This window comes from Telmatherina bonti, assembly GCF_933228915.1.
Source record: "Telmatherina bonti genome assembly, chromosome: 15".
NCBI lineage: Eukaryota > Metazoa > Chordata > Actinopteri > Atheriniformes > Telmatherinidae > Telmatherina > Telmatherina bonti.
The window spans coordinates 10,158,955-10,302,582 of NC_136613.1; the positions used below are offsets into that span (position 1 = coordinate 10,158,955).

The 143,628-nt window shown below is 40.4% G+C and overlaps 9 protein-coding genes across 9 annotated transcripts in view; 5 read left to right on the forward strand and 4 right to left on the reverse strand.

Annotated features, from left to right (window-relative positions):
- The window catches only part of xpo4 (exportin 4), a 71,593-nt gene extending 65,928 nt beyond the window's left edge, over nucleotides 1-5,665 (forward strand). The window contains exons 19-24 of the mRNA XM_079254491.1: nucleotides 609-789; nucleotides 893-1,014; nucleotides 1,101-1,231; nucleotides 2,507-2,624; nucleotides 2,785-2,877; nucleotides 4,517-5,665. Of these exons, the coding sequence (XP_079110617.1) occupies nucleotides 609-789; nucleotides 893-1,014; nucleotides 1,101-1,231; nucleotides 2,507-2,624; nucleotides 2,785-2,877; nucleotides 4,517-4,714 (843 nt within the window). The 3' untranslated portion in view covers nucleotides 4,715-5,665. The remainder of the gene's footprint in view (nucleotides 1-608; nucleotides 790-892; nucleotides 1,015-1,100; nucleotides 1,232-2,506; nucleotides 2,625-2,784; nucleotides 2,878-4,516) is intronic.
- Nucleotides 5,666-9,648: 3,983 nt separating this feature from the next.
- On the forward strand, nucleotides 9,649-14,206 carry eef1akmt1 (EEF1A lysine methyltransferase 1). Its single transcript, XM_079254173.1, has 5 exons — nucleotides 9,649-9,700; nucleotides 11,051-11,287; nucleotides 11,613-11,695; nucleotides 13,648-13,937; nucleotides 14,062-14,206. Exons 2-5 carry the CDS (start codon nucleotides 11,132-11,134, stop codon nucleotides 14,190-14,192), a joined length of 660 nt encoding a protein of 219 aa, XP_079110299.1. The 5' UTR covers nucleotides 9,649-9,700; nucleotides 11,051-11,131; the 3' UTR covers nucleotides 14,193-14,206.
- A 122-nt stretch (nucleotides 14,207-14,328) lies between these two features.
- On the reverse strand, nucleotides 14,329-17,644 carry il17d (interleukin 17d). The gene is made up of 2 exons (XM_079254174.1): nucleotides 16,878-17,644; nucleotides 14,329-15,770 (listed from the first exon to the last, which is right to left on the reverse strand). The coding sequence occupies exons 1-2, from the start codon at nucleotides 17,189-17,191 to the stop codon at nucleotides 15,449-15,451; spliced, it is 636 nt and encodes a 211-aa protein (XP_079110300.1). The 5' UTR covers nucleotides 17,192-17,644; the 3' UTR covers nucleotides 14,329-15,448.
- Nucleotides 17,645-18,325: 681 nt separating this feature from the next.
- Nucleotides 18,326-38,821, reverse strand: ift88 (intraflagellar transport 88 homolog). The gene is made up of 24 exons (XM_079253703.1): nucleotides 38,673-38,821; nucleotides 37,773-37,835; nucleotides 36,330-36,389; nucleotides 35,903-35,956; nucleotides 35,565-35,628; nucleotides 35,228-35,297; nucleotides 34,729-34,819; nucleotides 34,169-34,273; nucleotides 33,454-33,556; nucleotides 33,024-33,370; nucleotides 32,681-32,751; nucleotides 32,438-32,524; nucleotides 31,832-31,931; nucleotides 30,555-30,641; nucleotides 30,172-30,358; nucleotides 29,736-29,844; nucleotides 29,256-29,406; nucleotides 29,031-29,146; nucleotides 28,120-28,172; nucleotides 27,970-28,035; nucleotides 27,762-27,868; nucleotides 25,076-25,148; nucleotides 19,791-19,898; nucleotides 18,326-18,922 (listed from the first exon to the last, which is right to left on the reverse strand). The coding sequence occupies exons 1-24, from the start codon at nucleotides 38,751-38,753 to the stop codon at nucleotides 18,801-18,803; spliced, it is 2,475 nt and encodes an 824-aa protein (XP_079109829.1). The 5' UTR covers nucleotides 38,754-38,821; the 3' UTR covers nucleotides 18,326-18,800.
- A 366-nt stretch (nucleotides 38,822-39,187) lies between these two features.
- cryl1 (crystallin, lambda 1) lies at nucleotides 39,188-73,525 on the forward strand. The gene is made up of 9 exons (XM_079254833.1): nucleotides 39,188-39,307; nucleotides 40,116-40,223; nucleotides 41,729-41,855; nucleotides 43,713-43,874; nucleotides 45,801-45,896; nucleotides 46,561-46,659; nucleotides 63,200-63,308; nucleotides 67,520-67,626; nucleotides 73,162-73,525. The coding sequence occupies exons 1-9, from the start codon at nucleotides 39,267-39,269 to the stop codon at nucleotides 73,264-73,266; spliced, it is 954 nt and encodes a 317-aa protein (XP_079110959.1). The 5' UTR covers nucleotides 39,188-39,266; the 3' UTR covers nucleotides 73,267-73,525.
- A 4,071-nt stretch (nucleotides 73,526-77,596) lies between these two features.
- LOC306766565 (uncharacterized protein) lies at nucleotides 77,597-78,844 on the reverse strand (the record flags this gene model as incomplete). The annotated part of the gene is made up of 3 exons (XM_079254345.1): nucleotides 77,597-77,686; nucleotides 78,007-78,305; nucleotides 78,841-78,844. 3 exons carry the CDS (start codon nucleotides 78,842-78,844, stop codon nucleotides 77,597-77,599), a joined length of 393 nt encoding a protein of 130 aa, XP_079110471.1.
- Nucleotides 78,845-81,436: 2,592 nt separating this feature from the next.
- gjb8 (gap junction protein beta 8) lies at nucleotides 81,437-82,222 on the forward strand (the record flags this gene model as incomplete). Its single annotated transcript, XM_079253850.1, has 1 exon — nucleotides 81,437-82,222. One exon carries the CDS (start codon nucleotides 81,437-81,439, stop codon nucleotides 82,220-82,222), a length of 786 nt encoding a protein of 261 aa, XP_079109976.1.
- Nucleotides 82,223-85,283: 3,061 nt separating this feature from the next.
- On the forward strand, nucleotides 85,284-88,718 carry gja3 (gap junction protein, alpha 3; the record flags this gene model as incomplete). Its single annotated transcript, XM_079254525.1, has 2 exons — nucleotides 85,284-85,387; nucleotides 87,283-88,718. Exon 2 carries the CDS (start codon nucleotides 87,318-87,320, stop codon nucleotides 88,716-88,718), a length of 1,401 nt encoding a protein of 466 aa, XP_079110651.1. The 5' UTR covers nucleotides 85,284-85,387; nucleotides 87,283-87,317.
- Nucleotides 88,719-113,567: 24,849 nt separating this feature from the next.
- zmym2 (zinc finger, MYM-type 2) lies at nucleotides 113,568-138,510 on the reverse strand. The gene is made up of 24 exons (XM_079254346.1): nucleotides 137,812-138,510; nucleotides 137,394-137,562; nucleotides 134,895-135,049; nucleotides 134,328-134,476; nucleotides 133,922-134,084; nucleotides 131,728-131,940; nucleotides 129,448-129,601; nucleotides 129,086-129,201; nucleotides 128,432-128,557; nucleotides 127,858-128,008; nucleotides 127,491-127,663; nucleotides 127,232-127,397; nucleotides 126,779-126,807; nucleotides 126,243-126,384; nucleotides 125,982-126,103; nucleotides 125,722-125,869; nucleotides 125,426-125,572; nucleotides 124,309-124,415; nucleotides 124,025-124,205; nucleotides 123,614-123,756; nucleotides 120,582-120,696; nucleotides 118,960-119,202; nucleotides 117,918-118,056; nucleotides 113,568-116,803 (listed from the first exon to the last, which is right to left on the reverse strand). Exons 1-24 carry the CDS (start codon nucleotides 138,499-138,501, stop codon nucleotides 116,575-116,577), a joined length of 4,170 nt encoding a protein of 1,389 aa, XP_079110472.1. The 5' UTR covers nucleotides 138,502-138,510; the 3' UTR covers nucleotides 113,568-116,574.
- Between the last annotated feature and the right edge of the window lie 5,118 nt (nucleotides 138,511-143,628).

Genomic DNA, 143,628 nt, shown 5'->3' on the forward strand with positions numbered 1-143,628 from the left:
CTCTCTAAAACGACGCCTTTTTGTCGCCATGGAAACCGAACGAAGCAAGTGCTGGAGCTCAAACTAAAACATGCGTTTAGGTGATAAAAAAACAGTGTCGTTCACATGTCTGATGAGGATTCAACACTGTAACACTGTAGAAAGATCAGAAAACTCCAAATACCATCATAGCACCCCTTTAAAAAAAAAAAAGAACATGAAGGGAGAAAAATACAGATTTGCACTTCTCATTGTTTTACATTTAGCTGTCTTGTTTCAAGATTGTGCAGATTAACAGTGTAAAGATAAAAATGACCTTTTTTACTTGCATTATTTCTGAATAAAAATGCAAACATTTTGGGCTTTTGGCTAAATTTCTCTCTAAAAATCTCTCTGGAAAAGCTGTAAGAATGTTCTATAAACCTTCCTCAGATCAAGATTTTTTTTGTCATGTGTTATTAAAATACCCCTCTGTAGCCTCCAGAAACCTGACAGTTTTCTAGAAAATGAGAACACGTCCTGTAAGCCCGTTGTCTGTCTTGAAGGAGGAAGTGAATATTAAAATGATTGCTTCAGCGGTCTGAGGGAAGACTTGAGAGGAAAACATCTTTCTGCGCCGTGTTTTTCAGACAAAGTCCATGAAGCTGTACGAAGCGTGTCTCACGCTGCTGCAGGTCTACTCGAAAAACAACCAGAGCAGGAAGCGAAGCGACGCCACCGCCGAGGAGGACCAGTACCAGGACCTGCTGCTCATCATGGAGCTGCTCACAAACCTGCTGTCCAAAGAGTTCATCGACTTCAGCGACACCGGTGAGTTCTCTGGAGGTTTTCTGTTTGGGATTATCACTGAAGATGAACACAAAGTTACCTGAGACTAAACTCCACCCCCCCCAAACTGCTGTGCGTGTCCAAGACGAGGTTTTTCGAAACCAAGACCAGGGAACACCGGCGTCCAATCGGACGGTTTCTGCAGCAGACGTTGTTCTCTACGGGGTCAATATTGTTCTTCCACTCATGTCTCAGGACTTGCTGAAGGTAAAAACAATCCAGCATTTTTACTTCTGAACAAAGTCTGCAGCGACGTGTGAAGTCATGCTGACCTTTTCCTCCGTGTTTCCCAGTTCCCCTCCCTGTGTAACCAGTACTACAAGCTCATCACCTTCATCTGCGAGATCTTTCCAGAAAAGATCCCCCAGCTGCCTGAAGACCTCTTCAAGAGCCTCATGTTCTCGCTCGAGCTGGGAATGACCTCGTATCCTCCAGCTGTGATCCGTTACTGATATGAGTCCAGATGTGATGAGTGTTTTCCTCTTTCTGCTTTTTTCTTCTTCTTGTTTTGTTTTTGGCCATTTGGTTCATCTAAAATCCTGATCAGCTGTTTTTTCCTCAGCAAAAATAGTGTAATAATCCCTACAGCCACCTTAAACCTAACATAACTAAATATTTATGGAACATTTAGTGTTGTTTTGTTTTTGGCCATTTTAATCATCTAAAATCTTAATCAGCTGTTTTTTTCCCCCAACAAAGTTAGTGTAATAATTAGGGGTGGGAAAATCGAATCGAAAAATCGATATCGTGATTTTTTTTGCTTCACAATTTTCTAATTGATCTTTTTTTTGTTAAAAAAATCAATTTTTGTAAAATAAATAAAAATAATCCATGATGAAATTTTTGTCATTTTTATTGTTTTTCTTGATCTTTTTACTTGTCCTCTTGGGCATTATAGCAGCAGAATGATGGTCTGTGTACTGGGTTGTGTTTTTCCTAATTGAAATCAAGAAAAATGACAAAAAAAAAAAAAGTTTTAGACATTATTTTGTTTTTAATCTACAGAAATCAGCAATATCGAAGAATTGTGAGATTCACAATTTAAATCAAATCATCAAAAAATCGTAATCGAATCAAGACAAAAGCTTATCATCACAGCCTGAGTAATAACCCTTATAGCCACCTTAAACCTAACATAAGTAAATATTTCCACAACATTTTGTGGGGTTTTCTTTTTGTTTTTGTTTTTTTTTCCACAGTAATTACTTAAACTTACAGGTCAACTGCAGGTTCCAGCTCCAGTATTTACACAGCTGCAACCAGATTGAGTATTAATCTGATTAAATGTCTCTTTTATTGATCAGGATGAAAATTATTTGGACGTTTTTATGACTACAAATGTGTTCATGACTTGAAATGAAATAAATCACACTCTTGTTTTACTGCGGTTTTCTCTGGTTAAACTTGGTCCTCCTCCCAGAGTAGTCTGTTCTTGTGTAAATTAAAGAGAAAATGATCAAGAAATGTCCATCAGGGGAGCAGAGAAAGCAGAAAAATGAAACGATTAAAAAGCATATTGTTGATAATTTAATTATTCGCTTCAAATGTAAATGCTGAAAGATGGACACGTGTTACAAGACTTGAGGTGTAACCCGATGGTCACCTGACCTCCTGGAGCCGTTTGCTGCAGCTGTGGGAGAGAATGCGGACACATCAGTGTACTTTTTGTGCATTTTGTCTCCTTAACGTCTGTTTTCAGGATGAGTTCAGAAATCAGTCAGCTGTGTCTGGAGGCGCTGTCTCCTCTGGCTGAACAGTGCGCCAAAAACCAGGAGAAGGACTCTCCCCTCTTCATCGCCACACGGCACTTCCTCAAGGTATGACACACCTGTTGTCTTTCTAGAAGCAAGCAAACAAAAACACCTCAGAGAGCAGTTGTAAGAAGGGCATGCGTGGAAATGTTGGTTAATATTTAGTTTATTAATGTGTTACAAACAAACTTGTTGCTACGTGTTTCCCGCCATGCTCTGCCTCCAGTTGGTGTTCGACATGCTGGTCCTGCAGAAACACAACACAGAGATGACCGTGGCGGCAGGAGAAGCCCTCTACACACTCGTGTGCCTGCATCAGGTGAGGAACCAGCACAAGGATGCTCCCATCTTTCAGACTGGGAAGTCTGGAGGTGTTTACATTCTCCAGTCTGAGCCTGTCGAGGTGAACTGTGAGCTTTAGATGCATGCAGCTGCTTCAGGCTGATAGTTGGTCTCACAAACTGACCATGATCCTGCATCTTCCATCTAAATGGGCAGTATTGTTTTGTTGTGTTGTTACCTAGGTAACAAGGTAACTAGTAAAAGAAGTTTGGTTCAGATTTCAGCTCCATATTGTAAAGTCTTACAGCAGGGGTGTCCAAAGTCGGTCCTCGAGGGCCGATGTCCCGCACGTTTTCCATGTACCCCTGCTCCAACACACCTGATTCAGATGAATCAGTCATTGTGCAGATCTTCACTGTTTGCTGGATCCATCTAAAGGAAACCAGTTGTGTTGGAACAGGGATACTTAGAAAACCTGCAGGATCTTCCAGAACCGACTTTAGCCTCAGGAGCTCAGACTCATAAAGTTCCAGCTCATGACACCGAAGCCCCCTAGTGGCGGCTTCCTGTAACACACTCACGTTTACAATCCTTCAGAGCTGCAGTTTGATTCCAGGATTTTAACTCAGGATTTAGTGCAGCATTTTCTCTATAGGAATATATTACTTCATCAGGTGTCCATAAAATATTTAACTTCTGAAGCTGCCCTGACTGTGGGATAGCACTTTTCAGATGACATCGTACTTTTGTAATGAATATTTTGTCCATTTTTCAGTCATCTGATTGAAAATCTGAATGGAAAAAAACTGAAACAACATTTATATCTTAATGCTCATTTCAGAGTGATGGCGAGACGAAGAGCGTTGATTAACAAACAAACCAGGACTTGTGATCTTATCTTTAGGTTTTTAACATAAATTTACATAAACATAAATTGAAGGATTCATGGAGACCACAGTTTCAAGTTGTGAATAGCTTTGTAACGGTGTGCAGACACAGAGATGGGTTGGTGCGCATGCTGGCCTCCATGTCGGAGTGCACACCAGTAGAGAGGCAGCAGGCCTTTATAAATCACTCTATGGTAGCGTTTATACCAGTATATTCCCAGATCATGTCGTCCAGCGCAGGATTAAAATCAAACACACAATACCGGAGCAACGGCATGCATGGATAAAAGGTCTCCATCGTTCCAAAGCAGGCTAAAATGTTGCAGCAGCAGAGAAATGTTTTGTTTCTCATATAGAAAACAAGTTGGAGCTACGTGAGGTTTAAATGTCACTAAATGGTTTTTGTTTTGTTTTTTTTAAATCCCAGTCACACCTGCAGCTCTAACAGGAAAGATGTTTTTTGTTTTTTCCACCTTTTGGTTACTTTTGATCAAAACTTGTCTTAATTCTGCAATAAATCCTGGTTGTAAGTAAAAAGTATAACAATATGTGATTATAATTATATATTCACCAAACCATCCCTGCACATCGGGGAAGTGCAGAGCATTTCTCCAGGAACACACTGTCTTTCCCACATCAGACGTGCTTTATGTTGCTATGAAGCAGCATTATTTTTCCTGTTTGTATTCAGCTTCTTTTAATTCTACATGTGAATTAAAAAGGCTGCAGGTCCAGCGAAGAGGAACATCTTCACACTTTTAGGTTTCTTACTTGTTTGTCCTCCGTCAGGCGGAGTACTCGGAGCTGGTGGAGACTCTGCTGTCCTCTCAGAGAGACGCCGTCATCTACCAGCGGCTGGCCGACGCCTTCAACAAGCTGACGGCGAGCAGCACGCCGCCCACCATGGACCGCAAGCAGAAGGTCGCCTTCCTCAAGAGCCTGGAGGAGTTTGTGGCCAATGTGGGGGGTCTGCTCTGCGTAAAATAACCACTGGAACCAGAGTTGACCTCCAATCGGCCATCCTTCTGAAAGGTAACCATTTAAAGATGACTCTCGCTTCAACCCTGGAAATACGTGCGGAAGAGGCGGTTCGAAGCCTCGGAGGAGCTCTCCGCCTGCCGGGATCCATCCGCCACCTGAATGTTTACCCCGTCTTCACCTGGGAACTCTTTAGTTTTCGTATGTGTCCCCCTTCATCTCCCCTCCCCCATGCCCATCACATTCATCTGTCCCTCCGCACCTCAAGCATGATGGGCAGACTTGATGACAGTGGTAGCGGTAACCATGGCGACTGGACTGCCAAGCAGACGGACTCAGTCAGAGGTTCCTGCCCCGTTAGGCTGAAGCAAAGGGCCGCCAACCATGATGACAAAAGTCGGCGCAGCAGTTGGTGTTGTCCTCCTCATCTTTCTCTTCCTCCTCCTCCTCCTCCTCCTCCTCCCTCACAGGAGTCTTAAGGCTTCTGGATTACACACACACACACACACACACGCACACACAAACATAGAGGACAAAACTTGTTGCCATTTTTTAAATTCTGGATGTAATTTGAACGTACCACAGGGGCCATTTTATCTTTTCTCTTTCAGCATTCTCATGGCATGGATAAACACACACACGCACACATGTGAACAGGTCACCCCAGTCCTTCCCAGAGTGCCTTTGTTTTGTTGATTGTTCTGTGTGTGTGTTTGCATATGACTGAACCACGTTACACATCAACTGACAAGTAATGACGGTGCCTGCTTTCCGCCAAGACTGCTGCGGATGCACACGAGCGCGCATGCACATAGCGTTGCCATGACGACGGGCGGATGAACAGCCCGGCTGTCTTTGAGGTTGTGAAACCACACAGCAGAGGATGAAGTGGGTTTTTTTGTTTTGTTTTGTTTTAGGGTGACAACATAAAAACCAAAACCAAATTGTGCTTCATTAAAAGGGTGTATGTACGAATTTATATGTATACATATATCTTTAGTTATATATATATATATATATATATATATATATATATATATATAACTAAAGATATATGTATACATATCAATTCGTACAGACACCCTTTTAATGTATACACATTTATATATATGTGTATACATGTATATACACACACACACATATATATATATATATATATATATATATATATATATATATATATATATATATATATATATAATGTGTGTGTGTGTATATATTTATATATATATATATATATGTAAATATAAATTATGTTTTCAAGCAGAAACCTTCTGAAATGTAATGTTCATAGATTAAAGAAGACGACTGAAATGTTTTTATATGCCAGTAGGCGGGTGGGTTGAATGAGCTAAAATATGTACGAATTCAGCTAAACAGGGAGCAACTTTTGTTGACCTTTGCAGTTTGATATTGATTTTTCTTTTGGGTTGTATTTCTGGTCTCCCCCCTCCTTCCCCCCCGCGTTCACACAGATGTACGCCTGAGAGGATCAGGCCTCCGAGTTTTAGCAGATTATCCTCAGTAGTATTTTTCTACAGCAGCACATCCGCCGTGAGACTCTTCAGCACACACTGGATTGCAGCAGAGACTGAATTGAGGGACAGCAATAACAAACCAAATAAAAAGGAGCAGAGCCACTCGTTGAAGCATTATGTTGGAGAGAATCCTCCTGGTCCAGAGCACTATCCCAATTATTGTAGATGGCTGTTTTGTTAAATGAAGTGTAAAAGTGTACATAAAGTTATTGTATAAAATGTTCTGGGCTCTGCAGTTTCCTTTTCATGTGCTGTTTCTGCTGTAATGTCTTTTATTTACTTTAATAATAAAGTGATTGATCCTACCTTTTGCAGTGCAACATTAAGTCTCTCAGACTAAAAAGAAAAAAGGCCTCCCAGAGTCTGCAAGATTCATCAGTTTGACTTTTTTTGTGTACATTTTAGAAGTTGTAATAGACTTAACCTTCATTAAGCCTTCCTTTTCTCTCCATCTTCGTACATAATTTTCATTGTCAGTGATTGTGGCACCTTCACTAAAAGGTTTTACAGCGATTTTTCACTGATGCTGCATTAAACGGAAACTTTCAGTGTGTAAGTTTCTTTCACATTTACGTCACTTTATTAAAAAAAAAAAAAAAAAACAGCTTTACATACTATAATAACCAGATTGTTGAGCTATAAGCCGTGATCACTGAATTTAAAAAGAAAAATAGCTGTAGACATATAGGCTGCACTTGTACACTGCACTGCACTTTCTTTTTTCTTTTTCTTTTTTTTTTTTTGCCAAACAGGGATTGTAACATAGTTCTTCCACCTGTGCAAAAAAAAAAAAACTGAAATGGTTTTAATGAGACGTCTGAGTCGGCTTATTCGGCTTCACCAACATGTAAAACAGTTTCTTGTCATCTAAGTTTATAGGATGGTTAAAAGACTTTTTTTAACATAAAGAACAAGATGATAAATAACCAGTACATTAAGTAAAGCAACTGTAAAGCTCCTCCATCCACTTGTTTATTATGAGTTCTGACTTCTCTAGTTAAAGTTAAAGAGAGCTTGAATGTCTGGAAACGCTTCTCAGTATCTCAAAACTCTTCAAAATTTGCAGCAGAACACACGTTCATCATCAAGGTGCCAATTTGTTATCCAATATCAGCCAACAAGGGTTTGTGAATAAAGCGGTAATAAACTAAACATAGGTTGAAAGGTTGTGGGAGTAGCTTCTCTGTGACAGACTGGTCACTTATTTTATAGAAAATTCTGCAGGATGTACTGCACCATTTTTTCTTTTTCAATATTTTTATGATTATTTTGAAGTATAACTGCAGCTGATGGACGGTGATTTTACCACCAGCTTGTTAAAATGCAAGAAACCTAAAGTCACCTTTAAATAATCTTATATTGATATTAGTAGTTTTAAACTCGGTTGTTTAGAACTATAAGAGCTTTTATGACTCATGTTCAATCCATTATTCTTTAACAAAAACATTTCATTAAAACTTATTTTAAAATAGAAATGAAATGTGTTGTACTGCAGGTAAATTGGTTTTTATCACCACATTGTGTGTGTTCTAGTACTTTCTCAATAATTGAATTTATAAATCTCACATTTTTAATGTTGATAAATGACTATTTCCAGTGTTAATAATTAAATGTCAAGTTAAAGTCTCACCTGCTATAGAAGGAACAAAGTGTCTTCATGTTGGAGGTTTTCTCCACAACCTGAAAACCTATTGTTTAAATTGCTACATAGATAACACCAGTTCATCACTTGCTATTTATATACTCTTTTAATGACTTGTAGATAATCTTTAAAAGCATAAAAACTAATTGAGAAGGCAGAAAGTGTGCAAAGAAAGTTGTTAAAAGGATGTAGCCTTTTCTGCTCCATCACAACGCCCCTCCACAGTGATGACTATGTTGTTTTTGGGTTAATCTGTTAAAATAAATAAATAATGCAATAATTTTACAGATTAATCTCTTTGTATTCACTTTAATTTCACCAGCTCTATAAAAGAAAGAATGTGTTGACAATACTAACCCTTGATGTAGTCTGTATTGGATTGACACCAAATCTTGCACTATTGCAAACGATAGACATAAACGTGTATGTTGCATACCAGCAAAGCAGTTTCTCCCATTTTTAATGCATTCATTCACTAAACAAATTATATAGAGAGTTTATACAAACATATAATACTGGATGAAGTTAGCTTCCGATTCGAGATATGTATAAAGGGCAATTCCACTGAATTTTTTGGAAAACTAGACTATATTAGACCCGGTCCTGACAAAAAACTACAAAACTTCTTAGACTCTTCAAACCTGGACTGAAATATTTTACATACTATGCAGAGTCATTAAAACATCGTTTTTGATTTGTGAAACCTTTAATCTATTTGTGAAAATGCAAATTAGGCTCTCATTAAAAGTCCTTTGCTCTTTGTCTAGAAATATATCGATCCGTCCAGTCTTACAGGCCACTGCAACTTTCTAATAAAACCATAAAACAAATCAGAAACTGCATTTTCTCAAATTGGCATAATATATAGAATATTCCAGTCCAGATTTGAAGAGTATAAGTGTTGTAGTATTCTGTCAGGACCTGGTCTCGTGTGGTCCAGATGCAAAAAATGTCCCAAAATGAGCCTAATTTGCATTTTCACAAATAGAATAAAGGTTTCACAAATCAGAATCTGCATTTTCTTGAATCTGCACAGTATGTAGAATATTTCAGTCCAGGTTTGAAGAGTATAAGTCTTGTAGTTTTTTGGTCTAATGTGGTCTAGCTCAGTGTTTTTCAACCTTTTTTGAGACAAGGCACACTTTTTTTATTTCACTGAAAAATCACAAGGCACACCAAAAACCAAAATTTTAATTTTTTTTAATAGTCCATATTATTAATATAAAGTCCATCAAGTCAAAGCCTCTTAAATAGAAATCAGATGAACACAAGAAAAAGGAATTTTATTATCTTTCTCCGGGGCCTGTTTGGATGAAAACAGAGCTGCTTTTTATGCCAGTGAGGTGAAATTGGGCAATCTCTCAGGGCACACCTGATAATCTCTCACGGCACACTAGTGTGCCACGGCACAGTGGTTGAAAAACACTGGTCTAGCTTTCCAAAAAATCAGTGGCATTGCCCTTTACACAACTGACGAATCGGAAGCTAACTTCAGCATCGTCTTCTCATGGGCAGGTACAGTTAAGGTTGCCTTAAACTAGAGCTGAATCTGAGATTATAAATATTAAGGGATACTATTGCCCATAAATTACAAGCAAATTAATCATATATCTGTGTTCGGTCACTTTTCTCTACATAAAACAGCTCGTGTTTGTCTTTTAAGGGGAGTTACAACTTTTGAAAAGTTTATCATATCAAACCAAGAGGTTTGTCCCTCCGCGGAGGCTGTACTTTCTGTGTGACGTCATCTTCCTGCTACCGTTCACGTGTTGACAACAGGAGCAGTAAACCATCAAGATTACCTTTTCAGGACAGGTTTGTTGACTTTTTCTTCCCAAATCTCAAAGTAGTCAGTTTTAAACAGGCAGCTGCGTGTATCGAAGCTGCTTCGTAGCTTTTTTTGTTTAAATCCACGCAGCATTTTCCACGCAGAAGACCATCATGCTGCTTTAAGAAGATGTGTGATTTAAGTCTTCATGCAAAATATTATGTTTGCAGTTTGATTCAGATCAAGAAAGCTGTTGAACTATTGACAAGATTGCCATTTTCACATAAACCGCAGCTGGTTTTATAAAGTAAAAGCATGTAAGAGTAACTCTGCAGCCATAAATCTGCTGATACTTTTATTTTCTGCAATTGTGTGCTTTTTAACTCTGTTATTAAACTCCGGTTATAGTTCCAACCTTATACAGTATTAATTCATATCAATCTAGAATATTTCAGATGTCCCTCTGAAGGGTTTCTTTGCTTTTGCAGCTTATTTAACTTATAAAAAATACTTAATACAAAATCTTTCTTTGTTCCCATTTAACACATAATATTTTTTAACATCTGGAAACTGGAGCTCTTAAAACTACCAATCAAGTCTGTAATCTTGGAGTGTTGATAGACTCAGATCTGACTCTCAGCAGCCACATAAAAGCTGTCACTAAGAAGCTTTTTACCAACTGAGAAACATCAACAGAATTACAAGTTTAGTCTCCCAGTAAGACCAGGAGAAATCCCTCCATGCATTCATCTCCAGCAGACTGGATTACTGGAACGGTTTTTTAACAGGACTTCCTAAACATCTGCAACTCATCCTCTTAGTTCTAGTAGAACTAAGAGGTCTGAACACATCACACCAGTTATAAAATTTTTACACTGGTTTCCAGTCAGTCACAGGATAGATTTTAAAACCCTGCTGGTTGTTTACAGAATCCCAGAATGGTTTAGGACCAGAATACATCTGTGATATGTTCAGAGAATATAAACCAAGCAGAGATCTTTGATCCAAAGACTCGGGTCAACTAGTCCAGACCAGAGTCCAGACCAAACATGGATAAGCAGCGTTTAGCTGTTACGCTGCAAACAAGTGGAATAATCTGCCAGTGGAGATGAAACTTTAACCAAATGTAGAAACTTTTAAATCCAGGTTGAAAACATTTCTTTGCTCACCCGCCTATGCATGACATCTGCACAGTAACTTTTAATGAATTCTGCTTTTAATTATTGTAATATAATTTATGATTTTACTGTGATTTTTTTTTTTTTTTTTTTTTTTTTTTGTATTTTCTTTTCTGCTTTTTTTTCTGTAATGCTTTTAATGTTTCATGTAAAGCACTTTGAATTGTCTTGTACATGGAAGGTTTCTATACAAATAACCTTGCCTTGCCTCATCTCCAGGCTCCACCAGAGGTTCATCTCTTCATCATTTCTTGAGGACCAGTCTCATAGTCTCCATCACCTTCCTCTCCTTCTCCAGCCATGAACAACAGTGATGATGATGATGATGATGTTCCTACTCTGTCCGCTCACACTCTGGCTGCTCTGCAGGAGTTTTACAATGAGACCAGAACTGGTCTGGATCACAACCAGACACAGTCAGACCAGTTTGCTGTGGGGGCTTTGGAGGAGGATTGGGTAAGTTTTGTATCTATAAGGTTTTTTTTCATTTGTCCTATACCTACCACACACCAGCATTCATTTTGGAAATGTGTATTAATATGTATATTATTTGAGGAAGTTGGTGTGTACTTAAAATTAGACTAAAACAGGAAACAACAGGAACAATAAACTTTTCCCATCATTTTTATTTTAAACTCATCACTCCTGTCAATGACTCTTGCACATGCTACCGTTTTTTTGTTTTTTTTAACAACGTGATTAATTACACATAGTTAAATGTTTTGATTACGTGAGCTGATGGGACACGTCACACTGCTGGCTGTGTTTGTGTGTCTGGTAGCGGATGAGCCAGTTCTGGTACAGCGACGAGACTGCAGCACAGTTAGCAGAGGAGGTGGTACGAGAAGCTGGAGTGGGAGGAAGGTAAAACTACACAACTACACTCCTGCCCCCCCAACATCTAGTCTGTGTGTAGCAGCTGAGTGTACACTGTAATCCCAGATTAGTTGAGTTTGTTTGAATTTGCATGGAATCCCCTTCTTCTAAACCACTTACATATTTGCAAACGCTGAAACTAACCAGGTTAGTTGGTGATCACTACTCTATAAAGACCTTTAGTTCTTCATAGGCAAGGCAAGTTTATTTGTGCTGCACATTTCAACAGCAGGGTGATTCAAAGTGCTTTGCAGAAAATAAGAAGCATAAATTTAAAAATATACAAAACAAAAGAACATTAAATTTTACAAAAAGCATTAGAAACATGATCAAGTTTTTAAAAATTCATCTGAAATGAAACCATTTTGGACATTTAAATATAAACCATTGAAATGCAGCTGGGAACAGGAAGGTCTTTAACCCGAAGTGTTTCAGCTGATCTGAGGCTTTCTGGGAGTTTGTTCCGGACACGCAAAGCATAGAAGCTGAATGCAGCTTCTCCATGTTTGGTTCTGACTCTGGGAACTAATGAAAGACCAGATCCAGATGACCTGAAGCGTCTGGTAGCTTCATACTGGGTTAAGAGGTCACTGATTTATTTAGGCCACTTCAGAGCTTTATATCCCCGATTTGTTTAAACTAACTCTGAGGTGTCTGTAAAGTGTATTTAAGTTCCCTGAGATGACATCATTGTGAAGTGAAGTTGTATAAATAAAGCTGAATTGACCTAAAGTCAAATTATTTAAACTGTTCTAGTTCTTTCGAGTAAAGACTTTGATTCACTGACTCAGTTTCATAGAGTGCGGCTTAAAAGACTCAACTTTTCCCGACTGGAATATTTGATTGATCCAAAGGTAATGTAAATAAACATCTTGTCATATTTTTGCCATCGACTAAATGGCGAATGGCACCTGCATCTTGCAGGTTACACACATTAAACGCTGTGGTGGTGGGTTTCAGAACAGAACTTTCCCACATTGTCTAAATGTACGCAGAGGAGGCAGCAAAGCACTTCGCCCACCTCCTCCAGCAGAAACATCCCATGTTAAATAAGTTCTGCAAATCTTTATTCTCACATTGCACATGTTAGAAAATATTAGAAACAACTTAGAAATTTAATTTAGTCATGAAACACAGTTTATAAAGAATTTAAAATAATGAATCTCTATTAAAAGTTTATATTCAAACAAAATCTGGTTTGAAGGTGTCAAAAATAAGAAATTTAGGAACTAAAATTAAAAGTAACACTGATCTCTTTCTCTGCATCCAAAAGAATATTAATAATAATAATAATAATATTTTCCAATCAAGAAAGATTAACAAGGTTATCTATTAGGGCTGTGACGATATGCTTTTGTCCCGATTCGATTCAATTCAGATTTTTTTGGGTGCCGATTCGATTTAAATTGCGATTTTCACAATTCTCCGATATTGCTGATTTTTGAAGATTAAAAACAAAAAAAATGTATAAAACTTTTTTTTTTGCGTATAATTTTTCTTCATTTCAATGAGGAAAAAACAACACAGTAGCCAGACCATCATTCTGCTGTTATAATGCCCAAGAAGACAAATGACAAAAATTTTATAGCTCATTCATTTTATTTCCCTAAAAAAAAAAGAATTTTTTTCCCCACAAAAATCAATTTTAAAATTGTGAAGAAAAAAAATCCTGATTTCCGATTTTTCGATTTGATTTTCCCACCCCTATTATCTATCATTGTTATACGGAAGTATATCATAGATTTGTTTTAATTAGACTGAAATGAATTGGATTAAATTATCTTTAAAACTACTTTAAGGGGACTTTTTCATGAATTGCCGTCATACATATAAAGCTGACTAGAGTTAAATAGGTTTAAGTCTCCGACTATTAGATTATTGGAAAATAAAGAGAAAATTGCTGGCATGTTTCTGCATTTTACAGTTTTCTTTCCCTTCAGGATCGCGTGTCTGAGCGCACCCAGCGTGTACCAGAAGCTGAAGCAGGGTGTGGTGGACGGTTCGGACCGGGTGTCTGCCGTCGTGTTGGAGTATGACCGACGCTTCGCCACGTACGGAGACGAATTCATCTTCTATGACTACAACGAGCCACTGTCTCTTCCCCCTGATGTGGCTCCGCAGAGTTTCGACGTCGTCCTGGCCGACCCACCTTACCTGTCGGAGGAGTGTCTGAACAAAGTGGCCAAAACCATCAAGTACCTGAGCAAAGGCAAAGTCCTGCTTTGCACAGGTGAGGTGAAGGAGTGCTGCAGTGTTGCTTTCCGTTGCAGAAAGGACAATACAGTTTTTTACAAGTGCCTTTTTGTTCATCATAAACATGAAAGAAGCAACTTTATTTCTTGTCTGTTCCACAGGAGCCATCATGGAGAAATTCGCCAAAGAACTGCTGGGTGTGAAAATCTGCAGCTTTTTACCCAAACACAACAGAAACTTGTCCAACGAGTTCCGATGTTTTGTCAACTATCCGTCCCGCCTGTTGTCTTGATGAGGAGGCGACACATCACGGACGCTTGGCCTGCTTTGCTCATATGCTGCGGAGGCAGCAAAGCGGGACAAACGCAGTTTTCATTTGTCATGAAGTCAGAAAAATAATCAGCCTTTAATACGTGGTGCTTAAAATGCAACAGACTTTACTTTTTGGATGGTTTGTCAAATGAAAGGAGACACCTGAAAGTTCACAATGAGATGTGGACATTTTTAGTTGAGTGTAAACCAACTATGTAATAACTTCCTTAGTTATTTCCTTATTATTTCCTTTTTTTGTTTCTTTACAATTTGATTCAACTTATTTGGGATTTTGCATGTTTTTCCCATCACAAGACATTTTTCTGTTGCTTTATTGCATTTAAAGAGGAAGGTTTGAACATTATTTTTTTCTTGAACATTTAATTAGTTTTTTTTAAGAGTATAATTAGAAAAGCTTAAAAAATGCTAAATTTTGTGTAAAAACACACCTCATTTACACAACAGGAAATCCAACTGTTTTTTTTTTCTGTGAAGATAAAAGGATCCCAGTTTACAATGAATGCATTTCACATTCTGATCTTTTTATATCAGGCAGCTAAAGACAAAGGTCTTCAGTCATTATGTTCTTCCCAGCATTTGAACATAGTTATAAAATCTTTTAAATATGACAAAAATGACAGATGAAGTCATCTCTAATATATTAAACCGTGAATATGATCAGAATATAATCCCTTAAAATAGAACACTTAAAAAGATTAAAACATCTGCAGAATCATCTGATTCTGCACCAGGAAGTAGCAAAAGGCCAACAACTACTGTGTAACACTGAGCAGACATGCTGCAGTCAGAAATGTGGGATTTGTATGTTGTATGCTGTATGTTGAGTTTTTGTTGTTGTGACTTTGGTTTTATGAGGTCTAATCTGGATCTTTTCATTTTAAAACAACCTTTTTGACCCGCTCGGTTCATACAAAACATTCACTGAGCATTGGTGTTCGTTTATAGCTGCATTTTTGTAAAGTTTAAGCAATTAAATTTAAAAAAAAAAAAAAAAAATAGAGAAATTTGAATCTGAACAAATAGAAGGGTATCTTAAAGATCAAAGTTGGGGATCTGTGGTCCGTGGAGGCCACCGTCCAGTAGATACGTCCACCTGATTAACATTATACACAGATATTCAACCTTTAGTTGCTGCATCTGTAAATAAAAGAAGAGCACATCTGCAGTGCGTTCAGCGACAGAAAAGCCATCTAGAGCTTTCCAGTCGTGTTTCCTTCATGCATTCTTGCGCGCAGAGAAAAGCTGCCTGGCTTTTGGTTCTCCTCTCTGCAGACTCTGGTTACTGTTCCGACCACCGCGCTCCTTCTCCAGGACTGGCACGCAGGTACATCCCACAGCAATGGAGATGTAGATCTCAGAGTATGAGTGGCGTCCACTGACACAGGAGCCCGTTCTCTTGAGGATGACGGAGGGAGCATAGACTGGAGTGCTGCGGTACTGGTCGCTGTCCTCACCATGTGGTCCGACCAAGCAGCCCTTACACAGGCAGTAGGCCTCTGGAATGTAGCGGGGATATCTGGTTGGGTTGTAAGAGATCCTAAAAAGAATCAGTTTAGCAGATTAGTTGTTTGTTTTTCCATTTCAGCCAAAAATGTTTCATTTCAAGCTGATTGCTTTCTTTACAGCTCATCTGCACAACAAAGTTATAAAGTAGACATAAATATTCACACCTCTGTGGAAATGTCAGGTTTTACTGATGCCAATGTAAACAACAATAAATCATTTAGCACATTTAATGTGACCGACAGTCTTTACTATTAAATAAAAACAAATCTCTGAGGGGAAAAATAAATTAAACATTTATTAAGCTGACTGCATGAGTTTTTATGCCATTATACTCCCACCGCTTTTCATTTAATCACAGCAGACTCGTTCTTTGGTAGGAGTCTGTCAGCATGGGACATCTTGACAATATTTGCTCACTCTTTCTTGCAAACACACTCCAAATGTGACAGATTGTGAAGAAATCTCTGGTGCACAGCCCTCTTCTGGTCACCCCCCAGACTTTTTTATTTATTTATTTTTTTTTATTATCAGATTTGGTTCTTGAGGAAACGTTGGAAAATTATCATTTTCTTCCAGTAAAGCAGTTTTTGGTTATTTAGGTGACTGCTTGTGGTCTCTAGTCGACAAATATATTTAAATTGAGAGATTTTCAATTCCCAGTTAAAGGAAAATCAAAGAGAAGACTCTGCTCTTCAAGGAGCACTTCAATACTTAGTATAGCCATAGTCATTGGAAAGTTGGAAAACTTAGCCCAGTTCTTTGCAACAAACTTTATGGTATTAATTCTTTGTATTATGGGTGATATTATGGGATGGGAAAGGAGAAAACTACAACAACAAAAAAAAGCCAGTAGCACTTCATGTAGGGACCTGTGTCCAACTGGACAGTCCACTCACACCTTCCTACGATGTCCTCTACTGTTTGATTTCATGCTTGTGTTGTACTCACTCTCATATGCAAGTCACTTTGGATAAAAAGAGTGTGCTAAATGACTGTAGAATAGAATAGAATAGAGTTTATCTGATCAGACTTTCCATGTCTGCAAGCAAATATTTTAGCTCTCAGTCCATGAAGAATTAAAAAAATCAATACTGAGATGAAAGTTTTAGTGGAATGGCTGAATACCACCTGCTCATACCTGTAGGCCCAGGGGGACATGCTGAGCAGGTTCACCGGGAGGCGAGTCTTGCCATCGGTCAGGGCCGGCGCGGCGGTCGGGCATGTCAGGTTGAGTTTGTCCTGCGGCTCCAGCTGCAAGGCGTGGTGGAAAGCACTCATCACTCCCACAGACAGCCGCCCGAACATCTGCTCCAAAATCTCCTCAGGCAGATCGAGACAAACCCGAGTCCGAGTGGCTTTCTTTCGAAACCGGATCGCCCCTACAGTCCAGACCGACAGCAGCAGCTGAAGCAGGAGGATGGCGCGGATCCGTCGCGGCATCGCCGCGTCCATGGTGTCTGCTGTGCCAAAATACGCGTTCAGTGAAAAATAACAATGTATGTCCCGCGATCCCCTCGGCCCCTCCTCCAGAAACAATATGATCAGCTCACAAAATGTTTAGCAGAGTCAGCCTGGTTTTTTTCTTCCGTTACAATCCAAGCTGTAAATCCCGAGGTGCGTAAACGCTCCACGGTGAAAGTGAGGCGCGTCGCCAGGGAAACGTTTTACACATTTTGGCAGGAATAATGATTGCCAACTTAAAGAGATGTAGGTTTTACATCCGCTGGTCCATGATTAAGAAAAACTTCATCCAGTTCTGTTTGTTTTCCACTGACACAGTGTGCGTAAAATCCGCTGGAGCCGCTTGGACGCACAGATAAGGTGTGAAACGCCACGCAGGTGAATTATGTTCACACTGAGACACTGACAGCTAAATCCATGTTGGAAACTTTCAACCAAAAAGTAGGTGGGGGGAAGCAGCGTTTCTGAGACGCGCTTTTGACCCGAGTGGGAAGTCCAGACTGTTGGCTGTGTGCGCGCTGCTGCTGGATCAGGACTCCACACCACATTCCTGCTCTCAAGATAAACCAGATCCCGCCTTGTAAAGCCTGTGTTTGCTCTGGTTTTAGAAATAAGCTGTAGACCCCGAGTGAAGCCATTTACATTAAATTGTTTTTAAGTGGAGAGCGCGCTCCTGTCACTTCCAGACATCCCATTTGTGTTTTACTTTAAAATTAGGAAGAAAAACAAACAATTTTATCTTTAGTAGTAAAAAATATTTGTCTTTAATAAACCTTTAATTGCAAAAATGACAGCAAAGAGAGTATCAGAGAATATAAATAAATAGATGAAATATTTTAAAGTTCATTCACATGAACTGAGATGATTAGATGATATTTGGTGCAACGTTTTGAGATTGTGTCTTCATATGAGCACCAGTATGTCCAAACACAACTTTAACACAATACAGCCCAGTTAAAACTTAGAAGAACATTTGAAACTATCTTTTTAACCCAACGTTAGACACAACTGTCCAAACAGTTTCCTACTGCAGTGTTTGCTCAATCAAACCACGCAGAAAGACATTTTTCTCTCTAAACAGTGAAGAATATCAAAGGAATTATAATGACATTGAACTGTTGGGCAATCTGATTTTTTTTTTTTTTGCAAAGTGACCGTGTGTTTCACAAAGATGACCCATCTGTGGACACACTTACCTCTCAGTCACGCCTGAATCTAACAGAAATGTTAGATAACAGAAATGTTAGATTCCTACATGCTAAGATGACACTTAGCATGTAGGAAATTCTGTCGGAAGCTGCATCTTTACATTCAACACACACAGAGCTGTAAAGCTATTATTATTCTGGTTGATGTGGTTCCAACTTGCTGCGAGATAAACTGGCCGTTGTTTCGGTCCATAATGAAACAGAATATCAGCATATCCTCGGCTAGTTTCGTGGATATACTTGAATCAGTAAATTGATTACCTTCCCTTGTTAAGGACAGTAATCAACCAGAATGATCCACAGTAGCTCATAATCGTTGTAGAGCTGAGAGCCGAAGGCGCCTTTATCCCTCAAAGCAAACAAAGTGTTAATCCAGCGAAGGAAAGAGGTGTCTACTCAGGCAGCAGGTCATCTCCCAGCTCTTCATCTGCAAAGTCATCGTCATCTATACGCTTCTTGGCGCCGGTCTTTGGCCGGTCCAGCTGAGGTCCCAGGGGATCCACATAGGACGCATCTGCACAGAGAAAGAGCAGCCCGTCACCAACACTCTGGACCTTCAGTGTTCCTGAAGTTAAGATGGAACACACCATGGAGCGACTTCACATCAGCTGCGTGCTCTTTTTAAAGCACATGAAGAAAGATAATGTGATCACAAATAAAAGTTGTTATTAAAACTTTAAATTAAACAGTGAAATTAGAAATAAAAATTGATCTTGATCAGAACAGATTATCTTCATCATGACTATTTAATTCCCTTCAAGTCAATCCAGCTTAATTAGTAAAGCACCAGTTCACAACAAAGTCATTTCAGGCCACTTTCAGTCAAATCAAGCCAAGTAAGTGGGATCTGATTAGGATTCATTCAGCCCATTTTATTAAAAAATAATAGCTGAGGAAATTACTTTTACCAAAGTTAAGATAAAATAACTTGAACAGCAGCAACAGATGCAAGTTCCACCCAAACGCCACATGAGTGTTGTTGTGATCATAAAATTAAACACAAAGAAGTATCTACAGACTTTATAAACAAAAAAAGGTTTTAAAAAAAATGACTGCAGCTAGGAAGTAGGAATCATGTAATTAACCTCTTCATGTCCACTTTTTTTTTTTACAGTTATATAAAAATAAAATAAATATATAAAAAAGAAAAACTTCAATAATTTAAATACAATTAAATATTATTCAAAAACAAAAAATTAATAAAAGTGAAAGAATAATTAAAGTTTTTAATAACATATCAGTAAATGAGATGATTAAATTATTAGATAAAAAATAAAAATAATAATAATAAAAAAAAAAAAGAAGGCTAGAAATGGTTTGTAGGAAACTTGCAATAAAAGACAATAAGGGGTTAACCACAGAGGTGGATGCAGTGTCCTTACCGAGTTCTTTTGGGCTGCTGGCTTCGTAGGGCTCATTGGAAGCAGGAAGTGACCTCATCTTGGTGCTCAGACGCTCTCCTTTAGTGCTACTGCTGCTATGGCTGCTGTCTGCATAAAACACACATACACACATTCTGAATCAGGAGCTTTTCAAAGTATCAATTATTTTTTTACCTTTAGAAGTCTGTTCTGACTTATAAATGTGTTTTAATGTTCCTTAAAGCTGCTCAAGTTTCTAATCCCAGAATCTCTGGATGAAAGTTTGTTCACATCTTGAAACCAAAAGTTCTTTTATTTCTTCATAGTACCACTGATTTATTTTAAGGGATTGTATTGGGGAAGTATTACTGTTTCATATGTAATGTGACAACTTAAAAAAAAAAAAAAAAGTTAAAAACGGAAAAATGCATAAAGAGTTAACACTAGTGTCGAGTCGTTTCGACACACAGTAACACACTTAACTTTTACACTTACAAAAAGGTCAGAGAAAAATGTTTCTGTGTGTTTCTGATTTTTTTGGACAAAAATAAACAGAACAAATGTTTGTTTTTTAGGAAATGGATGAGATGTTAAAGAGAAGAAGTTAATAATAAAGTAACAAAAGTGAAATGGTTGAAATGTGAAACAGCAGTGTTATACCAAACAGTTTGGGTTTTACACACCCAAACCAGTTAGAAGAGATGCAGGCAGGTTTATTTCCACTTTTTTTCATTTAAAGAAATTCATAAAGGTCACTGCACATTTACCTCCACCCAGGACCTTAAAGGGTTAAGTTTCAATGTGAAAAACTTACATTTGAATGCAGTAATTTTTAAAGGTGTCCTGCTGTTTTTTTTTTTTTTTTTTTAGCAGGTTTACACCTCATGCAGCATCTCAACATCCCATCAAAGCTGGGAAAACACCACAGAAGAGCCCATCTAAGCATTACTCATCTCCAGAAAACATTTTTTTTATTAGTTTTTGCAGTTAAAAGACACAAGCCGGTTTAATCAGCTTTTAAAGCGGCCTCAGCGGTTTCTCTACACAGGATGTGATAAATGTGTCGGAGGCTGTCTCTGTGACTCTGTCCATGTTCGGATAACGGGCTGACAGAGTGGTCTCCACACTGAGGGACCAACGTGATTACAGACCCAAGAAGCAACATCTGGCTGCCAGGTAGCCTTGGAAACTAAAGAGAACAACAGCTGAAAGCTGGAAAACAGGAAGGAGGGCTGATATTCCACCTCGTAGTCCCAAATATCTCACATGAGGCCTCACAAACTGCCAGCAAGCTGGATCCTTTGCTGGAAAATAGGCTCCCCGCCCCCATCCCACACCCTCTTGGTTTTCCCCCTTTTCCTGGACGAAGACATGTCTCTTCTACACTGCTGGGAGACAACGAGGATGATGAAACTGCCTGGCATTTTTCCTGCCTGGAATTTTCATCCATCATCATCTAAACAGTGATATAAACTCATTCTTAACTAGTCAATCTGTTTGACTAACGGTTCATAGCTGATGATACGTTAACAGGCAGCTTCATGTAACATGGTGGATCTCCCAGATTTAGCCAAATGCTTCCCAAAAGCTGAGATTTGCAGTTAAACATGAGACCCATAAACCTTTGCAGCAACATACACAGCTACATGTACGCAGACTTTACAGAGAAGATGGAAAATTCTCAGGTGCATTCGAGGTTTTCTGGAATATCTGAAAGGGCTTTAGTTAATCATACTCCTCTTCCTCCTCCTCCTCCTCCTCCTCCTCCTCAGTCAGAGCCCTCAGTGCAAACACTGTACACAGTCCAATATTGCAACTGCCTGTCAGAAGATTTTTGGACCAGTTTCATGTGCTTTGACTACAGCTGGGCTTCTGGAAAGGTCAGTCTGGAGACAAATCTGTTGTGCAAGTTTTAAATGCATCACCGAGCTGGTTTTAAACAATCAGGACATTTGGATTTATTTCTCATTAACTAGTTAAGTCTTCATGTTTTGGCTTTTCACACCATCGATTCACATTTTAGACATTTCTAACAAGGGGAACACAAACTTCAACATGGTACTTGTTAGGGGTGTAAATCTAACAACGACTCACGATTCAATTTGATTCTGATTTTTGGAGTGAGGATTTGATTCAGAATTGATGAAAAAAGATTTTAGATTCATAACCATTACACTTAAGTAACAAAATGTGCTTATTTCCAAAGTACCTTCATTCTTCTATAAGCTGAAAAGAACTGAGAAATTATTTGGGCCGATTTGATTTAAATTGCGACATGTACAAAACTTTTCTGCTCGTCATTTTTCTTCATTTCAACTAGGAAAAAACAACACAGTAGCCAGATTATTATTCTGCTGCTATAATGCCCAAGAAGACGGGTAAAAAGATCAATAAAAACAATAAAAATAACAAAAGATTTTGAACTGAATTTTTTTTTTAATTTGAAAAAAAATAATTTTTTGTAACAAAAATACAGATTTAGAAACTGTAAGCAAAAAATCCTGATTTTAGATTTTGTCCGATTCACTTCCCCACCCCTAATACCTCTAAAATGTTACTGTTTTATTGCCAAAAAAAGCAGCTTGTAAATGCACACAACACATTATTATCCATAGGCTGATGAGACGTTGTGCAAAGCAAATCCACCCATGACATAATGACAGTACCCACAGCAACATGGTATTTTGTTTTGGTCAATAAGTCAAAAGCAGGTCGCATTTTGTGAGGCAATGAAGACAAAAATGATTTAAATATGGATGCTTGTTAAAATGTACATTTTTAAAGTTTGAGGCAACAACTAATGAAAGAAACCCGTCCCTGTTAAAGAAATTCTCTTTGTAAGATATTAACTCCACACATCTGCCTAAATTAAAACCACAAACCCCTAGTCTGCTGGTTTCTACCTCTGGTTGCAGTGTGATGGCTTGACATACCTCTCCCTGAGTCCAACAGTGGACTGAACTGTTTTAACTCAGTCTGAGGTGCTGGGTGGCAAAGAGGAAGCAGCATGAATGTCAGAATGGAGACAAATGAGTGAGAGAAACAAAGCAGAAAGACAAAAAGACACAGAGAGAAGTCTCCTCTGTGGAACGAAAGCCGATGAGAATCAATTAGTCTGTATTATCATCTCCAGCCTCTCACCTGCTTTGACATCATCTGGTATAGCAAAAGAACATAAGAAACAGATCAGGGTTAAACTTTCTTATTAAAATGAACATTCAGGGACACAGAAACACTGAATTTGCAAGACTTTTGAAGACTGAACTGGTTTATTTAATCAGATCCAGGAACACGTTCTGGCACTACGGAGCTATTCGGTAATAAAAAGTAAAGAAAGTTTCCTGATTCAACTTATAAGTATAAAGACGAGCAAGAGTAGTACTGGCAGGGTAAAGCAGCATGCATATTAATACTTATAAACATCCAACTATACTTCAGGATCCTACAGGAAGCAGCTGCTCTACAAGGAAAAAAAAAAGAATACTAAATGCTGGTCTTTGTTCCACCCACTGGCAACTCTGTGTCTGTCTGTCTGGATTTTATTTGGAATCTGTTGATGAGCCAGTTTTCCAGTGTCTGAGCCCGTCTACGTGTCTGTATTTGTTGTGGATCTGTACTGAAGGACTGCGCCATGTGTGGAAGTTTGGCTTCTTCAGTCCAGTAAATATGAAGAAGGACTTCTTGCTCCACATGATAAGAACTGGAGCTGTATCCTGTAGAAAAAACTATGCTTTTATTGATTCTGTAAGGTTTATAGTAATATAAGAAAGAAGAAAACTCTTGACAAAAGCATGTTGGAGCTTTCCAAAGACTTGAGACTGGGCTGGAAGTTTGGGTTCAGCAGGACTAACTGCTGGACACCAACACACACCATCCAACCTAAAGGAGATGGAGATGGTAGAAGCAAACCTTCAGCGACTTGGAGCAGTAATTTCTGTTTTCACATATTTTTTCCCCCTTTGTTTATTTATCACAAAAAGGATTTTGTGTCTTTTTGTTGACATATTATGTAAACTAAACTATAACCTCTTCAAATTATAAATGCAATAAGCTGTGGTAGGGAAAAAAAAAAAACAGGAACACTGCAAAGTGGGAGTGGATACATTTACAGGCTACTGCACATGTAACACTGAACTTCTTGTGAAAGGTGTCTTAAAATGCAGAGATGCATCCTGCATCTGTGTGTGAACAGCAGATAAAGGACAGAGAAGCAATGAAACGTGGCAAAACAGTACATGAAGTAATAACAGGGGATGATAATAAATGACTCAGGCTTACAGGTTTGAGTTGAGAAAGAAAAAGAAAGGCTTGCAACCGAGTCTTCCTCTTAAGGGACGGTCTCCTCTCAATCTGATGTTGCTCTAAATGCTAAACAGGTCAGTTTGCACTTTTAAATACCCTCTTTAAGCATTTATTTAATCTGTTCATCGCTTGGTATTTTCCCATGTTGATCCTTTTATACGTTGGATAAACTAAAAAGCAGCATCGACACTGAAGTTAAGAAAAAGAAATAAATAAATGTAGATAGTCACTGCTAACGAAAAATATGAAAATAAATGTTTTTCTGTAAATTCTACTTATCATATCTAAACCATCTGTAAATGAGAGTTATCCCTGCATCCGTTTCCTTCATCAGCTCAGCACAACTCAAACACTCGACTTTTCACCATTTCTGCATCAATGATCTAATAATAAGCAATGCTGATGTTGTTCCTGATCACCTGAATAATTCCACCCTCCAAGCTAGTGGGAATGCTTCCTCTGTGTTTGTTGCATATGTAGGAAATATTTACCTGACACAATGAATGCTAGCATCCAAGTTAACGGTGGAGTATTTCAGGGTACATGTTGTAAATACTTTTGTTTTATACAGAATTCTGCATCACATCTGACCTGGATCTCTGAATTTCCCCTCGGGGATGAATAAAGTATCCTTGATTTGATCTGATATTTAGAGTTTTAGATTGGAAACATAACACTGGCATGAAAAATCTAATACAGATTTGGCTTCTAAACATTCTGCACCAGCAACAATCATCATGGTTAAGCATTCAGAGACCTGAATACTTTAATGATCATGGCTTAGGACATGAATAAAGGGCTTTTATGTACTACAAACCACATCTAGAATATGATCAAAACACAGACAAGACTTAAAACTCAGACACCGATGTTAACTCACCCACATCCTCAAACATCAGAGGTTTCAAAACTAACAAGTGTGCAGACAAATGTAGAAGACATTGGACATTTTGTCTTTAAGTGCAGGGACAGTGAGACAGTGTACAGAATGAACGGGGACTCACCACTGCTTCCTGCGCTGCCCTCTCTGCCTTCTTTTCGTACTCTTGCACTGCTGTCCCGTCCTGACTTTACCCTCTGTAATCAGAAAGAGTCAAAAACAGATCATTTATTTCATAATTATGTTTGATACTGATGATAAACTGTATCAGAAGCATCAGCTGTTTTCTCATTCAGTTCAGAGACTTTGGAGAGTAAAGAGTCAACACCCTGGCTCGGTCTGTCCCTTCCTGTCATACTGTTTACGACCAGCTGGTTATGATTCGATAAATGTATCTTCCTGAACTGTCCCTGGCTCTGATAAACACCTCCACAAGACCAGGGTTATGATCCAACTCTGAGGTGACATCTCCATCCAACTTCCATTTGGAGCTGGATGGAGTGAAGATCATAAACACTAAATATGATGACAGATGTTCTTCTTCTTCTGGAATCCACACTAGAAGGACGATTCCACTGATTTCAGCCAGGTTTGTTGTTATATAAAGCCTTTCATAGTTCCAAAGAGATTCACACAAAACATTTCTAGAGATGGTGTTGTCCCATTGAACTTAAAAACACATTACGTAACTTTCTGATCCGCTGCTGCCCAACAGCATCCTGAGGCTGAGAAGCTGCACTACTTTTACAACTTTTACATCCGGGACACTACGAGACGCTGCAGCAGAGTTTTGCTTCACGCTAGAAAACACACTGGCTGTTTTGAACACACAACGTCACTGATTCAGCAAAGAAACTCATGAAGATTAAAAGAGAGACAGGGACTACACAAGAACCATTGTAGGACAGTTTTGCTAACAGAGAGCTAACAGGTCAGGTAAGATGCAAGATGGATGCTGAATTAGTTGTTGATAGCGGGTGCGTAGCCGGAAAAATGGTCAAATGTCTGTAGTGTGCCTGTATGTTCAGCTAAAAATGCAAAACAAAAGTAAAGAGGAGATTCGTTTGGAGTACACTCATTATATTTAAGCAGGTTTTAAGGTTAATACCCGAGATCAGGGGTGGGCAACTCCGGTCCTGCAGATGTTTGGAGTTTCCCTTGGCTTTTAACCCAACATAAGACAGCTTCCGGTCAGTGTGCCTTATTTTCATTTTTGGTTTTTACTTACTATTTATTTAGTTTGTTTTAATTCCATATTCCTTGTATTTTTGCCGATTGTGTACAGCACTTTGTTTCAACTCTGGTTGTTTTAAAGGGCTTTATAAATAAAGTTCAGTTGAGTTGAGTTGAGTTTCCCTGCTGCAACACACCTAACTCAAATCAATGAGTAACTAGCGAACTTGTGTATAGTTTAATGTCAAGCTCTGCTTATTAAACCTGATGAGTGTCAGCGTTGTTGCAGCAGAGAAACTCCTAACATTTTCAGGACTGCAGCGCTCGATGCACAGAGTGACATCGCAAACGTCTGAACCAAATAGAAATAAGAAAAATATAAGAAATGAGTAACCACAAGCTGTCAATCTCCAACAAGACTCAACGACATATGGTATCAGTTATGTTAGATTTAGGGGAATAAAGAAAGGTTTCAGGTCCACCACCATCCAAAGCTAAAGCATAAACCAACTTATACTCCACCCTTCTCCTCGTAAAGCCGTTCTGATGTTTCAGGTGATGCAGAACAAGTCAAACCGCCTCAGGATCAGCTCTATAAGCAACTTTCCAACCACTACAGAGGTTTTAAAGGACCCCAGATCAATGACAGCTTGGTGTTAAACAGCTGTTTAGCATCTGCTCTCCTGTCAACACAGTGCAATTCATGGAAAAATCAAGAGAAAACATCTGGTTTTCATGTATTTTAGAAGCTGCAGTGACCACCATTAACTTAGCAGCAAAAAGACAGATGCATGTTTTCAATCAGCCTGTTTCCAATCAGGAACACGTGACAGGATGCCGTCACACGACAAAGGTGATGAAAATATGATTAATGAAGGAACGAACTGCTGCATTAATCCATATTAATATTGTTCTGGTGTATCTGATTACAACATTTTATATTGAAATGAGGCTGAAAATGATCAGAAGTATTTTTATAGTTAATTTATCCAACGGAATTAAATGCCAAGAAATGATTCAAAAGACTTTTTTTTAGACGTTCTCTCCATACATTTGTTAACGGATGCAGTAAAACGGTGCTGCTTTTTAATCTTCTTTTCTGCGTTTGCTCTTCTTTGTATTTGTATTTTTATTATGTGAATGATTTTTATCTTCGACAGACCCCAGGAAGAAAAGCTGTAGCTTCTTGCTGACATTAGTAGGGATCCTAATAATAGAAAGAAAGTAGAAATGTATTCATTCAGATCTGTTATGACCATTTAACTTAGGGCTACTCAATTCATTCCCAAGAGGGCTGCATTCCTGCAGGTTTTTAATGTTTATTAACGAGTCACTCTGCAGAATTTCATAGGCTGTTGGATCCATTAGATTTGAGCCTGATGTGTTTGAGCAGGTAAACATTGAAAACCTGCAGGACTGCAGCCCTCGTCGGACTGAATGGAATAGTGCTGATGCGCAGCGTCCTGTGTGCCAAAAATGATATCCAGGATAAGAAAGTATGCAGTGATGACATAAGTACTTTAAATGTATAAAAGGCTTTTCAGGAAGAGTTGTAGGAACGGCTGATACAACGCAGCTGAACAGATGCCAACATCTGCTGATTTCATCTTCAAACATCTCTTCAACACAAGACATACCTGCTCTCTGATCTCCTTCATCTTCTCGACCTTCTTCAGCTTGGTAGCATATTCTTGAACTTCCTTTAATCCCATATCTGTGGACAGCCTGACAAGGAAACGGAGGCCTAAACACAAACAAGCAGAGATATTCCATTTTCCTCATCAGCACAGCAGTGGATCATGTGCTGTAGGAGCTCTTGACTCGTAAGAAAGGGAAGGGAATTACATTCAACGTTGTCTGGAAACTTGCGGTGGATGTCTTTGTAGGTTTCCAAAGCTTTCTGGTAATTTCCTGCAATAAAAAAAAAAGAACAGGAAGGTTTGTTTTGTTTGATAAATGTGACGAGAAGAGAACTAAAACAGGTGTCAATCTCACCACTTCTTCTGTAGCAGCTTGCCACAATCAGCTGCCACTTCACCTGAGTTGGTCTGAGGAGCACAGCAGAAAGAAAGCTGCTATGAGGGAGTGTGTTTGGTTTTAAAACAATGTTTAAATGAGCGATACATGTAAAAAAATTAAAAAAAAGCTCCAACATGAATGCATCAGATTTTTAATGACATTGCTTTTTTGACGTCTCCTCAACTCATGATGTATCCTGCTACTATTTCTTCCTTAAAACCAATCAAGCACACACACCCTGTCGTTACACAGGGCCACCATCTCCCACTGCACCACCTCTACAGATAACACTCCATCTTCTGGTATTGTTGCTTTCTTTTTGCTGCGAGATGGTATTATATAATACCATACATACCATAACAGCACATTCAAGCTACCAATGAGAAGACAAAAAAGTACAAAGTACATATTGATAGAACAACCCTTCCTAATTAAAAAGATGAGGTTAGAAGACATCTGCAGGTGATTTTCTTGTTGCCCCTCTGGCCTTTTAGAAAGACATACAATTTGTTACATTGAAAATAAATAGTTACATTAGGACATCTCCTTGTTATAGTGAGGAAAAACATATATTTGCATGACTATTATGATCTACAGTATTTCTGACTTAAAAATATAGACCTTGATGATATATTTTAAATAGGTTTTATTTTAAATATGGTTACTTTTTTTTTCATGGTGAGGTTGACATTTGCATGGAAATGCCCTATATTATTAAATCTAAATGGAACTGAACTAAGAAAAACATAAATTAACCTACTTTCTCAACTCCTTGAGTGGGCCATAAAATCTAGACTGATAAAAACAACAAAACTGGTGACTTTTGGGGCGTGTTTCATAAATCCTGGCTCATATCTTACACAGCACTGTAAACAGTCCGGACTTACTGAATAAGTGTGGCTCTTTCGAAGTACTGGATGGCCTTTTCGCAGAACTGTGTCTCAATGTAGTACGCCCCGAGCCACATGATCACATCGATGTTCGAGGGAAGGTATCTATAAGACTGAAAAGCAACAACAGCTTTAGAGAACGTTGAGTTAAGCAGGGAAAAAAATGCTACATTTATTTTTTTTATTGTGTAAAAAGAAAAATCTTTTTGTATCCTCTCATACCTCGCAGTAGTACTGGAAAGCCTGGGACTTGTCCCCCTCATCGTCATGCAGTTTTCCCAGTTTAGCCAGCGCATGGGGGTCAGTGGGAGTCACGCTGATGACCTGCATCAGCCACTCGATTGTCTGATGAGGATCCCCTAACTGTTCGTAGCTGAGACCAATAGGTCAAGGACCACCAGCAGAGATGCAAGTTTAAACTTAAATAAAATCTTTAACTCTCTTCGGAGGGGTGTCCAGCTCCGGTCCTCCAGGGTCACAATCCTGCACATTTTCCACGTGTCCCTGTTCCAACAAACCTGACTTATTTTAAACAGTCACTGAGCAGAACCTCATAGGCCGTTGGATCCATTCGATGTGAGTCAGGTGTGTTGGAACAGGGACAGTGGCCCTCGAGCACAGACTTTGGACACCCCTGTCTTATCAGATAAGACACAGACAAGCATAGTCACAATCATTTCCAGCTTCCTTTGAGCTGGATACAGGCTGGCCAGCTGGTACATAACCTGAGAACTGTTCCTCAGAATGGCATGGAGTTTCAGGAAGCAGTCAAGGGCTTCCTCAAGGCGGTTCAGTTTCTTATAAGTCAGACCTGGAGGAAAATGGGAAGTCAGGTTTGGCTCTGTGGTGACAACCTCATCAAAGAATTTGCCAAGTTACATTTACACTCCCTCTTATCCATTAATGCTCTCTGTCACAGGTGTCAAACTCCAGTCCTTCAGGGGCCGGTATCCTGAAGGTTTTTGTTGTCTCCATGCTCCAACACATCTGACCAAAACTTAAAAACAGGTTGACAAGAAGCTGTTGGCATTTGATTTGGATCAGCTGCATTGGCAGAGGGAAACAACAAAAACCTGCTGCCCTCAAGGACTGGAGTTTGACACCCCTGCTCTATGTGTACTTCTACAGAAAACATTACCCAGGTTATAGAGGGCCCCAGTGCACGAGGAATCGTTCCTCAGGGCTTCTTTGTAGAATTCTGCAGCTTTTTCATAATCGTGTTTAACAAAAACTGTGTTGCCCTTGTTGATGAGCGCTGCAGGGTTGTAACGATCAGCATTCATGGCGAGGTCGGCATATCGGTCAGCTTGCTCATAGTCTTTCTCCTGAAGAGGATTTAAGGAGAAATATAGAAAACAAATCCATTTTCACTTAGCTGCGCAAGCTTTAAAATTCTTTGATGGCAGATGTTATTCTACGTGGAAAACATTAACTTCCTAAGGAAGTCTACATACAGCATGTTTACATTTATATATCAGGTACCAAAAAGTGGATTATGATTTAAGAAATGAAGATTCTTACCAGGAAATAGAGGAAAGACAGATTAGTGGCTGCAGCACTCTTTACTCTGCTGTCTTTTTTCTCAAACGTCTTCAGTGTTTCCACCGCCTGTTAACACAAAATGAAGTGAGGGAAGCGCATGCAGCTGCATTTGCTGAGTTATAACTGTATAACTTAAGTACAAGCAGACATCTTGTCATATTCATTCTAATTTACCTCATGACTGTTCATGGCCATGTAAATATTTTAATATATTCCCCCTCAAATGAAGCTTTTCAGAATAAAATTAGTGTGTAAATGAAGTATATTAACCAAATGTCTTTTTTTTCCTACAATATTTTATGTGCAAATGATCATTTTGACAAACCAGCATCCAACCTACAGATGCACAGGTTACACCACCATGCACATGCATCAGATGTAAAGCCTGTTCATAGAGGTAACTAAACCACTGCTGCTGTAATACTGCAACTGCACACACTTTTGCTGCTCATTGTCATCAACCCCATGATTTGCAGCTCTTCAGGCACATCTGTGCTTTTTCTCAGAGCCTGGTGCAGATTTTAAAGAAAGTTACAATTCCCTGTCTGTACAAAGATTTTTTTTTGTTTTCCTTTCCCTACAGGTGTTCATCCAGTTGCATCTTCTCCTGCCTCTGCTTGCAGTGCAGTTAATTGTTTAACGGCATGCTTTCACGGTAAAGTCAAATGTCAAAGGAAAAAAACACAATCTAAATGTGATCATGACAACAAAACACATACCTCAACCTTAGGCATGCAGATGGGAAAGAAATGAGACAAAAGCAGGAGAATGGAGGGCAATGAGAAGTGGAAAATGTTAACTCAAACAGCCTACTGAGAAGACAAGTGGTATGTAGTGCATACACAATAGGACGTAGCTGTACAGAAATGCATTTTTGTGAAATAGATAAAAACTTATAAAGGACCACAGAGATTTGAATTGACAAATTTCAAAGAAAAAAAACTTCTCAATGACTTAAATGGAAAATACAGATCAAAACCAAATCTGTCCACAGATGTTAATTCTAGTGTGAGAGCCACTTGTCCAGCTGCGAGGATGTGCTTATATATCCTTTTCAGTTCAATAACACCACTTGGGAATAAAACAAGACACCTGACAGACAATATCTGCACTTCCCTCATCTTTGGAGCCTCTGACACCCTGAGCTACACAGACCAGAGCAGAATGTTAAAGCAGAGTGGCATTTTCCCCCGATACTGCTGACACACACACACACACACACACACACACACACACACACACACACACACACTCACCTGGTTGAAGTCCTTCTGTCTGAGGTAAGTGATGGCTTTGTTGATCTCCAGATCGTTGGCAAGCTCAACATACTGAGAACTCTTTACCATGTCCACACACCTTCAAAAGCAATTAGATGTGTACAGTATTTATGCTAAAAAATAGCATTATGTAAAGAGAAATTAAAATACAAGGTGGATAAATTAGGGAAGGCAATTTTGGTTGCTGGCTAAATGCTTGATATGAAGGCTTTCTCCGACTTACTGGGATAAGATAACAAGCATTTTGTGAATCTATGTCATACTTTGACAGTAGACATTGAGTAATAACTCTTGTAACTTTACTGAAAGCCTGAACTACTCTGCTTGTTGAGAAAATGTACCTAAACTCAAGTGGAGATGAACTGGGGAGCAAACATGGGGATTTTAAAGGATTCGAGAGCTCACATTCACACGTCATAAACCATCAACTACTGCAATGACAAGTCACTGGAAATCTGATGGAAATAAAAACATTTGTAAAGCATCACATTTAGTCTCGTTTCCAGCCATGTTTTTAATGTGAAATTCTGAGGAAAGTCTCTAAACCAATGCATTAGGATGAACATAGTGCCGGCAGTCACAAACCAGTCAAATCCAATCGCAAAGGAAGCCTCAATGGCCGGAGCAATGAGCTTGGCTGCAGTCATGATGTACTTCTCAGCCAGGACTTTCCTAGACATACGACACATTGACATAAAACAAGGTATAAAAACAAGTAAATGGAAAGTAGACTTTGTGCATTATGCTGGTGTGTTTGGCCAGGAGCAGAATGTCTCTGTGGTTTGACGAGATATTATGTATTTTTGTGCTGCATGTACTTTTACTTACACATCTCTCTCCATCTGATGTAGCCTGTCGTTCTTAATGGCCTCAATGACCATATTTGTGTTGGTGTCGTCCTAAAGGAGACCAAAAGAAAGCCTTTAAAAGAGGACATGATCCCAACACTGCTCTGAGAAGTCAACAATTTAAATATAGAACTTTGTAGTAAGTGTGATGCTGGAAGAGGCAAACATTTCTCCAATCACCAACAGAACATTTTCAGCCCATTAAAAACATTTTGGAGTGTCCACAAACAAAGTTAACAGTGGTGAAAATCTGTATAAATCAATCTGATTTCTACAGAAATGTATATTTATTAATATATAAACCATAAATAACAATAACTCACATTAGATGGGATGTACTTGTCTTCGTCATCAATGCCGAGGGGAACAGAGATGAGCCTCTGAAAGGCATTCTTCATTCTCTCTCCATTACCGATGGCATAGTAGCACAAGATAAGGTTGAAGCCAGTCTTGATGTTGGGACTCTCACTCATGATGTGCTCGAAAGACGTAATGGCGTCTGAATATTGACCCAAGCGGACAAAGACCACACCGATATTCTGCATGATCTTGATCCTCATTTCCTTGTGTGTGTTGGAGATCTGATCAAGTGCCATGCGGTAGAACTTGATGGCTTTCGGATAGTTCTTCTGTTTGAAGTAGATGTTGGCCATGTTGACTTTCAGACGGCCTGACAGGACAATGCATTTAGTTTAAGGGAAAGAAATAAGGCACCTTATGGAGGACAATATGCAAGATGGGTGGTCCTCTCACCGGCATTACTGAACATCTTGTTTTTAACAATGACCTGGTAGCTGTTCAGGGCCTCTGGGTACATTTCATTGTTTGCATACTGGTTGGCAAGGTTGAGCAAAACCTAGTAAATAGCACAAGCAGTAAACACATATCAACAAAAGTAAATGTAAATAATAACAAAAGAACAGACAATAAAGTCAGAATGTGATTCACAGAAAAAGCGGTTGTTCTCTGAGAGCTGTGCCTGCATGGCAGAGGGGGTAAGTCCACTGCCCCTGAAGTCAAACATGTGCCCTGCTTTACTGTCTCTCCCTACAATGTGAAAAGACAATGTCACAGACAGTCAGTTAAACTAAACCAAAAAGTTAGGGCTTCTTTCTAGAGCCAAAGATGACCGGCATTCAATAAAAAGGTGCAAAACAGGTGGCGGTTTAAATAAAAACTTGTCATTGTTTAACAGAAAATGTATGTTATTCTCTGGCTTTTTTTACTGATGTAAGAGAATGTAAAGAACACAGCAAGTCCTTGTGTTGGAAGCAGAAAAAACATGGAGGTGGAATCACCCTGTTAATGAAATGAGATCTTAGCAAATAAAAATGATACCTGGAAACTGTGAAAATCAGTTAGTTGTGTTTAGTTAATAGAGTGTGTTTTTCATGCCACATCAAAGCCGGGTCATTGTTTCATCTATAGATGAAATAACAGCATCAGGGAAAACAAAAGCTTGACTTACCGAGTAGGTGAGGTCCAAATTGATGTGTTCTACATTGCCAGATTGCTCCCTCTGTCTAGCCAGTGCTCGCTCTTTCCTTCCTGCCTCTTTGGCTTTTTCTAGAGCCTGTAGAAAACACACACACACACACACATACACACACAACTCTGCAGTCGTGAGACAAACATCCAAAATAAACTACAGAAACTACTGAAAACTTTAGCTGTACTTTACTTCTTTTGCACTTCATCATGATTTATAAACCGAGTTAGTTGTAATGAAATAAATACAGAAAATATGTGATCAGATTAAGTTTTTACGATTTTTAAATATGACTAATTTTAGGTTTATCTACTAGTATGAGAGCTAAAAGTTTTGTTATTTAGCTTAATTTATTTAAAGATTTAAGGGCCTTCCTTAACCCTTTATTCAGTTCAATATGAAGGAAATGGTGTTAAATAAAAACAATACTAAACAAATCAAAAGATGATGCCAGATGTCATATAAAGCCCAAAATAGCTGGTAAATTCAGACAGCAGGTATTACTTTACAGCCAGCTAAATAATGACATGGAATCTGACCAGCTGTAAGGAGCCCATGCTCTGTGCCATGCAGCTCTCCTCTATCAGGTCATTCACTTTCTTCTCCAGGATTTTGATCTTCTCTTCAGGCCTGTGAAAACAAGACAAAACCAAATAATATGAGAATGATAATGTTGACTTAATGCTCAAACATTTCCCATAATGCTACACATGGCAGAGCTACTTGAAGGTAATTTCATTGTATCTAAGACTGCCAGAAGCCGATCATCCGGATGGTAAATGAATGTTTCTCCCAGCTCAAACAAGGACATGTTAATCTTATTCGTATTAGTAAATATGTGTTTTTGCAACCCGCTTATCAATGGCTATTTGAGTGCCACTTTCAAGCCTTATTTAGTCATAAAAACTACTTCAAGTCACTTTGGAACCTACAGTTACAATTTATCATGTCTAAAACTCAACAGATGAAATCCAGTGCCTACAAATATCTCTATCCAGGTCTATTCTTTAGTGAAACCTTTAAAAGGAAACCACTCACGTGTCCTCATTCTTTGCCTCAAGTGGGGGTGCCGGGCCCCTGGACTGGCCCAGAGGGTCAAAGGTGGAGCCTGAAAATAGGAACTGTCTTTGTAAAAAGAGTCCTGCATTGTTTGTAATATTACAATCACTCCTTATAAAAAAATATAGTGGAAAATAATACTAATAAAAAAAGCTGCATTTAGTTTCTCAAAGTCAGAGCTGCAACAGTTATGTCTGATGTGGAAGCATCAACACACACAAGTCCCAAGTTCATAAATAAAAACCTCACCAGGTGGTAAACCACATCAAAAGTAAGAATAAATAATTAAAAGAACTGTTTATGTCCTGAAACTCACCACGCGTCATGGAGGAAGTGTAGCCCGCTGCTCTGACAGCAGTCATTGGTCGGGCTGTCCCTTCCTGCCACACATGAAAACTATGTAATAATAACTTGCCCCATGAGCCTCTTTCAGACAATAGAAATAACATATCGTAGCACAAATGACACATTAAACATTATGAAGTGGATAACTTTCAGTTTTCACTTATCGAAAGAAAAAAGTAAAATCTATTCTCTATGAACGTAAGACTTATTATCAGAGTTTTAGCAGTACATGAGACAAGAAGAAGCAGTACACAAGGCAGAAAAACACAATGAAAACTATCCAGGTCAAAAGATGTATATGACCCTCACCTGCACAGCACCGGTCATGGGTCTTCCCATTGATGAGGCCAAAGGCATCCGAGTCTACAAGAAACAACAGACAGGGTCATTTATTAACCTTTTAAGCCTTTTGTTGGTATTTTTAACTTGTAAACATAAACATGGACATTAATTTGCTCACGTTACATGCATGTTTTATTCATTTTTCATGATTTTTTTTTTAAACAAATTGAAATGTACAATAACAGTCTTCACTTTTATGTTTTATTTAATAGTGAATTAATATGTGCAATTCTGTGAAACCCATGTAATTTAAAAATTATACCTGATCTAACATAATCTGTATGAAAAAAGTGCTACTTTAACTAATGTACTGATTTATAAAATGAACAGCAGGCTTCCCTTGTTTTGTAAATCATATTTCATTTCTAAAATGAATTGATCTGATCGTACTTACTCCAAAGGATGAAGCTAAAGGTCGTGCTCCAATGGCAGTGCCTGGAAACTTGGCAGTCATCTGGATACATTTTATCAACAATAGTAAATTAGATAAATGGAAACACAAACAGTGATCTATTACAACAACTTCTATCCATTGCTGTTATCAGAAGCTAAATACAAAAATAATTGGGCAGTGGCATCATTGCTATTTTAGCTGTTTACCAAACCAAATTAAAGTTACAGTTAAGAACATGGATTTAAGAGAAATTTCCAACAAGAATAAATTTCAGTTTTCAATTTACTGAAAATGATTTTACAGGAATGTAAATTAAGGGTTTTGATTAACAACTACATATGGGAAAAAATAAGCAAGTATCCACATATCTTCACACAAAACTGTATTTATACACTGCCTGCCTTAAAAACAAAGATGTAACCAAAAGAAAAGGGTCAAAGAGTCTAATATTCCATTGGCCTTTAGCTTTGACTACAGCAGAATCCGATATGGCATTATTTTGATAAGCTTCTGCAATGTCACAAGGTTTATTTCCATCCAGCATGGCATTAATTTTTTACAAAGATAATGTATTGATGATAAGAGAGTCTGAACGCTTCGCAAGGCCTTCTTCAGCACATCCCAAATGTCCTGAACCTGTGGTATCTTATCTATAGGTGTGAAAATGATGTCCCATTCTCACTGAACCCCTCATTTACAATTTGAGCCTGACAAATCCTGAAATTGTCATCTTGGAATGTGTCCATGCCATCAAGAAAGATGTAACAACCTGTTCATACAGTATAGTCAGGGGGTCAATTGACCTCATTCTTTGAACAGCTAATGTTGCTGAACCTAGACCTGACCAACTGCAGCAAACCCAAATCACACCTGCCCCAACGGACTTGTACAGAAGGCACCGGCCATGGTGGCTGCATCACTTCATCTGCCTCTCTTCTTACCCTGATGATCTCATTACTCTGAAACATAGACTTATCAGACCACACAACTTTCTTTTGTTGCTCCAGAGCCCAATCTTTATGATCCCTAGCAACCTGAAGCCTTGTTCTGATTAGCCTCACTGATTAGGTGTTTTTGTGTGGCTACACAGCTATTTATTAAGTTCACTTCACATTGTGCAAGTGGAAATGCGCTTACTTTAACTATTAAAAATAGCCCTGTGTCCTTCTGTTGCTGTTTTTCTCTTTTGTTACCATCTAATTTCACCAAACATTTCAATGATCAGCAATCGCAATCATTCAAGATGTTTTTTCTGATCACATTTCTTCCTAGAAGACGATGGATCCCCACTGTCATACTCATTTGGAGTTAAATAACGTGTTAATCACCCATGCAACAACTGACAAGTTGGCTCATATTTTTTTGCTGATTTAAATACAGCGGACAATTTTGTTTGTAGCCAGACAGTAAATATAAGGGACACAAACTGTAATCACTACTTACTGGGGGTCTTCTTCCATGACTTGTCTTAACCGCTTGCTGGAATGCCACATCATTTTCCAACTCCTTAAAAACAGATCAATAATTATTTTATTTTTTTGTTGTTGTATATATTATTCCATGTAAAAACAAGTCGATGCCATATGTATTGGTTGAAAATGCTTTTTCTGGGGAAAAAAAAAGAAACCAAACAAAAAGAAAAAAATTGCCTTCTGCCAAATCCTTTATTCTGGTTTAAACAGAATTTGCTGAAAGCTGAAAAGGCTCAGACTATGAGAAGATTGTTTTATTTGAGACATTGTATTAAGAATAAAAAAGGTGTAATGTCAATTTTTTAATGAGAACTTTAAACTATAAGATGGTAAAGAGTATTCAACTTAATCCTCTGTGCTGAACTATTTTGGCCTTGAAATGTTAAGGGGAAATTTTAAAGTATGTTTCAGTTGGTTGAAGTTATTTAAGTTCAAAACATATAGAAAAGAAAAGTCTCTTCATTCATGTTGCTTTCTGTCTTTTCCCATTTTTTAAGTTGCAAATTTTAAGGCAAGCATAGACATCAAATTCAGCTAAATAAATTTTTACATTTGGTGAAAACGTTTGAAATCTGGGTTTATGTATATGGAATTTCTTGTTATTTTAATGGTCAATAATGTGATTAAATTGTTTCTCATTACATTCATACTTAGAAAAAATATTTGTTGCAAAAAGTGTAAGGATGAATTGATCAACATCATTCCAAAATACAGTAGACTAGGGGCAATAGTAGAACAAGAGCATGGCCAGTTTAGTTCAACATTGCAAAAGTTATTATTATAATTTATATTAATTAGATAATTACTGTAGTGAATTTTAGCTGTACACAAACGGCTAACTAATGTAGCATAAGTATATTAGCTAACCCACCTCGGAGTCAAATGTTGGATTATAGTCGTTGTAACCCGAGTAAAGATCGTCCTCCTCTACAGCCAGATGTACATTTTCCATCTCTAATCTAGTGGGGAAAAGAATTTGCGCAGAAAATAGACAGATATCTATGCAAGACAACAACTAAATTATTTGTTGTCGTTTTAAGCTTCAATCCCACAGTTCATAGCGGTATGGGCGAGACAGTTCTCTTTCTTAACTTTTGATTGGTTATTTACATGCGACTCATCATGTATGGCTTATATGATTGGTTGAAGGTTGCTAGGATACAAAGGTAAACTATAACTCGTTCTTTGTCATTGGGTTCAGTTTTGCTTCCATTTAGTTTTGAAGTTTAAAATTTTTTATTTAACCGAATTAAGTAAATAAAGTGAAGTAAAATAACTAGTATGTTCTGTTTTTTCTTTTCTTTTCTTTTTTTCAATTTTCTGTCATGGAATATTAATTCAATAGCTGACTATTTTGTCCTACTGCGTTGCCGTACCTCGCTGTCAGCGTGACTCTAAGGGGCGGTGCAAGAGTTTTAATAAAAATACAGATACTTCAGTGTAAACTGCAATCTTGCAAGATACAATGAGCAATTCTAAGTCAAAGACCATCACCGTGATCGGCAGGTGAGCAAGAAATAATGTTTCCATTGTGCAAAGCTCTGCTGGAAAGCTGCATTTGGAAGAAACTGCAAAGTGTTCCTGAACCTGACCTCAGCAGTTGCAATTCTTGTTTTCTTGTGGGTACATTTGCGTGTACTTCCAGTGAAGTGAATGTATTTGCCAGAGTTCACAACATAAGGATAATTCTGATTGCATTTTTATTCACCTCTGGATACTTCCTGGTCTAGAGTAGTTTATGTTTACAGCTAGATTTTATCTCTTTTTTTTCTTATATTATCTTATCTTTTTTTTTTTTTTTTCCCCAAATCATATGCATGGTTACTGGTTACTGGCACGACCCACTCCATGAACAAGATTTTGTCTTTGCTGGCTCATTGGTGTTGTCCTTTTTGTCTGCTTCATGGACTTACATTTTGACCTTTTTTCAGTACACTTATTTGGGATTTGGTAGTCCACAGAAGTGACCTTAAGGAAAAGTTAACACTAACCCACAAATTCCCTCTGTTTTTTTCTTTAATTTGGATCTTTTTATTTTGTGTGATCTGCTTTGCAGAATCACATTACACTACAGAATTAGTAAATGTTGATTTATGTAAAGAAATGAATAATAAAAAATGTCAGGATGACAGAAAGAATGAGGCATCAGCAGGTTTTAGCAAAATGCTTTAAACTTGAGGCTGTGTTTTTAAGAAAAATGAATTGACCTCGATGCACAAACTTTAAAACATAACTTATCACACACCTGCATGGATGGTGGAATTTAATAGTTTGATTAAATATACTTGTCTTTGATTTTTATGCTTGTTTTCAGTGGGCTGATTGGCCGTTCCTGGTCCATGGTGTTTGCCAGTGGAGGCTACCATGTGAAAATCTATGACAACCAACCAGGACAGGCTGCAAAGGCCATGACAGAGATAAGGTGAATCCTGTTACAATAATTGTGCAGGGTTATCTAAATTGAATGCAGTAGTAAAATATTCCGCCATTTAATCAGTCTTTAAATCCAGTTGGGCTATGCAGAATAATTGGAATTATGAAGGATTACTTAAAATGTCTACAGTTGTGCTATGTAACGTTACTGATATAATTAAGCTGAATATAAGCAAGAAATCATATTATCACACCCTCTTAGTCAAAATAATATTTCTTCCTTGTAGTGCCTGAACAGAACAAAACTCAAAAACTGGTTCACTAACTTAAAAAAAGGAAAAATAAACATGCGTAGTCAGAGCTGTTGATAGAAATTCTGAAAAGTAAATTAGATAATTATATCAACATTTTTCATGGGTCAAATCAGTGTGCTTTAAAACTATTAACAACACATAAGGGCATGTTTCTAGCAGCTGTTTTTGTGTTGTTATTTACAAATAACAACACAAAAAGCTGTTCAAAATGTAACTTGCTGCTGCATTTAATGATTATAGAGGACTTCATGATGAGCAGATGACCCACATGCTATGTGACCCGGTGAATAAACACATGTTCAGGCTTAAAAGCAGCTTCACAGTCCACTCATCTCTAGTTAAACATTACTGTAAAATGACAAAGAATGTTTACTGAATTGACTGTTAAAAATGCTGACAAGAAAATAAGCTCCTATATCCTTTAAGCTACTAGTACACACAAACCCAAACCAGCATCTCAATAATCTAACGTTGTTTATTTTTTCTGCAAACCCCCCACTGCTTCCTTCAGATTGTTAAGCTGCAATCAAATTTTAGACTTTTGAAAGCTTTTGTTTGTATATGAACAGTAGGGGGTGTCAACGTATTGTTTTGTCAGTATTGCTGTGTGTAGTTTCCTCTAAACAAGTGCTTTTCCGAATCTAAGTCATGCTGTGGTGCAGTTGACTAATTTATTCTTTGTAACTTTATACTGACATATTATCAAATGTTGTATGTCTGTAACTTAACTGATTTTGTATCTTCCAAATCTCTGCTGCCAAACATGGTTCTGACAAGCATGAAACACCTTTATAAGAAGGTGTACTATTTGTACAAAATGTATATTTAAGAAAGTTGTCTTAAAGCAAGGCTCCATGAGTGAAAGAAAACTATCTGTATTGAGAAATAAATTACTTGAACTTCTCTGACAGAAAAAAAAGTTGCCATTATCTGCACAACTTTAGCAGTGACACAAAAGAAATCTAAGGGAGTTAAATCTAAATGTGTGCAAATTAACAAATGAATACATGTCAAACATTTTATTACTGAACAAGGTGTTCCAGGTGGAGATTTTGGACAATGATTTAATATGAAAGAGCTTCATAATGCAAATATCTTTAGCATATCCAGATCTACAGTCTATCTGCTAACTGAACAACCATCTTGCACACATACAACAGGGTGAAGAACTGGTCAGAATATGCAAACCTAAACTAAATCCCTAAACAAAACAAACGTATTCTGCTCTGTGATGCATCAGGAAACAGCTGAAGGAGTTAGAGGAAGCCTGCATGCTGAGGGGAGAGCTGACCGCTGCACAGCAGCTTGCCTTGCTCAGCAGTTATGAAGACTTGGCTCAGGCACTGGAGGGTAGCTTCTTTGTTCAGGTAACACAACGGACCACCAAAACACTTTGTGTGTGTTTGTCCCACCAACCCCTAATGCCAAAATCAGTCAGATGGCCTCAGGATTCATATCTCTTAGTTTTATCAAGTGTTTGTCCATCTAAACAAGACTTAACATTTACAAACCTGATGGAACAAAACAAATACAAATACATACATGTGTGTATATATATATATATATATATATATATATATATATATATATATATATATATATATATATATATGATTATTGCTTGTTAATTTTTTCAGCACTGACATTCTTCATTGGTGAATCATGTTAAAAATGCTTTAGGGCATGAAACCAGGAAAATAAAGTGCTTATGACCCCACATAAACTACAATACTTTCACACCAATGAGTCTCTTGAGTTAAGTTAACTAGCTTTGCTCAGGAGAGAATTTTACTATATTTTAATACCCATCTCTTTTTTATTTTGTCTTTGTCACAAAGGGAGCATAAATTGGCACTTTACCAATATTGCCTTAACCAGAGCCAGCCTACACAAGACTTGAAGTTGAGTATTTAGGGCGAAGTGAAAATGCCACAGCACACAATGATGTATTCATCATAGCAGAGATGAATGCTGCACACACAGGAAGTAACAACAAAAATCAATGATAGATTTCCCAGAATAAGGAAGGATATAGACATAAAAGGTTTTTCTTCATGACGTTGTTAGCCACATACATGGCAACATTTCCTGGTGGCATGTTGCCATGTAATGTGAGTTTACCTTTCTATTGATTAGATGGTTAAGCGTCACATTGTTAGCCAATCAATAGCTTGTATAAAGACTGATGCTTATCCATACTGATCAGATAGTTACATGGTTCCAAATTTGGTGTAGGGCAAGGATCGTCATTCTGGTCCTTAAGGGCCTTTGTCCTGCAGACTTTCCAAGTGTGCTAGCTGGAACACACCTGATTCAAGTCAGTGTGTATTTAACAGACATGTGCAGTGCTTGTCCGAGTCTGAGTCAGGTGTGTTCCACCAGGGACACTTGGAAAACCTGCAAAAGTACAAATGTGTTTTTAAGAGTAGAAGACAGTCTGTGTTATGGAGATCAGGGGGAGAGTTTCAGAGAACAGTATATAATACTATAAAACTTAAAGGAGCAGTATGTGACAAACTCAAAGGACAATGACAGACAAAGTAATGGTTAAAAATCATACTTCTGTCTAATCACACGAATAACTTATATATTTTATTTTCTTAGCTTTTTTTTATGTATTTGCTGTGGGTCCACATACACAACTCTGCCTAACCGTAACGCTTTATGCCATCATTTTTACTACATTATGTCTCAATGTGAAGTTAAAACTCTCTGAGCTTTGAAACTGTGGCACTGGGTTTGTTTGATGCCAGAGCACCATTTGGGATAAGTAATACCTTAAAAGGCACATAGAAGACAGCTGCACCTGAAGCTACTGGATCCACTCGCAGATTAAACATAGTAATTTATAAGTCTTCTTCTACCCACTCTCTTTCAGGCATAACGTTATATTTAATTTCCTTTTTCCCCTTTTTCCGTTTCATGGTTTATTATTGAAAAATAACAGACTTGCATGTCGCCGGTGTTTTTGATGTAAAAACCACTGCCTGAAATAGATAAACAAAAAGAATAATATTAATAATAAACCGTTATAGCGGGGGGAATTTTGGTCATTGACGGCCACCGTCCATTCACAATATTGTTGACATTTGAGGTTATTTCTAAAATGAGATGACAGTTGTATTTGCAGGCTTTCACATAATGGTTATTCATTATGTAATATTAAAATGATTGAATGACCATGATGCAGTTCTCTGTGTTTGTTTGTTTGTTTTATGTTGCAGGAGTGTGTATTTGAGCAACTGGATGTCAAGCAGAGTCTCTTTCAAGACATTGAGCATCATGTTGGTGAAGACATCATTCTGAGCAGTTCCACTTCCTGTTTGGTGCCGAGCAGCGTTTTCTCAAAAATACAGAACCCGAGTCGCTGCCTTGTCTCTCATCCGGTCAGTCCTGCCTCAAAGCTGCAGTTTCTATTTTTTTGTATATGTTTCTATAAATGGTGTTATTTGTGGAGGTTATGATGCAAGTTCATGTCTAATCACCTCAGATTTTTTCTTTTTTTTTTTTTTTTTTTTGTAAATGATTGAAACTTGGACAATCTTAGATCCATCCTTTGGAGTTAATGGTGGTAATTTAACAAAGATGTTTGCTTTTTCTGTGGGTTTCTATGGTAAAGAGAAACATTTGTTTTGTCTTATTGAACTGAAGATGTATTAAGCTGATTTTATTTATCATTTTAAATGAAGCCAGATATGAACTTTAGTTTAAACCCCATCAGTTTAGTTTAAGTTCCCATCTGAAGAAATATTTCTAGATTTGGTCAATAACAGCTCCACAAAATGAACAGTAACCACGTCGCTTAACCAAGAGGCTCTGGAAAATCTTTAAAGTATTTCTTTGTTTCTCTTTTAGTGGAAACATAAAGGCAACTGTATGCTTTTAAGGCAGCTTGTTGTCTGGCTGTGTGTAATATTCCACAAAATACTATCATGAACCATCACGTTGAGGTGGTGCAAGAGCAAAGGAAGTTCCTTTTCATTTTTTGCTACTAATTTGCACCACTGTGTTTAAAAAGTGGATTGTAGGGGTGCTTCATGTGCTGTACAAGAACCTCTCAAGTGTATTCCCTAAAGAAATGTGATCACAATGTTTCCTAAAAGAGCTCACCCACAACCATCATCATTTGTCTCTGAATGCAGCTACAAAGTGTTCAAGCCCAACATCCAAAGACTCCTCAGGATTCAAACATGTTTATCTCTGGCTCTGATTAGCACTCATCAGATGAATACTCAGGTGTACAAAAGGGCTTTTCTCAGGGTCACATGGGTGTGCACAGCTCAGCTTGTCTTTACAAATAAATGGGATCACATAATGCAATGTTTTGCATTGATGAGTCTGATCAGTTTAGCTTCTTTGAGTCAGCTGGGAGCTCACTTTCAGTCCCGCTATGTGGAACAATCTTGTCATATTTTGCGGTCAAACTCGGCCTACAGGATTCATTGTAATACCATTCTTTCATGTTGCCATCACTTACAGACCCCTCCTCTTATTCTTGTTTAGTCCCGTCTCTTCTTTTCATCTACTATTCAGATCTGTTTGAGAGGGGCGGTACATAGAAATCCAGATATTTGGTAGCTTTTAGTTGGAAATCTATTCATGTGCCCATATCTGAATACAGCAGGTAAAACCCTGGCATTAATATACCCACAAAAATTGTTAGGATATTTCACCCACTGGAGTACCAAACCATGTTCTGCAGAGACTTTCTCTCTGAAAATCATTTCTAAAATGCAGCTGTGCAGAAAGTCTGGACCAAATTGTCCAAATATTCTCCAGATAACCTGCCTTGTTTGTGCCTAAAAGCAACTAGTTTTCTGAAATCCAGTTTGATAGTTTTTAAGGAAGATCATCAAAATACCAGTGTCTCTTATTATATATAATAAAAGATTAAATATATCAGCATAAATTATTTACCTTTTCCCTCACTTTGCTTTTTATTTGAACTCAATAAAACTGATTATGGAGAAATCGTATACAACCTAAAATTTGAAAAAAGTAACCCAAGTGGCAAACGAGTTAAACTCGTGAGGATAGTTGTTTGCAAGACTCCTTTGTCCAAATCAGGGGTGTCAACCTCCAGTCCTCGAAGGCCGGTATCCAGAAGGTTTTTGTTGTTTCCTTGCACCAACACACCTGATTCAAATCAAATGGATCCAACAACATCTTGTCAACCCATTCATTCATTTTGATCAGGTGTGTTGAAGCATGGAGACAACAAAAACCTGGAGGATACCGGCCCTCGAGGACTGCAGTTTGACACGTGTGGTCTAAATGACATAAATTCTGTGAATTTTTCTTGTGCTCCCCAGGTAAACCCACCCTACTATGTCAAACTAGTTGAGCTGGTACCTCATCCAGAGACATCAGCAACCGTTATGGACACCACCCATGCACTGATGACCAAGGTAAAGCCTAAACAGCTGGAGCTCAGTTATGTCAGAGCACGTACGATGATGGAGAAGTACACCAGTTTAGCAGATTATGCTCTTAAATCCACGACAAAACAAACTCTTACAAGTTGGTTTGACGTTTCCCTACTGTTTTTAAGATCAGACTGGCAAAGTCTTGCTGAGGCTGATTTACCATAAATGACGGTGAAAAGTTCACTGTGAGCGGCGGATTTTTTCTAGGAACATCTCAGAAGCTGAATTTTATCACATGAAATAAAACACAAGCCAGCAGCTTGAGAGATGTTCCCCGATCCCCGATTCTAGGAAGGTCTTCTCTGCTAATTAAGTCTACCTTACTGGTTCTTTGAAATTTGATTCCTCTGCATTCATCCCGTCTTACCAGCTGTTTTGTTGCAGCTTTTGTTTATTATCTCTTAGGTACATATTTTAATGGCATTAGTCTTGCTCATTTGTAATGAAAAAAAAAGACCTCTAATGAAACGCTAAATTTCTTTGGTTTAAACCATTAGATATACAGATTAAAGTGACTGTACATAGCAAATATTGTTGAGTATTTTGAGACATGGAGGAGTAAATGAAGTAAGATCTTCGTATATCAGTACTTCTATCTTCTTTGGAGATTTTTGTCATGCTTGATTTCAGATTTCTCTTGATCCAGGTCGGCCAGGCACCTGTCTGTCTGAAAAAAGAGATAGACGGCTTTGCCCTCAACAGAGTCCAGGCTGCTATAATTGCAGAGTCATGGAGGCTGGTCCAGGTCAGTACAGAGTGAGGTTCTTTTATTCAATAGTCCATGAGAGTTTCTTTTCAAAATGAGGCAAATGACTACAACATTTTTCCTCCTTCGCCCTCCAGAAGTTATAAAGCATTGTGTTGTCACCCGCTTGCTCTTTGAATAATTATGAGGAAAGGTAAATCTAGCTTTTTCTAGTGGAAACTGTGTTGACCATAATTTTACACAACATAAATACTATACCTATGAAAATAATAAATGTCCATCAACAATAAGCATATTTTAAAATAAATAAAAATGAATTATAGTTGGGTATTTGTGGCATAGAATATTTGGCCTCATTCTCCAATATCTTCTCAAATTTTTCGCAAGCTCCTCTTATGGAAGATTCACAAACGTGTTTGTAGTCAGAGGTGTCCAGCTCTGGTCCTCGAGGGCCACAATCCTGCAAGTTTTCTATGTATCCCTGCTCCAACACACCTGACTCAAATGAATCAATCATTGTGAAGAACTTTATTGGCTATTGGATCCATTGAATGGAAGCCAGATGTGTTGGAGCAAGGCCACATAGAAAACCTGCAGGGCAGCGACTTTGGACACCCCTGGTGTAGACGGCTAAATTGTTTGCATGTTTTAAAGTCTCTTGGATTAATGAAAGCCATTAACTGAGTGAAAAGATGTGTCAGCTGTCCCTAATTTGAACAGGATAACATCTGAAAATGCCAGAAGAAACCGATGGGCTACTGTGGACAAACACTGAAAAATGAGTTGGTTTTCCAACGTACTGTTTGCAGTCAGCCATTGAACTGCAGTGTGATTGCACTTCTCCTGTTGCATTGCTAGGTCTGCACCGTGTTTTCGCTTCCCTCTTAAATAGATTTTCTTTGTGCAATTCAAGAAGGCAGCCTGAAATATGATGCATCTGTCCAGGATAAATGCACCCAGGATGAAGCTAGAAGAGCTAGCTATTAGCTAGTTGCATGACTGTGGCTAATGCATCATAGTGGGACTATTTATAATGTTCCATTATTAGGAAGGGGCTTTCTTTGCTCACTTCATAAACTAAATACCCACCTTATCATAAAACTATAACAAAATACTTAATATAATTTATTACTCTGGAATCAGTGCATTTCAAATGAACTTACCTGTTGTATTTATTAACTTATTAATACTAATTATACTTATTATGAGTATTTCATGTCTGCTTAAATTAAAACAGAATCATTTCCAAAGATCATCCCAGAAAACAAAAATTCTTTTTTTTTTTTATTTTTTTTATAAAGTTGTCTCTGGTATGTCACAGTTTTAATACAAGAAAGCCCTGAGAATAGAATTAACAAGGGGATGTGTGTTTTTATTCGCAGACAAAAGCTCCTCGGTCTCATTGAAGTGTTATACGGCTGAGCTGTGCAGCGGATGGCTTCTTAATGGAAGCAGAAAAGAGCAAACCCTTATCGGCTTGCCCCTGCTATAATCTCTGCGTTCCCCCTCCAATATGGCACACAATGAACGTAAATGAACCTTAGTTGCTGATGACAGGCTTTATTATGTAGTCGCTCATGGAGGAAATGGTTAGAACGATAATAAGAACGATGAGCGTGACAGTAATAGCAACTGATGGAATGTCAACCTGAGATGTTCAGTGTTACCTGAACTGAACTTGTCCGACATCCGGCCTCTCTTCTCTGCTAGAGTTTGCACAGTGTCTAGTCACAGATTTCATTGTGTCCATATTCCTTTATGCTTCTATCACCGTTTGTAATAAAATGGTATTATTAAATGCTTTTACCCCCACTTGCCTCAAAAAACTTAAAAATACAAATATTGGGAAAGTTTATAAAAGATAAACTGCTTTTGTGAGGCAAGCTGAAAACGTAGTTCTCCTGCATGAAAACTGAAGACGATGAATAACTTTAAATAGGAAAGAATCTCTTTTATACATCAGATGTTTGTTGGGAAATGGACCAAATGTTTGGGCTGGTAGGATGCCGAAGGCTGAAGTCTGTCCCTTTGTAACAAGGAGGTTTATGTTGGGAAGAAACCAGCAGCATGGCTGATAATGGGTTAAGAGGGATGATGGGACTGTAAACGTTGCACATCATATCATCACCACTATGAACCTCAGAGTCAAGACGAAAACATGAATTTTGGCAGGAGACTGTTTCATCTGCTGCCTGCGTCGCTAACCATAAGGTTAGAGATGATTAGTGCATGTAGCTTTGTGTCACTGCTTTTATCTAGCTAGTAATAACCTGCTAGTCGATGTACACAAACAAAAAAAGATTCATCAGCATTTAAACCACAACTTATGGGTTGTTTAGTTAGTGTAAACAAAACCCGACTGAACACATTGTTCACTGAACTTTTGACTGTGATACTTTCCATAAGTAACACTTGGATATTTTTTTCTTGTCTATTAAAAAAGGAAAAGAAGAAATTAAATGAACATGTCTGACTCAAATTCACTCCACTTAATTCATAAAAGAACATGGCGGATGAAGGATCTTTTAAAGAGGTAGATTTTTAATGAGTGAATAATTTCAGATCTCATATTGATTCTGTATAGGTTATGAATGCTGATCATGCAGTCATAAAAGTTACACTCATCACTCCAATATCCTGTTAAACTATGAGTGCTCTTATCACATGGGTGTTTCTAAGGCTTTTCTCGCAGTACCAAAGAATCTCCCTCGACCTTGTTCCATTTTGTGTCTGCAGCTACCCCTTAAAGCAGGTCAAAAGATGTATTTTCATAGCTGGGAGCCATTCTAAGATGTGTCTGTAGAGCGCAAAGGAGGCAGAATATGATGCAGGAAGTGCACTGCTGAGTTGCTGAGTGTTTTGTGACGCGCTGCCAGCCTTCCCCTACAGTTTAGAGTATTAAAAATCAGCAGTATCATGCTGGAAGTGCAAGTTATAAAAATAGTTGTGGATTTAAAATCTAACACACACAACGCAGCATTCTAATATTTTGCATGAAATAAGATGAAATTTTACATTTATATCAGTTAAAGTACAAAGTTATAAGCTGCATGGTGGTTTTGGGGAGGGGTTTGGTTCACATAGGGGTCTTTCTGTGTGGGATTTTCATGTCCTCCTCGTGTATGCAAGGGTTCCCTTCGGGTACTCCGACTTCCTCCCACTGTCGCACACCCATATGATGGGTATATTGATCACTCTAAATTGTCCCTAGGAGTGTGTGTGAGTGTCCAGGATGTACCCAGCATCTCACTGGGTAACTACTGGGATAGACTCGAGCTCTGCTCTGACCCTCAGTGGTATAGAAAATGCAGTGTAGAAAATGCTCTTTAAAAACACAAGACATCACAAAGTTACAGCTGTCAGGACAGCGGCGAAGGAGTGGACCCCAAATGCAGAGACGAGGGAATAGGGATGTAGGTTCAAGACTAGTTTAATAGACAGAGGAACTCAGGGGACGAACAACAAACAACAAAATGATCCAGCAACCAAGAACTGAAACTGGGGGGTATAAATACACTGGAGAACCAAACAAGAAACAGGTGTATGGAATGAACTAAAACAAGAACAGGTGAACTCAATGAACAGGCAATTAATAAAGCTAAACAACAAACAAGAGGACCAAACAGGAAAAACTAGAAAATAAAACAGGAAACCTGAAACAAAGGCACAGCACAACCACATCATGACAACAGCTGGGATTCCACGATGTATTTTAGTATAAGGACAAACTCCATCCATCCATCCATCCATCTTCTGCCGCTTATCTGGGGTCGGGTCGTGGGGGCAGCAGCCTAAGCAGGGAAGCCCAGACTTCCCTCTCCCCAGCCACATTTGTCAACTCTGCGGGGGGGATCCCGAGGCGTTCCCAGGCCAGCCGAGAGATGTAATCCCTCCAGCGTGTCCTGGGTCTTCCCCAGGGTCTCCTCCCAGAGGGACGTGCCTGGAACACCTCACCAGGGAGGCGTCCAGGAGGCATCCTGACCAGATGCCCGAGCCACCTCAACTGGTTCCTCTCGATGCGAAGGAGCAGCGGCTCTACTCTGAGCCCCTCCTGGATGACTGAGCTCCTCACCCTATCTCTAAGGGAGAGCCCGGCCACCCTGCGGAGGAAACTCATTTCAGCCGCCTGTATACGAGATCTCGTTCTTTCGGTCACGACCCACAGCTCATGACCATATGTGAGGGTAGGAACGTAGATCGACTGATAAATCGAGAGCTTCGCCTTCTGGCTCAGCTCCTTCTTCACCACGACAGACCGGCGCAGAGCCCGCATTACTGCAGACGCCGCACTGATCCGTCTGTCGATCTCACGCTCCATCCTTCCCTCACTCGTGAACAAGACCCCGAGATATTTAAACTCCTCCACTTGAGGCAGGACCTGACTCCCAACCCGGAGAGGGCAATCCACCCTATTCCGGCTGAGGACCATGGTCTCAGATTTTGAGGACCTAGGTCTTATTTTGTCTTTCAACTGTTCGTACTTTTATGCTATTAATGTTGATTTATTTTATTTTCCTGTACCGCACATTGGTTACCTCGTGGCATGTGAAAGTGCTCTACAAATAAAGTTTTGATTGATTAATTGATTGAATGCGAGAGGATGATAAATCATTCTTTTGATCCAAGCAATTTGTCCCCCTCACTTCTAAAATGATGGCTACGCCCTTGGCGTAGGGGGTCCTTGAGATTGAAACAAGGAAGGGTTCAGTAAGCAACGTAGTTCATTGTGTACAGCCATCTGTTGAAATGCCTGTTGGTTGTGTGACAGAATTGAAGTGGATGTAACCTTTTTATCACACTCATGCACGATTGAGAGTCATTTGTGTTCAGGTGTGCAACATTTGCACAGATGTATTCAACCTAAGTTACATATTAGAAACTGCATCCTTAAAGGATCTGTCTTTGACTTTTAAAAAGTTCCCAGAAAACCGTTCAATGCTTAGAAGATTTTTTTAAACATAAAAAAAAGAGGTGATGAAACTCTAAGATCTACTGAATTCCACGTCAGTGCTTTTGGACTAGAAAGTTTGTGGAAGAAGAATGTGCACAAACTGTAAGAACAGGTTGGTCCAACGTATCGCCTAATGAGAGCTTCAAGTTGCATTTGCATCTAAATAATGTGCATTCTTTAAGGTTAATAGCAGTTGTAGGAGTCTGATCTGTGTTGTTAATGTCAAAGTACTTGCAAAGATAGACATGATGCAAATATAAATGAGATTTATGCAGTAGCTTGTACAGTTTGTACACAAATGTAAGTTTTAAAAAAAATGAGCATCGACAAAAGAAGTATACTAACTAAATGATTTTATTGCCTTTTCTGGGCCAAAGTTACTTCTACAAATTTAAAAGATTCATACTGTCTAAGTAAAGAAATGTCATTCATTTATTCTGATGTGTGTGAAGAGAAAATGTCCCATAGAAATTGAACAAACAAGCAAATATTAGCGTGTTTGAATATTTGTCCAATAAAAAACCGACTGGAAGGATCTCAGTTCAGTCTGCCAATACGTACATGCTTCCCCCCTTTTGGTTTACATGTTTTAGTGAAATATCTTGACAAGTTTTGTCTGTTATTAAAGTCATAGAGAGAAGTCTAAACTCAGAGTCTGTAGCCACATTTTAGACTAAATTCTCTGTTTGTTGTGTTGTTTTATAAATTTGGCGATACTTTATTGATTAATTTTGTGTCATTTTGTTTATAGGAACCGGGCCCAAAGCTCGGATGTTGCACATGATTGTTAAGATGACCTGCTGAGAAAATGTTAAGATCATATTCTTGTATGCATTTCTTAGAACACATTTGCATTTTTATGCATGAGTTTCCCTGAATTTTCTTTTTTTGTATATTAGCATTAAAAAATGCATGATCTTTTAGGTTCCTCTGTACCACCGAAGAAGTAGGAGCAAACTCAGAAATGTTTAAGAACATATATGAATAAGGTTTTATCTCAACTGTGTTGTTAAGGCATTTGTGCATTTCTTTGTTTCATTTTTTAAAGCTCGTCCCAAACAAGTTGTACAGGGTTGAGGTCAGAAGATTGACATGCCCGTGGCATGACCGAGAGCACACAGTCCCTCTCTTCTCTTGTTTCTCTCTCTTGTACAGCTGAGAGGTATGCCTGGGGCCACTGCTTTGCTTTATGAGAAAGTTAGAAACTTTGAAACAAGTTTCTAAAAGTAGACCACGACATTACAGGATGGATGTGATGGTTTTGCCTGGAGAAAAACACCCCCACACACATTACTGATCCTCCCCCCCATACTTCACGGTGGAAATTACGCATGATGGTATCATTATTTCATCTATCTGATGATGAACATACACACGAATGTTTGAGTCAAAGCTGTAATGTAGATGCTCCAGGTCATTTTTGAGTCTTTGACTCTTTGAGACCTGAGGGAGGTTTCATGGCAAAGCTAAAGCTGTGTTGAGACCCTTGATGCACACACACACACTGCTGTTTTTTGTTGGGTTTTTTTTACGCTGAGCTTTAAGTAGTAGAAAAGCTATACATGAGCCATACAAACTGGACTCCATGAGAAGTTGATCTTCTTCAGAGGAAGTTGCCTCCCAGGTTGAGCAGGTCAGACTGTGCCCCAGTCACATGATCAGGAACAAGTCCTTCCTGTGCGGCCACCTACAAGAGTATTTTGCTAGTTGAGCTGTATCATTTCTTGGTAAAGCTCTTCCGTTGTTGTGGAAGTTAAATTCAAAGGTGACATGGATTATAGATAACAGATAAGCATTTGCAGAATGACAGTCTATGAAACATCCGTTTGCCCACGTTTAGCTGGATGGATTACTTTCAGAGATACATAAAACAGCTATTAGTGTCATGTCTTGTCGTCTTTTGCATTTTCTAAGTTCCAGATTCTTGTATTATTTTCAGTTTTTCCCTGTTTAGTTTGCTTATCTTGTTTCCTGTTAGTTTCCTGTTTCCTGTTGGTTAGATTCACCTGGTCTCGTGAGTTTATTCATTACACCTGCACCTTGTTTGGTTTCTGTTTGTATTCAGAGCTCTCGGTGTCTGTTCTGTTTGCTGATCTGTTGTGTTTAGTTCTGTTAGCCTTCTGTGTCTGCTTGCCCTCAGTTAAGTTACCTTTTTAAGTAAAACATCTAGTTTCTGCATTTTTGGCTCCCAGCTCTACATTTTGGGTCCACACCTTCACAACAACCATAACAATTATATCTCAAAAGTTAGCTATCAAAGACATGATTTCTTGACGTATTTGTACTTTTTTTTTGCTTCCGGTACATTTTAGAGTTCATTTTACGGTTCTTTTATTTGTTTTTAAGTCCTTACATGATATGGCCCCTCTGTACCTCTCTGAGCTGCTTATGCCATATTCACCAGCCCGGTGTCTAATCAACTGATCAGCTCCGTCTGGAGGTACCGAGGTCAGAGTATATGTGGTTATTGCTCCAAAACTATGGATTCTCTGCCGCTGCAGGTTAGAGAATCCACATTGCTGATGACTATTTAAAACCCGCCTAAAGACCCATTTTTATGACCTGACATTTCATCCAGTTCGATTGTTTTTACTGTTTTTAATGTTTTTACTTTTGATTGTTTTTTATTTGATCTTTTATTCCTTTACCTTCTGCTATTCAGACCTCACTCTGCACGTTTTTAACGTTTTACTTCTTTGTTCACCACTTCGCTGCAGTCGGCGTTGTGTTAAAGGGCTTTATAAATAAAGGTAAGTTGAGTTTTGAAAGGTGCTTTCATTCAAGTTGCAACAAAGATCCTGTGATTGTCACAGTTTGGAATTTTTAAGAGGTCACTGACAAAAGAGTAGCTTCTCAGCTGACACTGAGTCAAGTGTGCGTGCAGTTAGGTGGAGACACTTGTTTGGTTAGTCACTACCACCCACTAGAACAGATACGGGGATAAACATATCACTTCTGAGGATTAAAACATAACAAATCAAGCAGTAGGTTTAGCCTCTGCCTCGTGACAGTAGTACGTGTTGTGATTTCACACAGGGCTGTAGAAGCTCAGGCTCAGATCTGCATGACATTCCTTATTGTGCACGGATCTCTACATTGTGTGACTTCTGTTTAGGGGAATTAATCCCACAAGCGCTCTTACGTCCTAGCTGACAAAAATGCCACATCGGTGTTAAAGTGCCAAACTTTGCTCTTGAAGACGCTCCGGCTGAATGAATGACAAAGCCTCGTGTTCACAAGCAAAGGAAAAAAGAAACATGTGTGCAAGCTGAAGAAAACAGTGATGTCTTCCAGTTTTCCAATCAGTATAAAGAATAGGGCTGTGACGATATGCTTTTGTCCCGATTCGATTCAATTCCGATCTTTTTGGGGTGCCCATTCGATTTAAATTGCGTTTCTCACAATTCTTCGATATTGCTAATATTTGTAGATTAAAAAGCAAGAAAAATGTATAAAACTTTCTATTTGGTCATCATTTATCTTGATTTCAATTGGGAAAAACAACAAGGTAGCCAGACCATCATTCTGCTGCCATAATGCCCAAGAAGACAAGTTAAGAGATCAATAAAAACAATAAAAATGACAGAAGTTTTGTAATGGATTATATTTATTTATTTGAAAAAAAAAAAAATCGATTTTAAAATTGTGAAGCAAAAAAATCCAGATTTTAAATTTTTCGATTCGATTTTCCCACCCCTAATAAAGAATAAGTAAAATTATACTGTAACACCTCATCATTAATGTTTCCAAGAGTCTTATATTCTCAATGGATTTTAGAGACATGAACAAATGTTGCTGCACATGAGGAAACTTCACAAAAACTGATAGACACTGAATGATTATTAAATAATGATGCAAATAATAACATAACACACTCAAAAATGCAAATCATAAAACTGTGTTGCTAAAACTATCAGTATAGTTTTGACTATACTTGTTGTGGTTCCTGCTCTGACCTGTGCTGCAGTGGGTGTGCCTGTTTCCCTGGCAATCAAGTCCACACCAGGTTCTCATCGGGTAATCAGCAGCAGCAGCAAGATAAAAGGCCAGCTCAGTTCACCAGTCATCGCCTGATTGTTGTGTCATCTGCGGTAACAGCTCACAGCCATTGCAGAATTTCAGCTTAAGAATTTAAACTGCTTGTTTCACAACTGTCTGTTCTGTCACCAGTGCATGATTCTTGCCTGCCTGCCTGCCCGTCAACCTGCCTGCCTGCCCGCCAACCTGCCTGCCTGCCCGCCAACCAGCCTGCCTGCCCGCCAACCTGCCTGCCTGGCCACCTACCATTCTGCCCAGGAGAACAATAAACCTGTCCTAGTATCCGCATCCAATCTGCACTTGGGTCCTTGTTTGTCCTACACTACAACAGAACAATCAGGCCATCAGGTATGGATCCAGCAGATTCTAACCCAGAAGGCGCCGCCGGACAACTTCAGCAAGCCCTATCCGGTCAGAATGCTCACTTAGCTCGACATGAGCAGATGCTTCTAACTTTGGACCAGAATTACCACACCATCCTTACGCAGTTGTCTCAACTCACCAGTCATGTGGCTGGTCTGGTACAGCCTGCTCCCGATCAGCAACAGGTTCCGGACTCATCCAGGCATCCTACCGCTTCTGCCACCCCGGTAAGAGAGACACACATCCCGGACCCCAAACCTTATGCCGGGGATCTGGGTAAATGTAGAGGGTTCTTACTCCAATGCTCACTTGTGTTTGACCAGAAGCCCATCACTTATGCCAGTGACAAATCCAAGATCTCCTACGTCATCGGACTTCTGGAGGGCAAGGCTTTGTCATGGGCAGAAGCAGCGTTTGAACGGCAGGGTTTCAGGCACATGTCTTATCCAGCTTTTATGGATGAGATGAAGAAGGTGTTTGACCATCCAGTGAGAGGGGGCGATGCCGTTAAGCGGCTGATTAATCTCCGACAAGGAAAAATGAGTGTTGCTGAGTTTGCTGTGGATTTCAGGACTGCGGCTGCGGATTCGGGCTGGAATGATCAGGCTCTTTGTGGAATCTTCACAAATGGTTTAAGCAGCCGGCTTAAGGATGAGCTTGCCACCCGTGATGCATCAGATTCCCTGGACGACCTGGTTTCCCTCTCAATAAGGCTGGACAACCGCTTACGGGAGAGAGACAGAGAGCGGCAGACTCGTTCTGAGCTGTATTTTCCTGGCTCCACCATCGGAGCGGTCCGCCCTTCCCTTCCTAGCACAACACAGTCCGAGGAGCCCATGCAGCTGGGCCGAGCTCATCTGTCCACGGAGGAACGACAGAGGAGGAGGGACACCGGCGTTTGTTTTTATTGTGGAAGACCAGGACACCAGAGAGCTGTCTGCACAGAACGGCCAAAAGATCTGGGTCGTCAGTAGCTGTGGGAGTACTGACGACCACCACTCCAAAGGTAATTCCCCACACAAAGACACTCATTCCAGCGGTGCTATATGTCAAGGGTTTCTCTCATCCAGTACAGGCTTTAGTGGATTCTGGAGCTGAAGCAAACTTTATTGACAAGGAATGGGCTGCAAGAATTAATCTAGACCTGGAGTCTCTCTTCCCTCCTGTTTCTGCCCGGGCTCTGGATGGCAGCATTCTTTACTCCATCACCCAAGAGTTTGTTCCGGTTAAACAAATTGTTTCGGGAAATCACCAGGAGTTTATCAGTTTCTTTGTTGTAAACTCACCAAATTCACCCCTGGTTTTAGGACACCCCTGGTTATCGTTACACAATCCCCATCTGGATTGGACTACTGGGAGGATTATTAACTGGAGTTCTTATTGTCATGCAACTTGTCTTCACTCTGCCGTCCCATCTGGTATAACCACTACCAGTCATTGTCCCACTTCTAAGGATTTGTCAGACATTCCTCTAGCCTACCATGACCTCGCTGAGGTGTTCAGTAAAGAGAGGGCCCTTTCTCTTCCTCCTCACCGACCATATGACTGCGCCATAGACTTGTTACCTGGGGCTCCGTTGCCAGCCAGTCGTCTGTACAATCTTTCTAAGCCAGAGACTGAGGCCATGGAGAAATATATTTCGGATTCGCTGGCTGCTGGTTTAATTAGACCTTCTTCTTCCCCTGTTGGCGCAGGTTTTTTCTTTGTCTCTAAGAAGGATGGTTCTCTTCGGCCTTGTATTGACTACCGGAGATTAAATGCTATAACCATAAAGAATAAGTATCCTCTGCCACTTGAGTCTGCCTTCAACTCTCTCCATGACTCAACAATCTTCACAAAGCTAGATCTCCGCAACGCATATCATCTGGTCAGGATAAAAGAGGGAGATGAGTGGAAGACAGCCTAAAAGACCCCACTCGGCCATTTTGAGTATCGAGTCATGCCTTTTGGACTTTGTAATGCCCCTGCTGTTTTCCAAGCCTTAGTTAATGATGTGCTGAGAGACTTCCTGAACCGTTTTGTTTTCGTCTATTTAGACGATATCCTCATCTTTTCCCACAACCTCACCGAACATATACAACATGTCCGACAAGTCCTGCAGAGACTTCTGGAGAATCGCCTATTCGTTAAGGCCGAGAAGTGTGATTTTCATAAGAACACTGTTTCTTTTCTCGGATACATTTTTGAGAGTGGGCAGGTCCGAGCAGATCCTGAGAAGGTCAAAGCTGTTACCGAATGGCCAGTCCCAACTTCTGTCAAGCAGCTGCAACGTTTCTTGGGTTTTGCTAATTTTTATCGCAGATTCATTCGCAATTATAGCCGCATCGCAGCTCCCCTGACAAGACTTACATCGCCTACAGTCCCATTTGTCTGGTCTGAGCTGGCAGCTCAGGCTTTTGTCAAGTTAAAGGATCTATTCACCACTGCTCCTGTCCTCCTCCACCCTGATCTCAACCATCAATTTGTGGTGGAGGTTGATGCTTCTGATGTCGGCGTTGGAGCTGTCTTGTCCCAACGATCCCCAGAGTCTCAGAAGTTACATCCTTGTGCCTTTTTCTCTCGACGTCTAACACCAGCTGAGCAGAACTACCATGTCGGTGATAGGGAACTCTTAGCCATCAAACTCGCCCTGGAGCAGTGGCGCCATTGGTTGGAGGGATCCAAAGTGCCATTCCTCATCTGGACTGACCATAAGAACCTGGAATACCTACAGTCTGCTAGACAAATGAATCCCCGACAGGCCCGTTGGTCTCTTTTCTTCAATCGATTCCACTTCACGCTGTCATACAGACCTGGGTCCAAAAACCAGAAACCGGACTCTCTCTCGCCAATTTCCACCCAAGACTGCAGTTCCACCTGATACCATCTTACCTGCAACCTGTGTTGTAGCCGCTGTTTCCTGGGAGGTGGAGGACAGGGTTAGAGAGGCCCAACAGCAACAGCCTGACCCTGGCACAGGTCCCCGTAACCGCCTTTATGTCCCCAATTCTGTACGTTCCCAAGTCCTCCAGTGGGGACATTCCTCCCGCCTAGCATGCCACCCTGGTTCTGTGCGAACACTTTCTTTTCTGAGACGCAGATTCTGGTGGCCCACAATGGATAAAGATGTCCGGAGTTTGTTGCAGCCTGTACGACGTGTGCACGCAGTAAGTCATCGCATCAGCCACCTGCGGGATTACTTCGTCCATTACCTGTTCCAAGCAGACCCTGGTCGCACATTGCTCTGGACTTCGTCACTGGTCTTCCAGCCTCAAGAGGTAACACCACCATCCTCACAGTTGTTGATCGCTTTTCCAAAGCTGTTCACTTTATTGCCCTTCCCAAACTTCCTACTGCCAAGGAGACAGCCAACTTACTTGTTCATCATGTCTTTCGGCTCCATGGTCTGCCCACAGACATAGTATCAGACAGAGGACCCCAATTTACATCCCAGGTATGGAAGTCGTTTTGTCGCTCACTCGGGGCCACTGTGAGCCTGTCGTCTGGTTTCCATCCCCAGACCAATGGCCAGGCTGAGAGGTCTAATCAGGATCTGGAAACTGCCCTGAGATGTGTGGCTGAGTCCAACCCCTCCTCCTGGTGTGACCATCTGGACTGGGTAGAGTATGCTCACAACTCCCTTACCTCTTCTGCTTCAGGCTTATCACCTTTCGAATGCTCCCTGGGATATCAGCCGCCCCTGTTTCCAGCACAGGAGGTGGTGGTTTCTGTGCCGTCGGTCCAGCTACACATCCGCCGCTGTCGACGGATTTGGAGGAAGGCTCGAACTGCGCTCCTTCATGCCTCCGTACGTACCCGCCGCATGGCGGATCGTCATCGGACTCCTGGACCCCATTACGCACCTGGCCAAAAGGTTTGGTTATCAGCAAAGACCATTCCATTGCGTACTGATGCCAAGAAGTTGGCCCCCCGCTTTTTGGGTCCTTTTGAGGTTGAGCGGATCATTAATCCCACCGTGGTCAAACTGAAACTCCCCAGTTCCATGAGAGTCCACCCTTCTTTCCATGTCTCCCAACTCAAGCCTGTTTCCTCTAGTCCTCTCGTCCCTCCTTCCAGACCCCCTCCTCCCGCCCGGCTTGTGGCGGGTCGCCCTGCCTATTCTGTCCGGCGTCTCCTGGATGTGCGGCGTCGGGGTCGTGGCTTCCAGTTTCTGGTGGACTGGGAGGGGTATGGTCCTGAGGAGCGTGCCTGGGTTCCGCGCTCCTTTATTCTGGATGCCTCCCTGGTCCGGGATTTTCGTCGTGCTAATCTGGAGAAGTTTCGGTCGCCCGGTGGCTCCCGTGGAGGGGGGGGGTACTGTTGTGGTTCCTGCTCTGACCTGTGCTGCAGTGGGTGTGCCTGTTTCCCTGGCAATCAAGTCCACACCAGGTTCTCATCGGGTAATCAGCAGCAGCAGCAAGATAAAAGGCCAGCTCAGTTCACCAGTCATCGCCTGATTGTTGTCATCTGCGGTAACAGCTCACAGCCATTGCAGCATTTCAGCTTAAGAATTTAAACTGCTTGTTTCACACTGTCTGTCCTGTCACCAGTGCATGATTCTTGTCTGCCTGCCCGCCAACCTGCCTGCCTGCCTGCCCGCCAACCTGCCTGCCTGGCCACCTACCATTCTGCCCAGGAGAACAATAAACCTGTCCTAGTATCCACATCCAATCTGCACTTGGGTCCTTGTTTGTCCTACACTACAACAATACTAAAAACAAAATGAAGATGAACCTTAACATTTAATAAGTTTCCCCCATGACTTCCCTTTATCTCCCTGCATAGTTAAAAGAAAACCTTCCCAGGTAGTTTGAGCATAATCGGACAGAGGCGGGCGTAATTGGCACGTTGCACGCTGGCTGCAGTTTAACTGCGTTATAAGTTATAAGCAGGACTTACAAACAAGACCTCACATCCATCACAGCAACATCCTGGTATGTGTACAAATAAAAAATTCTCAATGTTACTGTTTGATTGGACGTGCAGGTATGTGCTCATGGGCTGCACAGTGATCTGGTGTGTTTTTTTAAGCAATACACAACTATATAGCTGCTACATAACTGTGTTGGAGTTGAATAATATTTTGTTATGATGATGATTTGAAAACAGAACAATTCACCCAAATCTACATGTGTATATGAAACACACTAAATGATTGGTTTCCTGGAAGATGATTTGCGAGCAGCTCATTTGACATCTGAAGTCCTGGGATAACAGCTCAGTCACAAATTTCTGACCATAAATCAGTCGGTTTAAATGAAATCGCAGCAGTTTTGAGACACAGTGCTAACAGGGAGAAAACAACAAGGAGAAACATGTACAGTAAATGCAAAGGATGCTAGCTTAATTCAGCACTTTTTAATGTAATAATGCACATGTGATTAAACACAACTCAGAAGGCATCATGGACTGTGTAGTTCTGAAACTTTCCAACCATGTTCTTAAAGGGAACATATCCTCCACATTAACTCTGGATTTCATAGGGAGAGTGTTTCCAGTCATCTATGAAGTAAGACGTCTGAGAAATCAGTCAGTGTCTGAATGTGTCCATTAATCCTCCAGACCAGTGACTGTAAATGTTTGTAGAGGAAGCATCAGTGCTTCCTCCTACTCTTTTCAGCCGACTTGTGTCCATCAAGATGCTGAAATCTTCTTTCTTTTTTTAATTCTAAAATGTATTCCTTATTTTAATACAACAATCAATATAATTTCTTTAACTTCATGTCCATATGAGATCATTGTGTGTGTTTGTGTGTGTGTGTGTGTCACAAGCATAAAGTACTTTTATATTAAGAAAACTTTCATGAGGTTATTTTGTGCCACTTGTTCCAAATCAGGCTGGAGTCAATCCCAGTAACGTTCATGCGAGAGGCCTTGACAGGTCACCAGTCTGTGACAGGACCAACACATAGAGGGGAGGAGGGGGGGGGGGAGCCAGAGTACCTGGAAAGAACACACGTCTTCATGGGGAGAACATGGACAACTTTTCACAGAGCTCATGACTGTTTAAATGTTACTTTGCATGTTGGCTGGCTGTGACTTCTCTGCTGTTTTGTAGACATACCTCCACTGATCAATCATGACCCTCCGCCCCTAAATTATAATCAAGAACTTGTGGGTTTACAACAGAATATGAATAAACATGTTTTTTTTTAAAGTGCTGGTTTCACCTTAGCTCTCCCAAACATCTCAGATGTTCAGTTCATGTTTGCATCGCCACACACAACCAAAAGATCTGTTTGTTTTGTGAGAATTCTTCCTTCAATGTCTCTGAACACAAGCTATCACTTCATTATCAGTCATAACCAAGGTAACAAACTGGAGCTCCACTGTGCAGCTTTCACTGCAGGGTTTTCATTGGTGTTCGACAGAATCAGTTAGGACACAAAGTTTTTTCTGCATATACTCCCTACTTAAACCTTAAATAGCAACAGTACGAACAGTCAAAGATCAAAGCAGACTGGGCGTTCAACACTGAACGTCAAGGCCTGTGGTCAGACAAGAGCCTTGTGATCCTACTTACATAACAGGACCCTCCTTCACCCCTCTAAATACACACACAAACCCAGAAAATGATCCTTGAGTCAGGGCCAGCGTTGGAAAGCAGAGTGGCTGAGAAAGCGCCTCGTTACCCCCAGTGATTACATTGGAGAAAAGACCCCACCCACCAACCCACTTTGCTCAGATAACAGACTCGTTGTTGGATGCAGGAGTCAAACAAAGGCGACCCTGTCCCTCTCCTCTTGCTCACCCTACTCTCTGTATCTGTTTCCTCAGTGGTCGGCCAACAGGCATCTCAAACCCAAAAGATATCTAAACCACTCCCTCCATCTTTCCTTCCTTCCATCCCTCCATCCTCAGCTCTCCCCTCCCTTGTACTTAATCCTGAGGACACAGAGTTGCCTGATTAGGGAAATGCTAGAAGTAGTCTGATAGGATCAAAGAGAATTTGGTCCAAAATGGCGGCGATGAGAAGCCATGACTTTGTGGCATTGAAAATGTGTTGTCAGATCCTCAGATTTAAATCTGATCTCCAGTTCAGGTTTAAATCCGAGGGTCTGATAGTCATGATGCAATTAAGAAATAATGGTGTCATCTCTATCACACCCTGAACCGAGTAACTTCTGGGAGAAAGTGCCAGAAACCAGATTTACTGACTGACCTGAAGAGAATAAAAAAAAAAAAAAAAACGAGATTTCTGTTAATCAGTTAAATAAGCTGCTTCTTTTTCCCGTCTCACTCCATCAGGACGGTGTTATCTCAGTCAAGGACATCGACCTGGTGATGTCAGAGGGACTGGGAATGCGTTACGCCTTGATAGGTCCCATGGAAACAATGCACCTGAATGCACCTGAAGGTAACGGCTTCCCTGTTAATTTCCCATACATACAGTCATCAGGTAATAAACCCGTTATAACCAATTCTTTCTTCATGGGAAAGGCCAAAAGAGGATCTTAAAAGAAAGAAATGACATGTGATTATAGCCTTGAAATCATGGCTAAGAGACAGAATGTGTCAGTTTTCTCACTGCCAGCATACATGGATGTTTTTGTCATAGAAGAAGCTTCATTCCACCCAAACTTAAACAGAGTTTTAAACACTTTAGACAATTAGAAATGTCCGATCCAACCCCAGTTAACTTCTTTTACTCCTGTGTTTGTTCCTGTAACACAACTGTTGCAGTGAGCATGAAAAGCTCAGAGTAATTCACTGCTGAAACAAAACTGATAATTCCTGGACATGTATGTTGCTGAGATATCTCTACACAACATACAAGTACGATACAACACCATGACGCTCCAGTGTGTCACAGTGAGAATGAAACCTCAGGGGGATGGAGAATATCAAAGGGGAGTGTGAAACCCAGAGGGTAACCCTGACTATGTATACACACACACACACACACACACACACACACACACACACACACACACAGAGTACACTCTGACTGAACAAAGCAGTCTTTTGATGGGTAGCTGAATGCACTCCCTCACACCAGTAATCCAAAACTCACACAGCCCTCATCACGGCCTTCAAACCAGGTGCCAGCTCTACCTGTAGTTACAGTACTAGACCTTTTTTAAAAGTTTTTTTTCCTTCAGTACGATGATCATGTTCTCAGAAGATTGCTAAGACTCCTCTTGTACTGATTTCAAGTCTTTAGATCGCTCCAATCAGATACCTGAGCACCCAGGCTCTCTGTCTCTCCTGCGCTACCTGAATGCTTTTGGAAACTATCTACCTGCACAGGAGAACAATGTCCTTTAAAGGAGCAGTTCACTAAAAGCACAGGAGGCTTTGAAACAAACAAAAAGACATTTTAAAACGCATTCCCAACTTTGATCCACTTCTCCAGCAGCAATCTGACTCTGCAGAAATTGTTGGACATGACTTTTAGCAGAGTAAGCAACTGTGCTGGTGAGAAGAAGATACTGATCCAAGGACGGAGGAGAAGTTTGGGTTTTTTTTTTTTTTGTGGAGATTTTGTGTCACTTTCTTGCGAACTTGGAGACAAGTGGAAAATATTGTAACCACCATTTGATCTGATTACAGCTCAGGTTCTTGATAAAGAAGCAACCAACGCAGGACAAAAAAGCGATGATATGACATATTTATGTAGGTTGTAACCCTGATGAATCCTTAATTCTGTTTTTTGTTTAGCTGAAGATTAAAACAGTAAGATTTACTTCCTTCAACCAAAACTGGTGTTAACTGATGTGTAATATGCAAAAGAAATAAAAGTAGAACATAGAATTAATGTTTTTAGGAGTTTTTGCAGGAAGCCAACAACAGCATTGTGGTTTCATTGAAAACAAAGCAAACAGCTTGAAATAGCACAAGTACCATCCAGATTAGAGGTTTGGTTGAAGGTTTATGGTAGTTATCACACTGCCGTGTCACATAGAGTCAGTCCCACTGAGCTTGATGCAAACATTCCAAGTTCACCTCGAGGACAAAGCGATACGGCTGCAAGTGCAGCTGCCTTGCAACACTGTTGTTACATTTTGGGAACAAGTTTTTACAAAAAGAAGAAAAGTAAAATAAAACACAAAAAGCTTTCATTTATTATTTCTTTTTTATTTATTTTTTAAAGCTTGTGTGTTTAAATAAAGTGTCACGCTTTAAAATGTGGTGTGAAACTTCATTTCAGTGTGATAGGAGGGTTTTAAATGGAGTCCCTCTGACCTGTCTCACTTAAAGAGCTGCTGTGAAGCAGTTCGGACACATTCTTTTAAGTTTATTCCAGAGTTTTCCACTGTGGTTTAGTAATGCTGCAAACATCCAGTCTTCACCTGCTGCATTTCTTATCACAGGAATGTCAACAGACCGTACTGCTGGCCCTCTTTATGGTACTTTTTGCCTCATCATCGTCACTGCGTTGCTTCACAAATCATTATCTGAGATTTTTAACATTTAAACTCACCAATAAAACTCCGAGGGATGCTTGATTTAGCTGTATAAAGCATTTGATGCAAAGCTGGCAGCTTATATATTCTGTTATCAGATTTATTTTTCATGTTATTGATATTTTACAAACAAAAAAAAAAAAAGAAAAAATACTGCAGATGTAAAGAAAAAAAGACAGATATACTTAATCTGTTCAACTCATGTGATATTTTTTCCCCAGCTGAGCAAATCCAACAGGGCCTGCAGGGAAGGAAAGGCAGAAATCTATTTATTAATCTTTAACATTTTTGTTTGGGCAGAACTTAAATCATTGAGTAGGCAAATTATTTGTCCCCTCTAAAGATTAATAGATGATAAATCTCTGAAAGTTAAACTTTTAAAAAAAACCTCTGAAAGGAGATTAGTAAGTTATTTAAAAGGCATCGAACTCTCAGCAAACATTTTAATGAAGAACAATAACGTAAGAATCTGGGCTGCTCGTGGCTTTGTTGTAAAGCGAGTAGCAAACAGTTATTACATGATAATTATAAGGAATATGAAAGCTAAACGGTATCACAGCTTCATAAGGATGTTTGTTCAGTGTTGTATGAAATAATCACAAACCTAAATGACAAAGATCATCATGAACAATGAAGAATTTTATTTTACAGCTGAAAATCTACATTCTGAACATGATAAAAACATTTATAATAAAAACAGAATCATTCTGGCATCAACGACAGGAAAGGTTCTGTAATAACGACATTTTATATGTATATCTGTATACCCTTCCCTCACCCACTCCCCCCATCCCCATCCCCCCTGGCTGTTCATTCCAGGCTCGGGGTTTCTACCTGGGAGGCTGGGAGCTTGAGGATCCTGTGCAGTATCCTAAATGTTCCTAACATTAATCTCTTGTGGATGGAGATGACGTTTCTCCAGGTATCCGTTGGAGCTTATCAAGTGTGTGGGACTCTGCCCCCCCATCACTCAGATGATCACATGCACTACGGCTGCCTTCATCTTCCAGGCTTTCGCCAGCTCTTTCATGAGCCCGTTCCTCGTTCCTGATGCTGCCATCATTGGGAATGGTTACATCCAAGGCAACAGCATTCCTCTGCTGCATATCAGTGATCACATGGACAAACATGGTGATGGTTGCCATTCCCACTTTGTCAGGCTGTATCTGGCAGTCCTACAGGATCCCCACCATCTCAGGAGGTGTTTCCCGATGTGACTTAGTGGTCTCCAGTCTTTATTTTGCACAGGTGTTTCTGTACAATTTGCTGGCTGCTTGTTGATGTCGATCCATGTATTCCTTCCCTACCAGTATCTCATAGCCTGCTGTTAGATGCTGGATTGTTTCAAGGGCCTCTAGGCACAGCCTGCAGCTGGGATCCTGCCTGGTGTGGGAAATCTGGGCTCTGGTTCTGGAGACTTGCTCTTGTGCAGCCAGGATTAGTGCCTCTGTCTTTCAGTTCAGCCTTTTCTAGCCATCAGTAGGACATGTTCATATCATCCACTTCCACTATTGGTGCATTGCATGCAGGGGTTTTTCTTTCTGTGATGGTTCTTCCAATTCATTTTCCTCCGGGTGCTCTGCAAGCACCTCTTTTAACTGCAGACTGATTTCCATGTATTTATCTTGGAAATGCATATTGCAACATAATGCTTTAGGTTCTTTTCCTTTTGACTGAAGAAATCCACAACATATTTCTCAGTTGTATGAAAATAAATCCATTAAACACATCTTACATATTGTATTAATTTGGTTATGCTTTACAAGCATAATTTAACATCTGTGTGAACAGGGAAAGATTAGGGATGCCCCATGTTGTACCAGAGGTCAAACAAGCAGCGCAGAGGAGCCCGGGCCTTCTTATTCTCCCTCACACAAGATGTTTGACTCCCTATTTGTGGTTAATTTAAATATTATATACATGTATATAATATAGATTATATGCTGTAAAGGGGGAAGAAACCATCAAAATAGGGTTCTGTCCCAAACGCTACGACATTGTTCTCCTTCACCAGAACACTTTTTTTGTTGAATATTTATCAGCTTGACATCAATGTTTGGTTCAGTTAAGTGGATATGATGTTATTTTGGTTTTTGATATGTTAATATTCCCTGAAGGGAAATTATGTTGTTGTATAATGACCTGCTGTCCCCATGCACAGGTTTGGAAGACTATATGAAGCGATATGGGGAGGGCATAAGGAGGGTCCTGACTTCCTTTGGGCCTGTACCTGACTTCTTCAGTGAAGGGGCCAAAAGCATCACTAAGGTAACTGGAGTGAAATAAAACAGCCTTAGTTTATTCGATCAGGTCAAATAATCTACTACATTTAATTTGAAAGTTTCTCTAATTTATGATTACTTTGTAACTAGATGACGGTGTCTTTAGTTCTGCTTGAATAAACGTCAGTAGTTGCTCCTAACTTGGTGCCATACAGCTCTGTAGACATTTCATAGTCACATGCTCTTACAGGCTGTTCAGATATTCGCCACAGAAGGTCAGCGTGTGAGGACGCAGCAATAAATAGTCAAAGTTGAACAAGTTCAGAGGACAAGAGTTGCTGATCTTGTTTCTATTGCTTGTGGCTTTGCTTGGAAACTTGTTCACACTGAGGATATTCAGCATATATGAAGAGATTAAGATATGTGACACTGATTTATCTGACGTTCTGTGAGTGTGAAGGCTTTATTATATTCTGACTGTCCTGCAGTAGGACCAGACAGTCAGTAATACCTCTGTTCCACATAGCTCTTTGTATGTCTCCAAAGTCGTCTGGTAGTCCATTCAGGCCTGTTGCCATGTCCAAGTTCTGATGTGTGTGAAATCCTTTCTCCCTTTTTACAGTCAGGCATTTGCCTTGAAAAGATTCAAATTTGAAGCTCTGGATTTCAGGGAGCTCTGGATTTTGTCAGAAAGTTGGAAAAAACAAATTAGGATTCAACATATTTAAAGGCCAAACTGATACTGCATTGAAACATTTCCAAATGAGGAATCCAAAGACATTTTGGCCACTTTGGAATGATCTGATACATCATGAGTCTCCATGCAAAGGACATCTGGAGCTGTATGTCTAATTTTGTTCACACTTATGTTCCATGTGTACATTTCATAGGACTGGATGGTCAGAGGGCCGGTCAGAGGGCTCCCTGAGCCGTCACCTTATCGTGGTGGAGGGGTTTGTGCGTCCCGAAGATCCTAGCAGCTATGTTGTCGGGGGCTTTATGCCTCTGGTAGGGTCACCCATGGCAAACAGGTGTCTAGGGGAGGGACCAGACCAAGCACGGCTCATAGACCCCTATGATGACGACCAACCTGGGCATGACTGTTCCCTTGCCCGGACGCGGGTTACCGGGACCCCCCTCTGGAGCCAGGCCTGGAGGCGGGGTACGAGAGCGAGCGTCTGGTGGCCGGGCCTTCCCCCATGGGGCCCGGTCGGGCTCAGCCCGAAAGGGTTACATGGGCCCCGCCTCCCGTGGGCTCACCATCTGCGGGAGGAGCCGTAGGGGTCGGGTGCAATGTGAGCTGGGCGGCAGCAAGGGGCGGGGACCCTGGCGGTCCGATCCCCGGCTGCAGAAGCTGGCTCTAGGGACGTGGAACGTCACCTCTCTGGTGGGGAAGGAGCCTGAGCTGGTGCGCGAGGTTGAGCGGTTCCGACTAGATATAGTTGGACTCACCTCGACGCATGGCTTGGGCTCTGGAACCAGTACCCTCGAGAGGGGCTGGACCTTCTTCCACTCTGGAGTTGCTCATGGTGAGAGGCGCCGAGCTGGTGTGGGCATTCTCATCAGCCCCCAGCTTGGTGCCTGCACGTTGGGGTTTACCCCGGTGGATGAAAGGGTAGTTTCCCTCCGCCTCCGGGTGGGGGGACGGGTCCTGACTGTTGTCTGTGCTTATGCGCCGAACAGCAGTTCAGAGTACCCACCCTTTCTGGGGTCCTTGGAGGGAGTGCTGGAGGGTGCTCCTTCTGGGGACTCCATTGTTCTGCTGGGGGACTTCAATGCTCACGTGGGCAATGACAGTGAGACCTGGAGGGGAGTGATTGGGAGGCATGGTCCCCCCCCTCTGAACCCAAATGGTGTTTTGTTATTGGACTTCTGTGCTCGTCATGGATTGTCTATAACGAACACCATGTTCCAGCATAAGAGTGTCCATATGTACACCTGGCATCAGGATTCCCTGGGCCGCAGTTCAATGATCGACTTTGTAGTCGTATCGTCGGACCTGCGGCCACATGCCTTGGACACTCGGGTGAAGAGGGGGGCGGAGCTGTCAACTGATCACCACCTGGTGGTGAGTTGGCTCAGATGGTGGGGGAGGAAGCCGGTCAGAGCTGGCAGGCCCAAACGTGTTGTGAGGGTCTGCTGGGAACGTCTGGCTGAGTCCCCTGTCAGAGCGAGCTTCAACTCCCACCTTCAGCAGAGCTTCGAACATGTCCCGGGTGAGGCGGGGGACATTGAGTCCGAATGGGCTGTGTTCCGTGCCTCTATTGCTGAGGCGGCCGGCCGGAGCTGTGGCTGCAAGGTCGTTGGTGCCTGTCGTGGCGGTAATCCCAGGACTCGTTGGTGGACACCAGCAGTGAGGGATGCCGTCAAGCTGAAGAAGGAGTTCTATCGGGCCTTCTTGGCCTGTGGGACTCTGGAGGCAGCTGATGGGTACCGGCGGGCTAAGCGGCATGCGGCTTCGGCCGTTGCCGAGGCAAAAACTCGGGCATGGGAGGAGTTTGGCGAGGCCATGGAGAAAGACTTCTGGACGGCTTCGAGGAGATTCAGGTCCACCATCCGGCGGCTCAGGGGGGGAAGCAGTGCTCCATCAATACTGTGTACAGTGGAGATGGGGTGCTGCTGACCTCAACTCGGGACGTTGTGGGTCGGTGGAGGGAATACTTCGAAGTCCTCCTCAATCCTACCAACACGTCTTCCCATGAGGGAGCAGAGCTGGTGGACTCAGGGGTGGACTCTCCTATCTCTGGGGCTGAAGTCGCTGAGGTGGTCAAAAAGCTCCTTGGCGGCAAGGCCCCGGGGGTGGATGAGATCCGCCCGGAGTTCCTTAAGGCTCTGGATGCTATGGGGCTGTCCTGGCTGACACGCCTCTGCAGCATCGCGTGGACATCGGGGGCAGTACCGCTGGATTGGCAGACTGGGGTGGTGGTCCCCCTTTTTAAGAAGGGGGACCGGAGGGTGTGTTCCAATTACAGGGGAATCACACTCCTCAGCCTCCCTGGTAAGGTCTATTCAGGGGTCCTGGAGAGGAGGGTCGAATCCCGGATTGAGGAGGAGCAGTGTGGTTTTCGTCCTGGTCGCGGAACAGTGGACCAGCTCTATACCCTCTCTGGGGTCCTGGGGGGGGCATGGGAGTTTTCTCAACCAGTCTACATGTGCTTTGTGGACCTGGAGAAGGCATTCGACCGTGTCCCCCGGGGGCTCCTGTGGGGGGTACTCCGGGAGTATGGGGTACCGGACCCCCTTGTACGAGCTGTCCGGTCCCTGTACGACAGGTGTCAGAGCTTGGTCCGCATTGCCGGTAGTAAGTCGGATTCGTTTCCGGTGAGGGTTGGACTCCGCCAAGGCTGCCCTTTATCACCGATTCTGTTCATAACTTATATGGACAATTTCTAGGCGCAGCCGAGGGGTTGAGGGGATCCGACTTGGTGGCCTCAGGATTGGGTCCCTGCTTTTTGCGGATGACGTGGTCCTGTTGGCTTCATCTGGTCGTGATCTCCAGCTCTCGCTTGAGCGATTCGCGGCCGAGTGTGAAGCGGCTGGGATGAGAATCAGCACCTCAAAATCTGAGACCATGGTCCTCAGCCGGAATAGGGTGGATTGCCCTCTCCGGGTCGGGAGTCAGGTCCTGCCTCAAGTGGAGGAGTTTAAATATCTCGGGGTCTTGTTCACGAGTGAGGGAAGGATGGAGCGTGAGATCGACAGACGGATCGGTACGGCGTCTGCAGTAATGCGGGCTCTGCGCCGGTCTGTCGTGGTGAAGAAGGAGCTGAGCCAGAAGGCGAAGCTCTCGATTTATCAGTCGATCTACGTTCCTACCCTCACCTATGGTCATGAGCTGTGGGTCGTGACCGAAAGAACGAGATCTCGTATACAGGCGGCTAAAATGAGTTTCCTCCGCAGGGTGGCCGGGCTCTCCCTTAGAGATAGGGTGAGGAGCTCAGTCATCCGGGAGGGGCTCAGAGTAGAGCCGCTGCTCCTTCGCATCGAGAGGAACCAGTTGAGGTGGCTCGGGCATCTGGTCAGGATGCCTCCTGGACGCCTCCCTGGTGAGGTGTTCCAGGCACGTCCCTCGGGGAGGAGACCCCGGGGAAGACCCAGGACACGCTGGAGGGATTACATCTCTCGGCTGGCCTGGGAACGCCTCGGGATCCCCCCCGCAGAGTTGGCAAATGTGGCTGGGGAGAGGGAAGTCTGGGCTTCCCTGCTTAGGCTGCTGCCCCCGCGACCCGACCCCGGATAAGCGGCAGAAGATGGATGGATGGATGGATGGATGGATGTATAAAATCAGCCTCCTTCCTGACGCTGGAGTGGAGTGTAGAATCCCAATCCAGAAAAGTTGGGACACGGGGTGTTAAAAAGAAATTGTCTTATTGAGCAATATTTCATTCGCTATAGATGAAAACAAACATTGAAAGTAAAACATTTCATATGTAATGAAAAACATGAACCTTTCTTGATTTTTATGGTGGAAACACTTCTCCAAGATGGAGGGTGATAATAATGTTACTGGTCTTAAAAAGAAAGTGTGGGAGGACATCATGGATAGCGTGTCCTCTGAACTGAAGAGCAGAAAGACCAACAAGCAGTTTAAAGTCTGTATCTTTGATGTATCTGAGGATGTGTTAGTGTCTATAGAACTGACATCGTGTACATCTGAAAGGTATAGACAGGTTTTATAGCAACAGGTGATGCGTTTTTCAGGGAAGGTTTTCCTTATTTCAGCACATCAATGCTAAAGTGCTACGTTTATTACAGAGGCATGGTTTCAGTAGTGGAGGAGTCCAGGTGTTGAACTGGAAAACATTTAGCAAATTAAGAAAAGAATAGATGACAAAGAAGCCGCTGGAATCCTGTATCAGACCATTAAAAGGGGACAGTTCCCAGATGTTTGTAGACAGTTGTTAGACGAAAATGAGGCGCAGCATAGCAGTAATCACGGCCACGTTCGCACCTTTTTTATAGACATGTTCAAATTTAAGAGGAGGTCATGTTTTTTTTTTGTTTTGTTTTTTTATAATAAAACATCTCACAACATCTCTTATTTTTCCTGTCTTCTATTGTGAATAAAATGTTGATTCATCAGGCTTTCAATCTGGTTTTGTTTGCAATTTGCAGAGAACCTAAGTTTTTTAAGATTAGGGAGGTACATCCATCCGTAAAGACGTGCATCACCTGACGTAGCACAGCGCCAAGCATGGCAGTCATGAGAATGTTTTCTGTCGGGTCTTTAATGCATCTTTATTTCAGTCTATAAACATTTATATTATCAGAAAAGTAAAAGAAAAAGCTACCAACTTATTCAGTTTATATGCAAAGATGGTTCATTTCAACACTTTCAACACTTGAAAGACAAATGGAGTCCCAAGTGCGAAGATGTCCAACAAGCTCTCTTGTGATCCTATTTTCCTTTTTTTTTTTTTTTTTTTTTAAGAAAGAAAGCGAAAAAATCAAAGAAAGAAAATAAATCTATAGACTTATCAGCTTTTCTTCATTCGATGTTGTGCAGCACATGAGGAAGTCCAACATGGACGCCACATCAGCCACACTTACCCCCCCCCCCCTTTGCCCTCCCTCCTCACAGGAGATGTGCGAGCTGATTCCCAGTGACCAACAGCATCTGTCCGCCAGGAAGGAGAGGAGGGACCAGTTCCTCATGCATCTGGCCAAGCTGAAGAAGGACCACTGAGGTCTTCATCACTCAGGTTCCAGACACCAGAACAATGTGACTGAATGCCGACTGAGAACAAAAATATGTAAAAAATCTCATTTTGCTAATAATGTCAGTGATCACTTCAGTTGATTTTTCTACCAACACAAAATAAAAATAAGCTGAAGCTTTGTGAACATTTCTGCTGTCATCAGTGTGTATGTCCCACCACAGCTATGACAACACAGTTAATGACCGTTCGAGGAATGTTGCTTTTTGTAGATCTGCTGATGTTCTGATGGGGTGAAAGTTTCCAGCTTGTGCTGCACAACTTTCAGTGTCTACAATGTTCTGATCAATAAAAACCATGATATTATTTTCACATGGTGTCATGTGGTCTACACAGTGGCGTAGTGGACAGTGCAAACCATAGAGGCTGCTGGAGGGAGGTTCGAACAGTCGCCTTCCTGTGTGGCGTTTACCGGTTCTCCCAGTGTACGCGTGGGTTTTCTCTCTGGGTACTCCAGCTTTCTCCCACCGTCTATGTCAGCTTGATTGGTTACTCTAAATTGTCCCTCTCAGTGAGTGTGAGTGGGTGTCTGTCTCTGTGATGGACTGGCGAGCTGTTCAGGGTGTACCCTGCCTTTCGCCCAATGACTGCTGGGATAGGCTCCAGCTTCCCCGTGACCCTGAATTGGACAAAGCTGCTCAGAAAATGGATGACTGGATCTTCTCATGTTCACTTGTCATGAATTAAAACAGTGGTCATCGGGGACCACTGCCCTGCATGCTTTAGCTCCTACCAACTCCAGCACACCTGATGCAGATGAAAACCTGATAATGGTAGGGTCACCTATAACACATGCAGGACAGTGGGCCCCAGGAACCAGGATGAAGAACCACTGGATTAAAAGGCTGTCAGGATTGTACATATTTATACAGAGTTCTGTAGTGTTGGTTGGCTCTAATTCTACTCCACTAAAACAAATGAATAATATGTGTTATGAGAAAGTTACAGCACAGAAAACAAGACCTGGAAACACATCACGAGTTTCAAGAGGAGTTCATGCTTACTGCAACGTTTCGGCTCAGATTGTGTGGAAGATTTCATTTCATGGAGATGTCTGATCGGAGTGACCATCATGTGAGCCTGATGGCTGTATCTGGCGATAATCACAACATGCTGCCCGTACAGTACACGTCATGTGCGAGGAAGGCACCAGAAATAACAAATGACACCAAATCTTCCCTGACAGATCTTCCTGATGTTACTTTTGAAAAGACTGGACATTACAATTCAACTTTTCAATTCAATTCAACTTTATTTATATAGCGTCAAATCACGGCAATGCCATCTCAAGACGCTTTACAGACAGAGGGGAAAACATAATGAAGGCCAATTCATAACAGCCTATATAAGGAAACCAACAGATTGAGTTGAGTCCAACTCAATCTCCCATCCTGAGCAAGCACACTGGCAACAGTGGGAAGGAAAAAAACTCCCTTTTAACAGGAAGGAAACCTCCGGCAGAACCCGGCTCAGGACAGGCAGCCATCTGCCTCTGCTGTGTGGGGGGAAGAGGACAGAAAGACAACAGACAACAGGAACTGCTACTCCCGGCCAGGGAGACTGCTGAGACAGGAGACATACATGTTAATGATGCAACACTGTTATGGGGGGGGGGGTAAAAGAAAGAGATAAAGAGAAAAAGAAAGAAGCTCAGTGTATCAGGAAATGTCCCTCAGCAGTCTAAACCTATAGCAGCATAACTAAGGGATGCTAACCATCCCTAGCTATAGGACTTATCAAAAAGATAAGTCTTCAGCCTAGTCTTAAAGGTGGGAAGGGTGTCTGCTTCCCTAACACTAACTGGGAGCTTATTCCATAAGAGAGGGGCCTGATGACCAAAGGCTCTGCCTCCTGCTCGGCTCTTTGAGACTCTAGGAACCACAAGTAAGCCTGCAGTCTGCGAACGAAGTACTCTACTTGGTATATAAGGAACAATGAGGTCTTTGATATATAGTGGTGCCTGGTTGTGGAGGGCTTTATATGTCAGGAGAAGGCTTTTAAATTCTATTCTAGATTCAACAGGCAGCCAATGAAGAGAGGCTAAAACTGGAGAAATATGATCTCTCATGCTGCTTCTGGTCAGGACTCTGGCTGCATAATTCTGGATCAGCTGAAGGCTTTTCAGGGCATATTTAGGACAGCCCAGTAATAGAGAGTTACAGTAATCTAGTCTCGAAGTAACAAAAGCGTGAACCAGTTTTTCTGCATCACTCCAAGACAGAATGTCCCTAATTTTGGCTATATTACGTAAATGAAAGAAGGCTGTTTTAGTAACCTGCTTAATATGTGGGCCAAAGGACAGGTCAGGGTCAAATATTACTCCAAGGTTTCTCACTGTAGCACTGGAAGCTAAAGTAATGCCATCCAGGTTCATTACAAAACCGGAAAATTTAGCTCTGAGTTTTTCAGATCCAACGAGAATTACTTCAGTCTTATCTGAGTTTAAGAGGAGAAAATTTCTAGACATCCAAGTCTTTATGTCTATGAGACAATTTTGTAGCCTATTGGGCTGATTTGTTTCATCTGGTTTAAAGGATAAGTATAGTTGAGTATCATCTGCATAACAATGAAAGTTTATTCCATGCTGTCTAATAATTTTGCCTAAAGGGAGCATATATAGCGTGAAGAGTATTGGTCCAAGTACAGAACCTTGAGGAACTCCATGACTTACTGTAGTTTGGGAGGGGGACTTGTCATTTACATGAACAAACTGAAGTCTATCAGATAAATATGATTTAAACCAGCTTAACGCTGTACCTGTAATTCCAATCACCTGTTCTAGTCTTTGTAACAGAATGTTATGATCGACTGTATCAAATGCAGCACTAAGATCAAGCAAGATAAGTACGGACACAAGTCCTTTGTCTGAGGCCATAAGAAGGTCATTAAAAAATACATGAAATCATCACAGCTAAGTGAGAAAGGAATACATGGCTCCACAGCGCTCCGGCTCCTAGCAAGCCTAGCTACAGTGCTGAAAAGAAACCGAGGGTTGTTTTTGTTTTCCTCTATCAATGATGAATAATAAGCTGTTCTTGCCGTACGTAAGGCTTTTTTGTATACGCTTAAACTTTCTTTCCAGGTTAAGTGAGACTCCTCTAGTCCTGATGAACGCCATCTGTTTTCCAAACGCCTTGATGCCTGTTTTAGAGCTCGAAGCTGGGAATTAAACCAGGGAGCCTTCATAATCTTACCTAATTTCTTCTTCTTTAGGGGAGCAACATTATCCAAGGTTGTACGCATTGAAGCTGTTATAGTATCAGCATGTTGATCAATCTGAGCAGGAGTAAGGCTTAAAGGGGGACTCTCAGTCATGCTAACACATGGTAGATGTGAAAAAATTGATTCAATTGATTGTTTAAATTTTGTAATATTATTGTCTGATAAACATCTACTATAGTAGAATTTATTTTTTGTCAGTGAGTAATCAAATAAAGTGAATTCAAAGGTTAACAAGAAGTGATCGGACAAGACAGGGTTTTGAGGAAATACTTTGAGCTTATCAGTCTCAATACCATATGTTAGAACAAGATCAAGAGTGTGACCATGAGAGTGAGTGGCTCCATTGACATTTTGTGAAAACCCAATTGAGTTTAGAATAGAGCTAAAGGAAATGTTTAAACTATCATTTTCAACGTCAACATGAATATTAAAATCACCTAGTACAATGACCTTATCAGTAGTCAGCACTAACTCAGACAAGAGATCAGAGAATTCGGTCAGAAACTCGGAGTAAGGTCCAGGTGGGCGATACACTAATGCTAAAAGGAGCGGTTTCTCTGAATTCCATTTTGGATGAGATAAATTTAATGTCAGGAATTCAAAGGATTTATAGTTAGTTTTGTGCTTAGGATTAATTAAAAATTCTGACTTAAAAATAGCTGCAACACCTCCTCCTCTGCCTGTAGTTCTAGGAATGTGAAAGTTTAAATAGTTAGCTGGCGTAGCTTCATTAATACTAACATAATCCTCTTGCTGTAACCAGGTTTCCGTAAAACAGAATAAATCAATGTGGTGATCACCTATCAAGTCATTGACTAATAAAGACTTATTTGGGAGGGATCTAATATTCAGTAGGCCACACTTTATTGTCTTATTTTATGATTTTATTAGATCCATTGTTTTTATTTTTATGAGGTTTTCACGATTAACCCCAGAAGTGTTTTTGTGTTGTTTAATTCTTACTGCTGGGAAGTTGTATAAGGTCGGAATGGGGTTTTGGGTGGGCGGCGGCAGGTGGGATGCTGCAGAAAAGTGTGTAGGACTACAATTCTGCCTCCTGGTCCCAACCCTGAGTTGTCAATTTAGCTGACTAATAAAAGAGTCCATATTGCTAGATAAGAGAGCGGCTCCATCCAACGTGGGATGGATGCCATCTCTCCTAATAAGACCAGGCTTTCCCCAAAAGGCGCTCCAATTATCTATTACACCCACGTTGTTATCGGGACACCACCTAGACAACCAGCGGTTGAAGGATGACATGCGGCTAAACATGTCATCGCTGATTAAATTTGGCAAGGAACCAGAGAAAACTACGGAGTCCGACATGCTCTTGGCAAAGTTACACACCGAAGCAACATTAATTTTAGTGACCTCCGATTGGCGTAACCGGGTGTCGTTACCGCCGACGTGAATTACAATCTTACGGTATTTACGTTTAGCCTTAGCCAGCAGTTTCAAATACGATCGACGTCGCCCGCTCTGGCCCCAGGAATGCATTTGACTATGGTCCCCGGTGTCTCTAGAGCCACGTTTCTGACTATGGAACTACCTATAATCAGGGTTTCTGCCTCAGCGGATGTGTCACCGAGCGGGGAAAATCTGTTAGAAACGTGAACAGGTCGGTGGTAGCCAGTGGGTTTTGGTTTGGGGCTACGCTTCCACTTGACCGTCGTCCAGCCCGCCTCGGCTCCCGGCTGCGCGGGAACTGCTGAGGGACGGCTCGGGATAGCTGCCCTGGCTGGTAGCTCCGCACTGGCTAATGGGGGCTTGCTGACTAACTGCTTCCCTAACTGAGTGCGGAGCTGGGCTTCTAACTCACAGAGCCTCGCCTCCAAGGCTGCCAAGCTGCCACACTTAAAACACCTACCGTTATCACTAAAGGAGGCGGAGGAGTAGCTAAACATCAGACACACCGAGCAAGAAAAGGCAGGGGACCGGGGTGTGGGAAGAGAGCTAGCAGCCATGCTAAAACCGAGTGCTTGAGCTGTTTAAGTCAGTAAACAGAAAGCCAAAGATCCCAAAAATAAATGCAATATATAGAACAGTGGTTTGGGAAGATATTGTGCGCTAAAGTGAGTGGTTGGTTAACAATAGATAGAAGTTAGAAAGAAGTTAAAGGAGCCAACGGCTCGTAGCAATCCGCAGTGACACACGCTAGGGAAACAGGAAATGACACAATACGTTACCGCAACGTCAGCGCGTCCAGACAACAGAGCTGGGCTCAGAACAATGTTCACATTATTCTCCACATCTTTTTATACTTGTATTTTAAACTTTGCTGTTTTATAATTTATTTAATGAATGACTGGAAAAATACACACCCATGATACGTTAATGTCAGGTTTTATATTAAGGGAAATTGAGCAAGAATGTAGTAAAGTAAAACTCAAGTGGAGACGGTTTTAGCTTCCTGGTTTTTTGTTTAACATGAAGATCTTGGGGGAAAAAAGATCTTAAAATTCCCTGTCAAGTTCAAGGAATTCCATTTACTTATAATGAAACATATCTATTTCACCACTAATAGTAGGTAGTTAGGTAGTAATTAGTAGGTCATTTTGATAGCAAATTCTATTTTTAACAAATACCATAAAATATTCATCATCAGCTGTTTGGATGCAAACTGTGTAAGATGACCTGTTAGTGAAACTTACAGTGAATGCAAACAGATATTTAATGTCGCTCTAACTTTTAAAAAGTAATTGGACTAAAACTTGAGAAACTTGATAGAACTTATGTCTCACGATCTTAAAAAGAAAACTGTTTTGTGTTTGTCTGTGTATTTATTTATGAAACTATTACATGAATCATGGAGGTTTCATTATAAGCTGATGTGCTACACTGATGTTTTTTTTATGATTTAAATAATTATTATATACTATACATGATGTTGATCAACTAAAATCTTTAAGCTTAATAGTTTTTGGTTTTTTGTTTTAATAAATAAACAAATCTGTTTTTATTTTCTTGTCATGTTTCATTTACGACATAAAATAGAAAAATAGAAAAGTTAGAAGAGGGAAATTTGTGTTTTGAGCTTGTAAAAGCTGGTTCTTGATTAGTTATTCTCAGAAATCTTCAAAGGACTGAAATGACTTCCCTTTCAGATGGAAAAATGTTTTCAACAGAACTGGGAAAACTGGCCTGCGCGTGCCCCACTGAGGCTCCATGCGTCTCTACGCATTAGTGAAACTCGAGCAGCTATTCGCAGATTGTCTTGTCCCTACTTTGTCTTCCGGACTGGCCCCACCCTTGACTAAAACCCCGGTGTGTTAAAAGGGCTGATGGAAAACCTCGGAGGACTCAGGTGCGTCTCAGACGCTGCGCAAATCCGCCACAGACCCCCTCAGCAAAGATCCACAGCCAGATTCTGCTGCGACGCAAAGGAAAATACAGAGGACTAAATACTTTTCATCTTTATGGAAACGCATTAAGTGTTCTTTGCTTAGTAAAAAAAAAAAAAAAAAAACTCCGCAAAGACAGGTGAGTTTTGTTATTTCACGTTACATCTTTGCCGTTCATTAATTTCACGTTCTACTTCCAAATAATAATAATAAAATAAATCATAACAAACTAGACAACACAGGTTGATTGCAATCATCATCCCAGTCTTTTAACAAACAGTCATCGATGAATACATCTCCTCAAATTGTTTAATTAAAGAAAGAAAATCGGGTTTTTGCATCAATGACACATTTATTGACTGATTTTCTGGATGTGTTCTATTGTTTTAAGGCAGTTCTGTTCATCAGTCTCGTCCAGGGTGTAGATTTAAAAAAAAAAAAAAAAGTAATTTAAGTAAAGAAAATAATGTGCTTCTAAATGTATATCATGTAGTCATGATCCAAAAGTTTATTTAAAGGTCATTTTGATGTGATCAGATTCAGTAAAACACCATGACATCTGTGTTTGTGCTGCAGCATGATCTGCAAACTGAAATGTTCATTGGGTTCAAACATGACAAGTTTTCATATCCACTTTATTTATATAGCACATTTTATAAATGTAAACAGTTTCCAAAGTGCTGCGCAGAATAAAGCAAAACCAATGTTACAATACAAAAATATCAGTAAATACAAAGTAATAAACTTAAAATCAATCTCCATAAACAGGTAAAAACCAACAAATTAGTTAATAAAAATGAAAGGACCACACAACTCACGCGGTGTTAAAAGCCAGAGAATAAAAGTGAGTCTTAAGACGAGACTTAAAACACTCCAGGGTGGGGGCTGTTTTGACATGAGGGGGGCAGGGCATTCCACGGTTTAGGTCCAGCCACAGAGAAAGCCTGAGTTTTAAGAGTTTTAAGTTTTAAGCCTCATCTTCGGGACCACAATCTGGAGCTGACCCTCTGACCTCAGAGTATAAATTTGAATGAGTTTAGAAATGTATACAGGGGCCTGTCCATTCAATGCCTTAAAAGCAAACGATAAAATCTTAAAATCAACTCTAAAAACCAACAGGAAGCCAGTGCAAAGATGCAAGAATCGGGGAGATGTGCTAGTGTTTTATAGTTCCTGTTAAGAGCAGCAGCATTTTGGACTAACTGCAGTTTTACACGTCATCTGTCTTGTTGCCTGATTGCTAAACTGTTAAACACAAGACAGAAATAAACAGTCAGTTGTTTATGGCTTGTTGCCTGGTAGTTTGACTCAGTGAAGAGCTGCTACATCCCAGAGTTAGAATCTGTTCATCTTCTCATCTGTTGAAAGCGTTTCAGAGCTTATTTTGTTTCTCAGGTTGTGTAAGAGAAAAAGAAAAGATATAGAAATAAAAATGTCCTATTTATTTATTTACTTATTTATTTGATTATTTATCTTCTTAGGTAAATAAGCAGTCAGGAGGAGGTAAAACTGATGGCTGATAACCCTCTGCTGAATCCCACAGGTTGTCTGAGCCTTCGGAGTCCTCTGTGCCACAATGAGTTGGGGGGCGCTGTATGCCCAGCTGGGCGGCGTAAACAAACACTCCACCAGTCTTGGGAAAATCTGGCTCTCTGTCCTGTTCATCTTTCGTATCACCATACTGGTTCTAGCCGCTGAGAGCGTCTGGGGGGACGAGCAGTCAGACTTCACATGCAACACGCAGCAGCCTGGCTGTAAAAATGTCTGCTATGACCACTTCTTCCCTGTGTCCCACATCCGCTTGTGGTGCCTCCAGCTCATCTTTGTCTCCACGCCGGCCCTGTTGGTAGCCATGCACGTTGCCTACAGAAAACGTGGGGACAAGAAGACCATGCTGGCCTCCAACGGAACTGAAAAGATGTCGGATACTGACCTGGAGACGCTGAAGAGGAGGCGTCTTCCCATCACAGGTCCGCTGTGGTGGACTTACACCTGCAGCTTGTTCTTCCGGCTCATCTTCGAAGGCGGGTTCATGTATGCGCTGTACTTTGTCTACGACGGCTTCCAGATGCCCCGGCTTGTGAAGTGCGAGCAGTGGCCATGCCCCAACAAGGTGGATTGCTTCATCTCCAGGCCAACAGAGAAGACGATCTTCACCATCTTCATGGTGGCTTCTTCCGCCATCTGCATGGTGCTGAATGTGGCCGAGCTGTTCTACCTCATCATCAAAGCCCTCATGAGGTGCTCAAGCAGATCAAGCAAGAGGAAACACCCTTACACAGAGAACACGACTCGGGACAACAAGAAGAATGAGATGCTACTGTCCTCCTCCACAGAATCATCCAACAAGACTGTGTGTTGAGGAGCGAAGAGGGGGATGAATTGTGAATCTGTAGTTTGTTTCCCAGACTAATGTGAGCATCCTCCATCATCTCCAGAGATGCACCTTCTGAGTCTGTAGTTCAGTAACACGTCATGAAACAGTGTCCCTGAGGGAAATTGACTGAGATGTTTAGGTTTTATATTAACATGTGGTCTTATATTTGCCTCTAAAAGCAGCCCGGTTGTTGCTCCCAGTTGTTTATTTTTCAGACATTCAGATTCCTTCTCCACCGACACTGAGTTGAATGAGTTTCACAATCCGGCTTGCCTGCTGATATTCTGCCAGGACAAAGAAAACCTTTTTCAAAGTGCAGGTCAGCATCAAGTTCCACAGGTTTAAATGGGAGGATGTGTTCATAACTAACTGGTGATGAAGGTTTTGCTTGGAGCTCATTCGTCCAAGAATCTGACACATTACCAGTTTTAATTACTGGTAAAATATAATCAGATAGAAGACAAATTAGGGTAGAATCCAGGCTACTTTTGGCACCTATGGCTCAGCTGGAGCCCCCACATTTGGAGCCAAACAGTCTTTTCTCTATTTGACAAGCAGTCGCTTTACTTCTATTGCCTGAATAGTTGTAAATCACTCATGCTGAAATGGACTGATCACAGTTTTTAAGTTGCTCAACCAGGTTTGATCCAGAGTGGAATGGTCCTGTACTGACATCTGGTGGTGAAAGTGGAACCATTCCCATCACAAACACCTTCATTTAGTTTCTAGTGGAACAAACACAGCCACGAAAAGCAAAAGAAAGAAAGATTATTTACATTGTGTAGTTTACAAGGGATCACATTTAGTTTTATTTAGTGTTTTAAATTCACTTTTGTTCAAAGCAGATGAGTTTTATGATCGTGCTGACTTGAATGAAGTGGGCTTTTTAGACTTTTTCTGTTTATACTTCAAGTGTGTATGAATCATATATGATGAAGTATCACCCATCACACCCTCCTAAGTGACTTCATATATTTTATTCCTTTAGAGTTTCATCAAATCAGAAAGTTTTTTATGTCAAGAAATATCTACATTAAGTTAGAGAACTTGAAATCACTGATAATGTGTTTCTTAGCTTCACACATGTAGCATTTGGTAAATGTGTGGAAAATGCATGTATGTTTTGTACAAGATGCCAGCAAATATGAGAAACCTCATTAAGAGGTAATAGTGTAAGTGTGCAAATTAGTTTTTTACAAAGTTGTTTGGTAAAAAAAGAAACAGTCAAATGAAATAATATAGTATTTTTCAGAAATACTTAATGTACTAATCTTCTGCTTAACGTCGTAACACGTTGTGCTACTAGAAGGGTCAGAATGAGTACTTTCTGACCAAGTTTTTGTGTTTTGCTCAACAAACCGTGTTGTTTCTGTGTCAGACTTTCATTTTAGGTGGAAAATGTACAGATTTAAGTTTGGCCTTTGGGCATCATCATGTTTTTTTCTGCTTTTTGAGACAGAAGTTCTCCTGCTCTGCACCGAACTACTCCTGAACTATGTAGACTTTGTGTTATTGTTCTTGTGGTGTGTACTGACCCCAGCTGGTGGGATCAAATTTCAGCATGTGCCTTATTTTAGCCACCGCACTAATCACTGCTCGGCCTTTTAATGTGTCCGTTCTCAAAGTGTAAACGTCTTTGTCCTCAGTCCATCCAGGAATAGCGGAGGTGAATTAGTCACATATGTGTATTTAAAGAATAAACCTCGCGCCAACACTGACTATTAAGTTCGCAAGTACAGCATAACTGCACTGGAGAAGTTGCACCATCAATTAGATGTGTAAATTCCAACATTATAAAAAGAAAAGCTGGATGATTCATGTTATGTAAGTGCTGCAGCTGATGCAGTTTGTTGCCTCTCAGTGGAAGAGGAAAGCTTTGACCAAAAATCCCCCCAAAAAATGTCACTTAACTTAGATTCTCACATAATTTACAGAAGGAAATGTTCTGTTTATCCGCTCTGTGATGACCTTTGACCTTATGCGGGAGACAGTGTAATGGACATTATCCTTAAGGGGACATCATGATCCCTGCAGCCTTGAGAACATTTTTTTATCCTGATTTCTATGTCAATCAAATGCTTTAAACAAATATATTTCTTAGAAAGAAACGAATAAATCAAATGTTTGTTATTGTATTTTGTACCCTCAATGTTTTTATTACACTCGCACTTTGATCCTTCAACTTTTTTTTTTTTTCTGAGACATTTTTCTTATAAATCAGTTTAAAGAAAACAAGATAACTGTGTGGTTCATTGTTTGTGTTCAGTTTCAGCATCTTAAAAGCAGGTACAGAGTATATGAATACAAATAGAGGATTATTGTAATTGTTATTATTATTATTATTATTATTATTGTTATTGTTATTATTATTATTATTATTATTATTATTATTATTATTATTATTATTATAGGCCTGAAATTTTTATTTGAATCCTTGCAGTTTTGTTCTTTTCTCACCATCAGATATCAAGTTTTCACAAATTAGGCCCTAAGTGATGTAATGTTTTAGTTGGACACCATGTCTGCAGTCAAGCTTTTCTTTGTGGGGACATGATGTATAATTAGTTGTTCTTGTGTCTGATAACATCATAACTATTACTAGATTAAGGGCCTGGGATGAACTCTGCGGGGATGTTTTTAGGTTCAGGTTTTGGACAGTTTCGTCAACTTTTGCGCACAGTTTGGGGAGGTTGGCAGGGGCGTGGTGTGACACCGGACAGGCTGATGACTCTGTGGATTCACTCATGCATGGTCACACAATGTGACAGTCCAGACATGGCTGGAAACTGGAGGCAGCGCTCACCCGAGTCCCATCTCCAACTCCAAGCCGCCTCCAAACACTAACAACAAACAAAGAAACAAAAAAAAAAAAAGGGAGAACTTTTCCTCGCGCCAGTGAACGGGCCCGGGACAGACGGCGCGCCTGGAGAACTTTTGCGCATGAGTGTGTTTGCGAACCAGCACTGAGGGTTGGGGGAAAAAAAGGAGTTTGCTGAGCTGAGAGAAGTGACAAGCTGGGATCAGGAAGACAGAGGGAGGGTCGTCGCAGCCGCGGGAGGTCTACACACTTTTCAACGCACTCCAGCCATGGCACCAACGATGGCAGATGGATTTGCTTTTCGTGTTTAATATGACATCTCCGCTTTACAGGTATGACGGATAAAATCTGCAGAGGTAGCCTATTTCCCTGCAATTATATGGAAGTAAAAGTAAATGAAGAGCGGTGCTTTATCAGGTAATTAAATGTTATTTTAGTTTGACTGAATAAGAGTTGGACAAAAGCTTGACAAAGCTTGTGGCGCTTAAAGGGAGTCTGAGGACTCTGGCACCCTCTGCATTGTGAGTTTGGCACGTATGGCTTTGTATTTGAACCTGACTCTGTCTGTTCACCACTACCCAACTTAAATACCACAAATACCACTGAAACCCAGAGAAGTTTATGCAATTTTAAAGGTTTGCTTCTGATAAGTCACCACAAGGTCAAAGGGAAAACTTTCTGACTCGCTGGGTGTAACTACTGCTATATCCCTGTAGTATTACCACAAATCTAGTATTTATAGCAAGTAAATTTAAAAAAAAAAAAAAAAAAAGCATTCATAGATTTGTGCATAATGTAAGTTATTTCACATGATATGTTTAAATGTTTAAACAGAACATGTGCAGACTGTTTTATGTGCAACATCATGAAAATGTGAATGAATTCTTGTTTGATGGATGCTTTTTTCTTCCAGGTGTCATACATATTGTGAACCCTAGTCGATGGATTTATTACCATTAATACAAAAATATTTTAGTAAGTTTCCCTTCAGCTTCGCCTGCTTGTGTGAGTTACATGTGTTCATTTCACTCTCCTCGACCACATCGCCTGCGTTTTACACTAAATCTAATATTTTTGGTTAAATTAGTTCTACTGATATAGTTTAAAAGACCCTTTTAAATGTGTGGTGTAAACTTTAAGATTTTGACTTTAAATTACCTTATGTAGCGCTAAAATGAGTTTATTAGTGCACACAATATGATAATAAAGTCATATATCATGCAAAATGAAAAAAAGTTGGATAATTTTTTTTTGTTTAATGTGTCTCAGTTGGAAGGAATTTGAGTTTTGGACATTTGGTTCAGTGGAGCAGTCCATCTGGTGACAACATGGACCCAGGGGAATCATAACAGCTCTTCTCCTGGGATTTTTTTTTTTTAAAACAAATACTCCCATTAGTCAAACAAAAACTAATCAAAACATTAATAAGTAGTGAAGTAAAGCTTCCTTTCAGGCCCATTCAAACTAAAATATCCCTTTCCAAACATTTTAAAATTCAAAATCTTTTAAGCATCTTGTCTATAATCAGATCTGGTGTCTCATAAATCAACTTATCATATTTTATAGTTACAGTTAATTACATGTTTTTTTCCCCCTTATTTTATTCCCATAGCTTTAGTTTAATAGCTGACAGAGAGACTGAGGCAGGGAGGGAGGGTTGCGTATGTGTGCATGTCAGTATGTGTGTGTGTGTGTGTGTGTATGTGCATGTGCCACACCAGAGCCCCATCTCTGCTAAATGCTGTTTTCGAACATAATAATGTTGATCTCAGCACATGCCTGCTGGGCAGCGGAGCGAGCAGGTGAGAGACAGCGACAGGCCTGACAGAGACAGAGAGAAAGGGACTGAACCAGGGTTCAATCACACAGGTGGCCTGTACAGTAGGCGAGCTGCTAAAGAGCATCTGTATACAAAGCCAAAGCTGTGATTTGGGACTGCTGTCCGACATCTAAGTGGCAGATTTCTATACAGACTGTTTGGCTAAGAGTTTAATGAAAACCATGGACATGTCAGACTGTAGTCGAAACCCTCACTCTCAGTCATGTGCTTGTGTCTTCCTGTTTGGTTGTGTGTGTGGAGTGTCTAAGCTTCTGGTAAGGCTTTGCAGCTTTTTCTAACAAATTGATCAATGTTTTGTTTTTTTGTTTTTTTCCATCTCTCTCTGACGCTGCCACTCTGTTCCTTCTCTTTCTCTTTTGCCGTTCCTTTGCTCTTTGTCGACTCCAGCCTGTACTTTCTCCATAGGCTAGAAATCTTGAAGCATGGGCGACTGGAGCTTTCTGGGGCGGCTGCTGGAGAACGCTCAGGAGCACTCAACTGTCATCGGCAAAGTCTGGCTGACTGTCCTCTTCATCTTCAGGATCCTGGTGCTGGGGGCTGCGGCCGAAGAGGTCTGGGGTGACGAGCAGTCTGACTTTACCTGTAACACCCAGCAGCCCGGTTGTGAGAACGTGTGCTACGACGAGGCCTTCCCCATCTCGCACATCCGCTTCTGGGTGCTTCAGATCATCTTCGTGTCCACGCCGACTCTCATCTACCTGGGCCACGTGCTACACATCGTCCGAATGGAGGAGAAGCGGAAAGAAAAGGAGGAGGAGATGCGCAAAGCAAACAGGTTTCAAGAGGAGAAAGAACTCCTTTATAGAAATGGCGGTGATGCTGGAGGAGGTGGCAAGAAGGAGAAGCCACCGATCAGGGACGAACATGGCAAAATCCGTATCAGAGGTGCATTGCTGCGCACCTATGTGTTCAACATTATTTTCAAGACCCTGTTTGAAGTGGGTTTCATTTTGGGCCAGTATTTCCTTTATGGCTTCCAGCTGAGGCCTCTGTACAAGTGTGCACGTTGGCCCTGCCCCAACACAGTTGACTGCTTCATATCAAGGCCCACTGAAAAGACTATTTTTATTATATTTATGCTTGTAGTGGCTTGCGTGTCTCTTTTGCTGAATTTGTTAGAGATCTATCACCTTGGATGGAAGAAAGTTAAACAGGGCATGACGAACGAGTTCGTCCCTGATCATGAGTCGCTGCGCCGCGTCGACATTGCAGAGCCTGAGTGTTTGGCCTCGGCCTCCAGAACTGCCCCATCCAGCCTCAGCTACCCTCCCAACTACACAGATGTGACGGCGGGCAGCGGGGCTTTCCTGCCGCCCGTGGGGCCAGCAGCCGTGGCCTCAGCAGCGGAATTTAAGATGGACGACCTCCAGCAGGAGGAGTCCCTTCGCCAGTCCTCCCCTTCTTCCCACTACTTCATCAGCAACAACAACCACAGGCTGGCTACGCAGCAGAACTGGGCCAACCTGGCCACCGAGCAGCAGACTCGGGAGATGAAGGCCACCTCTCCCTCCCCGTCGTCATCTTCTTCCGCCAGCAGCGAGAACGAGCACCAGCAGCAGCAGCCCGGCGATGCTGCTCAGCTCCTTCAAGCCACCAGCAGCAGCACGACCGCTAACGCTGCCTCCAGCAGCAGCAGCAGCCCTGGCACTGCCTCCAACGCAGACAGCTGGGGTGGGGGGAAGAGTGCACAGGGAGAAGGCCACATCACCACTACAGTGGAGATGCATGAGCCCCCAGTGACGGTCAGCACAGACCCTCGGCGGCTCAGTCGGGCCAGCAAGAGCAGCAGCGTCAGGGCCAGGCCGAGCGACCTGGCTGTGTAAACCTTTTTAGCCCTGTCATGTCCCTAACACCCTGCTTACCCCAACCCCCCCCCCCCCCCCCCCCCCCCCCCCCCACCCCCAAAACACAGTGATTCTCAGATAAAAATCACACATTTTGCATAAAGCAAAACCAAAGTAAAGAAAAACTAAAAAAAATAAAAATAAAAAAAACTAAAAAAAAATTGATCCCAACAAGAAGGCAAAGCGTCAGGAAAGCGAAATGGCATCAAACAGAAAGGCAGATGTGAAATGACTTCATCAGCTGCAGTGGTTGATGTAGTGCAATCGGTGAGTTGCTTAGTGACTGAGGCAAGTTTTTTTTTTTTTCTATTTTCTGTTTCTTTTAGTGTCTTTATGCAGCCAGTCTGTGATCAGAGGGCTCTACTGACTGCAACAGACAGAGCGAATGATATGTGACTTCATTTCATGTGAAAAAGGACACATCTCAGCAATCTTAGGATGTTTCTCTATTTTTATTTTTATTTTTTGTTGAGCCTGAAGGACTAATTATTTACAACTGAAAGTGTCTAGACGATGACTGGTCATGTTTCATTTGACTCTGCGGGAAGCACAGGTAGCATGCCATCGTTGTACCGATCAGTTATTTCATTTGTTGCCAAACATTTTACTTATATTTCTTTTTGGTTCTTCTGCCTTTACAGTCAAATCGACAGCACAGACGTGCACAGGTGTGTTGTTACATGTCAGCTTCTTGTTCCAGCAGTTTGCTGTTTCTCTTTCTGAACAAACAGTCACGTCAAACTTAATCAATCTGGGATCTAATTTTATCAACACACACTTCATTGTGTTTCTAGTGGTGCATGCCAGCACACCTGCAGCCCTACAACTCACCGATTCACTGACCAATTCCCAAAAGTTTTCCCCATGTTCCATGACAGCTCTTCCTGCAACGATAGGGAATATTGTAACTGAGAATGGAATGGACTGACGTGATGTTTCCAAGACCTTAAGGATAAGCAATCATAGATGCAAAGTCGACAAAATATGGGTCAACTGCTGGTAGAAGTCATTCTTGTGATACCCAGAATGCACCTGGGTTTCTTCTGGATGCTACATGGTCAGTATAGCAGAAATGAAATGAGGAGAAAAGGACGCCTGCCTCTGTCAGCAATGCTTTCCAGCTATGTGAAAAGAAAAGATCTCTCCAGTAATTGCACAAAAGATATTTTCCTTCAGACATTACTATATTATTAATAACAATATTATACTCAAGCAACCTTCCAAAGCTCTTTTTTTAGAGTCGAAACTACTATTTTTTTAGTAGATACTTTTTTTTTTGCCCTTAAACCAACAAACCCCCCCTTTTTTTTTTAAAAAAAAAATCACACCTGAAGTTTGAGATCAACTTTGGGAGTTAAATCATTTCCACTGTCACGCATTTCATGTGCTTCTACATTGGTTTTATTCTTAAAAGCGCTATTTTTTTAAAAACTGAATTGAATTTTACTCTTAAATTGCATAATTGTGGTAGTCAGTTTGTGATTGCAAAACAGCTATGCTAAAAAAAAAAAAAGTAAAGAAAAAAAAAAAAAAGAGCTCACACGACTGGTGTTGAGCTCCGGTGCAGTTGACCTCGACTGCTTCTATTTTGTCGTGTTCAACTTGATACTTAGAGACCTTTTAGATACCAAAAAGTTTTAGATGAGCTCATCAACAGCCACGGTCCACTGTCTGTGTTGTGTTGCTCTCCTGTTTGGTCATTCACAACCCAGGCACTTTCAAAAATCCCCTTTTGACCTTACATCAACCTTAATCTACTGTATTATCCCGTGAGTCCAACATTTGGGGGAAATATACAACAACGCAGTAACTCAACAATCTGCATTGGACATATTGCATTTGATGATCATTATGAACTAAATCTAAGCACTAATATATATGTTCAAAGCATTTTAACTGGAATAAATTTCCAGCAGTTACTTTGCAGACTGTAAAATGATGTTATATTTCTACTTTCAGGACAGTAGGGAGATTACTAAATGATGGTACTGTATAGTGCATGATGCTTGAATGACATTCAGTGCAAACTGAGACACAAAGGGGGGATTTTACAGCTATAAAACAAAGGTAAACACAGTCTTTACCACTTCATTCTTCTTTTTTTTTATTGCATTTATTGTTGATTCTCAAAGTTTACATTTTTGGCAGATGGTATAGATTTGCACATTTAGGTGAGAAAGCTGTTGGTATTATTAGTTATAGAAGAGGGAGAGGCATAAGAGAAAGAATGTGATGCCAAACTGCCAATCTCAATGATCCTCAAAGGAAAAAAAAAAAAAAGTCTTAAAAGCAAAGCAGCGTTTCTCTTCGCAGGAAAAAATAACAGTGTTATTTAAAAGAAAAAGAAAGAATCGTATTTATCTCAAGCTCAGACGACAAGGAGTTTGAAGCTTTCAAAGTAGAGAGAAGAGACAGTTGGGGTATTTTTCTGTTTGTTAACTCATTATGTTCTCACAGACCCTGGTTAGACATCATATCAGACAACTTCACCGTTGAGAGAATGTTAGCTGGGTAGCTGGCCCTTCCCTAACCCTGCAGCCCTGACAGGATGTTGTGTTCCAAAGCCCATCGTCCCTGTGACTCCTCCAAACTCTCTCCTCTTACGTTTCATGCAGAGCATGATTTCTCTGGCTCGTCAGGGAGTAGGAACCATCTCACAATGCTCACAACAGCAACCCGTTTCCAAAAGCTGTCTTAAGCAAGAGAAGTGCCTTGTGTATGAATGATTCTTTTGTAAGAACAAGTTGATGTAAATGTTCATTTACCTCAAATGTTTACAAAACTGTTACTAAATAAATTTTTTGTACCATACACTTGCTGTTCTTGCTTTCACTCAATCTTTTGGTAATGAATCCAATGAATTAATGTCGCGTACGTTAACTCAGAGCTTAGGTTCACGTTCAGGTTTTGATCCTTTGAGCTGTGAATCTATCCTGATCTTAAGATGCAAATGAAGAGTTGTTAGAGCCGTGTTGCATTTTAGGTAGTTGGATTTAAGAGATCTGGTCTAATCCAGGAAGAAAATGTGTAAAGATGCATGTTGGCGCAGAGTTAGAAGAATGTTTCTGCTTCAGATCTTTTCTTCTTGTATGGAGTCGCTGCTCCTGCTGGGGTTTTCTCTGAACGCTCCAGTGAGCGCGTACTGGGTTAACAGGAGAACGGTGTGCATGTGAAAGGATACAAATGCATGTTATGTTAAGTCTTGTATTCAGTCAAGGCTTTAACCCAGCTGAAGTCTTCTAAAACGGATGGACCTAACTTGGATTTCCTCATAATGACCAAAAAAAGCAGCAGCCATCATTGAGTCCGATTAGAGCAGGGATCTGAAACTCTGGTCTTTGAGGGTCACTGTCATGAACATTATAGATGTTTCCCTGCTTCAGCACAGCTAACTTCAAATAATTTGTTTCTGTGTAAAACTTGACAAACTAATGGATCCATGTTATATGAATGTGAGCAGGGAAACATTTAAAACCCGCAGGGCATTGGCCCTTGAAGACTGGAGTTTAAGATTCCTGGTCTGACTAAAACATGAGGCAAGGAGACCCAGACTCCTGCAGACATCACTGCAGTTTGTAGAGGATCAGCTGCAGAAAGGAGTTGAGTTCTAGTTTAGGTTTAACACCACATTCAGCCTCTGTGCTGTTGACCATTTCTGCTTTTTATTACAGAAAACTGGGTCAGTCTTTTGAGTGGAATAAACTGCAGTGCATGACTTTCCCTGACATGAGGGTAATATGTGAACATAAACACTCAACCAACAGGGTTTTACTGATTGTATTCAGTTTTTGTTCATTACGTTTTTGAATCAACTGTTTTACGTTTGATAAATCTAGGATTTGGGGGCCTTATCAGATGCTTCCCTAATAGCTGGGATATTTCCAGGCTTTTAATCCATCCTATAATCTTCTATTCCTGGAAAGACAAAGTTTCTGAACAGAACACACATGAAAAGAAAGAAGCAGACTCTCCCAAGTGAATTACTGCTGGGTTCAGGTAGAAAAATCACGATGAAAAGATCATTTTAAACACCTGACAAATGCAATAAAACATCCAGTATTTTATTTATTTATTTATTTATTTTTTAGTAATTTAAAACTTCTGATTTGATTTTATCTTTAAGTATCAAACAAGACATACAAAACCAAAGCACAACTTTTTACTTTTTTTAAGATTAAAACAAAAACAGAGTTGAGACTTTTGCGAACAAGATGGCACACTTTGGCAAGAAGGTTTGCTGACTCTCCCAACACAGTGTAGAACAGTGTTTCTCAATTCCAGTCCTCAGGCCCCCCTGCCCTGCATGTTTTAGACACATTCCTCCTCCAAAGCACCTGAGTCAGACTGTTGAACTTCCTCATCAAGTTCTTTGCAGCCTGTTAATGAGCCTTTATTTCATTCAGGTGTGTTAAGGTAGGGTTGCCTATAAAACATGCAGAGCAGGGGGGGGCTGAGGACTGGAACTGAGAAACACTGGTGTGGAAAGAAGGAAAGAGATACCAGGAGACAGTACAGCCTTGGAGGGTGTCACAGACCACCATGCACTAGGTACCCTTACTGCCATGAGGGACCTGGGTTCCTTCTGATGCAGGACAGCACTCGACCTCATGTGCCTGGACTATGGCAGCAGTCCCTGCAGAGTGACGTACTGGCTTACCTGTTCACCAGACCAGAATCCAGTCCATCACCTCTGGGACATCAAGTTTGATGCTGTGATGCAGGTCTGGAAGGAGGTGTCTCTGTGTCTCAGACGTAGAGGTGCACACAGACATGTGGAGGCCACAAACACCGTTGTGAATTGTCTTGAGGTATTTCCACAGACTTTGATCTGATCTTTTTGTTCTGAGTGTGATTCTGAATCCAAACCTCCATTTGTCCATGACTTTGATCATTCTTATATTATTTTCTTCTCAACACACTGCACCATGTAAAGAACAATGATTTTTCAACCAGAATATTTCATTCAACAATAGCTGTGTTATCTTACTGCTCCCTTTTATTTATTAGTTTTTTGTTAGCAGTGTATGTTCAGAGTATGAAGAGAGTTGAAATGTTTGACAATGGAACCTCAGAAGTTTGTTAGTTTTCCTGTAATGATCTGGCACTTTCATTTAAAAGTTCACTTCCGTGCTTTTATTAGCTGCTTGACTCGGTGTAGGTAGATCACCTTCATAAGCTTTTAGGATTAGAAGTTGCGTACTCAGGCGAAGGCATGAACTCTACATGAGCAGGCAGGGTTATGACAATATCACCCACCAGGAAATACTGCAAATTACAGCTGACTGAATAACGCCCACATGGTGACTCAACATGGCAGAGGGGTACGTAACTTCCTGTAAACTCCAACACCTGAGAGAAACTATCATTATCTAATAAGTGACTGGTATCCTGGGTCACCATTTCTTTTTAGGGATTCCTGAGCCAACCTTTTAGTTGTCTGTTAGAGGCTTTGACTGCAGGGAAACCTCCCATGATCCGGTGTTCCATGTATTTATATGCCAGCGTTATTGTCATTAACTATGTCTCTCTTTCTTTCTCTCTCTCTCTCTGTCTTTTTCCACAGTGGGAATCCCTGGCCTGGTGTTGCTGTGTTTGTTTGTGTCTCTATCCTGTTCGTTCACCCCTCCCCAATCAGTCAGGGGCAGATGGACGCCCTTCCTGAGTCTGGTTGTGCTGGAGGTCTCTTCCTGTAAAAAGTCTTTACTCTCCACTGTTGACTTTAAAGTACATTTTTGTGTGAATTGTCTCCGTATGAATAAGCTGGATGAAATTGGATCATCTTATGTTTCAGTGGTCTTTCATTGTACCTCATATGAACTTTTTCTAGCATGATTGGCAGCTTAGGACCCCTCTGCAAAGCATAAAAATAATCGTCTGGGTGTCACAAAAAAATATACAGACAATAAAAAAACAACAACATGGGACGGGGTTTGGTTTTTAATCTATATTTACAGTAAAAAAATAAAAATAACATGGAAAAATCTGGGGAAAAAATAAAGAGATTAAACACAAAATACATAAAGATTAATAACAAATAGACAAAGCAAGTTAATTCGTATAGAACTTTTCATGTACAAGACAATTCAAAGTGCTTTACATGAAACATTATAGATTATATAGAGAAAAAATTAATTAACAAAGGTGAATAAGGCAAATAAGTAAAGTAGAATAACTCGATACAGAGGAATAACAGAAGTGGTTTGATGAGACTGTGCAACATCAGGTGTTGAGGAGTTAAACTGAGCTATCTTTAATCCAGCTGAAGATCCACAAATGATTTGATCAAACTAACAAACAAAAATGTAGAAATTGTCCAACATTCCCATTGAAAACCAGATTTTGGCAAATATTAGTTACAATTTGCTTATTTGCAGAGGCCAAATCATTCAGTTGTACTGGTTTTAGATTGCAAATTGCAGACAAAGCAAAACTTACATGTATTTTGATGGTTTTTTCCATTTAACTTAGGTTATTTTTATATCTGTATTTTTTTTTAAGTACACTGAGATCAGATGGTGTCGAAAGGTTTCACTGAGTCCCAGGAAGCAAAGCGAGGATTTCATCACCCATCTGGCCTCGGAGCAGCTGGGGATCTCCCAGGAGAAGCTAGAGGAAGCTGCTGATGAGGGAGGCTGGGTCATCTGTTTTTAAATTTGTATTTTTTTTATTTCTCTGCCAGCTGCAACGACAACACCAAGAATCACATGCAAACATTCAGGTTTTTTTTTCCATTTTTTTAAATTAAAACACACATATGTGTTTTTCAGTTATTCCGTTTGTTTCTCTTAAACTTTAGACCTATTTTTGTACCTAATTGGATGTTAATGTATATGGCTACACAAGATAAGTCAGTGTTTCTTCCCATTTCCCATACCGCCGGACTGTTTCCTGTTTGTTCTCCTTTGACTTTCAGGCTCCCAGCAGCTCCCTTCCTCCCTCTGCATTCCAACAACAAATATTAAAATGTGACGCTGACACATTCCACAACCCCAAGCAGAATAATTAAAATAAGAAGAGTGTGTCAGTCTTACACCTGAGAGTCAACCCTCCACCACAAACACATTCCCACTTTTACAGCAGCTAAGAGTTTGCAGCAGTGTGCAATACATGATGGAGACGGGTTACGGTCATTTTACAGGTGCTGACAAGTTTCATTTTGATCTTTCGCTGGACACAACAAACCATCGACCAGCACACTCAAACATAAAACCAGGCAGAAGCGAGAAAACAGTGCAGTAGAATAAAGTTTTAAGGGATTTTTTTTTTTTTTTTATTCAACAAATATTAACATTGTCTCACTTTGCTAGGAATGAAAATTAGCCATAAACAACAGAGGAAATTGCTGCTTTTTAACCTAATGTTTCAGTATAAATCATGTTAAATCATCATGACAATGCTTTTGTTTACTCAATAATAGTAAGTAATAACATGTTTACTCATGTTATTATTTACTTATTGTAGTAGATCCTGAGGACCACCCAAGTCTTATCAGACTCATCCCCTGGCTCTAATAAAGCTGTCTTTTCTACAACTACTCCTGTGTGTGGATGAATTTCCAGCTCCTTTACAGTCACTTATTCAAATTTTAGAAAAATATTTGTCTTTTTGATTTATGTTTATACATTTTAATGTATGTTTTTTTTCTAGTCTTTTTGTGTATTTTGAAGTGGGGAATTTCTGGGTGTGTTTAGAATACATATATATGTATAACACATAAATATCCATGTGTTATAATGTGCTAATGAGTCAAGCGGATTGGATTAGAAGACTGACTGATGTCTAATATGGTATAATGGTTAAGATATTCCAATCGTAAATAATTCCTGAACAAGGTTTTCCCATTGTCCTTTGGTGGATGTTTACCACAGTTATTTTACCCTTCAACGGTTTTTTTCTGGTTAATGCAACTACAACTGAATAACTCAATGATAAGATGTCAGATAAGCCATTTTGTATGACATCTTCTGTTAAACTTACTTTGTGGTCTGCTTATGTAAAACTGCTTTAACTTAAGCATTTATAATATTATTAATCAATATTGACATGAACTGACTTCTACTTCTTGTGAAGTTAAGTGCATTTTTTCATTATTTAACTGCATTGATTGTGCTTGGTATTTTTTTCATATAAGATATAAAATCTGTATAATAAGGATGCACATTTTTCTTTGACTAATCTGTAAAAATAAAGAAAGACCGTGGTGTTAGAAGCTGAGAGGAGGATTGCTTGGTGCAGGGATCTGGCGGCGAGTCTTCTGGCAGAGTACTGGACATGAGTGCTGGGCTCTTGGTTTCAGTGGCTGAAGAGTGATGGGAGATAGTTGATCTGTTGGCACGACTGACTGGAGGCTTCAGCTCTGTCACTTCATCAGCTTTGTTTCCACTGCAGAGCCAGACAAGGCTAATTCTAAATAATATAAAAGTTCAAACATAAATCATGTTTTTCTGATCTCCTTCTTTTCTTTTCTCTGCTGCACTGTTAGGAGTTAAAATCTCATGCAGTGGAAAAAACTTTAGAAAAATTTAACTTCTATGTGTCAGCAGATAATATGCAATAGATGCTTTAGTCAGATGCTCAGCTCCCTTAACGATGACCACATATTTCTATCATTTAGACAGAACCTTTCACGTTCAGTGGAAAATAAGAGGAATCATGAGCAGTAAAGGATGTAGAATAGTGAATGAATTATGGAAACCTTTGTGCAAGATGATAAGATATTGAATGCAATAAAATCAAATTAGATCAAACAAATTTATAGATGAAGTGATAATGAATCTGGTAAAACTCTGCCTGCGTGTGGTGGTCGTCTTCTTTAGCTCAAAGCTACTAAACCCACCTTTAATGCTAAACAAATTTCCTTTTCCAGTTGCTGTCATACAATAACAGTTTTACTTGTTGTGGAAATATAGTTTGATAAGAAATAGTTTTGTTTGCTCATGTTTGTCATACGTTTTTGTTTATCCAGCATCTTGTGTTTTTTCTGTCATCTGCTTATAAAGGGGATTAAACTGGGGTCAGCGGGTTGAGAGGTCACAAAGCGCAGCACCTGCTGTCGTTCAGGCCAAATGAAATGTTTTAGTTCACTGTTCAACACGGATACAAACAAAGTAATCGAATGAGATGCTGTCTTCCAGTATGGTGATCTACTGTTAGTATTTATGCAGATCAGGCCCTCCAAAGATTACAGTATTTAGTCCATTTTTTAAAATCATGTCAACCTAAAAGCTCATGAAGAGTATATACTTGAGGCCACAACAATAAATTGATTAAAAAAATATTGAATTTCATTTGCTGAAATGGTTGTTTTTAAATTGGAGGGTTGGAAAATTGAAGACTTCATTGATTAAAAATAAAATACCTATATATATATATACATATATATATATATATATATATATATATATATATATAAAAATATAAATATATATATATATATATATATATATATATATATATTTATATATATATATATATATATATGTTTTATGTATATGTTTTTTCCCTATATATATATATATATATATGTATAAACTAAAATGGTCTTTTACTCATTGAGCGTATGTGAACATAAACAGTATAAAATGCTGACTTGTACATGAAATAAATATATCAAGTCTCATGGTCATGATGTTGATGTCAGTGGTGGTCTTTTTCCATTTTGACCCTTGCAAAGCCCCACTTATGTGTGGTGGAAAACGGACTTGTAGAGAAAGCAAACGTCTGCCACCAGTCTGCAGCTCAGAGCAGACAGGAGGCTATATTTAGCCTTTAATCACCCAACAAATTCACACTCAGCCTGCAGCACAAATACCTCAGGCCCTCTTTATGTATTTCAGGAGTGTGATGAATTTGTTTCTGGGAGGCCTGATCGCTGGCTCGTGAAAAGACAGTAGTTTGTTTGATGAAAGTCCACAAGGATGGAGCGAGATTTTTAGCTTCGATCCCACAACTTCATGGTTATTTGTGAGAGAATGACTAAAATTTGGATAAACTTGCTTGGAAATCAGTTTCCTTTCATGACAACTTCGTCACACTTTCACTCAAACATGTGCAATAAGTATATAAAACATCAATTTACATGTTGCTAATAACGAAAAAGTAAATCTTCTCACGGCGACAAACAGAACAAGCAGTCATGATGTAAATATTCACCCCACTATTGTGTCATATAGATGTGAAATTAATAATAGCTGATTATTGATTTAGGAGTTGGGGATATTAATGCCTTCTGAGTGGAAAAACTTGCACAACACTTCTTTCTTTTCAAAGGTCGATGCCTCATGCATGCTCAGTCTGGATCAAAGTCAAGATTTAATGGAATCTCTTGGTTTTCCTTAACTAGGCTAGTTAATATGATTTGGCTCAGATTTATGTGTCTGTAAAGTGACCTGGGATGACACCGTTATTAAGTGGTGCTACACATATAAAGCTTAATTGAGAGGAATTGATGAGAGAGTTAAACAAATGTTGTCTGTGCAACATAAAATCAGGAATCTCCATGTTTTTTCCCCATTAAACTGTATTATTTCTGAAACAATGGTAACACTTATTCTTGAGTTTTTAGTGAGAAGGAACTAAATTCTACATGTTGAAGTCAGTCTGATATGTATAAACTACAAATATGAAGCACTGTATTAAACTTGCACACTATCCTGTCATCTAAACATCACAATATCAGTATCAATACTCTTCAAATTTGTCCTATCAAACATAAAGATAGTTTTTTTTTTTCTTTAACTTGAGCAGCTACTCATGAATTAAACCTTTAAATATCCAACCACATTGTGTGAGAAATCTTATTAGAAAGAAAGAAAATGTCATCCAAACACATTTTGGATGCTTCTCACATTAGTGCAGCTCTCTTACAAGCAACATGTGGATGTTGATGCTTTAAATGATGTAACGTTGCAGCATTAGTACAATGTGTGGTCATGTGGGGTGGCTTGTTTTGACTGTCTGTGCATACAACAAGGGAGGGGCTGCATGGGGCAAAAGAGTCATGAGAGGGGACGTCAGCTCTGCGGGGACACCTACAGGTCAGGCAAAGGTATGGACAAAACTACAGCAATACACCTGACTGACACCATCCAGGACTGTCAATTAAAGATAGTTAGTCATGTTTATCTGTCTTCTCTGAATAAACATGTATTTAGGAAGCTGCTGATTTTTCATGTAGTGCATATATTTGGCATTTTAGGGAAAGAGCTGGGTTTAATATTCCGTTTGTAATAATCCTCTAAGCGCCTTGTAGTTATAAATCACTTTACTTATCAGGATTTACGTTTTATTAACAATTTGATTTTTATGCTTAAAATTGTAAAACGCTCAAATCCCATTTCTTCCAAATGTTTAGCAAACCTCATGCTTTTTTCTAAACATCTCCTTGTTTAATTCAAAGTGAACAGAATACGATAAATTTATTGGGAATAAAAAGTAGAGCGGTGTAAGGAGTGTCCCTTATCTTCTTTATTAATAGAAAAAATAACCTGAAGTGACTTGCTGGTAGCTGGAGGCTGATTAAAGTCGACTTCATGTTGTGTTTTAATGATCCAGCTTTTCCTGAAGGATCTTCTTCGTGGAAGTTTGTTTCCAGCTGGAAGAACTTATTCACATTTATTTGTACAGATACTTGAAGAGGTTTAATGTGTTTTTTTGTTCCACTTGGCTATTCACAGGCAGCATTAATAAACTGTGCACAGCAACAGAGCTTTTTAATGTGACACTTTGTGCTGCTCACAAATAATTGCACACATTTCTCATAAGATACCCCAATAAGGGCGTGATGACCTTCAGCGATGATTAAACAACTCTGAAAATGACCATCAGTGGATATTTGGAACATTTTCAGAGGACTTTTGAGGGCAAAGGTCATGACTACAGTGAATGTCATCACCAAACCTGCGTAATATCAACTAATGCTTTGAACAAGAGGAAGACACAGGAGATGGAGAATGTGGTCCAGGCTTCAGAGGAGAATGCTGTACTTGTATTACTCATGTTATGAGGATATAAATCTGTTCACGCAGTCACTTTGTTGGACTTTCCTCCCTTCAGAGGAGACAAAAACAGCCCCAACAAATAAATCATTGAAAGCTGAAGACTTAAATTCAGCCTGTGGTTTGGTTTTTAGTTCAAATTAGGAATAATTCATAATTAGGACAAGCGCTACACGTTCTTACAGATATTTATAAAAGTGTGTTCAAGGCGACTCGATTCATGTTTAAAATCATGTTTAGATTAACATAAAAGGAATAGATTATATCAGCGTGTGCTGTTTCACAGACCGTGGAGTAAAAAGGATGTGTGTGGAGGACTTGCTGATGTGTCAGTGTTTCGGAAAAAGATGAGTTTGGTGACTGGGCTGAGGGGATTCCTGCACTCGCTGCTCCACTATGGCTTACCAAATAGGGTCAGGGAATCCTAAATTTAACCTAATCCAAACCCCCCCCCCCCCCCGCCTCACACACACACACACACACACACACACACACCTCCCATCATCATCACCAGCCAGAGCCAAGGTTACACTTTTCTGTCTGTGCAAGTCTGCAGTTGTTGTCCATCAAATGTAATCCAGGCGTCGTCCTCCTGAGTTTGGAAGAAACCTTTTAATATTGAAGAGAGAAGAATCTTTGGATATTTGGGGGTGCATCCTGCAAAAGCAAGACATGAATGAATTAAAGCTCTGAGAGAAGGAGTGAATCTGTGCTGCACTTTAACCTACATCCAAGCAGCCCCTGCTAAGCCCTTGCCCATCCATCAGTCGATTGTACAGCATGCATTGAGGCACACGACCTGAGAAATGCAGTTGTCATCCATTCCTGCCCTCTCTGCAGCTGTATACTGCACCTACACACACGCACGGCAGCTCTTCCCTCCCAGGCGCTGTTGTTTTATCATTAAATGGCGACATTAGTTCATATCATGTGATTGGAAGAGGATTCATCGCACATTAGAGGCCCTAATCGCCACCTATAGTCTACCCCCCGGGCCTCGCCCACATGACCCTGCTGAGCGCAGCGCTTTCTTTATGCCCCCTGAAAGAGCTGGGGATTGAGCCCAAACAAAAAAAAACCCACGAGGGTGAAAAATGTTTTTACACCCACCCCGCTCCCTCGCAGGCCTGGCTGTGTGGGCACACAGCGCCGTTTTAGCTTTAGATCAATGGGACAAGTTACTGGAGTCTGGCCAACTCTGACAGATAGCACAGAAAGAAAAAGCTGGCCTCTTCAAAAAATTGGGTTTTGTCACCTTGTTTTGTACCTCCACCCGTCCCCACCTCCCCCACCGTCCCCCTCAAAAAAATGTGATTTGAAATAAGGGAATGCTTTTTCCTCCAAGCTGCCAAAAAGATTAGAGTTTTCATGCATTTCCTCTTCTGGATGGAGGGTGAGAGGGCGAGGCTGGGGGGTGTGGTGTGCACAGGGTGCAGGGAGGGTCGCCTTACGTCAGCCCCCTGCACGTGAAGCTCTTGTAGACGTGGGTCCTGACACGGATGCTCTGCAAAGCAGCAACCCGTCCCACAGGTAATGGTGGGTGGAATAGTTTGACAACATGTCTGCTGCTGATAAACCAGGAGCTCAGGGAGTGGATGCCATTCCCCAGGGAGGGGCTCACAGCGAGAGCGTAGCGCCTCCCAGTGGGAAAACAGAACAGTGCTTATATGGAAACCCAGGCACAAAAAACAGTCTAATGTATGATCTATCTCTAGCTGATAGTTTTAGAGTTCCACATCAGAAAAGTTGCGACAGAAAGGACAAAAAAAAAAAAAAGAAACAAAACAGGGATCTTATATTTACTTTTTTACCCTTCGTGTTTATTCTCATCAGCCAGTTTTTGCTCTTCAGTCCCAAAACGTTGGGAAAGCAAAACTTTTCCCACTTTTTCTGATGCTGAAATTCCTTCTCACAACATTGTGACTTTCTTTAATTAGGTGATGGAGCTTGTCCAGGCGTTTATTTCTCTCATTCTTTTTTTTTTTAACAAAATGTCTTAAAGCAGCAGTCCCCAACCTATTTTCCCTGAGGACCTTCTTTATGCCCCGCGACCCTTAATCGGACTGAGCGGTTAGGATAATGAATGAATGAATGACCTTCTTTATGCAATTACCAAAAAACTGTGGACCCCCACTTACCCCATGTTGGAAAAAATGCATGATTTTATGCTTTTATCAGCTTTTCACATTAAATGATTCATTCTGGCTGTTAAGTTAATTACCAATTTATATCTTAACTCTTGTTTTTTCTCAAGATTAGGATGAATCATCCACACATCCTATTAGTATCATGATGCAAAGCTTTCAGGCTCCCAAAACCCTGTTTTCATGTTAACCAAACATGAAAAATTATAAAACACTTAAGTAAAGACAGTTGTGCTCATATTTATTCATACCCTTTCATTAAAGACGGAAAAAAACAGCTGCCTGTGAAATAAGATGAAATTGACAAAAGTAACAATAAATAAAAATTTTTATGAAAATCATTACATTATTTTTTGTAATTCTGGTTCAATAGAAATATTTTGTCAAAAAAGCAAACAAATAAGATCATTTATTACATATTACATCACTCATAAAGTAATATTTACTTGAACAATCCTTTAATGTTTCCGCTCCAGTCAGGTGTTTTCTGTTCCTCTCAGTCAGACTTCTGCACCTGTTGACAGCTATTTTGTCCCACTGTGCAACAGAAAAGTGCTCTAATTTGTCCAGGACCAATTTGTTTTGTTTGTTTTTTTCCCCCTTTCTTCAACTCAAATAAATGAATAAACAGTGTCTTATTTTACTAAATTTTTTTTTTTTTTGCCAATTTTTAGTTATTTTTCCTTTTTCAAGTCTCCAGTTATCTGAGTGACTGTTGTAAATTCTTTAATGAAAGGGGATGAATACATATGAGCACAACTGTATGCCTCAACTTGTCTATGCACAGGCTCAGCCTTCATTTAGATCATACTGACTCAAGTCAAAGCCCAGGGGACCCCAAGTTGGGAACCACTGTCTCAAGCTGTGCAGCTGAAGTCACTGTTGTCACATTTCCATTGTTTTCTGCCAGGAACAGGTCAGAACTGCTGGTAGACTAGCTTTATGCTTTTACCCTTCCGTTCCTCAGTGATGCCTTTTTCATGTTTACAGAATGCAGTTTGATATTGTTTTGCTGGAACACATGTTTCATACAGCCTGCTCTGAACTTTCAGCATACTTTTCTGCATTGATACCACATTACAGAGGTATAAATATGCATTGCCAGGACATTTCCTCCCAGATATCTCTTAATTTCGATGAATCAGCTGAAAAAATTTAACATGAGACTTTGCACATTCAGGTATTAATTGGGAGTTTTAAATGTTATAATGTAATGCTTAGGGAAGTTTCTAACTGGGTGAATAAAAGCAGCAGCCATGACAAGTTATTGAACATTTTTAGATGCTAAAGAGGAGCATATTTAATAACTTGTAGGAAACACGAGACCAGGGATCCTGCATTTAGCGGACGTGTGCAGAGCTTGTCTGAGTCGGAGTCAGGTGTGTTCCAGCAGGGACACATGGAAAACCTGCAGGACATCAGTCCTCCAGGATCAGAAGTGAGGACTTCAGAGCTGCACCTGAAATCTGTTGTACCAAGTGTGATTTGTGTGTATAAATTTGAGGACAACAGACGAGTGTGCACAGCTTTTGGCACTATTTTTACTTTTTTTTTTCCTTTCCTCTTTTTTGTGTTAAAAACTCTAGAGCAGGGACGTCCAAAGTCGGTCCATGAGCGCCACTGTCCTGTAAATTTTTAATGTATCTCTGCTCCAACACATTTGGCTTACATTTAATGTATCCATCAGCCTATGAAGTTCTTTCCAATGACTGAATAATTTGAGTCAAGTGTGTTGGAACATGGAAAAGCTGCATGATTGTTGCCCTCGAGGACCAGAACTGGACAGTCCTGCTCTAGAGCCACAGCTCTTCAGACCAACTTCACAGCTGAATATCAGTGCGGAGCCATTGTCTTTTTTTTACAAGACCTTACAAACTTATCTATTATTAAGATCTTAACGTTTTCCAGCAAGTTAAAAAGAGTTCATGAAAAGACTATAAGAGTTTTTGTTGTTGATTATGCTTTACACCCAGCATTTTATTAGATCATTTAGGTAAAAAAAAAAAAAAATAATGAAAACACTCAATCATTCACAATGCTTTGTAAAATCATATTTTTTTCTTTAATGAGTGAGAACCAGTGAAGTGACATTTGTATTTATTTCTTTTACTCATATTACACCATCGTCTTCTGATCTGAGATCAGTGAGTTTTCCTCTGTGCAATGGAGCTGTTATTGTATTGTTTGTTATCGTATTATTATACTGTTATTGAATGAATATCCAAACCATTTTGTGTGTTTATATAACCTCATTCTGCTTGTAAAAATAGTTTATATTTGTCTCTGTGGCCATAAATCTCTTGCTGTCACACCATGCTGAACAGTGTCTAATCCACCTTTAAAGATTTGTGTGTTCATTATGAAGCGAGGGCTGGGGTTGACTGAAACAGAATACAGAAGCTGGTAAGTAGTGGTTGAACTGGTCCCATTGGATAAAACCTTATTGTTTGATTATCTGTAACATTAGCCTGCAGGAGGGCGACATTATTCACAACATTAATCTCAAAAGCTGTCATGGCACTGGACTTAGTTTGCACCTTTTTTTTTTCGTTTCAAATGATGGTCTGCTTTTGTTTTCTTTGTTTGTTTTTTTTAATTATTATTCCAGATGTTGCAGGTTTTCTATACTTTTATTGTTGTGAAGCACCTTGTGACCTGTGTCTATGAAAAGCGTTATATAAATAAAGTTTATCTTATCTTATCTTATCTTATCTTATCTTATCTTATCTTATCTTATCTTTGGTCATTTCCCTCACACCGTGTTTCCTAGTGGTGTTTTATTTAATTTATTTTAATAAGTGAAGAAAGTTACCAAATGAATGAAACAGTCTCTATAAGTACTGTATCTAAATGGTGTCCCTGATAAGAGAGCTGCAGCCTCCTTCATAAAAGAAAAAGAGATAATGCCATCCCAGAGTGGGTTGCATGTGTAACAACATGTGAAGCTTCACATAAAGTTGTGCAAATTGGAAATCAGGTATATGAGTACGAAGACAGGAAGGTGAGCAACATAATGGTGGAGTATATTTACCTTTTTCCACAGCTTAGTAAGGTTGGATTGTCATTGAAGCCACCTTTTACTACGTCCTAACATGTCTTTTTTTTCTGATAACTGAGATCTTGTGATGTTTTCCATCTAAGTCAGTTAAACAACTTCTTTTTTTACTGTATCCTTGCACCGCCTTTGGATTTATCATTTGCTGCTTTTGGCTGTCAGACTGAATGCCTCCCTCTGAACAATCCTTCCCAGAACTGAAGTTTGGACTTTTGGTATCAGTCTGTTTTTGGCGCTCTGTGTCGGAAGCAGACAGCCAACACTGCCTGTAAAATAACGATGAGGACAGTCTGAGCACAGCAGATGTTTGCTTGTATTTATGGATGCTCAGACATAAAGCGGGAAATTAGATGACTTATGTAAAAATCTTTCATACTTTTGTTTCTGGCAGCAGCAGTTCTGCTTCTCGCTCACCAGACAGTTTTCCAGTCATTTAACGGGTCAGCATGATCTTTCCTTCATTCCCAGTCAATGCGTCTATCTTCTTTGGCCCAAACTGGTTGACACATCTCTGTGTCTGAAGGGGGTTAAGCCCATCTTGATGAATGTCTCAGAGTTAACTTTAGGAATTCATTGGGGCCACACTTCCCACATCCATGCCTGTCATCCTGCACCTGAACCCATTCTGCTCTCAACCCGGTCCATTAATGTTACAAAGATTTTGTTGTTTCAGCTGGTGCTGCTTGAATGTTAGTGTCAGCTCCAGTCTACGAGTTATCCATCCTGTTGACATGGATCTGTCCTTAGTGACCTCTGACCTGTGGAGCATGTTTATCACCTGAAGCGTGCTACATGTCCAACACTTTCAGGTTTCCAGCTCTTTTCCTGTCCTGAATTCCTGAGTCCTGCTCACATCCCTCTGAATCCCTGCTAATGATGGTCCTTCTTTTTTTTTTTTAATTAATTCTTCTTTTTTTTTTAATTTTTATAATATTTTTTTAATTAAAAAAAAAAATAAAAAAAAAAAATAAAGGTCCTCCTTCCTCACAGGTCACCGTTTATCCCTTCTTGGACTTGCCCACAATGAGGTCCTTCCGATAATTTGATGTCTCCATCTCATTTAACTGTCTGAGCCATGTGTCTCTACCTTTCTTTATGCACATGTGGAGTTAATGTGTAGCTCAGAAAACTCACCTGTTGGATGAAATGAAAATGGCACTTCTGGACTTTTTGTGCTTTGTTGCCGCTTAAGGAAGACTAATTCAGGATCTGTCTCTTCTCTGAGCTCTCTCTTGCTTGTAAAAGTCAGTCCAGGGTTAACTCTTGTCCTATCTTTTGCTCTGTCTTTTTCCCACTTTCTTTTTCACACTTCCTCTGCTGATGTCTTGTCTGGGGTCTGGACTAACTTAACCTGCGTGTTTATATCCAGCTGCAGGCACGTTGCAGCAACTTGGTAGAGCTGCTGCAACGTTTTTAGGTCGGGAGCTTATGTAGTGTTGCTTTAAGCAGTACAGATCCTCAAACTATGAGGACCTTTATGGCTTAAAGCAACACTACTAAATGTTCCTCAAATTAACAAAGAACATAATTTTTATATGTTGTGTCTAATTCATTTGAAAAAAATCATTAAATATTCATTCATTCATTAACTTTAGTAGCTATGAGAAAATATAGATATTGACTGTAATAGATAATCCCAGTCTTGATTTATTGGCAGTAGAACAAAAACCACCGACCTGTTCACGTTTCTAACAGATTTTCCCCGCTCGGTGACACATCCGCTGAGGCAGAAACCCTGATTATAGGTAGTTCCATAGTCAGAAACGTGGCTCTAGAGACACCGGGGACCATAGTCAAATGCATTCCTGGGGCCAGAGCGGGCGACGTCGAATCGTATTTGAAACTGCTGGCTAAGGCTAAACGTAAATACCGTAAGATTGTAATTCACGTCGGCGGTAACGACACCCGGTCACGCCAATCGGAGGTCACTAAAATTAATGTTGCTTCGGTGTGTAACTTTGCCAAGAGCATGTCGGACTCCGTAGTTTTCTCTGGTTCCTTGCCAAATTTAATCAGCGATGACATGTTTAGCCGCATGTCATCTTTCAACCGCTGGTTGTCTAGGTGGTGTCCCGATAACAACGTGGGTGTAATAGATAATTGGAGCGCCTTTTGGGGAAAGCCTGGTCTTATTAGGAGAGATGGCATCCATCCCACGTTGGATGGAGCCGCTCTCTTATCTAGCAATATGGACTCTTTTATTAGTCAGCTAAATTGACAACTCAGGGTTGGGACCAGGAGGCAGAATTGTAGTCCTACACACTTTTCTGCAGCTTCCCGCCTGCCGCCGCCCACCCAAAACCCCATTCCGACCTTATACAACTTCCCAGCAGTAAGAATTAAACAACACAAAAACACTTCTGGGGTTAATCGTGAAAACCTCATAAAAATAAAAACAATGGATCTAATAAAATCATAAAATAAGACAAAGTGTGGCCTACTGAATATTAGATCCCTCCCAAATAAGTCTTTATTAGTCAATGACTTGATAGGTGATCACCACATTGATTTATTCTGTCTTACGGAAACCTGGTTACAGCAAGAGGATTATGTTAGTATTAATGAAGCTACGCCAGCTAACTATTTAAACTTTCACATTCCTAGAACTACAGGCAGAGGAGGAGGTGTTGCAGCTATTTTTAAGTCAGAATTTTTAATTAATCCTAAGCACAAAACTAACTATAAATCCTTTGAATTCCCGACATTAAATTTATCTCATCCAAAATGGAATTCAGAGAAACCGCTCCTTTTAGCATTAGTGTATCGCCCACCTGGACCTTACTCCGAGTTTCTGACCGAATTCTCTGATCTCTTGTCTGAGTTAGTGCTGACTACTGATAAGGTCATTGTACTAGGTGATTTTAATATTCATGTTGACGTTGAAAATGATAGTTTAAACATTTCCTTTAGCTCTATTCTAAACTCAATTGGGTTTTCACAAAATGTCAATGGAGCCACTCACTCTCATGGTCACACTCTTGATCTTGTTCTAACATATGGTATTGAGACTGATAAGCTCAAAGTATTTCCTCAAAACCCTGTCTTGTCCGATCACTTCTTGTTAACCTTTGAATTCACTTTATTTGATTACTCACTGACCAAAAATAAATTCTACTATAGTAGATGTTTATCAGACAATAATATTACAAAATTTAAACAATCAATTGAATCAATTTTTTCACATCTACCATGTGTTAGCATGACTGAGAGTCCCCCTTTAAGCCTTATTCCTGCTCAGATTGATCAACATGCTGATACTATAACAGCTTCAATGCGTACAACCTTGGATAATGTTGCTCCCCTAAAGAAGAAGAAATTAGGTAAGATTATGAAGGCTCCCTGGTTTAATTCCCAGCTTCGAGCTCTAAAACAGGCATCAAGGCGTTTGGAAAACAGATGGCGTTCATCAGGACTAGAGGAGTCTCACTTAATCTGGAAAGAAAGTTTAAGCGTATACAAAAAAGCCTTACGTACGGCAAGAACAGCTTATTATTCATCATTGATAGAGGAAAACAAAAACAACCCTCGGTTTCTTTTCAGCACTGTAGCTAGGCTTACTAGGAGCCGGAGCGCTGTGGAGCCATGTATTCCTTTCTCACTTAGCTGTGATGATTTCATGTATTTTTTCAGGAATAAAATTGACACTATTAGAGATCAAATTCACAATACTCTTCCTTCTACCTATAATGTTGAGCCTGTTGTGGTCTCCGAAGCATCCTTAGAACCAGGATCTGACTTGTGTCTAAATAGTTTCTGTCCTGTCCAACCCTCTGAATTAACTAAAATAATAGCTTCATCTAAACCATCCACCTGTATCTTAGACCCTCTCCCAACGAGCCTCTTTAAGGACATTTTCCCTTTAATTAATACATCACTACTAAATCTTATCAATATGTCTTTAGTGACAGGATATGTACCACAATCATTTAAAACTGCTGTAATCAAGCCTTTACTTAAAAAGCAATCTCTGGATCCAGAGGTGATAGCAAATTATAGACCTATATCTAACCTCCCGTTTATGTCCAAAATTCTGGAGAAAATAGTTTCAGCTCAGCTACATGCCCACCTGAGCAGAAATAATTTATGCGAGGAGTTTCAGTCAGGATTTAGAGCTCATCATAGTACTGAGACAGCATTGGTGAAAGTTACTAATGACCTTCTTATGGCCTCAGACAAAGGACTTGTGTCCGTACTTATCTTGCTTGATCTTAGTGCTGCATTTGATACAGTCGATCATAACATTCTGTTACAAAGACTAGAACAGGTGATTGGAATTACAGGTACAGCGTTAAGCTGGTTTAAATCATATTTATCTGATAGACTTCAGTTTGTTCATGTAAATGACAAGTCCCCCTCCCAAACTACAGTAAGTCATGGAGTTCCTCAAGGTTCTGTACTTGGACCAATACTCTTCACGCTATATATGCTCCCTTTAGGCAAAATTATTAGACAGCATGGAATAAACTTTCATTGTTATGCAGATGATACTCAACTATACTTATCCTTTAAACCAGATGAAACAAATCAGCCCAATAGGCTACAAAATTGTCTCATAGACATAAAGACTTGGATGTCTAGAAATTTTCTCCTCTTAAACTCAGATAAGACTGAAGTAATTCTCGTTGGATCTGAAAAACTCAGAGCTAAATTTTCCGGTTTTGTAATGAACCTGGATGGCATTACTTTAGCTTCCAGTGCTACAGTGAGAAACCTTGGAGTAATATTTGACCCTGACCTGTCCTTTGGCCCACATATTAAGCAGGTTACTAAAACAGCCTTCTTTCATTTACGTAATATAGCCAAAATTAGGGACATTCTGTCTCGGAGTGATGCAGAAAAACTGGTTCACGCTTTTGTTACTTCGAGACTAGATTACTGTAACTCTCTATTACTGGGCTGTCCTAAATATGCCCTGAAAAGCCTTCAGCTGATCCAGAATTCTGCAGCCAGAGTCCTGACCAGAACCAGCATGAGAGATCATATTTCTCCAGTTTTAGCCTCTCTTCATTGGCTGCCTGTTGAATCTAGAATAGAATTTAAAATCCTTCTCCTTACATATAAAGCCCTCCACAACCAGGCACCACTATATATCAAAGACCTCATTGTTCCTTATATACCAAGTAGAGTACTTCGTTCGCAGACTGCAGGCTTACTTGTGGTTCCTAGAGTCTCAAAGAGCCGAGCAGGAGGCAGAGCCTTTGGTTATCAGGCCCCTCTCTTATGGAATAAGCTCCCAGTTAGTGTTAGGGAAGCAGACACCCTCCCCACCTTTAAGACTAGGCTGAAGACTTATCTTTTTGATAAGTCCTATAGCTAGGGATGGTTAGCATCCCTTAGTTATGCTGCTATAGGTTTAGACTGCTGAGGGACATTTCCTGATACACTGAGCTTCTTTCTTTTTCTCTTTATCTCTTTCTTTTACCCCCCCCCCATAACAGTGTTGCATCATTAACATGTATGTCTCCTGTCTCAGCAGGTCTCCCTGGCCGGGAGTAGCAGTTCCTGTTGTCTGTTGTCTTTCTGTCCTCTTCCCCCCACACAGCAGAGGCAGATGGCTGCCTGTCCTGAGCCGGGTTCTGCCGGAGGTTTCCTTCCTGTTAAAAGGGAGTTTTTTCCTTCCCACTGTTGCCAGTGTGCTTGCTCAGGATGGGAGATTGAGTTGGACTCAACTCAATCTGTTGGTTTCCTTATATAGGCTGTTATGAATTGGCCTTCATTATGTTTTCCCCTCTGTCTGTAAAGCGTCTTGAGATGGCATTGCCGTGATTTGACGCTATATAAATAAAGTTGAATTGAATTGAATTGAAACAGAACCTTTAAGAACCACTGAGATTATTTTTCATGAATTACAGGTTATTTTAGAAATATTTAAACATAAATCCTTCTAAACGAACTGCTTCTTTATTGCATTAACAGGCAAATCAACAGTATAAATACAATGCTGTGCAAACATGCAGCGCTGTCGGTGATCTATTGGAAGAAGAGGAGTCCAGTAGAAGATGACAGGCATCATCACAGCTGAAGTTCACAGAATATGTGGCAAGTCCTCCCAGACTCTTGGACCTACTACCTGTTAAGTGCCTCACAAAACTGCACAGAGAATGCCAGGCCTCTTCAGACTGATGGAGTGGTTTCACCCCGTGACCTGGAGCCTCGTCTCCATGGCTGCTGGCCTGACCTTTGGGTGCTGACAGGCCACACCTCCCCCCTGCCCTGCTGTCTGTCCGATAACACCAGCTGTCTCAGTACCATGTCCGCCTGGCACCTTGTAAAAATGGGACATGATAGTGAAGGTCAAAACACAATGAGGAGGTTCTCATGTTAGCCCTGCACAAACACTCCAGATTTGTTTCCACTGGTGTCATTTCATGTCCACTCAAATAAGGGTTTGCACTGAACATGTGAGATTTTCCTGTTCTGATCTGAGAGAGAACCGAAGAGTCATCCAACAGGCCACTGAGGGTTCGTCTGGTTTGGTACCTTTCTTTGTTCTTATTTTAATAAACGCTCATCAAGAACGAAGGTTAAAAAAAAAACAAAAAACAAGCCATTAATTTTAAGGTGAGCTGATCAATTTGACATATTTCAGGATTTTTTTCAGTGAACAGAATTTCTATGGAAAATCTTTTTTTTATGGCATCAAGCTAACGTTTGTTCTATTTTTCTGGAGAGATTCAAGGTTGTTATATTTATTTTAAAACAGTTTGGTTAAACTTATTTATTCTAATTAAATTGTGTAAAAATGAAAAAATATTAAGGGAAATTTAAGAAGTCTCTTTCCTTATTTTATTTACACAAATCACGTAAAAAAAAAAAAAAAAAAATTCTTGATTAAATTGATACCATTTAGTGTACTATTCCTCTTAAAAACAGAATAATTTCCAAGAGGAAATGTGTAAATATTGTATAAAATTTGATGTTTTTCCTAATACAGTAAACGTTCACTGAAATTCAGGAGGAAGCCAGCATGTTAGAAATCATAAAAAATAATTACAAGGGCATAATATAATCATTTACACATTAAATAATCAAATTGTTCTTGAATAATAATGTATTTGAAAATAATCTAATTGCTCGGTAAACCTGACAGTCCTCCCAGATTTAAGTGGGGTCTGTTTTCAGTGCGCTTCAGACGTAACTCAGCTCCTTTACCGTCCAAAGAATTTCACTCTGTTTTATATTAATAATCATACTCATTCTATTCTATTCAGCAGTCATTTGGCAGACTTTTTTTTTTTTTTAATCCAAAGCAACTTAGATGTGATAAGTGATCAATGAACCATAATAAGCTAAAATACATGTTTTTTTGGTGGGAGGAAACCTCATTACCTGGAGAGTATCCACACATCCAGAAAACTCATGCAAATTTCAGACCAAAAAAAAAAAAAAAAAAAATTTCTATTCTATTCCACTAAAAACTACCCACCTTCAGTTTAAGACATTAATAATTGAAATCATTTTCATTACATGAAAATTAAAACCTTGTTTATGACACAAGATGACAATTTGCCCTTTCAGTGGCCATGCTATAGTCAGATAAATCATCACCAGAGTCGGGTTAGAAAACGAAATCATTTATTAAACATAACCGTATCAGCAGATCAGCCCACACACATAGCATAAGATTCAAGTCACAATCACTCACTTTCAGTATATACAGATAGGCACATTCACATTAGGCTGTAAAGCCGGCCACAGCGTCTACTGTAGGTCCAAACCTGTGGCAGGTTTGGCTGCTGCCTCTCAGTCCAACTGGAATAGGAAAGGAAAAAAAAATCCTCTGGTTAACCAGTGCCGTATGTTAACATACACGGTTTAAAGGTTTGGATTTAGGGCACTAGTCTTGAATATTGTCAATTTCAACTCAACACCACTGATCCTGATGGGTGTCACTGCTGAGTTGCATCATCAGATGCGTTCAGGTGTAGAAAATGACAAGAGCAGACTTAACAAAACTGACAGAGCAGCGATCTGGAGTGTGCAAAGAAAACGTTTTAAAACAGGAAGATTAAGAAAGTCTTTTCATGAGAGCTTCATGAATCCTGAATTATACATAACCAGATTACCATCTTATTCTAATGAAGTAAAAACAAATCCTCACATCCTAAATGGATTTTAACTTAATGACAAAACAGAAAATTCAGATAGAACAGGAGGAAATGTCTTAAAATCAAAATTTAAAAAGGTAAAAATTTAGCTGACAACTTGTGTTTATGATGGAGGATGAAAAGAAAAAAAAAATCCAACCCATTATCTGTCATAATACAAGCGTTGACTGTGCAGTACTAAAACTCTACAACACCGTAGAAGAATGGGAAAACACATGGACAAAAGGAAACTTCACAAATAGATCTCTACATGATGAAAACGTGTCATCCTTCACAGATACCTTCCCATTACTGACAGATGGGTAAAGGCGCAGGACTACCGCCAGTCTTCAACAAACGGAGAGAAGGAACTGTAAAAATCCCAACATGAAGAAGTCAAAATCATACTAATAAAAAAAAAAAAAAAAAGAAATAAATAAGCTTTTCTTTAAAAGATAAAAAAAAACACCCCAGAACAAAAGGCTTCTCAGCAGGGAGGTTTGCAAGCTGAAGTTTTCTTTATCCCAAACTACAGAGTCCCTCTGCGCTGTCTCCGTGTGAAGAAGCGGCCTTGTTCCGGAGATATTTACACACCGGTGCAACCCGATCTGGGCTCACTACACAGGTAATGCTACATCACAGGAATGAAGGTTCCCCTAATGTCCTCAAAAGAAACGCAGCATGTCGTTAGGTAGCCTGTCCCATGAACCGCAGGCTGTCAGATCAGTCTGAAGAGAAAATGCAGCTTTTCTAAACGGACTGAGGAAGTCCTCTGTGGTGCAAAGGGTTCGCCTGAGAGCGGTGCTGATGGAGGAAGAGCGAGGTGCAGGACAGTGTGAAGGAATGAAAGCAGCCCAGTGAACAGAGACGCGATACGACAAGGAAGAGGCTGCAGACACGACGCTGCCTTCTGGAGCATGTTGGACAGGCAGAAATCCCAACACTGATGAGTTTTCAGTAACTATGGCGACAAAACCCTGATAATCATCAAAACGCTCTTAAAACCATTTGTGTGTATGGTCTGATGATGTTTTAGCAGATTCACTTTGGAATTCATTGAATCAAATCAGACACGATTAAAAAAAAAAAGAAATAAAATCAGATTTTCATATTTGATCAGCTTTAAAAGACGTGAATCGTTTACCAGCATGGTGCAGTCACTCTCGAGTTCTTTAATTGTTCATTTCACCAGGGATAGAGATGATCAGACATGCTGCTGGTCACAAATTACCCAGCTTGTCTTTTATTGATACATATTTTGACCAATTTGACAATTTAGCTACCAATGGCAGATCTAATATGTATTTATTTGACCTCTTGTTCACTTAAATATCAACCTCTGGGTTAAAAAAAAAAAAAAACTACTTCTGGGGTGTGCAGGTTCACATCAACAAATACTGTTTGTTATTACTACAACAACAAACAATGAAAAGGCAACTTTAGTTCCCTTCAATATTTGTCATGACTTAACCTAAAAACTGCTTGCTATGTAAACATCGTCCTCAAATGCTTGTGTCTGATGCACAGCTCAGCATGTGTAACAGCATCTGTCCTGCCTGCAGAAGTGGATGAAGTGATGAACTGACAGGATGCTCTTCTCTTCACTGCAGTTTAATTATAAGAAACCAAAATAACTGGAGATACAGAAACGGAATACAATTTGGCTTTATGCCGTAAACAGACCAGAGCCCAACTGCACCACATGAAGTTGTCAGATCTTTCATTTCGTGTAGTGAGTTCAGAATGAAGCACACTTTCCTTTCTCTGACAGATAATACTTAGCCAAAGTACAGCTGTGATGCTTGTAGTTAAAACTACTGCTGCTGATGTGCCAGAAACATGGAAAAACTGCTGTGAATGTCGGAATAAATCCCATCTGCCAGCCATGATTCTACTTTAGTTTAGAAGCTGAACTACGGACGTTTCACCCACCGGATGGGATTTCATCTCAGCAACAGCTTTGAGGTACTCTCTCTCAACTCTTTCTTCACCCTTTGCTCATTCACTCCCATCTCAACCTCGAACACTTTGTTTCCTTTCGACAGCGAAGGCGAGGAGGACATCGACGTGTTACTAACCTCGCTAGCGTGCGTGACCTCGTCGTTGCTGCTGACAAATAAGTCAAATATGACGTGGAGTTGTTTCTAAATGTTTGAGCTGCTAGAGACCGAAGACATTCTGCGTCTCAGACGTCTCTTTTCTCACAAAAACAAAAAAACATCCAGAAACTTAAGCCTTCAAACTAATGACTGAGAATAACTCGCAGCTCCACTGTATCTCCTCCTCTTACGCTAGTCATCTGAAGTATGTGCGCGTCCTTTCCTTCCAGTTCATGAAAAAGTTTCTGTCCCCTGCTTTCCTTTTTGAGGCAAAAGTACAAATTTGGCTTCTCTTCACAGCCATCCTCATCCTCTAACTTTGTTGTGGACGTCCCTCACCAGGAGGAAACCAAGTCTCTCAAGAGGGAAAAGAGACACTAGACAGGTGAGGAGGACACACATTACGAGACATCCTACATGTCACAGGGTTCTGCTAAAGAAATCCAAACAGCTGCTACTCTCCTCCAACTTCCTCACTCTGGTTTTCTTCTTCTTCCTCCTCGTCTTCTTCCAAGTGTTGCTTGTCTGTGTAAATGTCTCTGACCAGAAGAACTCTGGTAAGGAGGCTCTCCAGGATCTGCCGCTCCAACGGCGTGGAGCTGAACCACAGCGGATCGTTGGGGCTGCAGGCCGGACCTGGCTGAACATAGAAGACGTCAAGGCGCTCCCGCAATGATGGCGGGCTGTGGGGAGGAAAACAAACAAACAGGAGAGTAGCAACAAAAAGGAGAAGCAAAAGAGAGAGCAGAAAGCAAGAAGAGATGAAAGGACGTAAAGTAGAAAAGAGAGAAAAGAAAAATATGGATGAGACTGAGAACTGTGAATCTTCAAACAACAAGGAAAATATTTAATAAAAAAAAAAAGTTAAGTCCTCATTTCTTTTTCAGGAGTCAGCAGCGTGGTTCAGGATGTGAACAGCAATGTGTTTTAATCACAGGACTTTAAAAAATAACATTCTACCTACTTTTTAACAATGGCGCAGAACATAGATTAATGCCTGGCGATAAACTCCATCAGCAGAAAGAAATGAGACTGCATAGATTCTCTAAACGTTGCCTGACCGGCCTCTTTCACAGTTTTTTATTTAGCATTTAAAAATTTTAATAATATCAGTGCAAAACCTTCTCCATGAAGATGCTTTAATTGTATCAATGTTTAATTGATAAATCAGTCAATTTTGTCTTGTGGTGCTTTGCAGCAGCTGGAGGAACATTACGCTCAGAAGGAGCGTATTCATGATGGAAGTAGCAATAAAACACACTGAACATAACGCATTTCGCTCCATTTTTCTAAAACACCACGGCTGTGTTCACCGATATAAACTGGACAGTTTGATGTGTGCAACTGTGTAAACAAGACATGCAATAAACCATTTATTATTGCAGCAGTCACCACTTTCTACGTGTGGGGCAGCCATGTTTAGTTTGTGGTCCTCAGGAACCAGCATCCTGCAGGTTTCTGTTGCCTCTACGCTCCAACACACCTGACCAAAATGAATGAATAGGTTGACATGATCCATTTGATTTTAATCAGGTGTGTTTGAGCAGGGAAACAACAAAAACCCGCCGGATACTGGTCGTCGAGGACTGGAGTTTGACACCCCTGAGGTCAGAAACCTACTGGTAAGGTCCCTTTGACTTTCCAAATAAAAAATCTAAATTTAGGTTTGTTTGTTTTTTTGTTTTTTTAAACATTCAAATACTAAAACAATGCAATTATTACTAAAGTTTTGCCCCAAGTTCTGTAGACAAACTTAAAACAATAATGAAAGTAAAAAGCTGGATAAGATGCATTTACCACTTGGATCTGTAGAGCTCGTACAGACGACACTCGTGCTTCTTCACAGGGCAGCGAACAGAGGAGTCTCCTGAGTCCTCGTCTTCATCCTGCTCATGATCTTCCAACTTGCGCTTCCTCTTCCTAGACCCTGTTTGAACTGCAACAAAAGTTAAAAAAAAAAAAAGAGAGATTTCCAAGGTTTAAATGTTCAAAATGATTAATCTGAAACCAGGAAACTATGTTGACTGACTGCTACATCACTGGGAAATGCACACTTTCCTGTTTCCCCCTGCCCTCCTAAGTATTAGAATAAAAATGATAAACAATTAAATCAAAGTTCAAGCTTTTAAAGTTTGCGATGTGTTACATGCACATGTGGTGACAAGTCCCAATCATCCCATTGATCTGTGGTGAACAAAAAGGCTAACATTTGAACAAATCACAGTCGGCGCCGCCTTAAAAACAAATCAGAAACTTTAACAATCTTCAGTTTGTCCCTGTATGAGTGAGCTGTTAAATCAGACAAATAAATGTAGATTGATCAAATACAAATTAATTAGGTTGAAAATGGGTGACTTATTTTCACCTGTCCCTCCGTTCTTTTGTTTTCATTATAATAATAATAACAAAAAAAAAAATTCATTTGTTGGCAGAGGCAGTCACATGTTTGTGTGTATTGAGGCTGTGTGGGAAATATATTGCTGCATTAATGTACTTTATGTAAAGATTGTATGCCAGATTATCAAGAATATTGTACTTTCCTCTATACAACTTGTTTAAGTGTCAAAGAAAAAATGGAAGAAAAAAAAAAAAGAAAACGGGTCACTTTAATTCAACCTGGTCCTGCTACCTCTGCACAGCAGTATTCCGGGTTCAGTGATCAGGAGCCAATAATCACTCTTTTAAAACCTAACTTCAAGATTTTCTCCTTCAATTGTTTTTTAATTTAACTATTTCCTATGTAAACCATTTAAGCAACACGTTTCTTTGTTAAAAAAAAAAAATCAATAAAGAGGGTGTATGGTGGGGCATCCATTTTACATGTAGATTCCAGCCTCACCGTGGTGATCCTGAGAGATGGAAGGGATACGGATGCAGACAGTCGTTTCCTTGGTAACAGGATGAACTGTGTCAGGGCCGTAGACATTAGCGAAGGAGAGACGCAAGTGTTGCTCCACGGTGCGAAGTCCAAAGTATTTGGTGTTCAGGTAAACCAGAGAGCGCAGCAGAGCGGCAGGACTCTGCTCCCCGAGGTGCAGGCTGCTCCACAGACTCGGCTCCTCCACTCGACCCCACAGAGAGCCTAAAGAGAGTAACAAATGCTTCAACAGCCACTCCAAGTAATAAAGTAGTGATCCGTGTTCAGCGTGCAACTAAATGCATCTTCACAGCCTTCAAATAGAAATTTCTACTGGTTTATTGCTGTAAATGCACAAAATCTGTTTGTAATTGTAGGGTGTCCTCATATAACGTTTAAGTGCAATCACAAAGAGTCAGGATGTGAACAGCAGAAGAGTTATAATCACCGGACACAAGTCAGAAGCGAGAGCACCACAACCACTGTTGAACAGCAGAGTGCCACCAGCCGGTGCTGACATGAATACATTCAAACACACCCCTGTATCTTACCAGGGTGCCACTTCACAGTGACATCATTATCAGTGATGGATGATTTTTGTTCCAGCCGTCATGTCTTTGTAATTAGCCCTTAATTTCCACAATATATGCCAACTACATGCTTTAGTTTGTCATTTCTGTGACGTTTTTTGCTGGAAAAATACGACGTGAGCCATCACATTTACAAAAAGAAAATCACCAATTATCCAGTGGTTCTCACTGTTTTAGCAGGTTGGTGTTTGGCAGATGTTGCGTTTGCTCTGCAACATCTGTATAAAGAGATGGACGGAGTCTCCGTGACGTCACCTCGGTGGGCGGTTCCCACCGTCGCCATCTTGGTAGCGTCACACGTGTTTTTATTCCCGGAAAATCCAAATATGGACGAAGAGGTGGCGCTGAGAGGGGGTTTGTGACAGTGGGGCTGGATGATTGACACCCATCTAACTCCTAGCTGCCTGTAGCTAATAGCTAACAGAGCTAATCCAGAGCTAATGGGAGCTAGCCAGCTAACGTGTCCAGGCGGGTTAAACCTACAGTGCGCCGTTATTCGGATGAAAAGCACGGTTTTGCCCTCTTGTGACGGAAACTTTAAAATCGGTAAGTTAATATAACATTGAATTATTTTATTTCTTTAATGCAATTTTTCAGTGCATGTTCTAATAAGAGTTATGACAAATACAACCGTCGGGTCAGGTTCAGTCAAATAGCCAAAGATGTTTAATGTGATGCCGACGCTGAGGCCTTCCCGTGAGCCAACAGATAGCAAGCTACTAGCCACCAGCGCTAACGCTGACGGCCCTTCTGACAAATGTCAATCAAAAGGACACGCCTATAATTATGCCAAATTTCAACATTAAATTACTTTTAAATGAAGGAGCTACAAAAAATTTCCCCCTCGTCACAGTTGTCATGAAGGTAAACCTGACCTATTAAACCTTAAATGGATTTTTGTATCAGGTTGTAAACATGTTTATTTCTGCTGTGAAGTTGGTCTTTGCTTTGTTTTGAGCCCCTAGTGGATATGAGAACTGCAACTTTTTGCACTTCCGCATAGGCTTCACTCACCATCAGGAAGCACACTAGGCTGCCAGTCTTTGAGGACTTTGTTCAGCTCCAGCCCGAACTCCTGGTAGCACGGGTCACTGAACAAGTCATCCTTCCGGCCTTTGGCATGAAGATGCTTTAAACAAACAGAAACTCCCATTAAAAAAAGGTGGTTAAATGAGCCATCTGCAAGCATGCAACTAAGCTCAGTGTCCTCATAGGGAAATAATCATCACTGTTTATCAGGATGTGAACAGCAAATGTTATAATCAGTGGACACATTAGTTTGTATAATCAGATTCATATAAAAAGACAAAACTGTTGTACAAAAGTAATCTGCAAGACCAATCCACTGCTGGAGGAGTCCAGCTAGCTTACTGGGGGAGGGGGAGCACAGCAAACACAAATCAGGCCTTAAAAAAATCCCGGTTTAACAATTTAAATTAAAACAGACTCAATTTTCACAAACTATCCAGAGTTCATTTTTACACAAATAATTAATCTTACGTTTTTCTGTCAGAAATCTCCAACAGCAAAGGCCGTGAGACAAACCTGTTCTCCACTCTGCAGCCATGCTGTGCTGCTGCTCTCACATGGGAGAAGAGAAAGAAAGAGTGTGCACAAGCTGTATGTGACCCACTGGAAACACCCCTCTAAATATAGTTCCTACCTCAAACAAGACCCCAAACAGAAAAGTTAGGGAAATAAAAGTAATGTTACTGATGTCCATTTTCATCTAAATGATAAAGAATATTAATTATTAATAGTTATTAATACTTACTGTTTTGCTTTTTATTTCAGTAATTCTACTGCAGTTTTATTGTATTTCTGCATAACTAGAATTTGTTGTAGAAAACTCTTAAAAACTGGCCGAATAAACTTCATTTACAGATTTAAAAAAAAAAAAAAAAAAAAAAGCTCATGTCTCATGTTTCTTAGCAGCTTGGAGCAACTTTACCAGATAGCAAAGTTTTATCAGATAGAGGTTGAATTAATCCTTGCTGAAATCAAAAACATATTTGTCATTAGCTAAAAACAAAAGCAAGAGGAATAAGAAATGGAAGCGGACATCATGGTCATTTACAAGATAAAAAAAAAGAGGAAAAGCACTCATGATTTAGGCTGTGTGCACATTCTGTCATGTTAGTGACAACAGCCCATTTCTTCTCAAAGAATTCTTGTGACATGTGAATAACATGTTTATTATGTCAGAACTTATCTGTAAAATATGTTTATATTACTACTTATGTCAGCAGTGGGCGACTCGTCCCAAACATCTGCAGTCCTGCAAGGGCAAGAGTTTCCCTGCTGTAACACACCTGACACACGTCAGGGCTGCTCGCTTATGACAAAAATTATAATCACGATTATTTAGACCGAAATTGACATCTCGATTATTGAACACAATTATCAGGTATTTTGTAAACACCGCTGTGCGTCGTGGTGTTCTCAACTCCGTGTCGCGCATTATAACCGTCTAATGCACGGTTCCCAGTTGTTTAATCCGCTTTTACCGCTTATATAGGAACTATTTTATGTTGGCATGGGTGTTGTTTTTTTATGTCAAACAACCGCTGTCAGGCTGCAGCGCGTTTCTCTCATTCACCTTGCTATGTTATGCAGAGTTGCTATGGTAACGCCCCGTAACAGAGATATTAGTGTTTAACTCGCCGAACTAAGTACAGAAAAATAATGCAGCCAGTTGTCACTGACAATGGTATAAACTATGTTTAGGTGAACTTCCACAACCTACTGCAGTTATTCTACATCGACCTGCAGCCGGAGCCGACTGAGACTGGCCGCCTGGGAGTGCTTTAGGACGGGAGAGGCTCCCGCTGCTCCTTCCTTACAGTAACTGCAGAACAATATGTGCCTTCAAGTCAGTCGCCAAAACACCTGAAAAGTCCTAATAACTCCAGTAAAAGCTGCTAGATTTGTCGCTTTTAACAAACCAGATTTAGCGAGAAAGTCTCCAAGTTGGCAACAGTGTCTGAATGAAAGCAAAGCGGCTGTGGGAGGAGTTTACAGCACAGCGCTGCAATGCCAGAGACGCTCGATTAGCAGCTGAAGACAGCAGGAGAGGAAACTGCAAAAAGAAAAATAATCACACCCGTCTATTTTTATGATCGTTGAAAACCCAGATTGTAATTGAGACTAAAATCTGATTATTCGCCCAACCCTAACACACATCATACTTAATTAGCAGCTCTTGAGGACCGAAACAGCCCACTCCTTTCTTAGGCACTTCAATTCTTTATAAAAATACAAAACTACCCAAAGAGAGCTTCCATCTTTAAAGGGACTTTAATTATGCTACGTCTAGTTTTCCGAGCTTTCTACAGTGTTGAATACTCAGACACATGGGCGACGCTGTTTTATTTTTATCACCAAAAGGCATGTTTGAGTTTTCCAGCAGTTGCTACTTTCAGTTTCCATGGCGATGGAAACGATTGATTTTAGTGAGCTTTTTTTCTACTTTGAAATTTTAGTGACGTCCCGGGGGGAGGGACTCAGCGATTGGTCATCTATTATAGGTCGTACTCAGAGAAGAAAGCCACGCCCACCTTCACTGCTCAGTAAAACTACTTCTAGCAGTTGACCAATCAGACGCAGCCTGAGCTTTTCTGTTTGCTTGTTTCTGGCAGAAGCTGATCTGAGAGGATTAATACAAAATAAAAGAAGTGGTTTGTAAAAACTGCTTGATTATTTCTTGCCCTTCTGGACTTGTATATTAAAATAAACTAGACTGAAATGGGCATAATAGAGTTACTTTAAATGCAAAAATTCAACATGCATGAGGCCGAGCCGTACTGTCACGTGACTTTGAATAAGTCAAATAAGCACCCTTCTTTTTCCTGCAAACTAACAGCTATTTTTAGACAACATTGTTGATGCTGAAAGAAATCATGTTCAATTCTAAATGTTTTCTTTTTTAAAAAAAATTATTTAAAGAAACAGCTTGAAAATAAAATCCTTGAGATTATTAATGTGGTTTTCTTTTTCTGATTTACAAGATCTTCATGTTTTCTAGAGATGAAATTTCCGGTACCAACCTGCTGGATCCCCAGACAGAGGTAGAGGATGCTGTCAGGAGAGTAGCGCTCCCCGTTGGGCCTGCAGACTTCCTTGACAAACTGGGACAAAGCCACATTCAGCTCCTCTGAACTCAGTAATAACAGGTTACTTTTAGGCCGTGCTGCAGGGGATGGGAACAGACACAGACTGCTGTCAGCAAATATGACAAACTATAGAGAAGGAATGTCCAAAGTTGGTCCTTGAGGGCCGCTGTCCTGCAGGTTTTCAGTGTTCCCCTGTTCCAACACACCCAGCTTCCATCATGGATCCAAAAGCCTGAACAGTTCTGCACAATGATGGATTCATTTGAGTCAGGTGTGTTGGAACAGGGATACATGGAAAACAGTCGGACATCCCTGCTATAGACTAAACTCATTGTTTAAACTTACCTGGTTTGGAGCCATCTTGTACTTTGGCATCTTCTGATTTCTCAGGGAGCGACAGCACCCAGCGTTTCCAGGCATTGATTCCGTAGCGAGCTTTGAGAGGCAGCGACCGCCCCTCTGATGATTTACTAGTTGGATGGGAAGAAGTGGATGAACCCTCCTCTACCGCCTGCTTTTTGTTACCCTGGAACACAAACACAACATTTATGCAAGTCTTGTTAAGCTGGGCGTGTGTTAAGTTGGGCGTGTGCAGTGCCTAAGTGAAAGATGAATGTGTGAGCACATACGAGTCTCCTTGGTTGTGGTCGAGGGGCCGACTCCTCAGCCAGGACTGGAGGCAGAGAGAAACCCATTTCCTCATCCATTCCCTCCAGAACTGGAACAGGGTCTGAGGCTGAGACAGTACATAGTATCTGTAGAACTACTTTCTTATTTCAACCAAATCTAACTTGTATAATACATACTTTACATTTGGGGTTTATATGCTGTTGTTTATCATTTAATTTGCTACCTGATTATTAAGATAATGAGCCTTTCTTAGTCAGAAATGATGAGGAAGGTAAGTGTCTTTGGCTCACGTAGCTGCTTGTACGTGCTTCTTGCAGTGACTATAAATTTCAGCAGGACATTCAACTCTAATGTAAAATCATGTCTTATAAAAAAATAAATAAATCCGGTTTATTTTCAACACTGCTTTTAAACTTCATCAAATCATAGTTTTAACCCTTCCTTATTTGAGTACTCTTATTTCTGACCCAGTTAGATGCCCACTGCACTCAACCATGAAACATCTGTGGCGATGATGGCACCAGGTTATAACCTAATAACCAGAGAAAAAAACTTTAACCTAAGTTAATGTCCTGATTCAACAATTTAAAAAAAAAAAAAAAAATCAGGCATCATCAAAAAGCTACAGAATAAGTGAAGATTTACAGACATAGAGGAAAAGAATGAGACCATCACACTAGACCCTAAAGACAAGGTGTTATCATTTCTGAAGCATGACTTCATTTCCTTGACATTTAAACTCAGACTGCACCAGATAAATAAATAAAATGTCTGTATGTTTCAGTTCTTTGCCAGCAGACAAATATGACTCAACAGGAGTGACGAAGTGAGCTAAACAATTTCAAAACAACTTTATTGGTTAATGAAAGGAGGTGGATTTCGACTCTTGATGTAATAAAGGGTCCCCTGCTGCTTGGATAAGTCAACACTACAAATTCACTGTTGATAATGATGCTTACATCCAGTTTGTTTTTCTATTATGTCCTGTTTCACATCCAGAACATAACTGGGTTTATTATTTTTTCCAGTCTTAACAGGTTAACAAGTGTTTGCCTGTAATATCGATCTTACTGTAACATCATGAGTGCTTGTTCCTAGATGCACCTACATGTTTACCTCGAGGGAAGTCTGTCTCCAGATCCAGGTCAGGGTCATACTTGTCCTCTTCCACCTGCCCTTCCTCTTCCTCTTCCCCTGAGAAACTACTTGAGGATTCCTCTCCTTCATGCTCTCTCTTCACTTTAACCTTGACTGGTTTCACATCTGAAATACAAAACCAGTCATGTTATCATAGAAACATTTCCTAATGTTAGTTTCCCCCCAAAATCATCCTCAACTGGCCTGAGTTTCTGCAACAGAAGCAGAATAACCTCATGCACTGAAGTTTTCCCATTTCATGTCTAATTTCTAACCTGGCTTCTGGTCATCTGTGGTCATATCAGTTGAGAGCAGGTCGGCCTCCAGAGGATCAGATGGACGTTCAGTTTTCAAGTCTTTGTTGGTCTGAACAATCTGTTCTGCCCCCTGCAGGGTGGCGGGCAGGAACACAGGCACAGGAAGCTGGAAGGATCAGGAAATTAAGTTTTATTGGCTTTCAGACCAATTATGGTTATAAACATTTCCTTCTTAATGTTCTGTCATATCTGTTCCTGACCCATTGATCATGTCTTACCGGTACAGGCAAAGAAACTGGAGTGGGAGTGACCTGGGAATACATATTCATGGGTATGGGGATGAAGACGGGCACAGGTATAGGTACAGGAACATACTCCCTCTTTACACCATCATCCACATCTGTGGACATGAACATGCCAAATTACATCACTGACAACAAGTCTTATTAAAACCCTTTTGTTATTATGGCATTTGATTTTCTAAATTTGCAGAGAAACAACAATCCTCAGCAGTTTTCAGAGTCACGTGCTGCTTTTACCCGTCTGTAGATGTTTGCTCTGCATGTGTGGCTTGCAGTAGGTGGCTTTGGTCAGGGTGAGCGGCTTACAGAGCACTGCCTTGTTCTTCACATCTCTCACCAAACCCCCACTGGGGTATGTAGTGGTATTCTGGTTCACCAGCTGCAACAAGCAGAAAGAAAAAACATCATTTAACTCATCGGCTGCTGGAGACGTCTTTCGCAGTTTCTGTATAAGGAAAGCTGATTTGGCCAAGCGCACGTCAAACGCCTCCAAAATGTGCACCTGAATTATGCACCAAACATGATGTGAACGTGCTCCGGGTGCACATCCTTAAGAGATCTCGATGCACACGCCTGGCCAAATCACCCCTCAGATGAGTCAAAAGGCTCCAAAACACACAAGGTTCTCTGGTACAACAATGCTTGGCAGCCAATGAGTTCATTCCCACATGACAGTAAGCAAGTAAAAGTTTTCATTTCAAAATGCATCCAGGACACAAATGACACGTAGTTTCACCAAGAAAGAATTGACAAATGATTTATCAAAAACTTACCCCAAGTTTACTCCCCTGCACTTCCAACCCTGTGAGAGAAAGTCAGTCAGTAAGTGTCACAAAAAAAGGTTTTGACATCGTCAGCTTCAGGTGGACGCTGTTCCCTTTTTCAGCAACAGATATGCACAAGTCAGGAACACTGACGGGAAGTGTGTGGCTGTACAGAGAGTCAGGAAGATGGGAAACAACTCTGACTCTGTTTTGTAGCCTATTGCCAATTTGAGCACACACACACTGAGACGGTGCGACACCACTCCTGTTCGGTCAGGGTGAGAGAGCAAAAGCTAATGATAGTGTGATCTAAGACAAAAAAGGCTGAAGTAACAGCAGACTGAGATGTTTCCCCCCCTTTTCATCCCTGATACTTTCAGCCACTTTATATAAGAACACATGTGCTACATAAGGGATCTTTAGAGGACAGGAGTGTGTGTGCACGGTAACAATCAGTCATACCCAGGCTGGTGTTCTCGGGGCCTTTCTGTGTGACCATAATGGGCTCGTTCTGCTGGCAGTAGAACCTCAACAGACAATCCTGGTCACAGAAATGCTTCATTTCGGCTCTCCACATCACAGACTCAGTCAGGTTTCCCTGTACCTTACAGCAGTCACATCTCGCCGCCTAGTGGCCCAAAAAACATTTTCAGTACATCAATTACCTAATTCAACACACAGTTACTTGGATATAAATAAGAATGAACCTAAATGAGCAGACCTTGTAGTACCAGTCGTGAAATTTCTTGGCGCACGGCTCGCTGCAGAAGTCCCGGGTCATGCCTCCAAGCTGACGGGTCACACCTCTCTTACAGAGCTGGTTGCAGTGGTTACAGCTCACACACTTCAGACCCAGCCGTTTGATGAAATCCTGCTTAAACAGCAGCTTACAACCTAAAAAGAAAATAAACATAAATATCATACAAAATATGGAAAAGGATAAAAAAAATAAATAAATCATAAAAAAAAAAAAAGTATGATAAATATATTAGATAATCATGATATAAGTTCTTAATTACAAAGAAAAGGTTACAAAAAACACAAAACTCTGATTTATCAAGTGTATATGAGAGAGGAGAACAACATACCTTCGCTGCAGAACGGCCTCTTGACCCCGGAGAACTTAACCATCTCATGTAGCGTCTTTTCTTCTTGGCAGTACTCACAAAATGTTACAATGCAGTGAAGCTTTTTGTAGTCCTCGCAACACGTTTTACTGCAGAACTGGTAAACTTTATCCTGGAGGAGGAAGGCGCAAACAACCATTAAGTCTAGTCTGAGTTAAGATTTATAATGTCTATATTCAAAAACAAACTAAAAAAAAGACTAAATTAACAATTATTAATCGCTGTGTTGTTTGATAAACTGCAACAAAATAATAAATAATGCCATAAATTCCTACGAACCAGGCTGATGCATTCAAATGAGTCTATTTTGTAGTACAACAGAAACAAGCCAACACTTGTACATATTTAGGAAAAATAACTATTACTGACATATCTGAGGCCAGAAATGATATCTTTTGACAACAGCTTATAAAAACAAAATCACTGATACCTAAAAAAAAAAAAAAAGTTAATTAATTAAAGTACTTCCCAGTACTACATTGTTGTTTGCTGAAGGTGAAAAAAAAACTACAGGAGAGTAAAAGACAAGTCTGACCTCCCACTCCAGAATTTCGGGCTTCAAGCTGAACGCTCCTCGACAGTAGTTACATTTGAGCTGGACGGAGTTGTTTGTGGTAGAGAGAGGCATCTGTCCATTGGTGGCTGTCTGAAGAGTAGCATTCTGAAAAATGGGTAGGTTGAAGTGAAACATAAATACCAGCTTCAAATAATAATTTTACCTGCAATAAACATAGCTGGCAGCAATAGAAAGACGAGATGGTTATAAGAAAATCTGCTTTATTGATTTTTAAATGCTGATCGGGTCTCTTTCTCAGAGAACCTCAGCTTTTCTGAGTTTTTTTTCATGACATATCAAACAGCAGATGACAACGGTTGATTTGGGCTTTAAATTGTGTGATTTTTAGTTTTTCCAAAAAGTTATAACATCTTTCAAGGAACTACAAAAGTGGTCCTCAGAGGCAAAAACTACCAGTACCTTTGTTGTGATTCAGCCTGTTTAAGTCTTTGTTGTGTACGTAGATGTATGGTCACCCTGTATGAATGTATGCTCATTTCCACCTCATGCACTCAGCGGGTTTTACATTCAGCTATATCCAGCTACTGCTGTGGCTTTTAAGTTAAAACACAGCCGAAGGATATTATAAAGCATTTTGTTTATCTCTGTTGGAAAAGATAAGGTAATTCCCACCTGGAACTTTGTAACACACTGTGAGCTGCAGAAATTAAGGACGTTCCCCTCTGGTAATGTGGCTTGGTACTGCGGTAACGAATTCCTCTTACAGAAATGGCATGTAGGTTCTGTGTCTGCACACACATCAAGACAAGATCAATATTTTCTTGGGGACAGAATACCTTCATTGTTTGGAGGTAAATACAACAATTTATGAGGTTATTTATTGCGCAACAACTAAGAATCACAGCTAGCTTGCGTTGTTTATGTTTATGTTCTGGGCCAAAAAATAGTTATATTGGATAACAGAAGCTGGTTTCAGCTTGGTAAACATGTCGAGAAAAAAGTGTTTCAGAGGTTTGTGTATTGTGATTACTCACTGAGGAAGGATGATGATGATGCCAGCTTGCACTTGTTCATGCAGCTGACAGAGCAGTAGGAGCCCATGGTGCCGTTTGCTCCCAGGCTGTGGAGCACCTCGCCTGTCTTGATTAGTGTTTTGCATGTCTGACAGCTCGCAAGTTTACTGTGGGCCTGTGTGGAAAAACGTCACATTAAAACAACAAGCAGGACAACTAATTGATTACATTATATCAAAAAATATATATATATTTGAAGTGATCCGTTTGGAAACTTAAAACAACCCAACAGATTAAACATGCTTGTTTCAATGACCGCTGGATGGTTGCCATAGTAACACACAAAGACAGACAGCATCATTCAGTGCAGTTTTTGAATTTCTTAATGGATTAAAAAGGGTAAATGTTAAATGCACTGAAACTACAGTAAACGTCGTCCAGAAAGCATGATACATGTTTAAATGACACTTTTTTAGAACTGATTTACACATTCTGGAGAAGGAATTCGCATTATAGGTCCAATACACACATGTGGCCTTCATAGGACCCGTTCTTCTGTCACTTGGAGGTAAATCAGCTTTTGGAGGCAATGAAGTCGAGTTCTGTTTTATCAGAACTTTCAGCACACTTCCAGCAACGTAGTATATCCAACTCATGAACTGTTTGTGTGGAGCACTTCCTTGTATTAGCAGAATATTTATCTAAGCTGCTCTTTTCATTTCTGAATGTTAAAACAACTTCCCAGGCATTTGTGGTAAACAATTACTTGATATTGTTTAATTTCTATGAAAAAGCCTTCATGACTTTTTTTTCTTTCAAAGAGTGCTTTTATTTGTCATTCAATGTGGAATATGTTTTAGTGAGAATAAAAAAAAGGTCATTTCTTTCAGCCTGCACAGCTGTAACGACTGAACTGAGAGGAGTTTTTCAGATATAAAACAGAGATAACAGACTGCAGAAGATCTATTATGATCTGCTTTGTGAATCATTATCATCATAATTAAAACACTTTTTAAATCGGGGCTAAAAAAGTTTTAAGCATATTTCACGTGAAAATATTACTCTGTGTACATGTTATTCATTATGTTAGTTATGATTACAGTGATTTTTATATGAAAAGACATAGAAGCCACACATTCTGCAGAGATATGGAAAAAAGAACCTATATTTGTTGCCTTTACAGAAATTATAGAGCAGTTTCTCCCGTAATTTGACTCAGCAGTGGCGCCAATCCTTCATAATACTGAGAATTAAATCGTTTCACATGGACAACCTTAAAATTTCTTAATAGAATCTGAGTTTCCGCCTCCAGACGCAGAACAGCAGTAGGCAACTCTGCTGTCAGACATCTGCTCTGCACCTAAACACAGCACGCAGGGTGCGATGACAGGAAGAGATGCGGGGTCTATTTAAACTTCATTCGTTAAGCACACAGCAAGGTAAACTTTGAGAGCACCTGACAGACTTATTACACGTGGAGAGGAAAAGTAGCTAACACTAATCTAGGCTAATGAAGCTGCCACTGGTTAGTTTAAAACAACATCAGCGGTATTTGTTACTGGAATGTGACGACACCGCTCGCCTCTCCCCGTCAGCGGCAGCAGCTGTCCATGGATGGCGTTATAATCCATACCTACATAGAACTAGTTTCTCTGGAATAAAACTTGATGAGGAGCCTCCAAAGGAGTGTGCAAGAGTTTGGCTGGTTGGATTAGCAGAATTGTGCCTTTGTGTCTGGTTAAATTTTCTACCTTTAAAATGACACAAATGCATGATTCTCCCCAGTCAACACTAAAATATTCAACAATTTGTTGTTACCAAGAAATATTTTTTCATACACTACTGAAAAAGACAATTTTACTCATATGAAAGATGCAAAATTAGAAAAAAATCCAACAGATTCCGGTGTGCTGAACACTGAACTATGCATTTTAAAAACTGGAAAACACTATAAATAATCCTGAATGCTGCATTTTTTATTGTTGCATAGCTTCTACAAATAAATTTAGCAGTTCGTCATTCATTTTTATTTAATGGTACTTTGCAGTCTTGCCTTGATATTTATTACTGCTACACACCTGCAAAGATTTTTAAGGTGATTTTACAAAGTAAAACAGCCAAGTTAATAATTTTTCTCATATTTACACTTTAGTTGCCAAAGAAAAAGTTTTTTTTCTTTTCTTTTCAACAGCTGAAACTGCAGCATGAATTAAGCCTTTGGTTGTTTTAGTCTAAACAGCCCATTGTAAACCAAGCTGAGCCAGTTTTATAACCTGTGAGCTGCAGATGGGCCAACATTACCTGCTTGTAATCCCTGATACAGTTCTGGCAGCAGAAACGTTTCTGTTGGCCATCGACCAGCAGGAAATGGTTGGCCGATGCCCGGCTGGGCAGGTAGTCGCCACATTGCTCGCAGCAGTTCATGATGAGCCCGTTGGCCCGGCGGTAAGCGTTAAAACACGCATCGCTGCAGATCTTGTGGGTTACAGTCTTAAAGCTAACCTCATGTCGGATCTGTGGACAAGAGAGAGGAAAACAAAGCTCTGCTATGGTTACTGGTTGACGATGTTACAGTAGAGGGTTGGCTTATTGGGATGTTCATAATCTCACATCTGAAAACTGAATACATAAACATAAAAATACAAAAAAGAATATGGAGAATTTGTTAATTTATTTAGCCTAATTAGGTCATTCAGAGAAATATATTCACACAAATATATTCAACATAACTAATAACTAACTAAAGAATGCTTCACGCCTGAGAAAACTCTCTTTAAACTTAGAAGACGGAGCTGAAAAAAGGCTGTGAAGCTATATTTAGATGGAGGGATGGAGAGAAGAAGAGAAAAAGGGCAAGAAAGGTCAGAGTGAACTACGTAACAGCAAGGCTAGATGAGGATAGCCAGGAGATAAATATTGCATTACCTCAGGAGGTAGAAGCAGGTATAAATAAAGAAGAAGCTGAAAGAAGCACTGAGATGATGAAAAAAGGGAGTGCTCATTAAGCGATAAAATATAAAAAATCAAGATACAATAAGTGGAAAAAAACGATATTGAAAAAAAAGAACAAGCAGCAGGACTCTTGAGAAATAGTCTTGTGTTAAACATCTACGCTAATGATGTAAACAATGATTGGACAGTGTCTAAAAAAGCTGGACTGACTCTGAACAGCCTTTCTGCAAACAGTTTGTTTAGGATTTTTAATCTGCTTTGTCACCCAGTTCTCCTCACTGACGTGTGCCTTGCGTATTAAAAGGCTACTTTTTTTGCACCGGACATAAATATTTTTAAAATGACAGAAAATGGTGCCAATAGTTTTAATTTAATTATTTTCATTTACCTTTGTGTCTAAATGACAAACATGAGTAGGGAAGCGGTTTAGACAAACTCTCCTCTGGCTGACAGCTCATCCTGTCAAGCTGACGTTAACTTCAGTGGAAAATAATACTTGTTAGACACATATACAGTCGTCCTCATATGTATTCATACCTTCCAATTAAAAAACAGCTGCCTGGGAAATAAGCTGAAATTGATAAAAGTATTAATAAATAAAAGTTTTATGAAAATCATGACATTATTTTCTAATTCTGGTTCAAAAGAAAGATTTTTTAAAAAGCCAACAAATATGATAATATTTGTTCCATCACTCATAAACTAATATTTAGTTGAACAATCCTTTCATGTTTCTGCTACAGTTTGTTTAGGATTACAAACAGGTGTTACAGTCAGGTGTTTTCTGTTCCTCCCAGTCAGACTTCTGCACCTGTTGACAAGTATTTTGTCCCACTGTTCATCAGAAAAATGCTCTAATTTGTCCAGGATCCATTTGTTTGTTTTTTCTTAAACTCAATTAAATGACAGTGTCTTATATCACTGAATTATAATTTAGCACATTTTTAATTATTTCTCCTTAATTTCAGTCTCCAGTTATCTGAGTTACTGCAATAAATTCAGCCTTTTCTTTAATGAAAAAGGACAAAGACATATGAGGACGACTAATTGAATTCATTTGTGGTTATTGGACACAATGCTGCTGTCCTCCCAGCTTGTCTGCTGGGACAAATATGTGTGTGTATATAAAAATACATAAACGGTCTGGCTGGTGTAGTACCTATACCAGCGCTCTGCTGCTCAATCTTTTCTATCAGGAGCACAATGAATTCTGGGATAGGAGAGGATGCATAGAATATATCTCTAAACCTTCATTTTAAACTAATCTGGAGCCAAACAAAGTGCGGATTTGAAGGGTCGACTCGAAGGAGCCTTTGAATTGGGACAGCACTTGGCGCGCTACTATGACGCATGTAGTCGACCAATCCGCACTCAGGAGTGTGCAGTTAATTTAAGTTCTGCACAATGACTGATTCAGGTGTGTTAAGAGAAGGGATACATGGAAAACCTGCAGGACTGTGGCCCTCAAGAAGAGCGGGACAGCCCTGCATCAGGGTCTTATGACAGACAAGTACAGATAAGAAGATCTGTTGGACAGACTGACCTCTGTGAGCTTGCCGCAGACTGTGCATTTGGTTTTGAGGCCTGATTTGGGAGGGTTTTGCTTGTTCTCGTATGCGCCTAGACAACCAGTGCTGCAGAACTCTTGGAAAGACTCGCTGGAATCAACCTGGGCCACGATAGTGCCCTTCATATTTGTGATGTCTCTGGAAAAACAGAAATATGTCAAAAAGAGACTGTAAAGACAGAAAATGTAGTTGTTGTCCTGAAGTATAATACTGTGTCGAGGACAAACACAAATAGTCATACTTTTGAAAGACTGGAAAGTCATGCAAAATATTCTTTTTTAACTTTATTGAAAATATTTAGTTAAAAAAAAAAAAAAAAAAAAAAAAAAACTACGTGAAAGTACTTTAAAAAATCTACAGGAACTGAAAAGCTGTCCTTACTTCTTGCACATGGTGCAGCTCTTCTTGGGGGTAGGTTTGTGTGAGAAGGCAGAGAGACAGGTGGTAGAGCAGAACAGGTGTGTTGAGCCTTTACGTTGGTAGGCCGTTTGGCCTTTTTTCAGAGGCTTTTTACAGTTAGCACAGGTCACCTGGAGTGAGTAATAAAAAGTTTAAGCAAGAGGAATTTTCACAAAGCCAAAAAGTAACTCACCTCTACAACCTCACTGCATTAGCTGTCAGTAAAAAATACTGAAGACTTCCCTTTCTTCATTTAAGACTTTTTTTTTGTCTTGAATTCAGAGGAACTTTCCAAACATTTACAAATATATATCTACCCAGAGAAAAACCAAAATATATGACAACTGAGTGCATACATTTATGTACAAACTGTACATACATCATAGCTACAGTTATTCCATTTATTTATTTTCACACTATTAAAAATCCAGCAAAACTTTAAAATCTGTTCAGCTGCCATTCTGTATCAGTGGCGACTAAGATTTTCTTCTACATAATAAACTGTACCTGTTGTATTTACAAAGTATATCCCTGACCTGTGTGGATTACCTTGACTGTCCTGGGCTGTGTCTGGGAGCCTGAGGAGGAATTGGATGAGGAAGACTGGCCAGCCGGTTTTGGCAGCGAAGTGGCCGGTGACGGAGAGTCTACCCCTGTCTGCTTTTGGTTACGAGGGACAGAAGCTGACTGCGAGATCCATGAATCTATAAGGCCAGAAAGAGAAAGAAAGTTGCTTAATCCAAATGTTTTTCTGAGGAAACTTCTAATGTTATACATTCAAAACCCTTCAGTGCTTATTGTGGATGATGAAAAAGTTATGGCCATGTTACCTGCATTCTTTTCTTGATTTATAATTTCCTTTTGCCCCAGCTTACTAAACGTAAACCATAAAAAATAAGAAACCATCCTGAGATTAAATATGCTATTTATTTTATTATTCTACTCCCAATAAGACTTGCAACTAGGAAATAACCTGACACTTAAAGATTAAAGGGTCTGAAGGATCAGCTTTATTACTTTTGCCTTCAAGTCAAATTTTAATTCAGTCTCTGCTGTTGTAAAATCCTATCTGGGTAAAGATGCCATGCCAATTTTAAGCATATATGACGGCATCAACTTAAAATGCAAAAGCTTTATTTGCATGTATTGGAAAAAACTAAACATCAATTCAGTGCTTTTAGAAGTAACTGCAGTCAAGCAGCACCATCTAGAGTCTGTGTGGAGCTTCACAGGAACATGAATCTGCTTCACATCCTGTTTGTGTCCCACCTTCTCAGCTCACAGACTTTATCATAACAAGTCTGAGAGTTATGGGTCTTTCCAATATGAAGTTGAAGCTGTCGCTCTTGGGTTTTACCCATATTTGTTTAAACCTTAAAAATCAAAATTTGACAGTGGGGTCCTTAAGAAAAAAACTCCTTTGTCCAATTATCTAAGAAGTGGAGGCATGACTTCACAGCATGCCATTCTATTTTTCAGTCAGCATGGCATCATGGAGTGTTAAAGATAAAATTGGAATTACTTTAAAATATATATTTAAATATCTCGGGGTCTTGTTCAAGAGTGAGGGAAGGATGGAGCATCGACTGACGGATCAGTGCGGCGTCCGCAGTAATGCGGACTCTGCGCCGGTCTGTCGTGGTGAAGAAGGTGCTGAGCCAGAAGGCGAAGCTCTCGATTTACCAGTCGATCTACGTTCCTACCCTCACCTATGGTCGTGAGCTGTGGGTCGTGACTGAAAGAAGGAGATCTCGTATACAGGCGGCTGAAATGAGTTTCCTCCGCAGGGTGGCCTGGCTCTCCCTTAGAGATAGGGTGAGGAGCTCGGTCATCCGGGAGGAGATCAGAGTAGAGCCTCTGCTCCTCCGCATAGAGAGGAATCAGTTGGGTGGCACAGGCATCTGGTCAGGATGCCTCCTGGACGCCTAGTGAGGTGTTCCAGGCACGTCCCTCTGGGAGGAGACCCCGGGGAGACCCAGGACACGCTGGAGGGATTATATCTCTCGGCTGGCCTGGGAACGCCTCGGGATCCCCCCCCCGCAGAGTTGGCAAATGTGGCTGGGGAGAGGGAAGTCTGGGCTTCCCTGCTTTGGCTGCTGCCCCCGCGACCCGACCCCGGATAAGCGGCAGAAAATGGATGGATGGATGGATGGATGGATGGATGGATGGATGGACGGATGGATGGACGGATGGATTTATAAAAGATGTCTGTGTTCATTGCGGTGCCTCAAATGGCAATTTGAGTTTAATGTTAATTATGAAACATCCACAAAGTCTTTAACAATTCTGGAAATCCTAACAGTGGGAATTATTTCATCTTGCATCATGAAAATTTGCACATATTTGATTAATTATTCAATTGTAATTTTCTCCAACATGTGATGGCTAAATAGTGCAGCTTTTGTTGTAAGAGTCCAGTTTTTTCCGGCTTTAATCATAGCACGAATGTTAATGTTGATTTAAATTTAAAACACAGACTGGTAAATACATCAGTATCTCCAACACTGACATGTGATATACTGTCAACTAAAGGTATTAACTAAGCATAGGTTTAACCTCTAAAAAACCTGAATAATTTTACCATTAACATGGCAAAGTCATTTTAACACATGAAAACTGGAGAATGTCAGAAGATTTAGGTGGAATTTTTTCCCCCCCTTTTTCTGTATGAGATGCATCTGAAGTGACGTCTGAGCAGAGCACACAGTAAGTAAGATACAATGCAGCATGTAATGCCCCAAGTACACCATTGAAAACACTGTTATGTTAACACATGATGATAAACTATTGTCATACATCAAACCGTGAGAGCAGCTGACAGGAAAGATCCTTTAGCGACAGCATGCTGGTTTATTACAACAACAAAAAGAAAAATACAAGAATCTGTCCTGCTACTGTTTTTATTATACAATGAGGATGACAGCACAACAGGTGGAAGTTTTGCTAACTTCCACATTTTGCAGTGACAAAACAAAGTTTGGTGCTTTACTTATCCCTGTTTTAAAAGGAAAAATGCCCACTTAAACCTCCCTCTGGACCATACGTTACCTGCTCTGGTGTGTGTAACCGTGTCTCCATTCTGAACCAGCTGGCTGATGGAGCCTGAGCCCCGCCCCGGGTTAAAGGAGGTGGTTGGTCGAGCAGATGGGGTGTCGGGATTCAGGCTGAAGGCACTGCTGATCTGTAGACCATTTTCCTCTGCCTGGCCTTCACCTGCCTAGACACACAGAAGTCACTGAGGTAAGGGTTTCTTCACCGTAGAGCTCACAGTGTCAAAAATCTGCCTCATCTAACTTAAACATCTGTTAAAGCATTTTGGATGAAGAATAATTAGCATAAAATACCTGCTGTCCCCAACTTTAATACAGAGTTGTCATTATCTGCTTAGAACAGAGTAAATCTGCACTATTAAAACACCTGTTTATATCAGTGTATCAGTGTTTACATTGTGGCAGCAAGTTCTTACCGCTATAATAGCTGCAGCTTCTCCCTGCAGTGACGTCACAGAGGTTATCATCAGGTTCATATCAGCTTGAACGTCTGCCGGATGTGGAGATGCATCTACTTCAGAAAGTGTGGAGCTTTCTTTCTGGTTGCTGCAGCCCAGTGTGGTGACACTGGCAATCCTGATCTCTGAAACTGGTTCTGTGCTGCTGAGTGCACCAGGTGAGGGTGATGCCAAGGAGCCTCTGTGGGGCTCTGGTGAGGAGGCAGAAGCATCTTTCTGTCCAGAGTCCTCCTCATCATCAATGACAATAGGCTCTAGTGATGTGATAGCAGGCTTCTGAGATGCTGCCAACATGGATGCATTGGAAGACACAGGAGAACTGGGGGTCTTGGAAGGCATTGTTGCCACATCAACTGCTGCAGCAGCAGCATCCACCTCTAGGCAGTCTGTGCTGGGTGTGTCTTGGGAGGAGGTAGTTGTAGGAGAGGGCTGGCGAGCCTCCTCCCCTACAAGAACTACATCATCATCATTGTCCTCTGTGCTACCCTCCTTTGGGGCTTCACTTTCTGTTACCATGGAAACTACCTCCCCAGACTCCTCGTTGGGAGGCGTGGTCTGTGGCTGGGGGGAAGGAGTGGCGTTCCTCGGCTCCACCCGCTCCCCTGCCTCTTCTGCCACGACAGGGTTTGGTTCTGACTCCCCATCCATCACTAAGGCAACCACCTGGTGATGCAAACAAAGGGCAGTTAGGACATAATGAGGTGAAGCTGCCACCTGTAATTAGCTTTTACGATGCCTGACAGCTGCACAGGTAGCTCAGGTATACCCAAAGGCAAGCTTCCCCATCATAGCCTCCACTTTGCCTTGTGGAGACCAGTTGCCATGGTTACACTTCTTCTGCGTTTGCCATCACACGCTTTGTTTCTCCTTTCCTTGCCATTTGGTCGAACTGACCCTTTAAAAACAATCTAATTATTATCCCAACTTGCTGCAGATATGAGGCTTTTCCTCCATAGATGCAGCTCAACGCCTTGTTTTACAGCATGCTACATTCACAGCCTGAGGCAAAATGGATGCCTTAGCGATGCTGTGATGAGGATGTGCTTCATTTAGGTCACTGGTATCCATTCAAACTTACAATCAGCCCACCAAGCCAGAGAAAAAGGTTGGTACACCAAAAATAAGATGCAATCTATCAATAATAGAGCTGCAACAACCAATGCATCAAATAATATTTCAAATAATTACTCAAGTATATCTTTAAACTTGTGTTATGGAGCATCAAAGACATAAAAGCTGACAACACCAATGAGTTAGCTTACAATACAAATCACTGGTGGAACCTAAATTCAATTACCTGGTACATAAATGCATTTATAGGAAAGCATAGCTAAAAATAAGTCTGTTTCTTTAGAAGTGTATGCCATTATATCTAATTAACATGGTGCTACTGAGGTTATCTTCCGTTACTGCTTGAGAAAAGTCATCATTGACAGAGTAGAAGGATAGTGGAGGGCTTTGTGCTCCAGACAAGCCTTTCTGGGTGCCACAAGCAAGCCAGCGCCCAACGATCAACAGTGCAATATTAGAAATGACATGTCCAAGGCTGAAGTTGGATCCTCATGAACAGCTTTGTGCCTGCTCAGCAACGGGGACGACACTCTCACTACCCAAGCACTACACTCTTCCTCCTCTCACCTGCTGCCTTTCATTTCTCCCCTATGCAGCTAGGATCTTGTTGCTCCTGGCAACCAGTGAAGCTACACCTTGGTTGCCATGGTAATTGCAAGGCTCATCACCAAAAGGACTGATTTCTCCGTGCTTTACATCCGGATGCCATTAAGTCGGCCAACATGGCGTTTACAAGGTTTGGTTTCATCAATCCAGTTAATGCATAATTAATGAACGGCCATGATGCGACGTTCGTGGAGAACGACGTAAAGATTGATGTAACGGTTGAGCCCAACCAAATGCTCGCTTCTGAAGTACCTTCTCAAAACACAAAAAGCGGGGAAAAAAAACCAACAAAAAACAACACACGCTAAAAATTTTGCAGTTTGATTTGTGCCAAAATTTAGGACAAAAATCTACTCAAAGCACGTTTTAGGGAAGCGCACATCAAGAAAAACTGATCTGTTTCTGTCAAAATCTTCTTTTCATGTCACATAGCAGCAAGGGTGGCTGCAAGCCACATATCACATCACTGCTGACAGCTGCAGCACAGAAACACACGTACACACACACATACACACCAACAGATGCAAGCTCACAGACACACTTTTATACAGATGCTGATCTTCGTAGCTGTTTCTCCCTAACAGACACGCAGAACAGGAAGAGCCTGGAAGCACCTGAACACAGGCCTTTAAGCTGTAACAGAGCACAGTTTGCACTACAGAGGAAGTCAGGTCACAAGGATCACATCACCTTGGCATCACTGTGGTGGCCATTTTGGTTCTGTGCAAAAACAGCATCTTGGAGGACAGAATGACACAGGGGTGTATTAATATTTTACAACTCCTGCTACCTCGTCTTGATTACTTCATAAACATGTTTTTTCTGGATTTCAGTGCAGTGCATTTGTAATTAATTTAAAATAGGTGGCATCTTCATCTTCTGCTCAGTTTTTTCTTTTTTTTTTTTCCAGGTCTGATCCCAGCTCCTGACTCCCAAATAGACTCAGAGGAGCTAAACAGCCAGCAGGTGACCCTAACCTCCCCATGAAACATCACATGGTCACAAACTGGGACAGATCCTTCTAAAACCGCTAAAACTGCTCAAAACGATTGGATGTTATGATTAAAGCCACATTTAAATGAAATGTGCACCAATTTATTTACTACACCTTTTTCTAGAATGTGCAGTCCCAAAACTTCAAGGGCAAGATGTCAAAATTATTATTAGTCTTCCAGCTTTAAATATTAAACAACAAACTGTTGTCAGGAAATCTATGTATTGTCTAACTTTTACCTAGCTAGTCAGTACATAACCCCAGATGGTTACATACGACCATTTGAATGGTCTGCAATTATCAGTGCTACCCCGACACTCCAGCGAGGATCAACTCCAATTGAACAAATTAACCAAATCTACTCTCTGATTTACCAAACTGAGCAGCAGTTATGGCAAACCACCTGTACATCACATATTAAAGTATTGTAGCTCAGGTAAGTGTCAACAGTATGAGTTTAGAGCATATTCCACATCAGAAACCTGTATTTAATAGAGCAACACAAAAATATTGTTATCACCATCACAATACATCGCAGGTCCTGCAATGCAGGAGGCAAATGAACTCATTATTTTGTCCGTCTAGGATCTGCAGATGTGGAGCCCGTCCATTTTGATTTACGACTGCTCCAACGCTGGCAGTTGTAAAAAAAAAACATTTACTCAGTACCTATCACAATAAAACCAAAGCATAAAAGACAACAATAACTCTCAAATACAGACAAAAACCAGGCTTATAACTAAACATTGCGGGTCAATAAGATGATGGGAAGTGCTTCTGTTAAAATTATTGCATTTTTTTCATATTGCAGGGTTATGGGCTTGACACATGACTTGCACAATGAGGTGTAAATAGCTGCCCTCCTGCAGCCAAGCAACAGGCAACATTCGTGCATTTGAAATTTTGGTCTCCTACATGTAGATGCGTGCATGAAGCCTTGCGATGCGACACAAGAAAGTTGAAAAATGTTCAACTTTTGTTGATGTTGCGTTTCACTAAAACTGATTGGTGAGGAATTGATTGAATGTTTAAGTAAAACGGGGATTTTTCTGGATCAGCCTTGAGATCTGACATCAAATGATGCTATTCAGCAGGATGGTTCCTTGTTTTTAAAGACACGCAACAGAACTTTTTTTATTTTCTCTGTCACATGCCACCAATCGGCGGCTAAAGCTTGTTACATACTCCACAAGAAGCAAGAACTGTGTTCTTGTTCTCGAGGGTGCAAGAACAAGAAAAAAACGTCTTGTTTGGCAGGTCCATACATACTCCACGAGAAGCAGGTCTGCAGCGGGGAGGGATCACTACGGGGGGCGATGTCTGCTTTTATGTGCAATGAACCCAGTTGTTACCCCTGCCGAGGAGGTTATGTTTTCCCCGGCGTCTTTTTGCTCAGGATAACTTAAGGTTACGGACGGAAAAACCGGATCACCATTTGGATCCAGGAATGTTTTAAAAGGATTCTTTAACATTGTGCTTGGCGGAGATTTCCGCTCTCATCGTGCTTTTCTAGTTTCATATTTAACGAGCAACTTCGTCCACGGCAGAGCGGGTTGTGCACGCGGCTGGGTCCGAGTGTTTTAATGCCACATGCCACAAAACGTTCCTACTTTCTCACCACCTCTATCAGCTGTTTTATCAAAACAATCCGTTTTGCCGGCAACAGCAAACACACGGAAGCAGCAACTCCGCTTCATGCTTTCTCCATGTTAACGATGCCCACCTCCAATGTCCGACCAATCACACGATACTTCTCGGAGCCCCGCAAGAAAAAAGTTCTGCCAGCCCGATGTGTCAAGGACTGTCTTCAAACACGTCCGCGAGAACAAAATGACGTCATTTTCTTCTTTGAGCCTCGAGAACAAGAAAAAAATTCTCGCTTCTGGTGGAGGATGGAACAGGCTTAATTCAACATCCATCCTGCATCCTACCTGACCTGTTGGCTTTCTCCAGTCATTACAAGATGATCTAAGATCTTTAATCTGCATGTCTTTGCTGAATCAGCAACATTGCAATTCTAAAACAGCCAGTTTCTTATTATATACCGTGAAGCAAAACAACACGTGGCATCCCGGATGGAAAAGTTGTACAGTGCAGTTTCTCAGCTTCGGGACGCTGCGGGGTGGAAGCGGCTCTAGAAATGCATGTGATGGATGTCACTGTGTCATTGAACAAGTCTAGGACAAGGATTTTGAGGTCAAACATACATACATAATGTGTCTTTAACATAGGATGAGCCCAGAGTAGTTTCTTTTTCCTTTTAAGTAGAATTAACAGTAAGATTTCAGTCAGTTCAGTCAGTCAAAACTTCTCAACTCACCATTCTTCATGCTTTATCTGTTACTTACTGCGGTGAAAATGCCAAAATTCCCTACAATATCATAACCAATCAAATTTCTTGGAAAAAAGCTATTTGAGACCGTGATGTGCGACACTGTCGCTTGCTGTGTCCTGTGTGTTGGATTTCACCTGGGTGACAATGAATTTCGCCCCTCGCTGTCTTTGGTCGCTCCCTGTGTGTCGCGCTCATTAGAGACGTGTGTCACGTGTGCTTTTCTGAAAGGCAGTAAGAATTACTGATATCTACAGACAAAGATGTGCACAGAAATTACTTCAAATGCTAAGCGCTGTGAATGGATAGATGCCATGAAGGGCCAAAATTCATCCTTGTGGGTGGCTCCAGTGGGCTCAGGTGCAGCAATGACTGCACTAACCTAACTACTTTGTAATTGTGTATATGTGTAACATCTTCTTATATGTGCCTATTAAGGCTTTACTTATCCCAAACGATGGTATAGTAGGCGACCTTGGGTGTCTAGAAAGGTGCCCAACAAATAAAATGTACTATTATTATGATTATGATTATTATTACCTGTCAAACAAAGCTGACACTGCAGCTTTAAGGCTCAGAGGATTTTTGTCCGTTCAGAGACACCGTAGTAAAAATGTTGACAAAAATAGGGCAGCTACCATGCATGTGGACCCACAGCAAGCAGATAAAAACGGCTTATTCTAGGATAATAACAGCATAATTTGTTTTATTTAAATGATTAGTTACCAATAGAAACACAGTTTTTAATGATGTATTAAAATCTTCAGTCATT

Coding starts and splice junctions, on each gene's coding strand:
- eef1akmt1 (XM_079254173.1), top strand. CDS start 11,132: ATGAACAACAGTGATGATGATGATGATGATGTTCCTACTCTGTCCGCT. Junction 11,696..13,647: donor GAAGCTGGAGTGGGAGGAAG/GTAAAACTACAC, acceptor CTTTCCCTTCAG/GATCGCGTGTCTGAGCGCAC. Junction 13,938..14,061: donor CAAAGTCCTGCTTTGCACAG/GTGAGGTGAAGG, acceptor TCTGTTCCACAG/GAGCCATCATGGAGAAATTC.
- il17d (XM_079254174.1), bottom strand. CDS start 17,191: ATGGACGCGGCGATGCCGCGACGGATCCGCGCCATCCTCCTGCTTCAG. Junction 15,771..16,877: donor ATGTCCCCCTGGGCCTACAG/GTATGAGCAGGT, acceptor GATTCTTTTTAG/GATCTCTTACAACCCAACCA.
- ift88 (XM_079253703.1), bottom strand. CDS start 38,753: ATGGAAAATGTACATCTGGCTGTAGAGGAGGACGATCTTTACTCGGGT. Junction 35,629..35,902: donor CCATGACCGGTGCTGTGCAG/GTGAGGGTCATA, acceptor CATGTGTGGCAG/GAAGGGACAGCCCGACCAAT. Junction 27,869..27,969: donor GTTTCCAGACAACGTTGAAT/GTAATTCCCTTC, acceptor GTTTGTGTTTAG/GCCTCCGTTTCCTTGTCAGG.
- cryl1 (XM_079254833.1), top strand. CDS start 39,267: ATGAGCAATTCTAAGTCAAAGACCATCACCGTGATCGGCAG. Junction 39,308..40,115: donor ACCATCACCGTGATCGGCAG/GTGAGCAAGAAA, acceptor GCTTGTTTTCAG/TGGGCTGATTGGCCGTTCCT. Junction 40,224..41,728: donor AAGGCCATGACAGAGATAAG/GTGAATCCTGTT, acceptor GTGATGCATCAG/GAAACAGCTGAAGGAGTTAG.
- zmym2 (XM_079254346.1), bottom strand. CDS start 138,501: ATGGATGGGGAGTCAGAACCAAACCCTGTCGTGGCAGAAGAGGCAGGG. Junction 131,941..133,921: donor TCTGCGGCAAGCTCACAGAG/GTCAGTCTGTCC, acceptor TCTTGTCCACAG/ATCCGACATGAGGTTAGCTT. Junction 128,558..129,085: donor AGTGTGTTACAAAGTTCCAG/GTGGGAATTACC, acceptor CCCATTTTTCAG/AATGCTACTCTTCAGACAGC.